The sequence below is a fragment of the Vigna umbellata genome, chromosome 5 (assembly GCF_029865625.1).
Source record: "Vigna umbellata cultivar VRB3 chromosome 5, Vumbellata_1.0, whole genome shotgun sequence".
Lineage (NCBI taxonomy): Eukaryota > Viridiplantae > Streptophyta > Magnoliopsida > Fabales > Fabaceae > Vigna > Vigna umbellata.
The window spans coordinates 34109731-34235310 of record NC_142169.1 but is presented as its reverse complement, the minus strand read 5'-3'; the positions used below and the strand labels follow the sequence as shown (position 1 = coordinate 34235310).

Here is a 125580-nt window from a genome sequence, read left to right as displayed (position 1 = left end):
ACACCCCTAAAGCCCAACAAACATGTTCCTTGGCATCCATGAATAAAATGCCAAAATTGGAAGTGGTAAGCTAAGGTCTTTATGACAATACAATGTACCAAGCTCATGGATTTTCTTGGCTGGAGGCGATGAGGAGTTGGTGTAATAATGATTGATGGTTACGTTTCTTTCAGGGTGGCTGACTAGAACTATTCATAATTGGTGTGTTTTATACAGTTCAAGGATGAATCACGACCATGGAAGTGGAAGCTGTTGGTCATAAATTAATAGCTGTTTCTGCATCAAGTTGGTGGTGAAATTAATTCAATGTCTCATGGAATAGAGTTCTCAAATAATGATATAAATATCAATTATCCGTTGCTGTAACTAAATGAATAAATAATTAATATATTGAAAACTTCAAACACTTATAAAGTAAATACTTATTCCGCAAAATGGTTCACTTTAGTTTACACTTAAAATGGTATCATTAGGTTTCAAATTGTAGTTTGACTTGAATTTTTATTAGCTGAAATTATGTTGTTACTTTGTTTCTATTCGTTTGTTCATACCATTAGTAAAATCATAAAATGTAAATATAATATTTTAAACGTTATTAATGTTCATTTCAAGTTTATATATGGAGTCTTTTATATTTACTATTACACATTATATTCTGTTATATTGAAATAAAATAACAATCTATATTTTTATAGAAGCTTAATTTTTTAAATATTTTTATATATTTCAAAAAGACAAATGTTTTATAACTTATCCCGTTTAATTCACATCTATTTAAACATTGGACCCAATTAATAAAATTAACTCATCGTAATTAATCAACCTAATCGAACTTAAAAATGGGTTTACTAATAATATATCATTTAAAATAGGTCAGATTGACACAACTATCGCCTCTAAGAATTAGGTCATGTCGAGAATTAATAATGTTGGGAACTTGAGTGTAATTGTGGATTAAAGTTGGTTGTTTTGTAGTGCTTAGATAGTGAGGCAGAGATATTATTGAAACAAAAATTGTTTCATACTAAAATTAAGATTTGACTATCCAAGAGGAATAATCAAAGTAAATAAACTAGTACAATAAATAAACTCTTTTCTTCAAAATCAACAATAGTACGTAATCATATCATTTGACTCTATTCATGTTAGTAGGAATAGTTTAAGTGGATGAAAAGTTAATGGTGAAATGAAATCCCATGTAATTTAGATATTTAGGGTGTTGCTCCCTCCACCACCACACCTTTCTTCCTCCACCTCCCCTTTACTATTTTGCCCTTAAATAAAATTTTATTTTTAGGGTTAATTTTTTTAATTTTACCCATTCACAACCTATTCCACTAATAACCTATTTTAGTTCCTCCTACATGAGTAAAATATTTTTCTTTTATTTTAACATTATTTTTCTTCATCTCTTTCTTTTGTCGCGGTGAGATACTACAAGTTGTAAAGGTTGGTGGTAGTGGAAAGAATTATCAAGTAGTCTCCCTCTCGTGGTGCAGTGTCGCTCTCGTGATGCAGTGTCGCTCTCGTGATGCAGTGTCGCTCTCGTGGTGCAGTGTGTGGAGTGGTGCAGTGCGTGTGTTGCTTCCTTAAGGTGTGTTTTCGAATAAACCTTCAAATAAAACCCTAAAATAAAAAACGTAACTTTTAAACGGTGACATCCTTCAACGAATGTCAACATCCGTTTAAGGAAAGAACGGATGTCAACATCCGTTTAAGGAAAAAAACGAATGTCAACATCCGTTTAAGGAAAAAACGGATGTCGACATCCGTTTTTTCCTTAAACGGATGTTGACATCCGTTTTTTTCCTTAAACGGATGTTGACATCCGTTCTTTCCTTAAACGGATGTTGACATCCGTTCTTTCCATAAACGGATGTTGACATCAGTTCTTTCCTTAAACGGACTCCGAGTTACGTTTTTAATTTTAGGATTTATTTTATTAGTTTATTCTTTATTTTGGAAATATTTTAATAATTTAATTTAAATGTTTTGATTTATTATTTTTTAATATATTTTTAATGTATTTTAATAATGTAAGAAAAATGAAGAAGAAAGAATCGTATGAGGAGAAGTGAAACGGAAAAGACAAATGGAGTTGTAAAGTAAAACAGAAGACAAATTGTTAAACGAAATTGAGAGATGGAAAGATTGAGTGCAGGGAGTAAAGTAGGAGAACTAGGTTTGGAATAAATTAAAATAATAAAAATAAAAAATTTTAATTTGAGGATATAATTGGAATTAAAAAAAATTGGGGAGGTGGAGGGAGAAAGGTGTGGTGGTGGAGGGAGCAACACCCAGATATTTAATGTGCAAAAACTATGATCCAAACCCCGAGTTCAATCATCCGGTGTAGAAAATGCAAATATATAATATGTTTACTTGCTTTCAAAAGTTACAGTATGATTTTTTTTCTAAAATAAAATACTAGCAGGTATAATAATAGAGACAAGAAATGTATAATATATAAGTAAACGTAAATTTTATGTTATTCTAACTATTGTATTTATAATATTATCTGTCATTAGAGCCTCTATAGTCACATACTTAGAATCACAGTGATTATAAGTATAATAAATATATAATATAAATATGTATAAATTTCATCTTATAAACAAATTTTATATAATTGAATTATACTTAAAATCAAATTTTTAATATAATATCAAAGTTGATTTAAAAGTGAGTGTGTTAAACGTCGATAAAAAATAAATCAACTATGAAATTATGATTAAACCACTGCGCCTTGCCTTGAATTAAAAAAGTTGAATTCCGCTGCCATTGGTGAAATTCCATCCCGCTGTGCTTCAATTATCGGTATTGTTGATTACAAATTGATTGATCCACTGTTACGCAAATCTTTATGATCTGATATGTGAATGTCAATTCCATTGGAATAGAATGAATTGAATTGATGGTTTCCCCTGTAAATGTGAACTGTAATGTGGACGCATATTGAATTGCAATTAATGTTTTAACTTTATTATATGATTATAAATTAAAAAGGCTTGGAATTGGAAAAATGTTTCTCCTCTTCCTTCTGCAATAAAAGGCCTTCGATTGGGTGATTTGGAATTAATGTTTACGTTTTTATATTGTTAAATAAAAAATAATGAGAGTGAAAGTAGTATGTATGATTAATAGCAATTAAGAATATTTATTTATTTGAAATCAAATATTTAGTCGGTGGCTAAAATTTTAAAGTTATTTTGATTTCAAATTATTAATATTTTTATTTTAATTATTTGTAGTATAGATGTTAAACTATGAATAATTTATTTATGGGTTAATTAAAAGTTATTATTATAAGACATTTTGTCCAAAGGTTAATTAATTGTTCGTATAATTAATAATCTAATTTTATTTAAATACATAAATGTAGTAGGTGATTCTATGCATATTTTAATTATCATTAATGTTATAATATGATTAGCATCGTTAGTTTTATGTATAAATGAATATTACAAAGAACAATATTAGTATACATAGAATAGAATGATTATTTACGTACGAATATGTATTTATGTTTAGTTTTATCACTCAAAGCATTAGGTACATGATAATTATAGTCTATTGAATTTTTTTAAATAAAATGAGTAAGTCTAATTTCATTTAGGTGTATTGAATCTTATTTTGGCTTTTCATTGAAAAGCCTGTTGTTACCACTAATGCTAGTAGCCATAAAGAGAAAATTCATTACAAAATTTGAAAAAGGTAAAAAAAAAATTAGTTTGATGTTTATGCGAATGAAAATAGCAAGCAACATTAAGTTTGTTCTTTCCAAAACTAACAATGTAAAAGAATTTATGAAATTTGTGGAATAGTGCTCCCAAACTACTGAAAAAGTCCATCACTCGGACTTTGATGAGTATCTTGACCACCGTAGAGTTTGATACTTAGCGTATTATACATGACCACGTGATCGAGATGACAAATATCATAACAAGACTCAAGTCTCTAAGAATGGCAGTGGATGAAAGTTTTCTCGTATAGTTGATGTGTGAGAATCATGAATCTTAAGATCCTAAAGTATATTTTAGGAATGAATTAGGAACAAAGAAAAATATCAAAAGAATTTATATGTTTGGGTAAGATAACCATAACATAAATGATGTGAAGAGGGTGACAATGCTGGTTGATTGTTTCGAAAGCATGTTTCATGCTGATAGTGGTAAAATGAAGGTAAATCTTGTTCAAATACGTGATTACGTGTAATTGATTACTTATGTGTAATTAGTGGTATAAAGAAAAATAAAACTTAAAGAAAAGAAGTTGAAAAATATTAAGAAGAAACTAAAAAATATTAAAATTTATAATTAATATTAATATTAATATAATTATTATTATATTTTATTTTAAATTCTTTTTAGACTAAAAAAAGATAATAATCAACTAATTTAATTTATTAAAACACACAAACATATCATGTTACTAAATTATTTCATAAACTTCAATTTCACCCATCTCTTTCCTCAAATCTATCTCTCGAAGGCCATTTAAAATAGGAAAATGACACTTGAACAACCATTTTTGACAACATTTAGACACGCGCACACGTGTCAAAATCTGAGTGGTCCATTTTCATTTAATTTTTCCAACTGGACCACTCAGATTTTGACACGTGTGCGCGTGTCTAAATGTTGTCAAAAATGATTGTTCAAGTATCATTTTCCTTTAAAATACAAAGACATCATTTAAAAGAAACCTGAATAAAATATGAGACAAGTTCCGATGTCGTGTAACTAATGCGTTTACTTTTTATGGCCCCGAACTCACGCTCCATACGAAAGTGATTATTCTTTGTTCTCACCGAAGGGAAATTTGGGTTAATATAATCAGTGTCCAAACACGTCCTTAATGAATTAAAAGGTAAAGGTGATAATTGTTATAAAAACATATAGTTATATATAAAAAGTGGTGCTTTGGTGTCTTAGGTGGAGGACCACTGATGCACTACTGAAGTCTTTGTCCAATTGTTCCCATGGGGTGCCCCACTTGGATCAAAACCCACCGGAACAAAATTAACTTTGCCTCATCCATCCAACAACCTCGTCATCCACTGAACACATGTGTTCCACTCTCAAACTGTCCCCAGTTGTTATCTTCGTTTTCTAACGGATAATAATACTTTCACAACATTTTAATACTATTTATGTGTCATTCTATGATTGGTCTTTATGATTATTATTATTGATCGTAGAGTAATTTTAGACTAATCACATCATAACACGGAAATGATGTTAAAATGTTGTCAAAAAAAGTTGTTAAAGTATCATTATCCTTTTCCAACACGGATGTTTTTTTTTAATTCTATTCTTTTTCTGAAAAATACATTATTTGAATATATGAAAAATTCAGTAAAAAAAGAAAAATTATTTAAATTGTGTTTCAAGGTATAAGGATTGATAATTTTGTTAGTGGTCTCACGCTAATGATAATATTCCGATTTTCTAAATTTATCGAATAATATGTTAATTATTATATATTTAAAATAATTTTTTTAAAGACTAAAATTACATCATTTTACTTTTAAAAAATATTTCAAAAATGAAAAGAAAAATATACATTTAAATTACATCTTGAATTCTAAATAATATAAAACTATTTTGTGTGATAAAAATAGTTATGAACTGTCAAAATTTATCAAGTATCTAATATTTAGAAAATTAAGTGAGATAGTTGTAACTCCGTTGACAAAGATGGATCAAGGAACTGTCTTCTTTTGGTCCGTATAAACAGTTGGCAGGTTTTTCACCTAACAAAAAAAGGTCCCTATAATTAATTTTGGACTATATTGCATTTAAAAATATGGTTGGCTTGCTAAATAATCACTTTAAAAGTTATCTAATTAGTTAATGATTCAGACAATTTTACATTGACAAAATATTAAAATAGACTCTTTAATAAATCGTTTTGAGACAGTTTGATTATATTTCTTTAAAATGTTTTCATTAAAATATGTTCAATTTTTTGTTGTTGTAGTTAAATATATTATTTTTCAAAACACATTAACATGTTTTTCCAAATTATAAAACCGTGAAAACTCTACCAAAACTATGTTGGGATTTTTTAACTAAATTTATTCAAATGAACCTTCTCTAAATAAATACGCATCTTCTATTTTTTGTTCATGAGTTTGCATGCTGAAGGAATCATATACAACATTGCTTTTTTTATTTATTATTATTAAATTAATACAAATAATAATAATTCGTGCTTATAACTTTAGTTAATGTTGAAGACGAATAATAAATACGAAGTGATGTATTGTATTACAGACTGCATTCAAATTTCTTCATAAAGATGTCACGTTTTGAGAATTATTACGAACTTCAAAATAAATGAGTTTTTTTAACTTCTATGGTTACAGTATTTTGACTCTTCAACAATACTGTGAGATTTTTCCATGGTTTTGGCCTTTTTATTTGGTATTTAAGATTAATATTCAGATGGAAGTTAAGTCGCCCAATGCTAAAGTTAGGAATTTTACAGCAGTAAATATAGTACTAATAGAGTGAACCTCGTCAACAGAACAACCTTTTAAACTTATTTTAAGGACTTTTACATTATGCCTATAACAAATAGGTTCGGTCTGTTTATGTTATCTTAATGTAAGTGTTTGATATCTAATTCTCTTAATGACGTTTTTAACTTGGCGGACCATTTCCGAGGATTATATATTCTCAACCATACAAACAATTATAATAAAAGTACGTGTTAAGTGGGTTTATAATTGTCTAAAACTATAAAATATTTTAATTCCTAAACTTTTAAAATAAATATATATTTTTTTAACTCAACCGTGTTAATTTTTTACGTGTTAAATAATATTTTAGATTAACATTTAAGTTCATATATATAAATAATATAAACAACTTAAACATCAATTTAAAATATGTTTAACATATTGAAAAAACTTAATATTATTAAATTAAAAAAAATATATTTATTTATTTTAAAATTAAACAATTAAATTATATTTAAATTTAAGTCAAGAATAAATTTTAATTTTGTGTTAATCTTTAAAAACAAAAACATTGATATTTTAACTTTAGACTTAAGAGTGTATTTTTCAGTTAGCTCGCGAGTTAAAATTGGGCTTAACTATATTTTGACTTCACTTTTTATGATTTTATCTCCAAAGTTCTTTTTAACCAGTTAAGTATTCTATATTTAAAATGGTAGATTTTGCCCAAATTAATAATTTTAAATTAAAAAAATCCTAATTTTCTAATTCGTTTATTTAAAAGTTAATTTAATAAATTCATTTTAATTAAAACATAATACTAAAATATCAAATTTCACTTAAAATTTAAAAATCATAAAATGGCATCCTAAGACCATAATTTCACCTGTTACTATTTTGTCAAGTCTTATTAATTTTTTTTAAAGTATATGTGAAAATAATGTCTTATGTAGCTATAGGGTTTCTTCCCTTATATGTACTTACAAAATAAGCCAACCACCAAGAAAAAAACCAAGAGCTACATGCCAGTAACAAATCTATTTAATAAGCTGGAGTTTTCTAATGATCTGTCAAACAACAACTTGCCCTCATTTAAATTAAAAAATAATTAAACATTTTGGAGTGGCAACAATTAACAAAACAATAGTTTAACGATGATACAAGTAAAATACTTTACAGCTAACTATTGTGTAGTTTCTTAAAGTAACTATTATAAAAAGTATAAGATCACCATATAGTGATTTATAATTAAGAAAAATATAAAAATATTTATATTGATAGTGCATAATATTTTTTGATAAAGTAATAATCCTAAAAATTTAGGGTATAGAGGATCTAGCTAACAATCCGGTGAGTCGTGTTGTATATTAGTGGACCCTGAGATGCAACTAAAGATTATACTTTAAATTAGATTCGAAAAGAAAAAATAGTTTATGTAAAGTAGATTTAAAATGTCAAAAGATGACTTAGAAATGGTTCATGGACAAGAAATATATTCTCCATTATTGATTGCTATGGAAATATTTATAGTTTATTTATGATAAAGTACGATCTAGTTGTGATGATAGATACTTTGGAGCAAAATTCAATGGTTTGAGACCCAAATTTACGTTTGATTTCGTAAAATAATGGTTTAATTAGGTGCGGCGGGTTAAATTGCATTATTGCCAAACACGGTGGCACTGCCCGTAATCTCCATCTTCTTAAAGTTGAAGTAAACTTAACGTGCTATTCAAATAACAGTGTCAGCTTCTAAATGATGATTATTATCATTGCTTTACACATTCTCATGGTGGCCCAAAAGTTCCTCTTTCTACACACCATGCAAATTTCCGACTTTATTTTCTTTTCTTTCTTTTAATTGTTCTCCTATATAATCCATCACGAATGTCAGATTTACAATTCAAATTTCATTTAATCTATCTGTACTTAATACTATATAACGTACATTCACGAAAGTACGGTACGTATCATATATTATAAATAATTGAAATCTTAAGTTCCCAAAATCATAAACACAATCATAGATATTTCACTAAATTACTAAGAAAACTTTAAATAATCTCTCTAATTCTCATCAGCTGGTTACTAATACTTAACCATATATGAATTTGCTAACGTGCATACGTCTGTTTTTCAGTTAGTACATTTTAGCAATGTATATCGGGTTTTAGTAGACAAAAATACCCTCATACATTATGAATTCTGAGTTTTAACGTAAAAGATATTTGAATAATTTCCATTTTCAAAACTAAAAAAAGAAACCAGAAATCCCACCTCCCTCTCATTCTTCATTCCTCTCAACTCTTTCTCTTTCATCTCTCTCACTCCAACCTTCTCTCTGTCATCCCTACGTTAGCTTCAACTCAAAAAATAAAAAACATTTACCTAACCCTAATCTACCTTCCTAAATTATCCAATTTGTTTATCTCTCATCTCCATCCTCTCTCTCACCCACACATAATACCTGTGACACCGCAATTTGTTTCTCTTGCTCTTTGGTTCATTTGTTTTTTACTTTAATAACAAAATAATTGATATTTGTTGATGTCTACAATAATTTCAAAACTAAAAAAAATAAGAAATCCCCCGCGAAAAGACGTTAGCATCAACCCATAATAGTTGCAAAGCATTTAGTTTCTTAATATCAATTTTGATAAAATCATAAAATGAAGGGAGTAGAAGTTAAACTATGAGCCTGATTATAACAAATTTATTAAATTTAAATTCCAATTTGAAATTTAGTGCATTTTGTTTTTCTTAATTTCACTTATGTGACAAATGATAAATCACAACATCATGTTTTTATTGACCAAACAAGTTGGAGATGTAAATTGTTTAAAATAAATTTACATGACGTGATTTACTTTATAAAGTAATTTTCTGGTCCATCTTAGAGTTAACAAGTTCATTATAACTAATTTACTAATTTCTGGTTGATTTTTAATTAGTTGTTATATAATGCAGTTCTTCTTGAAAAATACTCAATATTTTGCAATATGCTCAAATCTAGATGTGTAATTTGTTAGAATATTTTTATTCTTTTTACAAAAATGAAATGAAAATATGCTTATCAATATGAAACATTCCAAAGGGAACGAGTAGTGGTCTTTGTTCTGAATAAGGGGACAAAGTCAACCATAACAATTTTCTCTGTTGATAACTCTCTTCAATAATTTGTTCATGTTAAATCATTTAATAGGATGTGCAGTAGCTTCATTTTTTTTTTGTGTTTTGACGTTGACTATATGCAAGAAAAGGAAAACTATATTTCGAAATATTGTTTTCAGCGGAAGATATGTTTTAAGAATTATTTTTAAGAGCTGACTTCATAAATCCATCTTCTGGACAATAACTTACCCCTTCCGGAATCTCCTTTCCACATAACGATTTTTCTCTTCTGGAAAATATTTTTGGAAAACTTAATAGTTAAAATATTAAATCTCTTTGATGAATGAACGAAGAGAGCAAGAACAATAAATTGCGGTGTCACGGGTTATTGTCTGTGGGTGAGAGAGAGTATGAAGATGAGAAAGAAACAAATTGAATAAGTCAGTAAGGTGAATTAAGGTTAGATGAATGTTTCTGATTTTTTTTTCAGTTGGGACTAACAGAGAAAAGATTGAAGTGAAAGAGATGAAAGAAAAATGGTTAAAAGGAATGAGGAAGGTGAATAAGGGGTTCGGGAGTTTCTTGTTTCTCTTTTTTTAGTTGTGAGAATGAAAATTATTCAAATACCCTTGACCTTAAACCTTAGAATCCATAGTATACGAGGATATTTTTGTCTACTAAAATCTGATATATATATATATATATATAATCGCTCATCGCTCTCTCAATAGTATAAATACAATAAATTACAATTAGATCGTTTTTAATTAAAAGTACAATAATCATCTGTATCTCAATCAACTCATGTAATTTCTTAAGTTCTATCACATAATAGAAACTAATACTCGCTCCATCATAGATATTATTGATAAAATTCAAATTTATTTTCTTATTTCTAGATAGTTTATAAAGTTGTAATATAAAAATTTCCAACAACTTCTTATTTATATAAAATTTTGTCTATTTGGTGGAGCATAATAATTACTATTAATTCTATAATATAATTAAGGTATTCTCACCACGTCTTTATAACATTACATTAAAAGAAACTGTTGATCAATAAATCAAAATTATCGACAAATTATCAATAATAAAAGATTTGATGATAAAATACTCATTCATAATTTTGGATATTAATAATTCATAGATAAATGTTTTTATTTGTTTTTCTACTTTTTTTCCACTCTCCTCTTCCTGTACTGTTTATTTTCCTTCCTTCTTCTATTTTTTGTTATTTAGTGTTGTTGCTTCTAGTTTTTTTTTCCTCTTCTTCCTCATTTTTCTTTTCTTTTTTTGTTCTTTTCATTTATTTTTAATTAATTTATAATAAATATTTCACTGAATTTTTGACAAAAAGAAATTGAAATTCAGTTTACTAATGAATTTTTAAGAAATTCAATTATTGACAAATTTACAAACAAATTTTAAAAAAATTTAATTATTGACAAATTTTAAAAAATAATTTTTTGATGGATTTGAAAAAAAAAATTATTGGTGAATTTATAAAAGAATTAAAATAATCAAATATTGTTAGATTTTATCATAAAATGGTTAAAACCCAATAACTTTTACATTCATTTTATTAACAAAAATATTCATTAAAAAATCTAAATCATTAATGAATTTTATCCACGAATTCATTACTGATGATGAAAATTTTAGTATATCGATGAATGCTTTTATTATTAATTAAAATTCTAAAATTCGTTGATAAATTCTATTTTATCAATAATTTTTTTTTGTTAGTAAAACTTTGTTGGTAAATATACATATTCTTGCAATGTAAAGGATATACACCTATATACAAGGTAATACATTCATAAAATCACACTAATAAAAGAAAATTATCACATGTAGCACAAAATACAATGTATATGATATATTTGCATGCATTTCATCATCATCAATGATCATACTATACATGCATCTAAACATTGTTAACACATATATAAACATCACATATTTATCATTATCACCCTTATCATTAGATAACATCGTTTCAAGAGTTCATCCAACTTGAATGATCTTACTTTCGTAAGTTGACAAAGACTTTGATGCTTAAGCAACGTCACTTTAGTATTACAACTCTAGGTAAATAATTTGTTTTACTATTAAAAGGGAAGAAAACTGTGGGCTGCAAATGGGTCTTTACAATTAAGCATAAAATTGATGGAACTATTGAGAGGTATAAAGCACGACTTGTGGCTAAAGGTTACATTCAGTCTTATGGTGTAGATTACCAAGAGACGTTCGCACCAGTAAGCTCAATACTGTGAGAATACTTTTGTCGCTAGCTGCAAACCAAGATTGACCTCTTCTACAATTTGATGTGAAAAATGTTTTCCTACACGGAGAAATTTCAGAAGAAATTTATATGGATTCTCCACCAAGCATGACTGATTCAATTGGAATGAAGGTTTGCAAATTAAAAAAGGCTCTATATGGATTAAAACAATCCCCAAGAGCATGGTTTGGAAGGTTTACCAAGTCTATGAAGGATTTTGGCTATAGAGGAAGTAACTCTAATCACACCTTATTTTTTAAGAGAGGAAAAGGAAAAATTACAACTTTGATTATATATGTAGATGACATGATTGTTACAGGAAATGACCAAGATGAGATTTCTAGTTTACAACAATACCTTGCATCTGAATTTGAGATGAAACAACTTGGAAACATCAAATATTTTTTGGGTATTGAAGTAGCTAGATCAAAACATGGTATTTTTCTATGCCAAAGAAAATATACTATTGATTTACTGTCGGAAACTGGGCTGCTTGGGAGTAAACCAGCCGATACACCAATTGAACAAAATCATAAACTCTTTCAATGCTCAGATTCAGCAAGCATAGACAAAGGGAGATACCAAAGGCTGGTAGGAAAATTAATTTATTTGTGTCATACACATCCAGATATCACCTATGCAGTGAATGTTGTTAGTCAATTATTGAGGAGTGCTTATAACGATAACTTATCATTTAAATATAGTAATTATTTATTTAAGCGATATCATCCCAAATAATACATATTTACTAAAAAAACTATATAATCAAGTAAAGTTTCAAAACCACTGTATTTGTTTGTTTAAGGATTCTTCACTTTACTATTACTACAATAGAGATATTTTAATGTTGTATATTTGTATTTTTGAAAATTTTAAAATAATCTACCCAAGTTAATGTGAATAAAAAATTATAAAAAGTAAATTTTAAAATATATATTAATTGTTTACTTATGTTCTTCGTTTATTATGTGTAAAAGATATTGAAAATAAGAATTGAATAAAGTGGTTACCAAAAAACTAACAATTATTACGTAAAGAAATTATGGATAGTGTTGAAAGAGTTGTATTTTTCAATAATATTACTAGCCCAAACATTGTTACACATTTAAAATGTATTTTTTGTTATCTTCTCTGCTTATTATTTTTAAGAGAAATTGAAAAATAAAAGTTGAATAGAGTATTTGCAAAATGAGCAACAGTTTTACATACTTATATCCAGAAGTTAAGGGTAGTTTTAATTTTAGAAAAAAATTATGTAGAAAACTTTTATAGAATAAAAATCGCTTTATTTAAAAAAAAACAATAATTTTTACCGTTTGTTATATGTTTATTATAGTTTTCTAAAATAATCAAAAGAGAAAAATAAAAATTGTTTAATAAGAAAACATATAAAATCCACTTTATGGAATTCAACACTGTTTTTTAAAATGATTCTTTTCATTGTAAGAAAACATGGATGTTTTTTCCCCTAAATTTCAATAAAATAATTACTAAATTATTTCATAATAAAATTTGACGAGTTTTTCCTTTTTTTTTTCTTTAAAAAAAAGTGAAGTATGCTTTAGTTGAAACTAGTTATTTCTTTAACAATTTAATCAGTAAGTTTCACTTCTTAAATTTAACAAGTTTTTGTTATGTTTTGACATATTTTCTATATTCAATATTTTTAATTTAATTAATAAAAAGTATTAATTTTTTTTACTGAAGTATTTAAAGAATATTTCTTGTGCAATCATATTAATGATAGTAAAGAAGGAAAAAAAAGGAAAGGGTCTGAAAAGTAATTTGCCTTGATACCTAGGACATAGAGTACGATAAATATCTAAATATATGACACGTGGGTGCTCAATCATAGCTGCAAGTGGAAAAGATAATTCAGCAGAGTGACCACAAGTAACTGATTAATTACAAACTCTTAAAACTATACTCTGCAAAAAAGTTAATCTTTATCTTTATTAGGAATTTCAAAGCCAATATCTACCACCAAATATTTTGTTAAACTAACTTTTTTATATGACATTCAAATCACCACTAATCAAATTAAAAATTTAATGGGATAAAATGAGTGACAAATAATTTATTAATTATAAAATAAAAGAACAGTAAAAGACGCACATATAAAATTAAACATATTAATCTTTACTGCATATTATTTATATAATTTCGTTGGTATTGACTTATTTTATTCGAAAAAAATTATTTAGATAAGTATTATTTCATTGTAATTTTCTTACTTTAAATACAATGAAATATTTATATTCAGATCAAATAAAAAGCTTAATATTTATCGGAATTTTACCTATTTTTATCTGTCAACCTAACAAGAAGATTTCAATTATTGTAGTGGGGTTGCTTTGTTTCTTATACCCATATGTTTTGTTGTTACATCTGACTTATTTGAACCTGACAAAATTTAAACAGTAGAAATACATTTTTTATCTTTTTTTTTTCAAACATATTTTTGTTGTTTATTTTTTACAATACAAAGTTATATGAAATTAATTAATGATAAAAGGTTTATAACTTCTTATGGTACGATTTTATGACAAAAACAAAAAGAAAATCCTTACAAGATGAAGTGTTTCGTTTAAGTATTGTAGAATATTAAGTCTCAACTAATTATTTGTTTGATTATCTTTTATTTTATTAAAAAGCCTAATATATATGTTTTTTTTTTCTGTAGTATACATAAGTAACTATCTGGACATAATTAAGGCTGATTTTTATTAATGATATTATTAATACTTCACATATTAATATTTATTGAAGTATCTTTAACACAAATCCTATGAGATATAGAGGCTTAAACATTGAGATGCACTTAATGATGATTTGTGTACCTAACTAACTTAACAGTAATTTATTGTATTTATTCTCTAATGTAAGAATGTGATTATAAAATAGTAACTATACTAAAGTTGATAACTATTATATTAACTCATATATATATATATATATATATATATATATATATATATATATATATATATATATATATATATATATATAATTGATGCAATAATTTGTACAAAAGTATATTATTTTTGAGATAACATCCAAAACTGGGATAGATGAGAGGGAAATAGGAAATTTTATATTTCATATTTATATATTTGATTTGATTTATTGACTATAATAGTTAATTATAAGGTTTGGATGTTTTGGTGGAAAGGTGTAAGTTTGGTGTATAATATATGTGTCTTAGGCAGCAAACATTCTTCAATGCTGGATGAATTAAATGAGGTTTACTAAGGAGCAAAATAATACTCAGCAATTTGTACATGTAGACTATTGTATTAAATGAGTTTATTTATTTATATTTATAAAACACTTAATGTGAAAATGATTTTATAAATATTTTATGTTTGTATTATGTCCCGAATAAATGTTTCTAGGGATGGGATTTTATATTACTGGACATGTCACCCTACTTTTACAAGTTAATTTCAAGCTAATCAAATGTCTTTTAATATAAAAAAATCATAATTTTATAAAAATTAAAACTTTTCATATAAAAATCTCAACCAACATCTGTCTCTTTTTTATTTTTCACAACTTAACTTTATTTGATACTTTAATTAATAAATATTTAAAATGGATTCCACCTAAACATTTTTTTTCATGCTTATACCTCTTTTTTTATAACACATTTTACTCTGAAAAATATGACCAGCTTCCATTATTAATAAACTCATAGTAAAACAAATTAAAGAGAGATTCACCCTTTTATTTGTTTTGATGTAAAAAAAAATTATTAGCAACAATAATAGAGAGTTTAGTAAAATTACACGTACATTTGCTGTTATTTTATTCACACAGTTATATTTTTTAATTGTTTTAGAAAATAAACAACATCCTTTACATATTAAATTAGTAAGAATATATATATATATATATATATATATATATATATATATATATATATATATATATATATATATATATAGTTTTTGTTCAGATAAGAAGCTAATATTTCACTTTAAGATGGTTCACTCATTATATTATCTTTATTAGAGTTTTACTTGTAAAGATGATTAGGAGAGGGCTAACTTCGTCAGTATGATATTGTTAAAAAACAGTTGATTTAAAATATTTATTGATTATTTAAGATAATTTAGCTTGAGAGTATTGTTGAAGTATTAATATGTACCAAAGTCATCTCATATGTAATTTCACCCTTACAATTATAACTCTTAAGATTTGTATGATTTGATGAACCCGTTAAAAAACAGTTAGTGTAACATACTTAAAAAAATGTAAATATATGCTGTTTTACATATTTAAATTGTGTAGAGAAGAAATTAACAAATGCAAGACACATGTGGGGTAAATATATGCTGTTTTACATATTTAAATTGTGTAGAGAAGAAATTAACAAATGCAATACACACTTGACTGAGGTAAAATATCCATTCAAATACGGATAAAAAGAAAAACAAAACAGAAATCTGACTTTTAATAAAAGTAAAAAAATAATTTGTGATGTATATTTTTTATTTGAAGTCACACAATATATATTTTATTTTTTATAATTCAATACGATGAAGTATTTATTTTAATATGAACTGTTAGTAAAATTAAGTAAATCACACTGTGTCAATCCCTTGTCCTAGATAAGTGAATAAAATTCAAATGTAAATCCATTATCTTAATTGATTCACGAATAATGATAAAAAAATTATTCCTTAATTTAATTTGGTTTATCCTACCAAACAATTTTAAAGGTTATCATTTTTCATTTTTTTTTCTTAAAAAACTAACTGTACTGTACAACATTATTAGCTTTTCTTTTTATTCTATTATTATTTTTATATATTTATTTGTTTTTATGAGCAGCATTTATTACATCTTTCTCCCTCCACGACAACACACGTCACACACAGGCAACTCACGGTTACCGGAAACTGTGTTCCTCGTCCTGGTATGAAAATATCAAACATTTTTATAACAGAAAGGCCTTCGAAGTAGTGACGTGTTACATCACATCACGTAAATATAGGTAATAAGCTCACAACAAGTTTTCTCCTTTCACCCATTCGATTCCTATTGGCCCTACCATTTTCTCTCTCTCTCTCTCTTACACACACTCTCTCTGGTCATCTCTCTTTCTGTCCTGCATCTTTCTTTTCTTCTCTTCACTCCTCAGGTTCCGATCCAATAGCAACCCATGACGGAGGAGCGGAACGTGCGAAAAACACGTGTGGTCGACGTGGTTCTCGACTGCGTCATACCCTACATCGATGACCCTAAGGACCGGGACGCCGTTTCCCAGGTGTGTCGACGTTGGTACGAGCTCGACTCCCTTACCCGGAAGCACGTCACCATCGCCCTCTGCTACACCACCACGCCGGCGCGTCTCCGCCGTCGCTTTCCGCACCTGGAGTCCCTTAAACTGAAGGGGAAGCCCCGCGCCGCAATGTTCAACCTGATTCCCGAGGATTGGGGAGGCCACGTCACCCCCTGGGTTGAGGAAATCTCTCAGTACTTCGATTGCCTGAAGAGCCTCCACTTCCGCCGCATGATTGTCACCGATTCCGATCTTCAGCTCCTCGCTCGCTCCCGAGGTCACGTGCTGCAAGCTCTCAAGCTTGACAAGTGCTCCGGTTTCTCCACCGATGGACTTCTCCATATTGGTCGTCTTTGCAAGTAATTACCTTAATTCCTTTTATTATTACTACTATTACTTCTGTTAGTTTGCTTTCTTTCCAAATTAAGCATCCTGTTATAAAAATTAATGACCAAAATATGATTTTCTCTTGTTCATCATGGAGTTACTAAACTTTGGAGACAGAACTTTTTAATTTTCTCTGTGAATTGTTTCGTAACTTCAGTTTTAGTAACTAATTGGTTTGTTTGCTCGAAAGGGGATAATTTATGACGGATTTTTGAAAAGTTATGTATCGATAAAGGGGTTTAACAGTGACTAGCTTAGTTGCCCTAACTGTTGTTGTGTTTAAAATAATTTAATTTTCTTTCAAAATTAACTATCCCTTTTTTCTCTCTCCATGCACCGAAAAATAGCATTGCTTTGGCAGGTTCATGTCAAATTCATTGGATTAATGCCAAACATAGTGATGAAAAATGGAGTAATTAAGTTTCATTGACTTGAAATTTGCATATATAATGTTCCGCTACTGATGTTTTGTTGAAGTGGTTTAGCAGTTTGAGTTCCTTTTCTTTGAATATGTTCAGTTGGGTGTTATTCTTCGTTGAGGTGTTGGATTCTTTGACCTAAGATTCGTGTGTAGTTGGTGCTTTTTATTTACTCGATTTGCGTGGTGATGGCTGTTTAGTTACTATTCACAGAGCCCTGAATGGCTAACCAGTAACGCCAAGTGTTATTACTTGTTTCGCTAATCCTCCCTGCTTTTATTGCTATGTATCCATTCCAGTTGTCTGGCAAAGGAAGCTTTGTTTTGATGGCATTGGGTAATAAATTGTTGTGTCACAATATCAGTTACTGTAAGTTACTGTTAACTATTGAGGATTCCTAAATTTATGAGCAACATACCCATTATATAAGTATATGAGCGGAAAAAGTGGAGAGGTAAAAAGAAAAAAAAAAATGAAGGATTTTAGGGAAAATTATACGATGTGAAGAAAAATATTTAGGAAAGAAATTGAATGAAAGATAAGATGGAAGAAAACGTAGGAATATGTATTAGCTATAAATTCATTATTTATTGGTGCATCCTGGGGAAGAGGTAGCTGGTTTAATTTCGGTTTTGTTCCAATGTCGGTTACTAGTTTTTTATTTTTTCCAACAGTTCTTCAAATGATTAAATGGGTTGAATTTCGTTCTCCTGAATTTGGAATCTTCGAATTGAGTGTATTTTTTCTGGTGATTAGTCATTTATGGAGTAGGTTATGAGGATGGCGATCAGTTTCTGTAACTTGTAGGATGAAGATATAAGTCTTCTTCTCACAGTATATGCGTTCTTTTTCTAAACTGAAGTATTGGCATTCTTATACTTTATGCTTCATTTAAGGGAGAAAGAATCTTATACCTTTTTCAGTTTTCATTTTATTTTCTTTGAATAAAAATTACATGATAACAGACATCTTGGTTTTAGGGAATAAATTCTAGGCATATTAGAATTTAGAAATACATTGGTACGATGTACCACCTTGTTTATTGGAAGCTAAAACTTACTTGCAGCTAATTAAATTTTTGTGGCTCTGACTGTAAATTTTTCTTTGGCAGGAATTTGAGAGTGCTGTTTCTGGAGGAAAGTTCTATTATTGAGAAGGACGGAGAATGGCTACACGAACTTGCTTTGAATAATACAGTTCTTGAGGATCTGAATTTTTACTTGACAGACATTGCTTGTATAAGGAATCAGGACCTTGAACTCCTGGCTAGAAATTGCCCCAACCTAGTGTCTGTGAAACTTACTGATTGTGAAATACTTGATCTTGTGAACTTCTTTAAGCATGCGTCTGCTCTGGAAGAGTTTTGTGGAGGCACCTACAACGCGGAACCAGAAAATTACTCTGCTATATCATTGCCAGCAAAGTTATGTCGATTGGGTTTAACGTATATTGGAAAGAATGAGTTGCCCATAGTGTTCTTATTTGCAGGCGTACTAAAAAAATTGGATCTCCTCTATGCAATGCTGGACACAGAGGATCATTGTACCTTAATCCGAAAGTGTCCAAATCTGGAAGTCCTTGAGGTAAGTTCCCCAATGTCAAGGATTTCAAATTAACCGCTCTACCTCTTTACTCAATACGTTTTTACTCCTATACAAGCGGCTTTTTATTTTGTCTCTTATATATATATATATATATATTTTTTTTTTTCTTCTTTTTGTAAAATTTTCCTTTCTTTCCTATTTTCCCTCCTATTCAAAATTATTAGTGTTTACCATTTATTTTAGAATAGATAGATACTATATATTTCATAATTTTGAAAATTTTCTTGAAGACATTCTATAATGAAATTATGTCACAATACCAATGGTCATTACTTGAAACAATCAATTGACATGGTTCAACACAAACGTATATGGGTGCCAGATAATTTAAGGAATGATTTTAAATTTTAGAGAGACTACAACTAAAATTAAAATACACTCATGTTATAAAAACTAGAACATATTTAAACCTCGTGTGTGTATCTAAGGTTTTATGTAAGGGTTTGATAATATACTTTCATTTGTCTTTTGAAGGAAACATGTTAACCAGTTATAACATTGAATTTGTTAAAACACTCCTGCATGAAAATATAGATACACACACACCCAAGCAATTGTCAAAATATGTAATCATTATTAATTTCACATTATATAATGATACCAGCCCCAAAATACCTTTCCGTTAATTGTGATTTTGTTTCTGAAGACCCCTTTTTTGATTCATAGTTCTAAATTCCTAGGAATGATAATATATGAAAAAACTTTGCTTTAAAATTGAAATTAGTAAAAATTAAATGATATGAACTTCCTTTTTTTGATACAGTGATATTAATATTTTTTTTTATATATATTTGAGTATGGAGGAGTACATATATGTCAATAATTTTGAATTTAGCAGAACTACATTTGAAACGTTTATGGTTGATACCTTTCTTAATGGACAGACGAGGAATGTAATTGGCGATAGAGGGTTAGAAGTCCTTGGTCGTTGTTGTAGGAGGCTAAAAAGGCTTAGGATTGAAAGGGGTGATGATGATCAAGGAATGGAGGATGAAGAAGGTACTGTGTCTCATAGAGGACTAATAGCCTTGTCACAGGGCTGTTCAGAGCTTGAATACATGGCTGTTTACGTGTCCGATATTACAAATGCATCTCTGGAACATATTGGAAGTCACTTAAAAAAGCTATGCGATTTTCGCCTAGTGTTACTTGATCATGAAAAGAAAATAACTGATTTGCCACTTGACAACGGAGTGAGGGCTCTTCTGAGGGGCTGTGAGAAGCTGAGAAGATTTGCTCTATATCTGAGGCGGGGGGGTTTGACTGATGTAGGTCTTGGTTACATAGGACAGTACAGTTCAAATGTTCGATGGATGCTGCTCGGGTATGTGGGAGAGTCTGATGCAGGGCTTTTGGAATTCTCAAAGGGGTGTCCTAGTCTTCAGAAACTTGAAATGAGAGGGTGTTCTTTTTTCAGTGAGCGAGCACTAGCTGTTGCTGCAACGCGATTAACTTCTCTAAGGTATTTGTGGGTTCAAGGTTATGGAGCATCTCCATCTGGGCATGACCTTTTGGCAATGGCTCGCCCATTTTGGAACATTGAGCTGATTCCTTCTAGAAAGGTGCCTAACCATCAGGATGAGACTCTAGTTGTTGAGCATCCAGCTCATATTCTTGCCTATTATTCTCTTGCAGGGCAGAGATCAGATTTTCCAGATACTGTTGTGCCTTTGGACACTGCCACGCGTCGTGTTGACGCCTAGAGTTCTGTATATACCTTTTTTTTCTTTTCTTTTTCATCTTCTCTACTTTCATATTTGGCTTCTATCTATGTTCCTGCTCTATTTCTAGTTCATTTTAGACCATTACTCCTGTAATAAGCCTGTTTTCATTCAGAAACGCTTCCCCTAAAGAAATTGGTTCCCTTTAAAACTGAAGTTCTCAATTTTGTGAATAAAAGCCAGAGTAGTTTTTTTTTTTCCTTTCATTCATGTTTTCCCATCAAACTAAATGGTAGATATGCATTCTTTAGTTCACTATCATGAGCTTGATTTGGTACATCAACTTTAACCCTTCAGAGAGAAATAAAACACACAGAGAGAGCTAAACATTAATTCGACATGGACCACAAAGAAAACTGTATTTGGAAACTTAAAAGGAAAATCAATCCTTTTTTCCCAAAACTACTAAGTTAAGAAGTCTTTCTTGGCTGGTGTCACATTAGGTTATAATAAAAATATCTGCTATCACACATCTCATCACCACCAATTGGCACTTACAATTGGCACATTTGTCATTTTGTCGAAGGTGGTCTCGTCATTGAACGATGTTCGTTCATTCTTATCCAAAGTGCACGTCAATTATAAAAATGGCATGAAATGATAATCTTATTAAGAAACCGTCCTTGATAACGTGTGTGCGATCCTCTAGACTGGAGTTCACCAAGAAACTCTGAGGTGCAGTTGCCAATCTTATTCACTCATTTTATTCTATTTCACTTTGTTGTTGCGCCAAAGGGATAGAATTTTTTTTTTCTGAAGTTTTTCCTTATCCAATTTTATGTAAATCACATTTTTCTCTCTCTAAAATTGAGTTTTTCTAACCAAAAGATACGGTGATCCTTTGCAACATTGAAGTTTTGTTCCGTCTTGGTTTTGAAGGGCTTCATTTATAATTGTTAAAAGATTTTATCACGTGTCATAATTTATTTTTTTTCATTAACAATTTTTCGGATTTTATTAGTTATGATCTTAATTTTTTAAGGTAAAATTACTTGAATTAGGGTCTATGATTTCCAAATAAGATTGTTTGATTAGAAGAGTTGTTATAAAAGATTTTTTGGTTATGAGTAAGATGCAAATGTTGTAACATGTTGTGGTATGATATTGTGGCCCATAAAAGGCGCAAAAGGCACAATGCGACGCAACGGCTGAAGCAGGGCACTACGGTCGTACTATAATGTTGTGGCCATTGTAGGTGGCTAAAGTGACAATACAGAGCTATTGCCCACCGTACGTTATTTCATCTTAATATATCTAACCTTTGAAATTGACTACAAATTATAATCCTTAAATATTGTTACAAATTTACCAAAATATTGATTTTTTTTCAAATTTTTAAATAGATAATAATATAAAAATATTTCTAATTTTACTACTATATTAATTTGTTTATAAAATAAAGAAATAAATTTATACCTTTTCTTGACTGTAATGAAAAAATTAAAATATTTTTATTTTATGATTTTTCAATTTTATTTTTCATATTTAAATAAATTAAATAATAGGTGAAATAAAAAAATAATATACTATTTTGAAATTTAAGAACTAGTGGACAAATTTTTTGTTATTGAAATTTTAATTATTTATAATAATACTAATATAAATACGGTGAATGACATTAAAGTTAAATAATATTACCGAAATGTTTAGAAGTTAATATATTAAGTAGATAAGACAAAAATTGTATGGGTAAAAAAAAATCATGATGAAAATACAAACTCAATAAAAAAAACGTTGACATATACGTTTAACTAAATTAATCATAATAAAATCTATCATTACGTAACTCTCCAATTTTGAATGATAAAACTACTTAAAGAGTTCATAATAATGTATTCTCACTATTATTGAAGTGTACATTGACGATGACTAATATAATGGTTAAAGAGAAAGGTTGTTGAATTGATGCAGGGTGTTTGAAGGGGAAATTCCATTTTCTAATGTACAAAAGGAGAACCAAAAATATCATTAGTCTTGTAAAAAATATTATTACGTTTAACTTAATCTGGTTTTCAAATTGAATACGGAAGTTGATCCAAGTTCAACATCCAATTGTTCTTTTCGTCTTATGGTCTCAACTTGTTGTATTGTTTTTATTTATGTAAAACAATAATTTTTTTTTTCTTTCCATTTGAAAACATTTTGATTTTTATCTGCAAATTAACAAGGAATAATGTCATTGTCATTTCTTTTTGTGACATAATTTTCTCTAAGTAATACTGTGGGAAATGATTAAGTTTAATGATTCAGTAAAAGTTATATTATAAAAGAAATTATGCAGTTGATAAAAGAAACTATGCAAAAAAGAACTTGATTATGTCCTTAACAATAAATAATGCATCACATGTAAAACTGGAATTCCATTCATTAGTGGATCACTGGAAAATAATGCTAAAGCCAAACTCTATTCTATAAACGGAACTGCTGCAGTTTTTTTGGAGACTTCTTGCACCAGCTCAAACTCTTTTTAAATTAATCGATAATGGTTATATATTCATAATCTCCAAATTTCCTTTCTACCATTAAGACAAGCTCAAATTTATCAAACAACTATTACAGTTTAATATATATATATAAAATCTAATAAACATATTAAAAATCATTATCTAATAAAGTTCTTTAAATTCATTATAAAACAATCCAAACTTATCTATTTAGATCATATTTATCTATTACAACTACTCGGTAGTTTGATAAATTAATTATTATATAATTATTTATTATATTGTTATTATATTTTGGTAAGTATTATTTTAATAGAAATATATATCCAGAATTGATCTATATGATTAGTATTTTTGAAGAAAAACTTATTTTATAAATTATAACTTTCACCTTATTTTAAAATATTATTGATTTAAGAATTAAAGAGTCTTTTATAAATAGATGTTCTCTTTCTCAACATTAAGAAAGAAATTTCCAAATAAAAAGAACAATAAAACCATCTTAGTAAAAAATTATACTTATTTGTATTTATTCATATTTTTACAAGTTGATAAAAAAATTAATCAAGAAATATGATGATGTGTGAAAAGATGAATGGACGTGGTGGAGCAAAAGAAAGTGTGAAAAAGAGAGCTTTTTGCATGGTGATAGCGAAGAAGGGGAATGCATATTCGGTATAAAGTTGAGTCCAATAAAGTTGTCTGGGTAAAAGATTTGTCCCAAATCTTTTGAGAGATCAAAAGAACGATAAAGAGATAATTCATACGTTTTCATCTTTCTTTAGATTCGATGAAAACAAAGTAAGATGTCTGAGTCTCAGTTCTGTTATTTTTTTTACAATATAAATACTTTAAAAATTAATAACTCTTTGTAGTTTTTTTTTTTAATTTAATGGACAATTATTTTATGCTGTACATTTGCATATTTTTAAGAAACTATCTTAGATGTTAATCTGATGATTCTAATTATAAGAAATTTATTCATTTGTCTTTAATATACTTGAAAAGCATTTGTCCTAATAGATTGAGTTTAATCACGAACTATATAAGTGATTTGTATGGAATAAAGTGAAAGTTATAATAGTATTATATCATCATATATGTGTATATAGCAACGAAATAGGTGTTATTAAGTTATTTGTTAAAATTATATTATACTTTAATTTCTTAAGCAATATAGACTTAAATAGTGTGACTGAAAAAAAAATATTAGAAAGAGATATACTCTGATTGTTAGATTTTTCCAGAAAATAAAATTATTAGATACTTCTTTCGTGTAGCAATTTCTAAAACATGAAAATCGCCGTTTTCATAATATCAAACATGAAAAGGTTTATAATTTAAATAATTCCAAGAACCAAATTGATGCTAAGAGAATTAATGGATGGATTTAATTTATATAAGTGTGTTTGTTTTAAGACTAATCTGAGTAATTCTAAATCTCTCGCAAACAAACCAATGTTTCATTCGTCGTTGTAAGCACATCAGAGCAACGTCATTGTTATTCAATATATTTTTGAGAGTGGCAATCATATAATTTCTTCCTATAATTTGGATTCAGAATTTCATGATTTTTAAGATATTTAAATATATTAAATTTAAATTAATTTTATTTTAAATTATTTTATTTTTAAAGGTTCTATTTACTTAATATAATTCAAATTTACTAGATTTTAATTTTTTTGTCTGAATAAAACATTTTAATTATTACCAAGTTAAAAAAATAGTAAAAATATAAAGTAATTGTTAAAAATTAAAAATATTAATATCGATAATTTTTTGTAATTAATCTTGATTGATATTTTTTTATCAAGTTCTTTAAGATTTTATTTTATATTTGCAAAAAAGAATCTTATTTTCATTCAAACACTTAATATACAAAATAAAATAAACATAATAAATATGGACATTGCTAAGTTTAGAATTCACCAATTTCACAAATATGTTTAAGTAACAAATAATTTTAAAAAATTAACTCAACAATTACGTAATGCAATATTTGATTGTTCCAGGATAAGTGAATGTTGAATTATTACTAAATCACTTTTCATTCAAACAATGTCAACATTTTATTATATTAATTGTTTTATTTAATATTCAAATTTTGATTCCTTGAACGCAAATAGCTTAATTATAATATCAATTTAATTATAACCAAATACTCATATTAATAGATCAATATTTAAAAATGCACAGCACGTATCTAAAGTTTGCATCTGCCTTTTGTTACTGTTACTAATAGTTTTAGAGAAAACAAAAATCCGCATAACGCACGAGGCTACAATAAAAATAAAGCATGATTGTTTCAGTGACCAGTAAACGAAGGAAAAATGCTGGCACAACAGTATTGTCACCACAAAAAGGTGGATTTGCTGAAAATTGAAATTAACAAAAGATGAGTATGATAGTGTGAGCCACATTGGCATTTGTACGTGAACATGCCTGTATTCTGATCCAATGAGCATGGGATTCTAGTTAAGTGGAATGCAAACTCAGATTCTACTACCAACGTGATGCTGATGATCAAATCTGGTCAACTTGCTCTCAGAAAGCATATGATTAGAGATGGTGGAAAGTTTCAAAAGACATAAAGCTTACTGTATCATCAGAATCTACACCCAAAGTTTCGATTCAAGTGCTCAAGCGAGTCAGCCAAATCAGCAAGTGAATTGGCTACCTACCAAAATATATTATTACAAGCTATGCTTATGAAGGTACATTTTATATAAATAAGTTTTTATAAGGTTTTGCAACAGTTATAAGTATCTAACAAAGTCCATTATTTTGACTTGGGGCTATATTTTTATATTTTGGGAAATGGAACACTGAGGTCTGAGTGGAAAACCAACAGCAACATATTGGTCTCGGGTTTTGAGGACAGAACATTAATACCATTATGTGCTTTAATTTATAGCATATTGGACAGGAATGAAAAGCTTCCAAAATAAATTACATTTTAAAACCTTCATCTTTTACACACTTGTGATCTAATGGAATTCAATAAACATTGATGCAGATTGAGTCTATACAAACAAATAGACACCTTAATTGTCTGAGTGAGATAGACAAGAAACATTGAAAAGGGTTCACTCCAAAACAGTTCAAGGAATGAAACATTATTTATGTTCATAACATAAAACAAGTACCCTTAGTTCATATACTTGTATTCATGCAGGGCTATATATTATCTATGTAGCAGAACTGGTGTGTGGTTCATCACATGATCAGAGCGGGCACGACAGTGCATGAATACCAAAAATAGCTTCCTTGTTGAAACCCGGATTTTTAAGCTTGGCATAAGTCTCATGAAAAGCACATTCATAGAAATCCAGACCTTGCAATTTGAGGGTCTTGGGAGATACGATGCCAGATGAAGGTGACATCAACATATCATAATTTGGATTGAAAGCCACAAGTGAACCAATATTGTTGTGGCGATTTATCCATTCAAGCTGCACTTTTGGCATGCCATTCAGCTTCGGTTTCTCAGAGGGCATGTGAGATTCATTGAACTTCTCTTGGTGTGATGTAAGATTAACAATGGTGATGTCATGGATACTAGGCCTCCTCTTATTGTATTTCCCTCCAGAAAGCTTTTGCCTTATGTAATACTTTTGAGCATGGCTTGCCACTTGAGTGGGAGTCTTTGTGATCACAAATTTGCGAGAAATATTTCTCCAGTCCCCTTTACCATACTTTAAAAGTCCCATCAAAAAACGTCTGAAATTCAACACCCAAAAATCCATGTCAAGCGCAGGAACCAAAAATCATAGAGATTAAAACTGCATAAGAAGTATCCAGTTTAACTAAAAATTATGTTTTGACATGTCGGCAGTTCTGGATAAATACATTTTAAATTGGATGTATAAAAGTTAAACAGACTACATTTTGATGCAGTTTCCCCAACCAGTGTAAGACATTAAAAAGAAAGAGAAATGAAGATGATAAAAGTGACCTGTGTTCCTCTTCTGTCCAAGGGACCCCTTTCTTCTTCTCCTGATCAGAACTCCTGACTGTTGCAGACTTCTTTCCGCAGGCATCATAACATTGGTTGTCAACCATCTCCAATGAGAAAGAAGAGGTAAGATATCCAGGAATTGGAATCCTTCCTGCTTCTATTTCACTGACATCTTCTTCCAATTCCCTGTACTGTTTTATCACATCATAGACACTTCTTCCCGGGAGCATGGCCGCAACCCTCAGCCATCTGTCAGGGGTATCCTTGTCATATATGGCAAGGGCACTTTCAAACTGCTTATTCTCTTCTCTACTCCATTCTGTGTAGTGACCCTCTTGAACAAACCAATTTGAATTTGACACAAAACAAGTTGGATATGGGGTCTCGAATTCCATACCTTACAACAAAATTCCCCTACACTCGAGATGAACGAGAAACTGGAAAAAAATGAACAACAGCAACAACAGAGAACTCACGCAACTATGATTGAAGGGGCAAGATATTAACAATCCTTCAAGTGTAGTCAAGACTCTACTTTCGGTCAGAGCATAAACTGAAGAATCTACAAGAGTTGAACTTTTACCCTTTAGAATCGAGGGGAATCTTGAAAAATCATGACGTACCTGGAATTGAGATCATAGTAGAATGAAATGATGGCAGAAATAAATAACAAATCCAACAGCAAGCTGATGAAGAAAGTGAACAGTGAAGTCCCAAATTAGACAAGAGAGATTCTTTACAATCAGGAAAGGAAAAGCAAGAAGAAGGTGTTTCCTTTTGGTGAAGCAACTCCTAAAGCAAATGCAGATGACACTAACAAAGTGAAAAACTAGAACAATGGAGTTTAGTGAATTTCAATGGTTTAGACTTGCATCTGTTGGTAACTCTTGTGTGGTTTTCACAAGAAAGGAGAAGCAGGAACTGGTGTGAGAGAGAAATGGCTTCGGATAAATGTCAAATTTCACTGCTCTTATATAAACTTCTGGTTAATTACAAGTTCCAAAAAAAAAAAAAAAAAAACTTCCAGGGAAAGAGGAATTACCGTGGAACTCCCTCAAGTTTATTACCTGTCTTTCACCGTTATACTTAAGAGAATTAGTAAATACAATAAACATTTTTACTAAAATAATTATATAATACTTTATTTTATCTATTCTCTCTTTTCCCATATAATAAATATATGTAAATAATGTCAGTATTAAAATACGCATACAAATATTATTATTGTAGTTAATACGATTTTACACATAATAAATAAATACAATTAAAAATTCTACCAGAATACAATATTTTTTTAAAACGTGGATGGAGGATTTTAAGATTTTTTTTTTATAGTTGTTAGTTTTTGTTAGTTAAGAAAGTTAAATCTTTAATCTTTCTCCTCTTTTATTTTAAACCCTTTCAACTAATTTTATATTTTTCAAATATTACGGAGAATTGAAATCAGATTTTTTCATATCATTCTTACACTTTTACACTAGACCAACCTTACATAGTTTCAAAGAAAATTTTAAAATATGAGTATCTATTCACAACTTCTTAATTTCAAATTTTTTCTCAAATTTTAATTAAAGTAACTCAACTTCTCACCATCAATTATAGCATGATAACTAAAAGAAAAAAAAACATAAAAAATAGTTTTAATTTGTTCTAAAATAATATTATATTAAATCAAAACCACACCTTAACTTTTATAAGAAATGATTTATTTTTTTTATCTTTTTTCTCAATTGTCACTAAATCAACTTTATAACTTCACGAAAATTTTTAAGACGTGAAAATCTAGTTGTCCACAATTTCCTAATCTCAGATATTTTCTTAAATTTTAATTGGAACAACTCAACTTATGTCACAAGAGATGATGATAACTAAAAAAAAAGAAAATATAAAACATACTTTTAATTTAATTTGTTCTGAAATAATTTTACATTAAATTAAAACCAGTCCTTAAATTATACAAACGTTGTTATACGGAAAATATCATTGACAAATTTTGGGCTCCAAAAAATGATTAATATTACAAAAATGTAAACTTAGATAAAAAATTAATTTTTAAGTACAACTAAACTTAAAATATTGAATAAAATACTAACGCAAAAAAAATTATCTTTTTTTTCAAAAACAAATTTAAATGATTTGCACTAAAAACATAAATTCTAAAAATTAACCTTTTACAAAATAACCACAATTTTATAATCTAAATAAAGAAATAGAAATATTTAAAGTTAAATTTTAAATAATTATTCTATTATTAATATTTTTTATCAATAATTTTATTTTGGTTATTTGAATTTAAAAAAATAATCAAATAAAATTTATTAATAATTATTCTTTGATAATAAATATTAATGGATTAGATAGCATAATACTTATACTCGTTTTATCAACAAACAAATAACTAAATATTTATATCAATTATTACGAGTATTCATTTGTTATTTGTGATAGGTAATCTTTGCAAGTATCTTAAGGTTATGTTGTTTTACATGAAATTACTATTCAAAGAAGAAAATAGAAAGCGATGATTTGAGAGACAAATGGTGTTTTTTTTTTTTGCAAGCATTAAGAAACGATAAAAATAGTGAAATTACAAGATTCATGTTAATGTATTATATCACTTCAAAGTAGAGATTTGAGTGTGAAACACGTGTTTTTACATGAATATTCTTTCTGTCAGTTGAAATAACATCCATGGAAATTAACAAGGAATCGATTTTACTATGTTTAAAGAAAGGAATGAAACTTGTTCTGTGGTGGTTGAAACTTATCCCGTGTGGAAATCATTTATGTTTTATATCTTTGTTTATTTTAATTAATACTTTTAAAAAAAATCATTCATTAAAAAAATTATAAAATAATTCTGACTCATTTAAATATAATATTATATTACTTTTAATATATAGGTAAATTTGATAATCTTACTTTTTAATCTATTAATTCTTTTTTATCAGTCAAATTTCTTACAAATCTACTCCACAATCACTTCTAAATTAAAAAAAAAATTACTATAAAATTCACAATATTGTTTGTTTTGAGCTAAGCACTTATGGATTTGTTTTTAGTACCATTCTAAAAGTTCTTTTATTCATAAAAGTTTCTTATGTATATATAAATTCATGTCTATTTCATATTTTATTCGATGTGGGACTTCGATTTTCTTCTACATTAATTTAATGTGAAATAAAATAAAATAACAAAGTTATTATTCTTTGTTTGAATATTTTTAATTTTTCGTTTCTTTTTCTAATACAAAGATAATTCTATTTGATATCCATAGAATAATACTCAATATTTTCATAAGTTGATTAAAAAGTCTATTAATTTGAAATCACAAGATGGGTAGATGTAACAGATGAGAAATTTATTTATATGTTTGTACCCTATTAAGTCCAATTTTAAAACATAGATAAACAAATAAGTGTCTACTTAAAGAAGATATTTTGTTTTATTTTTTCAGTGGAAATTGAAAATGGATATTGGGCTCTCTCAACTTAGGTGCTAAATAGAGGAGAATTGCTCCCTCTACCACCACCAATCGCTCCTTGCACCACCCCATACCTAATTTGTCCTTCTATAAAACGGATGTCAACATCTGTTTCACCTTCAACGGATATTGACATCCATTTACATATTTTATATTTTAGTTTATTATTTTTATTTAAAGAAAAAAACTTCAACGGATGTGCCACATCCGTTTAATAGATTTTTAAAAAGTATTTTATTTATTATTTAAATAATAATATATAATTAAATTAATAATTATTATTTTATTAAATAAAATAAAATTATTTTATAAATAATTAAGTAATAATTTAAAAAAAATTAAATAATATTTATATATTAATTTAAATTATAAAAACTTAAAAAACTAAAAACTAAAAAAAAAACTAATTCAACGGATGTCGTGGAACATCCGTTTAGTAGATTTATAACAAATTTTTTAATTATAATTTAAATAATAATACATAAATTAAAATTAATAACAATTATTTTATTAAATAAAATAAAATTAATTTATGAATAATTAATTAATAATTTTAAAATAATTAAATAATATTTATATATTAATTTAAAATAAAAAAACTAAAAACTAAAAAAAAAATTCAACAGATGTACATCCTATTTAATATATTTATAAAAAATATTTTAATTATTATTTAAATAATAATACATAAATTAAATTAATAATAATGATTTTATTAAATAAAATAAAATTAATTTATAAATAATTAAGTAATTATTTTAAAAAAATTAAATAATATTTATATATTAATTTAAAATAAAAAAATAGAAAAACTAAAAACTAAAAAATAAAATTCAACGGACAATGAACATTCGTTTTAATATATTTATAAAAAATATTTTAATTATTATTTAAATAATAATACATAAATTAAATTAATAATAATTATTTTATTAAATAAAATTAAATTAATTTATAAATAAATAAATAATAATTTTAAAAAAATTAAATAATATTTATATATTAATTTAAAATAAAAAAATAATAAAAATAAAAAAGCTAAAAACAAAAAAAAATTCAACATCCGTTTTAATATATTTATAAAAAATATTTTAATTATTATTTAAATAATAATACCTAAATTAAGTTAATAATTATTATTTTATTAAATAAAATAAAATTAATTTATAAATAATTAAGTAATAATTTTAAAAAAATTAAATAATATTTATATATTAATTTAAAATACAATAAATTAAAAAGTTAAAAATTAAAAAAAAACTCAACAAATGTGACACATCGGTTGAAAAAAAGAGGTGGAAATGTAAGATATTTTAAAATATAAAGAATAATTTTGAAATTAAAAAAAAAATATAATAGTGCAGAGAGGAAAGTGGGATAGTGTAGGGAGTAACCGTTTGAAGAGAGTTAGCTTTATGCCCATTTACTCATGGGCTTCGATTGTGATCGTAATGAAAAAAATAAATAAAAAAAGAAAAGAAACAATGACAGAAGGTTAGGAGCTAATAATCCCAGAGAAAAAGAACATACGTATCTCGAGTCTTGAGTTTCCGAAGCACTTACGACGATCAAATTAGCGTTCCCTACAAATGCGGCATTGTCGATGAAGTTCAGGTATAACACTTCGCCTCTTCGCTCTCACTCACTGTTACCCGTTTTTCCCCCAAATATTTTTCGGCTCTTACACCTTGTCGCGCATGCAAAGATAGTACCAATTCATAGTCTTTAATTAATCTTTCGTTTTTTCCTTTCAATTTTAGTCCCATTATCTCTGAAATCCCCCTTTCCCCATCTTTGATCCCTTCCATGATCGAAGCATGCACGTGCATGTCGGTGAAGGTGAATTATAGATATCACGGCTCAGAGTCTCTCCATTTGAGGTTGTAAAAATATCTTGATTTGTCAAATTTGTGTTATTATTCATCTCAGGACTAAAGGTCTGTGCAATTGTACCCACTCAAGAGTTATTTTAGCTTAATGTCATTTTTTGTTTTCATTTGTTAATAGTTATTTCTTGATATGCTAGTCTTGTCAAGATCAATTTATTATTCTTTGCGGTGTGATTGGTAGGGGTTCAGACAGGAGAGTTTACAATTAGGATAGGAGCTTGTTGTATTTTATGAAATTGAAGTTGGTTGGTTTGATTGTCACTAGTTAATTGCGTGTAAAATTATCAGAACATTTTCGTTATACAAGAATGTCCAGTCCGACTTCTAAAGCTACTTGGACACCTGGGTTCCATGGTATATTTGTTGATTTGTGCCTTCGAGAAATGCTGAAGAATGAACCCGGGTCGACGCGAATTACTAAGGTGGGTTGGAGGAACATTGTTGGATCCTTTTATGCCAAGACTGGTGTGAGATATGAAAAAAAGCAATTTAAGAATCACTATGATTCTACTAGAAAACTATGGAAAGTCTGGGTCAAGTTGACTGATGATAGCAACATGAAGTGGGATCCAGAAACGCGGACGTTTGGTGCTTCTGAGGAAGACTGGCAAAATTATATAAAGGTATGAGTAGTGATTATTAATTTATTATTGATGTAAATCCAAGATTGTAAGATGCTCTTTTGGTCCCAGATTAATAATAATGAAGCCAAGTTTTCACAGGCAACCCCAGAAGCTGCTCAGTTTCAGTCTAAGGAAATCCAGTTTACAGACAAACTCGATATCATCTTTGACGGAGGAAATCGAGTCGAGGAAATGAAAAGGTGGGCCAGTCTCAAATGGCAGAATGATGCTTCAGCTACATCTCCTTTGCGTAGAAAAGAGCGAGAGAAGAAACGCAAGCATGTTGGTAGGGATTATGAATCAGATAGTACCATTATGGTTGGCTGTTCTCCAACACCAAAAGCTTCTTGGACACCTGCATACCATAAAATGTTTGTTGACTTGTGCATCGAAGAAACGTTGAACGGGAACAAGAATGCTACACATTTTACCAAGGAGGGCTGGAGGAATATTGTCGGATCCTTTAATGCAAAGACTGGTATGAGATACGATAAGAAACAAATTAAAAATCATTATGATTCAACTAGGAAACTATGGAAAATCTGGGCTAAGTTGATTGGTGATGATAAGATGAAATGGGACCCTCATACCAATACGTTTGGTGCTTCTGAGGAAGATTGGCACAATTATATAAAAGTATTCATCGTAATTACTGATATTCATTCAATATTATAAGTGATCTTTTTCATTGTTTTAAAGGTAATGAAGTCGTTTTGTCGCAGGCATTCCCAGAAGCTGCACAATTTCGGTTTAAGGAGCTCCAGTTTTCTGACAAATTACGTGTAGTCTTTGATGGAGCTATGCCAACTGAGGAAATGGTAGCAATGATTAAGAGGCAAAATGATGCCTCAGCTACATTGCGTGGAAAAGAGAGGGAGAAGAAACGTAGGAATGTTGGTCGGGATAGTGGATTAAAGAGTGCCATTATGGTTAATGCCATCCCAATCAGTACAGTTCCAAGTGAGCAGAGCATGTCCAGTTCATCACATCCCAAGGTCAAAGCTGCATGGACTCCTACGGTGCACAAGATCTTTGTTGATCTATGTCTGCAGGAGACGTTACAAGGGAATAAGCCCGGGACACATTTTACAAAGGAAGGTTGGAAAAACATTATGGAAACATTTTATGCAAAAACTGGTTTAAATTATGGTAGATTACAACTTAAGAATCACTGGGATTCTACCAAGGAACAATGGAAAATTTGGTGTAAGCTTATTGGCACCAGTTACATGAAATGGGACCCATCTAACCTGAGGTTTGAGGCTAGTGAAGAAGATTGGAACAACTATTTACAGGTATGATAAGTTTCTGAGTGCAGCTAATTTGTAGCCCATGCAAGTTTCTAAATCTTAACGGAAGTTCATGATTTCCACTTTTTCGGTACAGGAAAATCCAGAAGCTTCACAATTTCGCTTAAAGGAGCTACAATTCACTGACATGTTGGAAGCCATCTTTAATGGAACTACTGTTACTGGAGAGACTGAACCTACGGCTCAACAAAGGAAAAGTGATGATAGTGTTATTACTTTCCCTTTTCACACAAAAGAACCTGATACTGTCAACTTTGACGAGAAAACTGAATGTCATTGTGATGCGGTTGCATCAAGAATTGGTGTAAGTATTCAAAAGAATGCTAGTGCAGTTTCATCCACTGAAGGCAAATGCAATTATAGCATCGGTGAGTGCATTGAATGCCTTGATAGAATGGAAGAAATAGAACAAGGAAGTGAGCTCTACATGTTTGCTTTAGATGTATTCCTTAAGCAGGAATATAGGGAAATTTTTCTGCAATTGAAAACGGCTAATCTGAGGATCTCGTGGTTGCAGCGGCTTCAGTCTAGCGGTCCGCCTCCGGTCTAGGCCATTGTCATGCTTTCGGTATATATTTTTTTATAGTACCTCATAGAACATGGTGGCTAGGCAAAGTGGTCCGTTCCTTGTAATATGACGATAACATAAATTTTCAAGGGGTTTCCTAAACGAGACTATACTTGGAAGTTTAAAACTGTATATCAATGACCGATAGATACAATAAGTAGTAGCTTATTTTAGCGTTATTTTAATGTGAATATCCATTTACAGTTGGTTTTAAATCAGTCAGATGTTTGCTACCCCTGTGCAGATGTTATCCCAATCTTTCTATTTTGAATTCTTTAATTAGAGAATACTGGTTTGACACCAGTTGCTCGGAAAGAAAAAAGCAAAATGGTGAAACAGGTTAAATAAGGCAATTATGGGTTTAGTTACCTTTGAAGTATCATTAATTATTTGAAGTTGCAGAACCTTGTTCTTGAATTGGAAATTGAAGCTCAAAATACGGCAAAGAAATTACATGATTTTCGTCATCCAGATTTATTTCCGCAATTTAAGCTTGTTATCAAAGATTCCAAAGGAACGTGATTATGAGCCTGAAATTCCTGCAACACGCTAATTGTTTCCAAGCCCTAAAATCTTTGTGTAACACTGTTTACTGTCGACAACCATTTACTAACTTTATTTTAATAATAAAATACTATATTTAAGAGAATAAATAAGCATATCAGTGAAAAAAAAACATTTTAGAACTTATCGTGGTTGTACAGTATTGTATGAAATCAATTAATTGTCAAAAATATAAGAACTCCTTAAAAAATGTCATAATATTATATACATGTTTGGATACACTTAAATGCCTTATCGACATCAATAAAACGAAATTTTCCTTAATTTGATTAATTGGTTTTCAAACATACTGGTAATGTCTCAGACATGAGTATACAAGGATCTACAATCACATAACAAACAAACCTCAAAGTTGGAGAGCTATTTTAGCCTCGAGGAAAGATTAGATTGTAGGATTGGTGTTAAATGAGTGGCAAGAACAAACTTAGATTCAGAGAATAATAAAAGGAACTCTCTTCCTGAAGGATGAACGATGAAACTAACATTCAGTATCTATGCTCTCTCACAAACTTGTCACACAGAGGGTCTGGAAGTAAAAAATTTCGCTCTCCAGTCTCTCGAACGGTCACGGCATCCATATGGCTGCTTATGATGCTTTTTATTCGGAAGCCTTTCTTTCTTACCACATTCCTTTGGCCACAAAAGTACTCATACCCTTTCGTAGGATCTGAATCTTCTGCTCTGCAAAAAAAAAGTAAACAATTGACAGCATAATACTTGATACTTTTGGTTAAGCTAAGTTTGTAAAAGTGCCCCTTTATAATGCGTTTGAAAAAAGTATAAGTAAATTTAGTAGTAGCCTGGTAGATAACTAGGTACGAACTTATATTCTGAAATATTACATGATCTCTTAATATGCAGGTAATCCTCAATACAAGATGGTGTATTAAAAGCATAACCGATTGAGGACTCACAAGACTTGGTAACAAGGCTTGATCTTTGATATATAAAAGGAACATTATCACTTACCTCATTATCAAGGCAGACCAGCTTCTAAATCCCGCAGAGACAAGATGATTAATGGTGACGTTTCGGTATGTTCTAGGTTCTCTTGATAACAAAATTATAGACCATCCACCAGTTTGTAGGTACTTGTACAATCTTAAAACAAACATGAGCTTTACATTGTTTGCCTCTTTAATACAGTTGCTAGTGCTGTCATTATAAAACCTACACGGAAAGACATCCTTGTTAAGCTTATATTCGATGCAATTACAGATAATGAAGATCAACATCAAGTTTTAAGAACTACAAGGGTGTTAAACTGATAATCAACGGAGTTTTGAGAAGCGAGGAATACAAAATTAGTGAACTGGTGCTAGTTTAACAAACCACTGATAAAAACTTTGTCTCCACTATACTATAATCTGATGCAATCTATATCCTGTCACCCTGTATGAGAGTCATTGGTTTGAAGAGATTACCTGTGAAACAAATTAGAAGAATGATTCCAAGGGAAAATGTCATCTATGTCCATCAAAACCACATCCAAACCATCCTCTAAAGGTTTAACATTCTTGAAGTAATCGTCAATCACAGACATAGTCAAATCCAACTCTCTGGCATATTGACCTCCTTTGATATATTGAACACCCAGGTTTCTGCATGTTGTAGGAAGATTGTATCCTTCTAAGTTATTGAGCTCAGCATGCAGAGAATACAACCTGCAATAACTGTAATAATCCTTTATATTCAGAAGCTCGATTACTCCAGCGCTTTTACTTTGACAGGACTGCAGCATAATCACCAAGGAAATGACCAACGTAATTAGTAAAACCCCAAGGGTGACAAGTGAAGCAACAAAGATTGTTGCAGTAAACGATTTCATGAAGAATCCTGACTCTAGCTCATAATGGCTTCTTGTCTCTGCAAAACACGAAATAAAAAACTTCATCTTGAAGATGTTAAAAAACAGAACAAGCCAAGAACATGTATGATGAATAAATTGAGTAAATTTAGTTTGTCATCTTCAGCCTAAGGGAAAACTACTGCAACTTGGATCAAATAAATTGGTACTATTAATTCATAGCTAAAGAGTGACAAAATTGGCACTACATACCGGAATCATCTGAGAGACTAGGTACAGAGTGTTGCTGCTGTATTTGATGAGCATATGAAGACATAGCTTCGAACTCCAAACTGCAAGCTAATACGAACCTATAATACAGTTCAAGAAGCACCTCCTCTTTGCACTTTGCTTCCAAGGGCCAAAGGGATTATCTATAATTTAACAAGAATTCATTTGTTCATCGTTCATGATACCAAATCTATCAATCATGATATCAAATCAAAAAGATCCGAGCTTTGCACTTTGTTGTTTTCTTTAAGAAAAAACAAACTTCTGAAAAATATTTTCAAACTTTCAGACTGAGATGAGACTATGAGAAAAGCACCTGAGAAAGACATCGCTAAGCCAAAGCAATAATCTTGCCAAAAAAAGTTTGTATATTTTCGTTAAAAATGCTAAAAGAAAACAAAGGCGTTGCCATAGATACGAGTGCAAGGATATTTCGCCGCTTCTCTGTTAGTCGTCGTACTACTACGGAAGGAAGCTTCCTTTATTTTTGCTGTCTTTCCTTTGTTTTTGTTTTGTTTTAACCTTTTAGCTTGACTATCGGAAGAGTGAAGTTGCATGTCTTTATTTTTTTATTCATATAAAAATAACTAAAAATTTTAAATGTGTTAAATTATAATGATTAAATTTAGGAATATGGGATAAAGGAAAATATGAGACAAGTTGTTTTACTCTAATATATTTATTTTAGAATATTTTGTTTGGTTTAATTAAATGGTTAAATATGTTTTTAGTCTCTAAACTATTGGCCGTTTCTGGTTTTCGTCCCTGTTTCAAAGTAAGGTACAATTTGGTCCTCATTCTTTTCGAAAACGTTCGTTTTAGTCCTCGAAAACTAAACACTGTTTAAAAATTTGGTCCTCATTTAGTAACAAATGAGGACTAAAACCAAAATTCCGAGGACTAAAACGAACGTTTCGAAAAGAATGAGGACCAAATTGTACCCGACCAATAGTTTAGGGACTAAAAACATATTTAACCCTTAATTAAACTTTAATTTTCTCATAAATTTGAATATTTTATAAGAAGATTCTTTCATTGAATGTGTAAGGTATTTTTTATTTTTATTTTTATCTCAGTAAACTAATGCTTGATTTTACTTCTGTCTTTCTGAGTGTTATTCAACTATTTATTTTTTCTTTAATATTTTCAATTTGTTTGTAAACTAGTATTCGATTGTATAAATGATTTTCATAAATTCTGCATGAACAGAATTTCGTATGTTCATAAATATTGAAAAAGTCTCAATATTTTTTTTTCTCCAAATACCACCACCACACAGCCATATCAAGAAAAATCGAGTAACTCCATCTGTATTTATTTACCTTTATCCAATTAGGCTATGGAAATTTCTAAATAATTTCCTTAAAAATGGAAATCTTACCCTGTCTAGTATTTACGTTAACAAATTTAAGAACCATTAAATATGAAACAATGTTGTATATGGTCTTTTTGGAATTATTATTGGTCAATCTAATCTAACCAGTTCTTTAATTTTGCTAGTTATTGTACTAAAATCAATAGGAAATTGAAATCCATAGTAGTTTCTTATATGTCAAATCACTCCAATAATAGCTGCAACTTTAACAACTTTAAGTAAGGAACTTACGCTTCGTAAACTTCATATGTAATCGATTCTAACTTCCATTATGTAGGTAGGTAATCAATTATGGATTCTCAAAATTGATTCTATGGACAATACATATTCCAACCAATGTATTTTAATGTTTTTCAACATTTACCCATGTACTAATTCTGATTAATCGAAAAATATAATAGAATTAATTCAGATTTTGTATAGATACACTTTTGCTTTAGTTTATTTTTGTTAACACGAATATTTTTTAGATTAAATTTACCTCATATTCCTTTATCCTAATCGCAATAAATTGTTATTCTTTAATCTAAACTATATTTTGATTGCTAAAAAGTGAAGAAAAATAGGAGCGACCACAGCACACGTATGCAGAAGACAGAGTTCAACACAAGTGAGTTACTAACAAACAGTGGTGACTAGCATCTCCCCCACCATATCTCGTTTATAAAAAACCATAGCACAACCACATAAATACATGCGATGCTAAATATTCATACCAAAATGCAGCTTCATTAGCCTATCTACTCTGCACCTGCCACGTGGCACTACACACATAGTTAGCCACATATCTAAAATTGCTATCCCCTCCTCTCCCTCTTAGTCTCTCTATCTATCTATCAATCAATGCAATAACATCAAATAACACAACATCATCTTCAACCTTTGGACATCCTCTTGCAGCCATGGAAACTGGTATAGCATGCTACACCCGCGGGCCTTTCTTACCTACTGTTTCTTCCAAGCATTCTCCACCCTCCATCTCTCCATCTTTTGGCTTCAGGGTATGCAGATTGAATCTTTTAAATTATACTTTCAAAGTGTTATATACCAACCATGCAGCTTTTTCTTTCTTTCTGCAACTAAATTCTTTATATGAGATATCAAGACACTGCATTCAAGGAAAGAGGATATATGTTTAAAATGAACTTGTTTGCAATGATAGAGTCTGAAATCAAGCTCTTTCTTTGGAGAATCGCTAAGGGTGGCATCCAAATCGACACTGAAGGTTTCAAAGACAAAGTCTACTTCAGTTGTAACCAGATGCGAAATTGGTGACAGTCTGGTGAGTTATCTATACAGTGCAAAGTCCATATCCTAGTCTATATACACTTGCTGAATGCGTTGTGTCAAAGTAGCAAACTTTTGGTATTTTGGTTCACATGCACGTGAAATAAAGATGTTGGTGTTTGTGTATTGTAGGAAGAATTCCTTACAAAAGCAACACCAGATAAGGGGTTGATCAGGTTGTTGGTGTCCATGGGAGAGGCACTAAGAACAATTTCCTTCAAAGTGAAGACGGCTTCTTGTGGCGGAACGCAGTGCGTTAATTCTTTTGGGGACGAGCAGCTTGCAGTGGATATGCTGGCTAACCAGCTCCTTTTTGAGGTTAGACCAGTACTTTTGCAATAAGTTTCTACCCAATTAAACAATCAACATCAGTTATAGTTTAACTAACTAACCCAATTCATGCAATCTTGATTGGTGCAAGATTATGAAATGATATAGTAATATGCAAGAATAATTTCTCATGAATAGAAGTAGTATTAGCAGGACAAAGAGTACTTTGGTTATCATGGTGGGATCTCTCCTTCGAAAACTTTTCATCGACAATTTTATTTCTCCGAAGTTCATTTATGAAAACCAGTTCAAATGATTTCTTAGGGACACTCTGTTATGGTATGACCAGGATAGGTGATGAAATTCTATCTTACAAAGAACCGAGCTTTTGGAGTTTTTTGTCAATTATATGCATGTAAAATTTAATAGATTTTCATCATCAATTCAAAAGTTTTTGCATTGACAATCAATCAAAAGTCATTATTAGTATACTTTTTAATACAGTTAACATTAAAGCCGATGATAAATATATCATAAATAGATATCTTATTTTCAATGTGCAATGAAAGTGACATCTTCAATGTTGTATTGTAAAGGCCTTGAATTACTCCCATTTCTGCAAGTATGCTTGCTCTGAAGAAGTACCAGAGCTCCAGGACATGGGAGGTCCAGTTGAAGGTCTGCCATCATAATTATGTTAAACTGGCAATTGAATTGAGGTCTGCCTCTATTACAAAATGTAACTTTTGAGGTGATGCATTTGTGTGAATATGCAACAAACAGGTGGATTTAGTGTTGCATTTGATCCCCTTGATGGTTCCAGCATTGTGGACACAAACTTCACAGTAGGCACCATTTTTGGTGTGTGGCCGGGAGATAAGTTGACTGGGGTCACCGGAAGAGATCAAGTTGCAGCAGCCATGGGGGTTATGGGTCCTAGAACCACATATGTGCTTGCTATAAAAGGCTTCCCAGGCACCCATGAATTTCTTCTTCTTGATGAAGGTAAGATAAGATTTATTACAATCCAGTAAGCAAGTAGTCACACATTACTCCATGGTTATTTAAAATGGAACTTGTCACTGTCAATGATTTGCCACACCACTCTACATGACAACTGTTTATGTTCGTTCCTTCATTGCTTTTCGTAAGTTTGTCTCTGGATTGAAGACGGTGTTTCCACCATCAAGTTTTAGTGGTTTAAGATCATAGTGAACTTTCACTTATACATCTCGACTTAATCATTTTAGACAAACATCATCACATGACAAAAATATCTTATGTATATTTCATATATCAGGAAAATGGCAGCATGTCAAAGAGACCACAGAAATTGGAGAAGGAAAACTGTTTTCTCCAGGAAATTTGAGAGCCACATCTGACAACCTCAATTATGCTAATGTAACTGTATTCTCATACCAGTAAAGGAAGATTTTAGTGTTATAATGATGTTTAATATTACTTACAGCTTTCTTTTTCATCGAACAGTTGATCAACTACTACGTGAATGAAAAATACACATTGAGATACACTGGAGGAATGGTGCCGGATGTCAACCAGGTTCTTTTCTTAACATAATCATGCATGATGTTTTAAGGCGGAGCAGCTTTTTATACTCTTTGAGACATGGATGTTCTGTCAACCTAGTATAACAATCCATATGCTTTAAAAATTTGATCTGTCTGCAGATTATTGTAAAAGAAAAAGGCATCTTCACTAACGTGGCATCACCATCAGCCAAAGCCAAGCTGAGACTTTTGTTTGAGGTAGCTCCCTTAGGGCTCTTGATTGAAAACGCTGGAGGTTACAGCAGTGATGGTTATCAGTCTGTGCTGGACAAAGTGATAAGTAACATTGATGAGAGAACTCAAGTTGCTTATGGATCCAAGAATGAGATCATCCGGTTTGAAGAAACACTATACGGTGAATCCAGGCTCAAGGGTGGTGTAGCTGTTGGAGCAGCTGCTTAATCTGTTAGACCAACAATTCATTGTCAATTTTATCTGCTTCTACAAAAATATATATGCTGTCTTCAGACAACTACCTGCAATTTAGTCACATATTTCCTGTTTATCACTATAAAGTTAATTTTATGCTGGTATCACTGATTAGATCAATGAAACTAAAAAACTACATGAAAAACAAACTTTGCTCAGGAAGTGTCTCTTACTAAAAGCTTGTTCATATTATCATACCAAGAGACTATACAATCTAAATAGTTAAAACATCCGATCAAAGATACATTATTTCTGAAAAATTGCTTTTCCTATAAATCAATGGATTATCAAGGCCATTGGTGCATTCTACAAGCAGTTACAGAGACTATGACCTGAAATGGCATAGGTAAAAAAGGAGCTGATTGCTCCAAACGAGAACAAGATTCCATAAAATGATTAAGCAAATGGCTGGCCACACATTCATTCCTGCCAAATGTAAGCAAATCACGTGAAAGTAAAACCACCCCATCATGTTTTGCTGCAAGTAGTAAGACATTTGTTCAAATAATTTGATCATTCATTTGTATCTTACAGAGCAATCACTCAATCCTCAAGTTTTGAAGCATTTCAAATAACTTACTCGTTTCATCAAATCAAACATCAACTTCAAAGCATACTTTAAATTGGTAGCAAATATTCACAGAGGACATTAACTCTGTCATGCAAGATTATTTAAGATAGATAAATAGGTTTGAATCGTAGCTATCACTAAATATAATTTAAGAGATAAATCAAACTAATGAAAATGATTATTTATGTAAGTGATTTAGTTTAATTGATGTAGTGGCGATGTGTAATTTTTTTAATAAATTTAGTCTTTTATTCGTATCTTTTCAGAAATTTCACATTTAATCTTCAACATTTTACTTAATAGTTTTAGTTTCTCGAACAAACTTCGACTAGTTCTGGACCTTTAAGTTTTGTATTTTGTTAGTTTTAGTCTCTCCTATCAGGTATTACTTTTAGTTTCTCTACTTCAGTTAATGTGATTAAATGTTATTAAAACAATTTTCTTTTGTTAGATTATAAGACAAATAAAAAGAGAAAACATGGACGTACAAACATTTATAACTTTTAATAATTGAACAATTTCATAACTCTTATTTATGGCAGTTTAAATTATTTTTTTAAATGAATCAATTTCTTTATATCTTTAAATTGGGTTAAGACGGTAAGAGTGTGAGATAGAATGATTGAACTAATTATTGTTGTTTTAGGTGGGTTGGTGGGTCAGCTTAACCAATCACGAGTTTACCCTAGATGTATTGATTGTGAGTCTAATATTTGAGTATGTTTTTCATAACTCTAGCTAAATTGGTAAACAAATTATATAGGAATTCATAAAGAAATTAATATTGTCAAAAGATTAAAACTGGTTAGAAAAATATTCAGAACTAAAGGTGAATTTTGTAATATAATAAGGAATTAAAACAAAGTTTACCCAATAGAAAATTATATATGACTTGTAAGTCACATTTTTGTTTCAAAAAGTGGAGTTGAGAGAGTGAAAAATAATAAAAACAAATGAAAAGATAATGAAAAATAAGGCTATTTCAATTAAAATAAAAAAAATGAAAAATGAAAGAAGATGAAAAAAAATGTTTGTGATAGTTATAAGTTATTTGATAGATATAATAGTTTTTAGAAAATATATAAAATAATACATTTATAAAATAATCAAAACTATTTTACTATTAGAAATTAATTTTATTTAATATTTAAATTATATTTTATTATTATTATTATATATTATCATTATGTTTATATATATATATATATATATATATATATATATATATATATATATATATATATATATATATATATATATAAACGTAATGGATTATCATCTACGTTTATGCATATGTAAAATAGATTATTAAAATGTCAGTTTCTTATTTCTAACTTTTAATATATTTTTTTAAAAATATAATACTTGTTGATTTAGTGTTTTATTTTTTTTAAAAAGAGAGATAGATTTATTATAGTTTATAATACACAAATCAAACTAATGAAAAGAAGATAATTTTATTTAAGTATGCTATTTTAAACATTAAGGTACGTGTATATTTTAGGATTGTTGTCCTGAAAAATATCTTGGTTAAAAGTTTTGCTATTACGACAATGTGTCATTAATTTGTCAAAATAATTATATGTTGACTTGTTTTAAAAAATACCAAGGGAAAATTAAAACAAAAATCATCATAGCATGTAACAAGAACTAATAAGTCTGAAATACATGTTTAACTTATAAATTTTAATAAATATTTAAACTTATAAACGAGAAAATTACTTTATAAAAGACTTTTTGTAGTTAGGAGAGAATAATAGATTTGAGAAAAATCCTTACTTGTCAATGTCACCTTCGGTGGAAACATTCATCACGGACCTAAACGATATGGGGCCAACGCCATACTGAGATTCTTCTAATTAAATACAAGCGTCAACTACAGGCACTAGTGTTACTACACTACTATTGTTTATTTTTCATAACTATTCCTAATAATAGGTTGGTGGTTTAGCAGAGAAATAGGCAAGAGCACCAACAAAGGGTGCATTGATGTACGTTGCTGGCTCTGACTGCTGATAGTTGTTTCGATCATCGGAGAAGTTATCATTGCTATCAGGACCACCTACGATGGCTCCAACAAGCTCATTTGGATTGGGAGAGCCTGCATACAGATATTGAAACCCCTCGTTGCAGGAAATGTGCTGAGTCCTGGAACGAACCGAAGGTAGAGAGGAACCTCTGTGATGGACATGCTTTGGGTAATTCTCCCCAAAACCCACCATATACGACATCTTTCTTGGATTATCGCCTAAAATGTAGTCAACTTGTGTTTTGGCTAGTGTTACGAGGTTTTCACCCGTGACCGTTGAAGTCCCACATCTGACAACGCCCCCGTTTGCAGAAAGATACTTAGCGTATGTCAACAGAAGGAGACTCGTCGATGTCACATACTGCAAATTGCTCTCACTCCCCTTGTAAAGAAGCCCCCCTGCACAATTTCACAGTAAAATGATTCACTAAAAACGTCAAATAAAACAATGAATCATGACTTTTTATTAAAGACAACAAATTTTTTTCTTTGCTGAATTAAAGATTTTGTTAGTCGTACGGTAAATAGTAAAAAAAAGAATTTTTGTGTCTGTGAAAATATTATTACCCTCCTTTTACTTTCTCAATAATTTTTCCAAGGACTATAATATATTTTTCTAAAGAACCATCATTTTTCTAAAGAACCATCAGGATAAATATTAAATAATCGAGAATTTTTACCTCGGGTGTACTGAGCCTGAGAACCAGGTATTCCAGACATTAGCGAACAGATGTAATTATCTGAATGTGCCTTGTATAATTGGAACTCTTCTGAATTTTTCTCCAAGAATTCCTGACATCGAGTCCATGCAAAATGAACTTTGTAAGTGACACATATATACAAAGTTTGATGGCATGTAGGGTCACATAAAATGAATTTAGAATCTCCTTGCAACCTAAAATCAATTTGTATGTTTAACTTTTATCTGGTCTATTCTTCAAAAGGTAAATGTTTTACAAGTTTATTTTGTTTATGAAAAAAGTTCAGTTTTTTCCCCTAAATATAAAAAATCTATCTACAGGAAATTTGAGTTGAAAGTAAACAGAGGGTACCTTGGAAAGGAGGATTTTAGTTCCGGGTCGCTTGTCATCCCAGCTGAAGGAGAAACCATCATCATCAGCACCTAAAATGTGGCCATTGGATCGAATATATTGCATGTATGAGCTAGTTCCTGAGGCTTTATAAATCCATGATGCACCCCACAGAAGTTCATCCTATTTATTTAGCATTTACAACAAAAACAAGTCCAATCAGAACCCATGTATTCGTGCCACATGTTTCATTGTTACAAATATAATTAAGTTTTTGAAGCTATGTGAGCCTTACATGGTATCCGGAGTAAGAGCAGTAGAATGGACAGACAACAGAACCAAGAGAATCACTGTAAGAACCCCTGTAACGGTCTGCAAAATTGAATACCTGAAAAGAAACATTCAGATTGATTAATTGGACAATTAACATACAGAACACTTTAGCTAGCAAGAAATGAAAATGGAGGAACAGTTTTTTTATATTTATTAATTACTTTGATGGCTGCTTGAAGCAATTTGGAGGAATACGCTGGATCCGAATCTCCGAATACTATTGAAGAAGCTGCCAGTGCAGCTGCTGTCTCTGCTGCTACATCCGATCCTGGGTTTTGAGCTGATACCTTATACACATTGCGTGGAGTGTCCATATCTTCAGGCCTTTCCCAACACTTGTGATCCATGTTCGGGTCTCCTACCTGCATTAATCAACCTCTCGTTCATTTCTAGCAATTTCTTTCATGGTTTCTCTTAGAAATTTTGCACCAAACTAAGCATGGAACTTAATTTGGTGGCTGTTAGATAAAGTATGCTCACTTGGACATATAATGTGTCAGGGGTGGTGGTGGCAGCCTTAAGAAGGTAATCTGTGCTCCAGCGGATAGCAGCTCTAGCGTTTTCAATCTGGTCCATCATTGAGCTTCCAAATTCAATCACACTCCACGCTAACAATGTTGTAGTAAAGGCCATCGGCAACCCAAACTTAACGTTATCTCCAGCATCATAATAACCACCGACCAGGTTTACCTGAATTACAACATTAATCGTTATTAAACTCTCAGTGAGCAAAACTATACGACAGTTTAGTTTAAAATTGTAATTACATATAAATGTATATACATGATAAGAAGAGCCGTCGGACAATCCAGAATCTCCCCTCCATGTTAGTCGCTGGTTGGAAGGCAATTTTCCAGACCGTTGTCCCTCAAAGAAGAGAATGGATTTCTCAAGAGCCTCCTGGTATTCTTGAGATGTGAATGCTAAGCTTGGTTGATGAAACGAAAAACATAATATTAACAACAGAAAGTGTAACATCAGTGAAAATGTGGTCGCCGAAGCCATTCCTTTTCGCATGTGCACTTGTGAGACAGACAGAATTAGAGGCTTCAGAGAATTGAGTGATGGTTTGTTTATATTTATAACGTGGGACATGGGAGATTAGTTAACTAGTCATCGGGTATATATGGATTAATTAACACCAAATTAATTGTTTCAAAAGTTGTCATTTTCAGTGGTAATATTGGACTCACAGAAGATTTTTTTCGTTTCGTGGTTTAAAAGGAAGGGTTGGATAGGTCACATGATGAACTGCGGCAAACGGGGCTAGCAGAAAGTCCAAACATGTGACTGCTTTATGGAACACTTGAGCTGAAGATAAGCCATTTTGTGGTGAATACATTGAAAATAAATGGACGTTTGATTAGGATATAGTAGTTATGTTACTGTGGTTATTATTGGCGAAACTTACGCCAGGAAATTGGACTTAAAACTAGTTAGAAGACGGGTATCTTGGAGAAGTGAAATTTGTCTGTAGCAAAGGGAGGAAGTCACGGACACAAAAATAGGAGTCACATGAGGAAATGAAGGAGTTGACGGCCAGGAGTACGTAGCGAAAGAGAGACGGGTGCTGTAGAAGGTTTGCATGAGAACATTTTAATGAATATAGAAATGCCAAAGAACCAATAAGAAGAACCATGATGTGTATCACGTGACAGGGATGTTCACATGAATGGTCAAGGATTCGTGCATTTTTCGGTGGGAAGAGAAAAGAGATGCATCTTCTGTGAATTGCATGAGAGAGGAAGAAGATGTGCTCAACACTTTTGTTTATTAAATTCTAAATTTTGAAATTGGATTGCCATTTGATTTACAGCATCCGTGATTTCAGAAAGATGGACCGGACTTATCCCAACAACCGCTGATTTAACAACAGACTCAGCACACTGCGGAGCCTACCAATCAATCGTATAAGCAGTCGTTAGTATTTTAGTAGGAAAAATTATTTACACAACAAAAGTTCATCTATACTCCTACAGAGTAAAAGTATCAAGTTTATAAAATATATGATGTGATAAGAAGAAAGATAGAAAGAAAAGCTAAGTGCTTAATAAATGTATATAAAATAAAAATGAATGCATTGGCATATCAATTCTTTTTCTACTTCAAGATTATTGAAATTCATTTTTTTTTCATACAAAATACCAACAATAAATATGTTATTAAAAACGTTATTTCATCCTCTACAAACACAAATATTATATTATTTAATTTAAGAGAAAACTAGAAATATATATTATTACATTAAAAATTAAGATCGTCACCAAATTTTAAAAAATCTAAGCTTTTAGTCATTTTGAGAGAAAAGTAATAGATCTTACTTAAAATTCTATTTAGGTGTTGCAAATACAAAAATTCCCCCAATTAAAATATTTAGAGTAAATTAAATATAAAAATTAATATTTCGAAACATAAATCAATTTGAATTTTTTTGAATCGGTGAAAGTTTAGAACGTTGGTATTCTTTATAAATACTTTAGTCTAGCACATCACGAAAGTAATATGAAATATATATATATATATATATATATATATATATATATATATATATATATATTAAAAATTATATAGAAAATAATAAAAATTATTACAATAATTAAACTTTAACTAAATAAAACAAAATGATAGAAGACAAGCATATCTAACACATAATCACTAGTTTCGCTAGTATATATTAATCCTATTCAATTTGTAAGCAAAATTATTTGTTAAGAAAATACACAAAGTACTCAATGTACAAACTTTATCATTTCTAACAATCTTATCGAATCTAAACAGATTTTTTTTATAAAATATTTTTCGTCTATATAAAAAAAATCAAATAAATGTAATAAACCCTTCAAAATTAATACTAACTTTCCTTTTTCAACAACTACTTTACTTTGTCAAGTTTTCAACTGCTTATGCAAAATATAATTTGTTTTATATTTTTTTTATATCATGCTCTCTTTTATTTATAAAAGATACCCATCGTTGGGAGATGACGGAGACTCCACAGGCGATTTTAATTCCATGCTTTGCTAGCAAATCAAGCTTTCATTTCCTCGGTTTTATGCTCAATTATTACAGGGGGTGAGAGAGAACTTGAAAATAATAGCATCAACACGAACAGGAGATTTTTTTGTACAATGTAATTCAGTAAGGATAATTCCGACCATAACATACATCAGAATAAAAATCACTGAGTTCAGAGAAATCAATAGGGTAGTGAAAATCCTAAATTACTTTTTCACATGCAGTGGTGTAAGTTCCACATCTTTCTATGGTGGTGTACAGCATTACAGATATCATAATTAAAAATTCTTGGTATAAATATCAGCCTAATCTTGCTTCTCTTTGTAGCACCTGGTAGGTAGAAACCGAAAACGAAACTATCAGTTTATAATTTAGCTATCAGCATGCGTACACGTAACAAGTAAAAGCAATGGAAGTATACCTCTTCAGCAAATTTTATCAAAATTGTCGTCCGTGGTCGTTGTTGACCTTCCATAGGCACAAAATGCGCAGTTACAACAGCCGGAAATCCGGCACCGTCCAAAACGCCCTACATTGGTAGATGAAACAAAACAAAACTACTGATTGGATCTTTCTGTAAGGATTAGATAACCAGATGACAGTAACTGAGCAAGAAAAAATACTTACCCGTACTATTCCAGCAACAAATGCTCCACAGTTAAACGTCCCCATGTCCTTTGGGATAGAAATGAATCTATAAAGCAGAGATCCATACAAGCTCACAACTAATTGATGAACAAAAATATATTATGTAACAGTCAAATAAAATGTCGATACTGAAATTACTTGTTTACTAGAAGCTCTTTTTCACTAATCATGTATTCATCTTCATGTTCGGTTCCTTTCTCCAGTGAATCAGCTACCTAATATAAGAAGAAAAGCATTGAAACTTAAGGAGCTACTAAAAAATTAAGATAGTTGCCAACTTAACGCATTCCAAGGGAAAAGAGTATATGACATGAAAAAACATAGTAGAATAATTAGTGCTCTATTATTAAAAACAAATGGTATCAAAGCTCCATTGGGTTCAAGCTCGAGTCATATCTCTTACATCATAACTACAAGATATATTGCCTAGGCAGGTATTGGACTATTCGAACAGCTAACGCACTGTGTTTCGGGTCTATCACTAGAGCAAAGTGGACCGTACATGAGAATTTCCAAAAGACACGTGGGAAATCATGATGTAGAACACATGACTAAAATATACAGGTTCGTCAAGAACCAACGTTTCATCAATGATTGGTGATTCTTTGTATAAATAAGTAAACATGACATGATGATGATCAACCCAACCCAGCATGCTCCCAAGCACCAAAGATCAGTTAATGGACATCCATGATTAGGGGAATAAGACCTAGTAACCAATAGAATATAAAATAAAACCACAATATATTTACTTGCTCTACATTTAAAAAACCTTAGACTAGGCAGTGTTCTTATTCCAAATACCAAATCAAGATGAACCTTAAGATTACTGTGAAGACCCACACAAGCTTGCTAAAGCCAACCATCACAACTTTCAAGAGTGAACAATCAAAAGGGATTTGTATAAAGTAGTCTATCTTGTCATGTAATGCACGATTCACATCTACGATAATCTTCTTTTCAAGAGTGCAAGGTGAATATTTCTTGTGACAGAATTCCACAGAACCTTTTTGCCAGTCTGCCAAGGCTATGCATAACAGGATGACAAAGGCTCAAAACGAAAAAAAAAATTCTCATGTATCTAAGCAAAGGATATTTCATATGCTGGTGTAACACAACATTTATTTCACTTCTCCAAACATCGAGATAATTCAGGTAATGATGGAATGGAACAGAAGCAAATTTTGATAAAAGGAGCTAACCTTTCCAAATAGTACTTTCCACACTGTACTGTGTACAAAAGAAAGAATACCCAACAGCCGTGTCTCTCTTCTGTTTCCCTGTAGTTTAAGAATAACTATACATCAATCATGGAAAAAAAAAATAACAAAAAAGTACAGATGCATTCCACCCTCGTGACCAAAATTAAATCAGTTAGAGTCAAGCTTCAATATACACAAACAAAACCAACCAACATACAAGCCCTTCTTTGAACCGTGATATCACAAAAAAAAGGATGTGCACGGATTCTCTCACTTTATAGATCGAAGGTTAACAGGCCAAAGGAGTGGATCAGTCTGTTTAATACAGAGAGTAGAAATGGCACATCTATTAGTCTACGTGCAATTAAGAGTTGTTAATTATAATAATGGATGGCTTGTACAACTACTGATGAGATTTCCTCTTTCGTAGTAACAAACTATCATTACCAAAAATAACCTAATCAAGAAGAATAAAAGAGTAGAGATGGTTATGAAAATGCCACAGGCTCAGAAATCACTTGTGATGATCTGAACACTAGTGTTTTATCTCTGCTCCTCCTTCATTTGTTTGACAAAAGAATCGAACCCAAGTGATAGCTCATATAGCTTACAACTTACAAGTCCAAGACTCCAAGCACAGGCTCATGGATCGAAATATAATACCCATGCATAGTTTTAAGCCATCCAAAGTGATAAATCCTTCAAATAGAGGAAACTGCTGGATTGCACAGTATAGGATCCCCTCTTATCTGGGTCAAGGATTACCTAATTTGATTTCCAACCCCGGTTGTGATAAACAAAGAAAACGGTTACAAAAATTTGTGCCAGAAACCATACCTTATCTCTGTGGCAAAGCAGCTCAAGAACTCGTGCCCCAACCGCATATCCAGCATCCTCCAGTCTGGTAGATTTACATTGTTAGATACTAAACTAATAAACTAATTCGCGTCAATTTGAATATATACATTGTTACAGTACAACAGTAAAGCATCAGGAAAATGATGTTTTCAAGCCAAATCAATCTAGAATTTATATATCTTCAAGCTTCTTTAAATTTCAAACAAAGTACGAAGGCACTATCCAATTGTAACTAACATTTCAGACTAAGAGTTAACTTCCTGGATCTATGAAAGCAAAATAAATCTTCCTTAACAATCAAGTACCTACTTTTTTTATCACACGATCTCCCAAGTTTTAACCTACGGATAAAATAAAAACAAAAGCGATAAGCGATTATGATTAATTCAAAATGCAATGGATGATAACCTTCGTTCGAGTTCCCCAATGTTATCGACCTGCGTTTGGTTGTACTGAACAAGCTCTGAAAACAAGAACGCGAATGCACTCAAACTAACCTGCAACAACACATCAAATTAGCAGTGGAATTGGAAACGCGGAATCAAAGTGATGAATAACGCGAGATCTGGATCGTTGATCTCGACGAAGTGGTTTAAATGGGAAGAGATAGAGGGAGAGAGAGAGAGAGAGAGAGAGAGAAGGGTAGAGAAAGGGACCTCTTGCTTGCCCTTGGCGAGGGGCTTGTCAAGGACGTTACCGTACTGCTTGGCCTTTCCGACGCCGATCATCTTCTTCTTGCTTCTCTTTTTAGGTTAACACAGATTTGCCTATTTGATCATTTTCGCTATACGCTATATTCAACATTTAAAAATTTGAGAAATACCATCACTTATTACAATCAATTTTCTTTTTCATCAGCCCTCGCCAGTTAAAATTAATTAAAATATATTGACGATGCATAAAAAAAAAAAAAAAGAAGCTCTAAATTTTAACTACAACTTTTTCACTATTTTGGCATGAGAGTTATTTTATAATTTTAGAAATCAATACTATCTCAAGATTTTTCTTAATAAACTACCATAATTATCCTTGTTAGATTAACTAACTTATATAGGAATTAGCTAAAGGTTTACGGGGTCTGTATTCCAAAATTATAAAAACATAATAAGATAATTATAAAAACATAATAAGAATAATTATTTTGTTTCGAAGTTTTAGATGTTAATAACTAATGAGCTTGGAGTAAAGTTATAATAATCTCTTTTGAATGTAAAATTCAAATTGGGTCAACCCAGATTAGTACAAAAGACTTTAGAAGTTAAAGTACGATGCTTTATAATTCTTATGCTGGATTAAAAGGTGTTATAAATAAACTCTATCAAATATATATTCGTTCTCAATTTCTAGTTTGTTTTAAGACACAAACTTTTAACTACTAAATATTTGATATTTAAAAAAAAAATTCCATTGGTGGTTTAAGGGTGTTTCGGTGTACATTTTCCTGCGTTGCTCCTGGCTGTCTGGGACGCGTGTTCTGCTGTCTGGGATGCTTGCATTTCTTCAATTGTTGTTCTTCATGTTCGTCAAAGGAGGGGGAGGTACCTGCAAAGATACTCCGACGCTCAAGTCAGATATGAGTTATGGAGCTGAAGCTCAGAAGAGAGCAATTGGATACTGCTCTGAAATATTATTCAGGATCTCTAGAGCATAAAGAGAGCGTACCTGGACTTGGGTCTTGTCACTGTATTTATAAGCAAAATAATGATAACCACCTTACCTAAAAGTGTGGTTAGTGGCTTTGACTGATATTTTAACTGTCTAAAATATCTAAGATATTTATGTTATTACATAAATATCCTTACTACATAACATGCCCCCCAAGTCCGAGTTAATCGTTCCGTTTTATGAACGTGGTAACTCTAGGACTTATGAGTTTGATGGAGGCTGTCTTCGCTGTAATTAGAGAGCGTGTGCAAGTAAGGAATTTGATGGACAAAAAGGAGGCGAAGACGAACGGCAAAAACCAAAAGGTTGAACAAATTTGAGGTCGAACGGCCAACTTCTTGAGTGCTCGTTAATCATGAATGTCGAGCGATGTTTGAACGCTCGCTGATACGGATTGGCGAGCGCTTATGGAATGCTCGTTGAAACGGAATGTCGAGCGATGTTTGGACGCTCGTTGACGTGCATTTGATTGTCGAGCGTTGAGGTCGACCGATTGACTGAGTGGACGATCGTTGACATTTGATTGTCGAGCGTTGAGGTCGAACGCTGACTGAGTGGACGCTCATTGACATTTGATTGTCGAGCGTTGAGGTCGAACGCTGACTGAGTGGACGCTCGTTGACATTTGATTGTAGAGCGTTGATGTCGAGCGTTGACGCTGTACGACTGACTGAATGGACGCTCATACACATGAGTTGGCGAGCGGTTGAAACCAAAGGGAGGCCAACGGCCGACTGCTTGAACGCTCGTACATGGATTGTCGAGCGGTTGAAACCAAAGGGCGAACACCTTTGAGGCCGAACGGCCGACTGCTTGAACGCTCGTCCATGAATTGTCGAGCGGTTGATGTTCTGGGTGTTCTGGGGCGAACATCTACCAACGGGAGTGTGTCTCTTTGTTCTATGCACCTGGGTGTTCTAGGGCGAACATCGGCCAGCGGGAGTGTATCCCTTTATGCACGTGTTTGTTCGATGCACCTGGGTGTTCTAGGGCGAACATCGGTACCAATAGAACGAACGTCATCGGATGTTGAGGCGAAATTGCCGAACGCTGGGGACAGAGTGGACGAGCGTTGGAGATCAAGCAGACGAACGTTAGGAGGCCGAACAGGAGTCAGGCCGAATACTGGAGCGCTCGTGTTGAAGATTGGTCGAGCGGTAGAGGTCGAGCGTCAGAGTGATGAACTAAGAGAACTGGAGCGTCATTGGACGAACGTTATACATTCGAATGAGTAATTGCTGGAACGCGCGTTTGAGCTTGGGACGCCTCAAAAACGAACGTCGTTGAGGTACGCGAAGCAGAACTTGGGACGTTCCAGGACGAACGTTATTGACGCACGTAAGGCTGTTTGCGGGATGCGCGAGGATGACCGTTAGTTAAAGAGGCCGAATAAGAACGTGGCCGAACGAAGTGACGAACGGCTTGGGCCGAACGCTTGGAACCGAACGTCAATGATGTCCGAAAATTCTAGGTCGAACGTTACTGAGCGAACGTTACTCAGCAAACGTTATGCGTGTGGACGAGCGCTTGGGATCAGAAAGGACGAACGTTCCCAGGAAGAACGTCATGAGGGACGTTCGAGGACGAACGTCATTAGGGACGTTCAAGGAAGAACGTCATGAGGAACGTTCAAGGACGAACGTCGTGAGGGACGTTCAAGGGCGAACGTCGAGAGGAACGTTCAAGGGCGAACGTCGAGAGGAACGTTCAAGGACGAACGTCGTGAGCAACGTTCAAGGGCGAACGTCGTGAGGAACGTTCAAGGGCGAACGTCGAGAGGAACGTTCAAGGGCGAACGTCGAGAGGAACGTTCAAGGACGAACGTCGTGAGGGACGTTCAAGGGCGAACGTTGCTGATTATTGAGAGCGGAGTGGACGAACGTCGTTGGGGATGGTTTGAACGTTCGTCCCATTATTGCCAAGCTGCCTAAACCAAGTGGAGTGTCGAGCAGTGTTTGAACGCTCGTTGAAATGGTTGGACGAGCGCTCGTTGAAATGGTTGGACGAGCACTCGTTGAAGTGGATGGATGTTAATGACGAGCGAACGGTGGAACGTTCTGGACCGAACGTTAATGACGACCAAAGCAAGCATCAGCTGTAGTTGAATGGACGAGCGCCTGCAGATCTGAGGCTGAGTAATGGACGCTTCAGGACGAACGGTGTTCATATGTCCGCTTTTACGTATAAGATATGATTATCTGCACTGTAAGAAACAATACGAATCCTACAGGTGAGATCATTTGGTCAAGTTGCAAACCTGATGGCTGAACGTTCATTAGCCCGAATGCTGTACTCTTGAGGACGAACGTCTTCTGTTTGAACGCTCGTCCACGTTGAGTGTCGAGCCTGCGAATCCAAGGCCGAGGACGAACGATCCGAGGCGAACGGCTGGTGGCTTGAACGCTCGTCCACAGTCTTTGTCTAGTGTTGGAATTCGAAGGGTGAGGACGCTCGCACATACTGATGGTCGAGCGTTCGAGTATATGCGAGGCCAAACGCTAGAGGCCGAACCTTGATGATAAATGAAGTGACGAGCGCTCTAGACTGAACTTGTATGGTCATGCAAAGTGACGAACGCTCTGGGCTGAACGTTGATATTGATTGCTGAGCGTTCGGTCCAGAAGGCGAGGTCGAACATCTGATAGCTGGAACGCTTGTCCACGTTGAGTGTCGAGCGTTCAAATCCGAGTGCGAAGACGAATGGTTGATTGCTCGAACGCTTGTCCAATGGCGTTGTCGAGCGTTCCAAAATGAGTGCGTGGACGAACGTCAGTGACGTAGGCTGAGTACAAGACGTTTCAGGACGAACGTAGTTGGCGTACGTTCCAGGACGAACGTAATTGGGGACGTTCTAGGACGAACGTAATTGGCGTACGGTTGGCTGAGCTTGGGGACGCTCCTGGACGAACGTTATTGGCGTACGCTAGGCGGGCTGGTTAAACTATATGGCGAACGCTTTTGAAACCGAACGTCTGATTCCTTGAACGTTCGTGTGGTACGTGTGGTCGAATGCTTGAGCGTCCTCGTAGCTGTGAGGCCGAACGTACACGAGGCCATGGCGGGACGTTTCAGGACGCACGTCCTTGCCGAACGCGAGACAAGTGGCACGCTCGTACAGATTTTGAATGGACGGCTGGCGTTTAAAGTTTGGGGAATAGAAATTGGGTTGGATGACGTGGAGGCAGAACCGCATGACGCGTGGATGACGCGAGTGTTGCGGAAGACGTGGATAATGGGTGACAACCGTCTTCTTCCCGCCTCTCTGCAACATCTATCTTTACCCCAAAAAACCCTAGAATCAATCGCACCGTGGAACGATTGGAGACAGCGCAAATTGGAGATGCAGGTGTTGCCACTGGTGAAGGCGGCACTTGTCTGAGTCGAGGCGGCGATGGAGGATGATTTGGTGGTGCCCCTGTGACAGCAGCGCCTGGTGGCGCGATGGAGGCTTTTCTGTTCTTAGTTTCAATTTGGGGATTTGGGGATTTTCGGTGCTCAATCTCGATTCTGTTCCTTGGGGTTTTGATTCCTGTGTGAAGAGTTCGCCATTTCGAAGGCGTGAAGATGGTATTGACAGCGATGCAGTGATTTGAAAGAGCGGCGGCGCTATGAGTTTTTGGGTTGCGATTTGGGAATTTAGGGTTCCCGTCGTTCTGCGATTTCTGGTGTAATTGGGAATTTGGGAAATTAGGAATTGTGTGGCTTTTGTTTGTAGAAGGAGAAGATACAAGGGTTCCCTGGAGAAGATGGTTGCACGTTTTGGGGTTCTGTTGGATTGAGAAAATGGTTGTTCCTAATCACAATTTGGGTGCAGATTGCCATGAAGAAGGCACGATTTCACGACGGCGTTGTTCGAAGATTGAACTAGGATATGCGAATCGAGTTTTCAGAGGTTGGGTTTGATCTTTGTGTCTTGAATTATTGCGTTTCAGTGGTTCAGGTACAGATTTGTGGCTTTGATCTTCGCAGAGGTGTTCACGGTAGCGTTAACGGCTCGCGGAGGAGATTCCTTGTGGCGATGCTGCAGTTTGATTCATTGAGGCCGAGGCTCCTCTTGTGGCTTCTTTGGGTTGGCACTCGGCCCCACGGTGGGCGCCAAAATGTTTCGGTGTACATTTTCCTGCGTTGCTCCTGGCTGTCTGGGACGCGTGTTCTGCTGTCTGGGATGCTTGCATTTCTTCAATTGTTGTTCTTCATGTTCGTCAAAGGAGGGGGAGGTACCTGCAAAGATACTCCGACGCTCAAGTCAGATATGAGTTATGGAGCTGAAGCTCAGAAGAGAGCAATTGGATACTGCTCTGAAATATTATTCAGGATCTCTAGAGCATAAAGAGAGCGTACCTGGACTTGGGTCTTGTCACTGTATTTATAAGCAAAATAATGATAACCACCTTACCTAAAAGTGTGGTTAGTGGCTTTGACTGATATTTTAACTGTCTAAAATATCTAAGATATTTATGTTATTACATAAATATCCTTACTACATAACAGAGGGTAACAAATTAGGTTAAATCTAACTTTTGTTCCTAAGGCTCCTTATAAAGTGTGGCAAAAATCTGAAAGTAAAGTAAGAGTCTTTGCTTGAAGCTATATCTTATAGACTAATAATTTCTCTTATGTTCAAATGAACACATTTTAGAGGAAATTTTGATGTTAATAATTAGAAAATGAGCAGATTTTATTAATCCATTCACAATAATTCATATTGCATCATGACCAAACACCATCACGGACAAACCTCTCTCAAAGTCCATAAATATATTTTTTTCATTTTTATTATGAAACATCCAAAATATAATTTCCCAGAAGTGTGTTTTGCTTTTGTTGTTTGACAAAAAAAAAAATAACGTATGATAAATCCCATAATTTCTTTCTTCATTTTAGGCCACCAAAATATATTCTTTAAGTCTTATTTGTGGAATTCGGATAAATATTTTAAGTTACTCTGAATTTTCCTTAAATTAGTTTGCATATATTTTCTTGTACAAGTAAGCAAATTTCACCTTGATATATCTCTATGATATTTTTTTATTATTCTAAATGTAAAATAATTTCAAAAGAGGTGAACAACAATGGTAATTTGTGATATCATGTCTTAAAAGAATCTAACCAAATTTACATCTGGACCTTCTATATTAAATTTAATTTCTATAAGAATTTAGACCATAATTCTAAAATGTCTTCGATATAATTTTTGAAATACGTTAAAATGTTGTCAACGAAAACAACCACAAATTTATCATAAATTGATGAAAAATAAAATTGAATAATATATGAAAATGACATTAGTATTAGTCACATCAATTACAAAAAAAAACACACATAAAAACATAATTAATTATCAAATGAAAAAGAAGCACCTCAAATTAAACCAAAAAAACCCACAAGAAAAAAAGAAAGATTAGTTATAGCTGTATGTGTAATTTTTTATAACTTTAAGGTATTTATTTTATTTTTTATTTCAAAACTATAAAGTCATATATTATATATTATTATATTAGTAATATTATTACTCTCTGTTAGAAATGAGTTTCACATTACTTATATTCTTTATATTTATCATATACTTATATAAAAAATTTAACAGATTTTCCAACTAGTCATCCAATAGCGAAATAGTAGATGAGATATAAATTTCATAAATATCACTGAAATATATCTTAATAACATTTAAGTAATAAATTTAAATTTAATTTGGTATCACAAAACATTTATAAAATAAATTTTGCATTTACATGCGAACTGTATTTCTATATCCTATCTTTAAATAATGCGTCTAAAGTTTTTATTGTTAATGTAATAATAATAATAATTATTATTATTGTTATTATTATCATTATTATTATTATTATTATTATTATTATTATTATAAGAATAAGAATAATAAATTGGAAATTCTATTTAATCTAATGAGGATAAAAAAAATTATTTATAACTCGTCTTTAGGCTCATTTCTTTGTATGTTTTGCTTCATTTACTTCAATGATTTTTTCTCTTATTTATTTCACCATTTAAACAAAAGAACTATTTGGTTTATTTTCTCCTTGTTTTTTAATATTTATCTACACAATAAGTTATATGAAATTTGTGCTCAATACCCATTTTGTACGAAAATAAGATGTAGGTCATTGAATTGTGATCATACGCGTATTTAATTAATGTTATTCATAACATATTTAATTAATGTTATTCATAACAAAATGAATATTGTTTATATTTTGAAATTTCGACGAGTTTAATTTACTTCCGGTTTTTTTCTTTATCAGTGTATCAGTTTAGGAAAGAAAAAGAAAGAAAGAGATTAATCCATTATTAATTAATTATTAATAAAACGAAGTTTGAGGTCTGCTAATTTTGATGGTCTGATTGGGTTGTTGGCCATGAACCATGACTCAGAGACAGAAAAATAAAAGAAAATAAAAAAAGAAGAGAAACAACATTAGTGGACTTTACCAAACGAATAAAAAAGTGTCAATGGAGACAGCAAGGATATTTGTATCCTCATTCCTAATATTTATTAATCTTTCTTTCTGATCTTATTTATTGAAAATTAAGTTTTTTTAACACAACTTAGTCCAATATATTTTTTGCATTAAATATTTGAACTAAGATATTGCTCACGAAAAAAGGGCAAACTTAATTTTTTTTACAATAAAGGTAATTTAAAAAATAAATTTATTATTATAAACTGAATTAATTGTTTTTTTAATTATAAAGAGTAATGGGAAAGAATATTATTATTTGCAATAGAAATGCATTCATTTTCTCTACTCAATGGATTTTCATTATGATGACCAAGATATGATCTGTTATCAATCAATATAAATTGAATGACATTCATTTTCCAGAGTTCCAACCAGAGTTGTCTCTCAACTTCATCTTCTTGTTCTCATTCACTGTCGCCCTCAGAATTTCTCACTCTATCTTTATCTTCAGCTTTTCAGTTCAAAGTTTCAGATCACAACCGATCCACCATTCACCACTTTCTCTTCGCAAGGTATGCTGAAAATGAAATACCCATTTTGACTGCGTTAACTCTATACCATTTCATTTCTCTCAACCATACCAAACAGATTCATTCATACGAGGATTTTTTAAAGCTTTCAAAATTTCTTTTTCTTCTTCGGTTTGCTCCAACTTTTTGTGCTCATTGTTGTTAATGTTTTTGGTTGACATGGGTAGCTCAAGTTATTGTCATAGGCAAATCTAACACTAAAAGTAGTCATTGAAGCCGATCCAGTGCCTTGTGAATTTGGAATTGGTGGTGAAATTAGATCTAAAAGCCACAGCAATGTCTTTTATCGGAACCCAGCAGAAGTGCAAGGCTTGTGAGAAAACGGTTTATCCCGTTGATCAGCTTTCTGCAGATGGCACTGCTTATCACAAAGCTTGCTTCAGGTGCTCCCACTGCAAAGGAACATTAAAGGTACCTTTTTTGGCGTTATTAATATGATTTTGATTTTGTTTGTTTTTGTTAGTTGCATTATTTATTTGATGGCTTATTAATACTGTTGTTTATTGATATTTGTTAAATTCTGCTAAAGATTCTTGCTTTTTGTTTGACGCTGCCTTGCATCCATGTAAAATTTCGACGGGAATTTTAGCTGACTAATAAAAAGAATTTTATGATCTTATCAGAAAAAGAATTAGGACACCACCCTCATTCTCTTTTTAGAATTTGATGAAGCTAAGAATTTTTGGAGTCTAAAATCTTCACTCGCTTCTTGTAATGACACAGATCTGCTCCTTTTACTTCGCGTCTGAAGAAATAAACTTTTCCATAGATACTTGCAGGTGAAAAATATAAGAAAGTAAAATCCATTGAACATTTCCTATAAGCTAAAATCAACTTATGCACTTTAACGGGAGGAGCAGCTATATTACCAAACTTCTCTAAAAATTGAAGTGCTTAAATTGATTTTAACTTATCGGAGAAACTCAATTTGTTTTACCTTCTTATTTTCTTTCCATGTGAGTGTTTGTGAAGTTTATTCGAACAGTTAGTAATGTTGGACACTAACTGAGTTAGCATTAGTGTATTTCAGTTTAAACTTTCATACGAATTATTTGATGACCTTTTTTGTTTCAGCTGAGCAACTATTCCTCAATGGAAGGAGTTCTTTACTGTAAACCTCACTATGAGCAGCTCTTCAAGGAGACTGGCACCTTCAGCAAGAACTTCCAGTCACGTATGTGTTGTTCTTTTTCTTTTTGAGGTGAAGCTGTGCTTGTGTGATTTTTGAATCAGATGTCGCTTTAATTGGCCACATTTTCATTTTGAACAGCTGCAAAGTTAGCTGATAAGACTACTCCTGAGCTGGTAAAAAGCTTTAGTTTGCAATTTTCAAACTTCATTGTGATAAACAGGTCTGCAGCATTTGGTATTATTGAATAACCATTGGCATCTTTTGTTTTTTCCAGACAAGGTCATCTAGCAAAGCTGCGAGCATGTTTTCTGGCACACAAGAAAAGTGTGCAACATGTGGGAAAACTGCTTATCCATTGGAGAAGGTAGGATTAAAAAATCTCAAGCAAAAATACTTGATAATGGTCAATATTCATGAAAATATTTTGTTACAAATTAGGCATATGGATGTTTAAGTGTTAGGAGTCTTATATTGAGTACAATAAACTACTTGATGTAGTTGTCAAGCCTTGAAACTCTTTTATCTAATGGACTAGTATTTTAGGTTTGGACTCCCCTTTTGGTCTGGTCTGGTACACTTGATTCTGTGAAATCAAGCGTGTTACTGCCTCAAAAATAATTATGTGCAAAGGAGGAGTTTGAACTTCATTTTCTTTTTGGACCACAGCTAGACTCTGTATGGGGCATATGGATGGACATCCTTATCTTAATGGGAGATAATTGTGTGGAGATTAACTTTCATATTTTATTTCTGTGCTTAAGATGATGAAACATATTAGTTCATAATTCTACAGGTCAAGAAAGCAAAATTATGTTTGCTTGTGAATAATTGTGGAGCTTCTCCTCCACCCACAAATGGTTACTATAAAATTTCCATCTAACGAAATCCATCCTGAGATAGTGACATATACCTGGCAATTTGTGTTTGTGGTAATGTCAAGCTCTTGTATTAGTTTCTTCTATTCTTCTGTCAATAGGATGGGAGAGTAGATTGGCATTTGTTTTGGAAACTTTTCAAAATTCATAGATTTTGAATGAGAAATTGATTGTTGTGTAGTGTGACATTGTTTTAGAAAACTGTTTTAAAGCCAAAAGGTAAGAAGGGAATCAACCATGACCTTGTTACACACTGAAAATCATACTGGGGGTAGCTTTGTTAGAAAATGAGACTTTTTTACTTGAGAGAAGTAGCGCCGCTGGAATGGAAGTGGATAGTATATAACCAAACTGAAAAATTTACTAACTTTATCTTGAATGAGAAAATGTAATTCTAATCATTATAAATCTGCAGTTCTGCACATAACCATAACTAGAACTTAAATTTGGTTTTCTTGTTACTATTATAAATGTGTGTATCTTTTTGTTTGATTTTAGGTAACAGTGGAAGGGCAGGCCTATCACAAATCATGTTTCAAGTGTTCACATGGTGGTTGTCCCATAACCCCATCGAATTATGCAGCCCTTGAGGGCATTCTGTATTGCAAGCACCATTTCTCCCAGCTTTTCAAGGAGAAAGGGAGCTATAATCATCTGACAAAGTCTGCAACAATCAAACGGGCGGCGGCAGCAGCAGCAGCCACTGTTCCAGAATCTTGAATGTTGCTTCCTTCTTCTATTGCCTTTTCTTTAACAGAACATTTTGGTCTATCGAGCAAGTGTTTGTATGTGTGGCTTTTTTTCTCTCGCGACTTCATCATTTCTGATATTTTTTACTTACACATGCGTGGCGTGCAAATCTTGTGTGGTTTATTTATACAATGGACATTCCGTAATGACTAATGAGTGCTTGATTTGCAAGATTATCATCCTAATTTGATGATATTGCCTCCTTTACATTTTCCACTCAGTGTTATCTTATAGTTTATATTTGTATTCTTATTGGAGGTTTTGGTATCTTTCTGCTTTGGGTCTAATAAGGGCAAAGAGTTGATACAATTTCCCACGTAAAATATTGGATATTTTGGAACTCAAACGTAAGTTTAGATTCCTAAGCTGAGATCATTTGAAAAAAAAATATACTAAAAGTATCTAGTAACAGTAAGTGATGAAAAAGTTTATATTAAAAATAACTATATCGGTCTTTTTGTGTACTATTCAATTTGTTTTTTTGTTTTCATTAACGTGAGAATCAAACTCTCCCTTCTTACAAAGACTCATTGTTATAGGAATATATAAATTTTGGAGCATTTGATTAGGGAAAGGACAAGGTTAACAATAACCATGGTTTTAATTATGTACCAACCTATGTAGCTTAACTTACAATTCAAACTGCACTCAAAAAGCTTGGTCCTTTTACTGACCATAGTTTTAATAAATTAATACATAAGGAACACTGAATGCAGCCTCTAAAAATGGCTAAAATTTTTTGAACTTAGAAAGATTTCAGTCAATTTTGAATGACCTTACAGATAAGTGATTGACAAAAATAATTAAACTTAATTAATATGATATTGCTCATTCTTAAATTTATATAAATGTAAATTATAAAATAAAGAGGTCAATGTTAGTCTGATCCATTAGATTAAAAGATTAAAGGATTACATTAGATTTTAAGTTAAACTGCATTGGTGTACTTTTCACTTTTGGTTTGATTAGTCAAATCTAACAATTTGACAACTCATTTATAATTAAGTAAACATATTATTAAGGTTAGAACATCTCCCGTACGGTTTCCAAAGTTTTAAATTTAAATTGATTTCTTATGAGAAATTGATACTGAAACATGTGAATATGATATGATAAGAATATTGAGGATTATAATGATATTAAATTTTAATAATTAAATTAATGGATTTGTTTATATTTAAAGATGATTTTGAAGGAGTGAATTTAAGTTGATTTAAGAGGAAAAGGAAATGAATATGAGATTGTTTAAATTAAGAAAAAGATGATATGATTTGAATGAACATGAAATGAATGTTTGGGTATGACATTGTGGATAAGATAGATTAGTAAATATTTAATAAATAAAATTATATTATTATATTTTACTTTTGATAAAAATAAATGTGATATCAATAAAAATGTAAATAGAAAAAACTAGGTTAAAATGAAATTGAAGTTGTTATTTAAAATTACAGAAAATATAATTTGTTATTATTATATTATTTATTATTATTTATTTTATTATTGTTGTTATTAATATTATAATTATAAGTTTATTTGTAGTGTTATTATAATATGTTCCTATAATATAAACAACAATTCAGCAATATAGAATTTTATTGAAATAAAATAATCTTGGTTTATATATCAAATAAAAATTGAAATGATTATAATTAAATTAGACAATAAATCTAATATATACAAGCAGTAGGAAATTAAATTATGTCACACATATACACATATAATTATTAATTAACCTTGATCATATAAGTAAAATAATATTTGCCTTCAACATGAATCAAGGATCATGGATTTGGGGAGAGAGAATGAATGAATTTGAGAGGATTTGAAAATAAATTTTTTTGTTGTTTATTTGAGTGAATTTGGGTGTAGGTGAGAGTAGATTTGAAATAATTTTTTTTAATCTGTCACATCAATCAAATCCTACACTAATTCTCATAAACATTGCTTCCAAGTCCACTCTCATTTACCTCTAAATTCACTCAAATAAACAACAACAAAAATTTGTTTTCAAATCCACTCAATCCCAAATCCATTCAAGTTGTTATAATCTACATTTTCTATAAAAAAGGACTCATGACGATAAGCTAGTCCATAAATAGATTCCCGAAAAAAAAGTGGGTATAGGATGTCCTGGTATCGAGATCTATGGAGTTCTAAATATGCTTTATATTGCTCCATTAAAAAAGTCTATTTGGTCAAACAAAGAATCAGAGATTCATTGGATTATCAAATGATACATAGTGCGATATGGTCAAAACATAAAATTATAGGTATAAAAATATACCTAGAAAACAAGTAAAACCCATTCACGGACTCTCTCTAATCGATTTTTCGCCTAATTTTTGTTCTAGGATAACGAGCTAATTAAGAATCCTTTATTTTTTTTACCTAATCGCTCTTTTGATTTTGGAAAAAATATCTTTATCAATATACTCTTTCTTTTACACATTTATCGCTACCCCAAAATACCAAAAGATAATGGAAAATAGCTATATAGTTAGGACTCATAAAAAAATAACCCATTCACCGGAAAAGCTTTTCCCACAAGTAATTTAAAATAGGTTTAATCCTTTTGAACATCCCTATTTGGAGAGGTTTGTTTCTAAATGGTCTCAATTAAGTCCCTTATTGTATAAAATTGAATCAAATTACACCTTATCGTTAATTAGGCTGGACGGCGTTAAAAATTTTGATGCGTGGCTTGGTGACATGAGCAAGTTGTTCTGACGTGGCATACTTGGTCGCTGAGTTGACTTTCTTTTAAATAAGTTTGTGGTCGGTCACTCGGCCTGGTGGTCAGCCACTCGACCTGGTGATCGGTCACTCAGCCTGGTGGTCGACCACTCGGCCTGGTGATTGGTCGGCCACTCTTCTTGGTGATTGGCCACTCGGCCTGGTGGTCGGGCAATCACCAAGTCGAGTGACTGACTACCAGACCGACCACTAGGCCGAGTGACCGACCACCAGGCAGAGTGACCATCCTCCAAGCCGAGTGACCGACCATCAGACTAAGTGACCAATCACCAGGTCGATTGGCCGACCACCAGACCGATTAGCCGACCACCAGGTCGAGTGATTGACCACCAGACCGATTGATCAACCACCTAGCCGACCACTAACTTATTTAAAAGAAAGCTAACTCAGCGACTATTGTATGTCACGTCAAAACAATTTGCTCATGTAACCAAGTCAGACATCCAAATTTTTAAAGTCGTCCAACCTAATTAACGACGAGGTTTAAATTGATTTAATTTTATACCATAAAAAAACCTAATTAAGACATTTAAAATACTAGTAAGTATTCGAAACAAACCTCCATGTTAAAAAGGATTAAATTATAATTCATAATATACAGTGACTTATTACGATGTCGGTTATAGAAAACCGGCGGGGTTGCCATTAGTGGCGGAACCAAACCCTAAGCAGTACCAAATGTTGGAAGCACCACCATCTTCCCCGCTCCGAGAACTTCTTCTCCGTTCATCGACCCGACTATCGGAGTCTCTGGCCACCGTCTCCTACACTCCACACCGAGCCTCCAATATCTCTGTCAAAGCCTTTCTCGAACCCCTCTTACTACCCACAGCCTCCGTCAAAGACCTCGCTCTCGCCTGCGCTCTCCTTTGCTCTGCCGCCTTCGACCATTCCGGCATTCTCTCATGGATCCCCAGCCACCTCTCCTCTCTCGCAACCTCGTCCTTCTCCGAGCTCTCCTGCGCTTATCTCGCCGAACTCGGCGACGGAAATCGTGATGGCGCTGTTCCTCCGGAGAAGAGGTTGGTACTGGAACTGATGCCCGAGGTTTTGCCACTTTTGAAAGAGAGGATTCAGGAGAGCTCCATAAATAAGTCCGACGAGAGTGACGAGTTCTCCGCAGCATCCGTGAGAGTTCCCGTTGGGTTTGCCATTCTCGCTGCTTTTCAGTTTAGATGGTTTATTACACAGGTTAGATATCGGTACTTTGATTGTATTTTATCACAATAAAATAAAGATAACAATATGATAGTTCAATTTTTATACATTTTTAGTATAAAATAAAATATATTCTACATTTCCAACGGACTAGAAATTTCGTGGCAATGCCTTTTAAAGTGGTTAACTGGTTATTGTAGAAGTCAACCAATTATCAGTTTGTGACTGGATTTGTAAAAAGAACTCATGCTATGGATGCATGCATTATTTACTCACAACTTCAAGTTTGGTTCAGTTAGTTGTCTATGCCGAGACATTAAGATAATAATTGGATTTATAACAGGTTGATTATCCTCATTTGGGTAAATTGTGTGGATTGGTGATTCCTTGTGCATTGACTGCTGTTGATCATTGGTCCGCGGTAGTGAAGGTATGTGCTGTGCTGTAATTGCAATAGGAAGTTCAAATATAATCTAATGAATCTTGAAATAGTTCTGTTTGTGATGACTGAGTTTTGATCTCTTGTGTGACTTCAGGGTCAGGGCATGATTAGCCTCGCACATATTGGGAGAAATGTGGATGCAGCTGAGCTTGGTGGGTATGTGGACGCTGTTCTAGATGCCTGTTGCCAGAACACGGCTTGTGATGACGAGATATGGCATCATGTGGTTGAGGCGTCGGTAGTTCTTGTGACTCTTACCCAGAGAAGCAATCCCCGTAGTCCTTGGTATATTCATTCATTTCCTTTCTATTATCTTTCAATTGTAGATGTTATTATAGTTTCATGGAATTTTTTACAGATTTTTACGTGTTCAATGCTGTTGGGAATTCTGGCATTCATATAATTAGCTATCTAAATAAGCAGGAAAGTGGATATTATTTAGCCATGCCCTCCATCTTTATGCAGTTGGTTCTTGACTTTTGTACAGACTTACTTGAAACATAGTTTTCCCTTCTCAGAAATATAGAGTATTGTGTACGCGTTGATTATAATCCGTTAGTACTGATACTTTTCATTTAATTACAAGGGAATAACAAATTACAAGCTCTGTTTATATTGCAAAGGAGGAAGTTTTGCCATTTAATAGACCAAGGGAGCATAAAATTTTTAATTCTTTGTACAAACTTTTACTATGATTGGTTAAATGATCTCAATCTCATCAAGTAGAGAGTGAATGAATATAATGTTAATGTGGCAGATTTTGACAGTTAGGTGTAACAAGCAAAGAATTTTTACTTACTACTTGCGAGGGTGTTATTTATTTTGGTCAGCAAGTTTCCTCAATCTCTAAGGTGTTGGAATCCTTTTGTTTAAATTCTTGGCTCTTTGAAGCATATATTGCATCTTGAATAGGTTTGAAAGGATGCTAAATGAGTTTATAAGTCACTTGGAGCGCCAGCCCAGAAATAAAGATCGCCGAATTGCCTGGCTTAAATATGCTGATTCACTATTTAATGGAGTTGGTCTCGTGCTCTTAGCTCACTTCAGGCGCATTTTTCCATTATTTTTTCAGTGGATGCACGCTGATGACAATGAGACTATTATTTTGGTGAGTACCTTTATATGTATTGAAACTTTGGCCGACACTTTTAAAAGTTTATCATACTGAACCAAAATCATTGGTTGTAACCAGCATTGTTGAAATGGATGTACGTTCAGAATAGTTGAATTGTTTATCTTAGAAAAAGTTTCGACCTTGGCTTTCTTTTCGCAGTATGATTTTGACATTGATGAACATGTATGCTACTTTGTTCTTTTAGTATTTGGTAAAAGGAAAAAAAGTACTTTCTGATTAACTCTTTCATGATGTGCATTCTGCAGGTTCTGAAATGTACATATATAATTTTGAGACTGACATGGATAAGGAACTCACCATTTATTGCAAAGTAAGTTAAAAAAATGACCGTATGCACTATTTCTTTAAGATAAACATGGCAGTTATGTACTTGAGAAATAGGGATTAACTTCTGTAGCACTTGAGCGTATCCTTTACTTGTTTGTCTTCGTCCTTATCATAGTCAAAACATTATTCTGTAATGATCTGGTGCAGATATTTTATTGAATTTCCTTTGCCATGATATGGGATCTTTAAGTTCCCTTTCTTTTTTCTGATGTTTACAAGAAGATGAGGCCATGACTTACTTATTTTCCTATTTAATGTTTATTCCATCAATGAATGATGTTTCTTGACATATTTTTTCCATGGTGAATGTCTTGATCTCCAATTCTAGACAAGGGTTGCCTTAGAAGTTAATTTTTTGGAAGCCAGATGCACTAGAGATTTAGACTACATCAGCAATTTTCCTTTTCTCCTAGCCCATTTCTAGGGTTTTGAATTTTGAAGTTACTGAACTTAATCTTGGTTTCCCACTTAAGTTGCAGAATGGGTCCGTGAGTTCATGGACTACATTTTTATTTCTATTCTATATGTGCCTTGTTGATATAATTCATTCGAGCACATAACTTCATTTTCACTTCAGATTGGTAGATGAACTTGCCGTTGTGTATAAGGAGGCAGCATTGGGAACAGCTCGGGAAGATATTAGAGCAAATATATGTCAGATACTGATCCTACTTCAAGAGTAAGGCTTTATTTTTTGATTAATTTCTTTGTACCAGTGATATATCCATACCCTCATTTTGTCCATGTCCTTCTGTGCATCCAGAAGCAAAGGCCTGCGTTTTGATGCGGCTTGGGACAAGCATCGATCGGATCCAGACTTGACCACTCTTAATCTGTCACTAAGTAGAAGTAATACTAAAACTGTGCCTTCAGAGGATTGTCTTCAGCAGGGTTCGGTACCCGTTCAATGATAAGTTTATGTTATTTCAATGTTACTGCAATTCGAGTCATACGGGTACATGTAATTAAATAGGAGATATCTTGGGGCCGAGAATAATAAACACGCAAGTTTAATTTTGTTTTATACTTTTTGAATTCATTTTTTATTATTTTCAACTTTAAAATATCTAAGAAATTCATCCACTGTAAAATATATATATAAATTTTTTCAGAAGTGAATGAAATTTCATCTCTTAATTAACCTGTAATAATATATGATAGGATTTCTTCATTGTGTTTATATGATAGGATTTCTACATTGTTTTCGGATTTTACCTTTGTTATCATTTTAAAAATTATAGTATAAATTCACAAGGACACTAATTTAAGTAAATAAATAAAGTTTAAAATATGAACATTGTAAACTTTTCTAATTCTGGAAGAAGAAACTATAGAAGTGAAGAAAGAAATAAACTAAGAAACGTGGTACTCAGTAATCACAACCCTGGAAAAATATCCTAATACACTTACATATTTGAATGTCGCTTTCTTATAGTGCTTTATTTTATTCGTCATATGCTTGACGGATATTTGTAATCACATGTGAGGAGGGAGTCAAGAGTTCGACAGAAAAAAGTAAGAGAATACAACGTGAAGAATGTGTGCGAATAACCTTTTTATTGTCTCATACTTTTATCGCTTCAGGCATAATTTCCTGTTATTTCTTCTGTGGATTATGCTCAGGAACAATGATACAACTATCACTTTGGTGAGTACATTTTTATGTTTTGGAACTTTGAACTACAAATTTTAAAGTTTATCTTAGATAACTAAAATCATTTGCTGTAATCCGCAGAATTGAAATAGATGTACACTGAAAAACAGTTCTAATTGTTTGAGTTATAAGAGGTTCCAGCGTTGACTTTTTTATTTTATACGGTCGATAATGATGACAGCTTATGCAACTTTCTTCTTGGATAAAATGAATAAACAAAAAGGTCATTTCTGATTTCTACAGGCGAGTTAAGGAATATAGAACTCACCATGTGTTCCATTACCGTATGTGCGATTAAAATTAAAAATCATGGAGCGTGAATAATTAATATGTAAAGAATGTTTATATTCTTTGTTACCATTCTCTGGTTCAAAAATATCTCAAATTATATTAAAGAATTTGGAAGATGGGCAAAAATATCAATTCTATCATTAATAAACGAATGTAAATAGTATGGAACAATATAAGTGTAGATATCCAATTTTACAACTCTTTTTCCTCTAATAATAAATGACAAAAAGTACTCGATTATTGCAACTTCTGTTCTATGGACCATTTCTGCATCGTTGCTAATACAATGCGGAACCCTTTCAATGAGGCCTGGCGTGTGGGTAAAAAATGTGTATTAGAGTCAGAAAACTCTGGATTCAGATTACTAGCATGCCAATCAAATTTGCCTCTTGAAATGGTGAGGTTGCCTGTGTAGTAAGGAAAAGTAAATGTTGTGGAGTATAGCTAAAGGTTGCCCGTTCAATGCTTGTTGAACATGAATGATGATGTATTAGATTACTTGCTTCGCTTCTTGGCTTCACTATAGAGTATAACTCCAAACACTGTGAGTGAGTAACCCATCATTCCAGTGACCGAAACTGGGTTTCTGAAGATTAGAATTGAAACTACTACTGCTACAGCACCTTTAGCATTTCCTAGAACCTGCATGAGGCCAACTCTTACATTATCAATCCAATTCAATTTAAGAATAATCATCACAAATTAAACAGACAAAGAAAAACTAAAGCAAACATCAATCAAATTTGAAGGACAGCATAACAAAGCACACAGGTTTCATCATACATCCTCATTTGAATCACAGATTTCATCAATCCAAAAACACTTAGGGAAATACAAAACAAAAATAAATAAGAACTTTGAAAGGGATATATAGATTTGGTTACTGAATGTACGTTATCAAGAGAAATTCCCAATAACTCACTCGCATCTTTTCGCAAATGTACACATCAACCACCCTAAATTCATTGCTAACATGATCGGGGATAACATGGCAGGAGGTATCAAGATCAAAGTTATATGGGAGTTCAACAAATTATGTTAATACAGTTTTAGCAATATTTGAATGTTCATGCCTAGTACTAGCTTTAGGGATTCGGAAGAAAGTTCTGAGTGGCATCCCCTCAATTAAGCTTGTAATAACTATTTACGAAAATATCTGGTAACCACACAATCTAGAAACTAGAAAAAATGGATATTTATGAATTTTGAGAAACTAGATTGCAAATGAAAAATACTAGACAATGTAAAAATATCACATGGTCTGAAGTAATTTGTTTTCAAAGAATTCCAATTCTCAAACAAAAAAGAATCATGGAAAAAAAATTACTCAACCACTGATCACATTGCAGAAGAACTAAGAAAAACAAAAACAGTGACCAAGACAATGCCGATATGGTGACACATATCCTGTGATTTGACAACAAACTCATTTGACAACCACCAAAATCTGATGTCCTAACTACCAACAGATGAGACAACAGACAGTTTGTTGGAGTGAAAAGTACATTAAGAAAATAAAGGAAAGGAAGCCGAATAGATTAATCCGACTTACCTGAAGGGTCAGAGCACTTGTATGTTTCGTGACCAAAAAGTTGGTCAGGTTGACAAAATATGCAAGAGACGAATTAAACAGCAGATACCAAATGATCTTGGAATCATCTCTAGCAAGAGCCAACGTGATGCCAACCACATTGTCTTCCATTATAAGCGTTGCAGGAAGAAGGAAAACCACAGCCATTGGAGCCATGTAAAGCAAAAGGTTCATAGAATTCAGCTTCTCTCTGTCACACAAGAAATCTGTCAATACCCATTTGAACATAGAATCTGAACACTCTACAAAAGCATAGGAATAATTTAACCATAATTAAACACTTTATTCGGTGTATATAATTGTCCTATTTTAAATTTTAGCCCCTAGAAAATTGTAAACTCTAATCCTTACACATAGATAAAAATTAAGCTTTTGTCCCTTGTTAAGATCAAATAGGGATCAAAACTTGTCGTTTAAAGCAAATAGTTAAAACATTAATGGTTAGCGAATCACTGTAGAGTTTCTGAATTCTTACCCTTCAGAAGAAAGCAAAATCCCTTGTAGCACTGATTTCAGAGCCCTTGCACCCGTAGCCGCAACACATATAATAAATCCAAACAGATGGAAACTAGGTTCCCCCTAAGGCCAAATAGAACAAGACACACAACACAAACATCAGATAATTAAATATTCTCAATTTCATGTTGAACCAATCTGAAATCACATAAAAAAAAAAGTCCAAATTAGTATCATTAGAAGGGTGTGGTGTTATGAGACATACCCCACTGGCAATGATGACTCCAGTAACAACAGGAACAAGGGTGAGGTACGTGAGCCAAGCCTCCCTCTTGAAGGTCATAAGGTAAGCAAAAACGGCAGTGAAGAAGGGCGTGGTGGCGCCAATAGCCTGGTTAAACGATACGGGGAGGTAGCGCAGAGAAATGTTCCCAAACACAACGGAGACACAGAAAACAAGACTGAGAGCAGAGATCTTGAAGAACTGAACCCTGGATCGAATGGTTTGCAACGGCACTAGCTTCATCCACGCGATAGCCACGTAACTGAACAAGGAACACGCCGTCATGTGGCACATGGTGAGGAAGATCGGGTACTTGAACCCATAGTTGCTGAGCAAATACTTATTCAAGAGAAGCACCCCAATGTTGGAGGAGTACCACGCCGCCACCAGCGCTACAGTGAAGAACCGGTTGGAACTCTTCATTCTGTTTATGCCTTCGATTTGATCTTCAGAACCCTGCGGTTTCAGAGAAAGGTTAATGGGGATCTGGGCATTGAAGAAGGGTTTAGCTTTGAGTGGGGACAACCAAGACAACGATAAAGGGGTTGACTTTACAAGCCATGGATCTGGGAATCCATGGCTTGGGGTCGGAGAAATTAAGAATAGTGGTAGGTCTGGGTCGGAATTAGAAATCTGGGTTCTGTGGATGACAGAGCCAAAAAATGTGTCGTGGGATGTGCTTGCAACCTCTCTGCAACTCAAACTGGACCCAAACGCGGATACAGGGAAAGAGAGAGGAAAGAAAAAACAGGCATTTAAAACTGCACAACGTAAGGTGTAATAATATTGCTAAAAATTATTTGTTAACATTATATTATATTACTATTTATATTATTTATATCATATTAGAGTATTAATGTTAATTATTATTATTAAACCAAGGTAGTAAAACAAAAAAAGGAAACACCAGAATCAGTTATTGGGTAGTTATTTGATTGGGGCAGATTTACTAGTTTTCTCTGTAATTATGGTAAGATGTAAGTTGCAAGAAAAATATAAAGAGAAACAGTTAAACTTAGGAATGTTTTAGATCGGTTGAAAGGAATGCCTTTTACTATTTTTATTACAAGATCTTTAAAAATCAGTAATTTTTTTAATCTTTAGTATTTAAAAATCTTAATGGATACCATATTTTGTTAAGAAATAAGGTAGATGTTGCGTGGTCAACTGTTGAAGGGAAATTTTAAAAGATTAAATATATTGTTTGCAAATGAATAAAGGGTAAAGAAGAGAATAAAAGGGTGTGCGCTACGGAATAAAAAGACGATTCAATCACAGAAAAATATATTAGTATTATGTAAAAAGATGGTATTAATATCGTAAGAAACAAAACAAAACAAAAGAAGGAATCAAATCTGGATTGGAAGATGAAGGAGTGCACGATCCATGATCCATCAAGAATTAAGAGATTTTGTACAACTGGATGCACCGGTGGAGCGTGTGATTTGTGTGTGGTGGTACATAAAAAAAAAAATATTAATTATTATTAATTAGTAGGACAGAATAAGTCTAACTTAGACGTGAAAATTGGACTAATAATCTTGAATAATATTCTTATAGTTGATGAACTCAACGCGCTTATTATGGTAGGAACTTGAAGTTAGGCAGAGTTGACCAAAAAAGTTTGGCATGGGAGGTGGCAGGAAGGGAGTCCAAACACGTCCTTATTTTGTTTTCTACGTTTTTATTTTATTTTTTTACTTTTTGTAAATTCAATAAACCTGACCCACAAATCATGTTGAGAAGGGGTTTTGCACGTGATTTTGTATGTGGAGCAATTCACGAAGCAGCATTTATTTTTCTCCTGTTTCCCTGAAAAGGGGTTGTCTGAAAAATGTTGTTGCATGATCCAAATCAGAAATTAAGAATCACTTCGGGAAATATGAATACGATAAATACTCTCGTTATCTTAAAAAATGTATTTAAGGCGTATATGCAATAAGTATAATTGAAATTCATTTTGAAAACATGCTTTTTATTTTATAAAATCAAGCATGTCACGTATCATCACCACTTTAATTTATTTCTTTCGAACTTTCAAATATTTTAAGGATTTTTCGTTTTTATATAAATGCAATTTTCTATTAATTATGTAGTTGCTGCAGATTGGAACAGAAAGCAAACAACATTTTTGTCGAAACGTCGTCGTCAAACTTGAACAATATCATTCATTCATGGACTTTGTCTATGCTAAATTCATTAGTAGGAAGATGAATTTTTGTGGGGAAGTAGGAAGGGACCAGTTTATAAATATGAAGACTATAAATAAATTTTTAGGAGTTTGATTTTGGAGTTTATATAGTATGTCAGAAATACATGCCAATATTTCATTCGTTTTGGAGAAGAGAAATAAAAGTCGAATACTTGGGCTTTTTTATGTCTTTGTCTTTTCCAATAAAAGACTTTTTTTTATTTTTTATTTTTGTCTATGATAACATATTTCATCCTTTGTGGGTCATATTTGACATGGGTCCATAATTCAATTACTTGTGGATCCTATTAAACGTGGCCCTTTGGGCTATTTATTTTTGTTTGAGCCTTTTTTTCTTTTCCTTAAAACATATGCATACCGTAATTATGTCATAGCAAGTTCGTGAATTTTGCAAGAACAAGATTGGTAATAACAGTTTATAATAAAGTTTCTCATTTTCGTCTAGAAATGAAGTTGATAAATAGGCTTTTCTTAGGAAGTAAATTACGTAAAAGTATGGTAAATTTCATTAAAAAAATTTACAGTATATAGACAAAATTGAAATATGATTCTTATCATTGAAGAGTATTGTAAGAAAAGTTTTTTTTTTTGACAAAAAAAGTCCAATATATTTTTTGTTGCTTAGGAAATAAACATAGTATTAACTAGTGGATAAAAACTTATCCTCCTGCGTTTAAGTATTCAAATACTTTATTTATTATTAGTAATGCACCTATAATTTAATAGTTAACTTTTTAAATTATTTTTATCTAATTTTTATTTATTTATTAATTAGGTTTACATCAATTTTATTTATTGAAGAGAAATTGCTAATATTATAAGACTTATATATTCGTCTGACACGTTTGAAAGGAGTATGAATGGAAAAATAGAAAGGCATAAGGAAAATAAGGTAAAATGTAATGTAAAATAAATGCGAAAAATAATATAAAAAAGTCATATATAATAATATTTTTTTTAAAAACAACACTTAACTTCACTAATATACTTGGTAGGTAACTACTACATTTAACTCGTAATGAAAATGTATAATGCATTTTATATTTATTTAATTTAATAGTTTTTAATAAAACTCAAGTTTTTTAAGCAGGTTATCGAGGAAGGACGAAACATACACAAGTTAAACTTATTCAATAGTATTTTTAAGGTAATAAATAAACATAAACTAATTTTCGTAATTTAAAATTAGATTATTCACAATTTAATTTGTAAAGCTCTCTTATATAATTTTTCTATTTTTTTTAGTTTGTGTATAAACTATCTTCAACTTATATACAAACTCTTTCCATTTTTTTTAGTTTATTTTCTTTGAAAATACTTATAAAAAAATAAATGTAAAAAATTAAATAAACTAGAATTATTGTACTATTACTGGATGTCTGTCATTTTTCTAAAAAAAGTTATATTTAATAAATCTATAATTTATGATTTCCATTTCGTCTCATGCACCACACACGACTTATAATACATTTTAAATAGTCAACAATACGTATACTTCTATAACAACGTATAAATATAAGGGCCTAATTTTGTTTTAGAAATCATAAGAGAAAATATCGCGGTACATACCCACTTATTCTTCTCCTAAAATAGAAATTTTAATTTATAGCTGATTATTTATTCTATCAACATCAAGTAACTGTATAGTGATAGTATCAAAACTATGAATTTAATCATTTAAAGATAAAATCGTTAAAATTATTTAATAGGATTTGTTATTTCAAAATATCAGATAAACAATTAGATATATTTTAATAAAAAATAATAATTGATTTGTTAATCTATGATAAGAAAAGTTTCTTAATAACTTACCTTCTTTTGTGGTGGCCAACCATGAGGGAGAGAGACGGCTCCTCCTTCTGAAACTTTGACAGCCACACTTCTACTCCTTTCACCACCGGAATTTGAAGAAACAAACAATGGACCTTTCTCCATCTTCCTACTCCCAACAAGTAATGGTAAACTCACTTTCTTTCTTGCATAAGAGAGTTCTTGCAGATGATGTTTTCCTCTACCTGAAAACACACCATTTCATTTCATTGTTCAAATCATTTGACTTTGTTCGGTTCCTAGGAGAACACAAAACAAATTAGGAAAAAAAAGATCAGAAGTTTCGGATGGTGAATTCGATAGCTTGGAAAAGTGGTACATGCCGGTGGTGATAGCTATGAAAGTCGGTTGAGCAATAAGAGCAATTTGAGCCATTGAAGAACCAAGTCCACGGATCTGGGTACGCTTGCTGGGTACGCTTGCTAACTGTAAGAGAGTATAGAGAGGGAAAAAGGGAGAGTTCCAGTACACAGAAAAACAACAAGAAAGTGAACAAGGCCTCTTATTCGGTACTCATTCATGGGTGACAATGATGTTTTCCTCCTTCTATGACATGAATTAATGAATCAACACTTTAACATATACATTTTCAGAATATATAAAATTAATGAAATACATTTTCTTACATAAATTATTTATTATATTATTTTTTTGAAGAATGGGAAGATTAATACGTGGAGCTCTTTTCAGATCAAAATTTTCCAGAAAAACATTATTGTGAGAAACAAATCAGAGATTGATGAAAAAGAAATTCACATCTTGAGGAAATATCAAGAATAACCATTTTAAATTACTGTGAATGGATTGATAATGGGACCAATCCCAATTTTGAGAGATATTTTTCTTTGGTCGGAATCCACGTGAGATAATGTTTTTGGTTCATGAGATTGAAATGCGAAGTTATTTAGAACAATAATGAATAGGGGTGACATGACATCTTAGAGGTGGGGCCCATCTTTGCAAATGGGATATTCGAATCTCCTATGGTATAACTTATAAGATTAGTGTTGCTTACCGTTTTCTTAAATTGCTTTGAAAATTTTAGTTTTATTTCACATCGTTTCTTTGTTGTTGTTTGTTATTTCAATGGTCTGATTTTAATCTAGTCGTTATTTTTGTTTATTTTTTAATTTTTATTCAGAACATTAATGTGATTATTATTATATTTGAATAAATAGTTTATATATAATTATATTTAAGTATTGTAAATATATATAATTATAGATATAATATTTAAATACAATTTTTTATAATGTGAAAAAATAAAATAACTAATGAATTTTATTATAATATTATTAAAATATTCAATTATAAATATATTTGAGATAAAATTTATAATAATAATAACAATAAAATTGATAGATTTTATGAATTTACATAATTATTTGTTATAATTAATTTTTATAACGTTTCTAAATGATTAAAACTATTGAGTATTGAGTATACGATAGAAACAAAAATTCACGCTTTGGATTATTGTCCATAAGTTTTCTGCTCAAAATGTGTGTGAAATAAAACAAAAAGATAAATAATTACTTACATTATCCTATATCTCAATATTGTAAGTAATTTCTATAATAAATATAATTTGTAAAATCTTTTTAAAATAAATATTATTTAATGTTATAAATGTGAATTTCATATTTAGAATTTAAACCAATCAATTTAATATCGTGATTATTATAACAACTTAAAAAATAGAATATTAGGAAAGTTTAATATGAGAAGTTGGGATTGAATTTATCTTATCAATGAAGGTATGTTATGTGTATATAAACTCATGTTCATCTCTTATTTTATCCGATGTGTGACTTTGTTTGTACCCAACATCCTCCCCTCAAACAAAGGACCACCTCCCCTACAGCGGAAGTCTTTTTCTTATCCTCGAGTACACCATGGTCAAGACTCTTTCTTTCGCAATCCATGGTCAAACACTGAGCATCTCATGATTCACTTCCAGGCTATCTACCGGCCACCTGTCAAGGCTTCACCTGATCATGGAGGGACATACTCATCTCAATTGAGCCCGGTCACTAGACCTGAACCATGGGCTCTGACACCATTTGTAGAGAGGTTCAACACACACACATACACATAGATATCTCCATAGTGATAAGATATTGTTCGCTTTGGGCTAAGCTCTCGCGGATTTGCTTTTGGTACCACTCCAAAAGGCCTCTTATCAATGGAGGTATGTTATGTGTATATAAACTCATGTTAGGGTGATGATTATTTGATATGTTGTGTAGATTGGAATGATAGTCATCCTAATGTGCTTACAATGATGTGTTCAAGGTATGTTTAGTGATGTAATAGGTGAGATTCTAAATTGGAATGTCTAGGATAAATGTGAGGGTTTGGAGTCTGTTATAGAGTCCATTAGGACTTGTTTATGCTGTTAGTTTGTAGAAATTAGTATTAAAAGGAGTTGAAATGAGTTTGGGAAGTCTGAAGTCGTTAAGTAATTTTTGAGTGGTCAATTTGAACTAGAAGTCTATTTTCACATGTTTCCCAGTGCTTGAAATGTATGAGGTTTTGGTGTCGTGTTGGGTGCCCTTTGAGCATCCTGTTTGCCCAAGGTTTGGTGCTGAGCGCCCTCTTGGCGTCCCTTTCTAGTGGCTTGTAGCGTCTAGGTGCCCTTGGTCAGATTTTTAGGTTTTTCAGTTTTAAAGTGTTTTGTGATTTTCTGATGTACTATTTTGTATCTTATGATGTATGTTTAATAGTTTCATATGAGTTATGTTGTGGTACATGAAGTTGAATGTGTATCTATATATTGAATGGAAAGTTATGGAAATGAGTTCTAAAGAGAAACTTCTTGTTGAAGGTTTCAAGTATTGTTAATATGAATGCGGAAGCTTAGTTTTGAGAGTTATCATAACATAATGATTATTCATTCTTAGGTAGAGAGGTTTGATACATGTGGTGAGAGTAACATGAGGTCTTAGTCTAGGTGCTTCAAGTATGGCCTAAGACGCAATACAGATTAATCTTGTGAATGTGGTAGAGTGAAACCTATTGACAATGAGTTTGCAAAGGTAGAGGTCACCCGTCATAACTTGACATTTATACTAAATTCGGATAGTCCAATTTAAGTCTTGACATGTTTAAGGTATTTGTACTGTTTTATGTGAAGTATGATTCATATATGAAGTGTTTAATTATATTATGGATTGTTTTTGTAGTGCTAGCTTACCATTTTTCTTTGTATTTTTTTATATCCTTTTGTGCTTTGATGTCATGCATCAGTGTGTGTGAGCAGAAGGTGATGGGGTGATATTGGAGCAGGTCTTGGGTGGACATGTTCCTAATGCTTAGATAGTTTGTTAGCTATATTTTCACTAGTGTAGACTTCTTTTGGTGATTTAGACGATCATTCTTGTTTGTAGTTTTGATCTTAATATCTTGCATATAAAGTTTGTTTTATGATTATTTTATATGAGTGTAAATTAACTTTATAATCTTATCTTCTAACTAATTTATTTTATTTAATATGTGATAATTTCATTTATAGTTTTAGTATTATATTTTTGGAAAGTTTTCCCATCATACTATATTATTTTAAAATATTTGGAAAGTTTTCCAATCATACTATATTATTTTAGAATATTCTTATATCAAATCATTTAAATTTAAAAAATGTAGTTATATACTTTTGACACTTTGAATGCTCAAATACATAAAACTTGTGGTAAGTAAATATGTGGAGCTTTTTCCTTATCTGATTTTTTTTATCCATATCAATTTTGCCATTAAAGAAAATGTAAAAGGTATATTCCTTATATAAGTGCATTCAATCCTCTTAAATAAAACAACTCAAACTTTCAAATAGTGCTAACACACCTCTCAGAATAATTTTCTTGTCACCAGTTAAGAACACCAACCATATAAATGTACTAATATGCAATTTAATATCTCATGCATGATGGTCACACCTTTTTTTATTTAAAATATGCTCTTTTAACTTCACTTTCTTTGAAATAAAACACATATGTTCCCTTAAGTTCAATATTGTACAAAGTAAATGAAAGAAGAAAAAAAAAACCAGGGAATAAAAATTAAACTTTTATAAAAGTTAACAAACGTGCTATGATTAAAGTAGAATTAAAAAACCTATATACTTTCAATATATTTGGATTAAATCAAATGATTAAAATTATGTAAAATTTCTAAACTAAACACGAAAAAACAAAAATTAGAAAAGAAAGAAAAAATAAGTTACAGGAGAAACTAAATTTTTAACTAAAAAATTATTTTGCTAAGTGAGTTTGGTTTGGTTCTTAATTACTGGGCTTGCCCATCCAACATAAATCTGTGACCTTTTCTTCTCATCGGTCAAGCTGATTGGGGGTGTTGGATTCTCCTTCCTCCTACTTCATTCACGCATTCAACATCAACATGATCTGATCGATAGTGTTTCATCTCACGTTTCCATATCAGGTTTTATCAATTTTTCCTTTTCGATCCAACTCATTTGAATCTTAATTTGATCCTGTTGTTTATTGAAACAATAAGTATCAGCTGTTGGTTTTTGTTGGAAGATCTAAGATTTTTTGTCATCCTTAATCGCCTGTTTTGTGGCTTTGGCTGAATGTTTTTTTGGTTTTGTTATTCAAAAGTTATTCCTGTCTTTGTATAAATTGGTGCGAGTTAAATGTCTGCACCTGTTTTGTTCATCATTTCCCACAATGTGGGAAATTATTTGTAGATTCATTTATTGCGGTTTATTTTCTATCAGGAAATTTGGATTGTGGAATTTTAGTTGGTGCAATGCATTCATATTCTGGAATTTTTAATTAAAAAACAGTAATTTAATTATGGTAATTGAGTGAGGTGCATATAGTTTCCAACTGATTGTAAAACAGTAACTATAGAGTAATTTTTTAGTTTTGTACAACCAACCTTCAGTCCAGGGAAAGTGATGCATTCAATCCTTTGGTAATAGGTCTCTTTTGAGTTGAGCTCTGTGAGAATGGAAGCATACTCTTTCCTTTAAAATGTCTATGTCAAACATCAGTTACGTGATAATGACATGGTTGGATTTGTATTCAATGTAGGGAAATGGGTTTGTGGACTTTACTTGAGGGGTTTTTGCTTCTTGCAAATGCACTGGCAATTTTAAACGAGGGTCGTTTTCTTGCACCTAGAGGATGGGGTTTCGCAGATTTCTCAGTAGGAAGGACTAAGTCGTTCAAAGGCCAGCTTATAGGACTCATTTATGCAACTCAGTACCTTAGAGTTCCCCTCATACTTCTTAACTCCATTTGCATCATTCTCAAATTGGTCTCTGGATGATGCTTGACAAGGTGAGCCTCAGATGTCTATTTCAAGCATTTTATTTATATTTTTTCAATTATATGTTCATGCGTTTGTTCATTATATGTTTTTCAAAAGGGATAATTCAAACAAACATTTGTTGTTATGGGAGTGCCTTGAGCTCTGCATCTAGTTCAAAAAAATATGTGATATTGAACCTCCATGTGTATTTTAAGATGAAATCTGCATTTTCCTTAAAGTCATATTTTAGCCATTCGAGATAGGAAAATGACGTTTTTACATCATACTACATCATGTGTTATTTTTTGACTTTATATGCAACTGTACATGAGCTGTAATTATTCATGATCTTAGTGATAGTTAGTTTTCTTAATCTTCCCTATTTTGATTGTTGCACATCGTTATGAAATAAGTGCTAGAGTTCTTGTTTGGTTTGAAATAATAACTGAGGTTTGTAACCGTAATCAACCAAGGTTGATGATATGAAACTAACCGCATAGTTCAATGAAATCAAGCTAGCGGAGTCAATAATCCTTAGCACTTTCTTATATCCATCACTTATGAAGTTTGTACAGTATAGAACTTATTTTCTCATTTAGGTAGAGGATATGAAAATGGCGTAGCCATGTACATTACATTTGTTACTTTATATATATATATATATTATTCTAAAAGAGCCTAAAGACCTTAATTTATTGATACAAGTGCCTATTTCTTAAATATTGCAGGTTTGGAGTTTTTGTTAGATGATTTCACGAAGGTCTTTAAGATAGCAGGCTTACTAAATTCTTTTGTAGAAATATCAACTAAAGTATTTCTCCTATTTGTTTGATATTATTTATTACCACGAAATAACGTTCTTTAATGTATTAACTTAGTTAGGCTCAATTTAAATTCAGTGTTGTATTCAGTTTATTGAGAATTGATTATCAAATTATTTATTTTATGTATTGTTGATTCTGGCTTACCTTGCATGACTGAGTTGATGTTGATAGGCTAACTCCCGTCAGGAATATGATCAATTTCTTAACTAGCCAAATATGCATATTTTCTGATCCGAGTGACCAGTCTTGATTCAAAAGTAAAAAGTTTACTCAACTAAATACATCAATACATTGGTACAATACAATCTCCTACAAGGAAATTCTATGCTTATCTTTATTCCTAAAACAAAAGGTAACTTAAACACTAAAAACTACTGGGTTTTTATTGCTGAAAGAATAGAAGGAATCTAATCACAAATCAGCAAAAACATGGTATGTTTTTGAGTCTACAGAAATAAGTCGTATGGCGGCAATTGTAGCTGCAATAGACATGATGGAAAAGAAACCAATGTTTAACCAATGCCAGAGCTTTTGCGAGCTTGTTAGTTTGTCCTTCTTTGCCTTAAGATACATATGGTTTGCAAGAATAAATGTAAGGGGAAATGTGCTTATCGCCCCCGTTAGGCTCATGAAATCTCCAAGGAATGGCAAGAAAGCCGACACAAATGTGTTAAAAGCCAGGTAACCACCTCTTACCACGATTCGAAATGACATGTTTTTAACATTCAACGCGCTTCCTTTGATCCCATATTTAGTATCCAAAAACTCGTACATTGGACTTGCAAAAATCTAATAGAAGCAGAACAAGAATTATTATCAAGTCAAGCCAAGGAAAAAGTTGATGTAAAACATTCAATAGTAACGAAGAGTCTAATTTAGATGTATGTACATGCAATGCGATGACCGATTGAAGAAAGGCTGTAATATTGGCCAAAGCCTTCACCCAAACTGGACCATTTACACTGTTAAGCAAATACACTGATGTAGAAGACCCATAAGCCCAATATCCTGTAAACGTAACTAGGTACAACGGTAAAACTCCAACAGTAAACTGAAAGTACAGTGCATTCATCATGTTCTTCACAACTGGCTGCCTAATTGTTGCCTGCAAGTTATTATATAACCAAATAAAACTCAATTTCTAGAACATATAATGAATGAAAGAGAATCTTATATCAACGAAAAACGTAATGTATGAAAATTGACAAGCTTAACCTGTATCTCAGGAAGCATGCCCGTATTAAATGCAAACACAAGGTTTGCAGATGCCCCAATTATCGTGAATACTTTGCTGAAACCATCTCCTGGAAGGTTGTAATCACGAGGCGGGGATTGTAGTCCTGGTAACGTGTACTGTTAGTGCATAGTCTTAAAGGACATGTCTTTCACAGTATATTCGACACGACAAAGTAAGCATAGTACACCACATCGCATGCTATATCAAATGTACATTTATAGTGTTTGTTTCACGATTCATGAGTTTTATATTTGAGATGTCACTATCAGAAACTAATAATTATAATTTTCGAGTCCCTAACATGGTTCAACTGTCTCACATTAAAAAAATATAGTAAGAAGCCAGTTGACAAGTTATCATGAGATTAATATGCGGGGATAAACATTTCAGACACGAGATATTACCATCCTTAAGCGACAGCAAAAATGATATGATAATGTATATTAGGCTGAAGATAGTTGAAAATCCAAGCCAAATTCCAAGAGCCGAAAGATGAGGAATGCAGATGGCAAACATTGCACACACGATTCCAGCTATGGCAATGCAATATGGAAGTTTCAATAGACCATCATCCCTGAATAGAACATAAGTAGCCTGTATCACAGTAAAACAAAATTCGGTTCAAAGAAAAAACAATCAATAGATATCTATTTCAACAAAGAAAAACAGAAAAAAAAAATGAAATAATTCATTGCAATATGTAGATGACAGCAAAAGACTTATCAGTTGTGGAATGTGTTATCAAGGAAAAGAATCCAAACCTAATTAAATGGCAAGAAAATATATACTTTGCCAAAAGAATCTCTTACTTTCAAGGCAGAACCGGCCAAAATGATGTAGCCAGTATTTATCATGAAAAGATTGATATATTGCAGAGTCCATGTGAGAGAATAAGCCTTCTTACCTGCAATAATGAAATGAACATAAGCAGCAGAAAATAACAGGGAAAGCAAAGTGAAGTGATGAAAAAGTAGCTAATGTGTCTTACCATACACAAATCCAGCAAGATCTCTATATCTAATATGTCTTTGTCCTCCATATTCATGGAGATGAGCAATTAAAGCATTTGCATAGAGTGATATTATGGTAGCAAGAACTAGACCAACCACACCTCCTGTCCATCCCAATGGAACCATAACGGTTCCTGAATATCCAAGCACATAGGCACTATTGATTCCAGTCGTGAGGATAAAGCCCACTTGAAACCACGAATCTGCACACATACACAGAACAAAAATTAAAAATATATATATTAAAGGGGAAGAATCAAACCATTAAAGGCAGAATTAATTTTTATTGTTTTCTTCCTATGCCGTCCAAAAGAAAAGACAACAAATACAAGATTAGAGTACTGGAATTGAAGACATGAATTGGTGAAAACAAAAGGGTAGTTTTGAACAATTCTTAATCTGCGTGTATCCTTTACAACTTTCTTGGTTATTAGAAAATAAAGCACGTGTTAATTATGTTCTTGCTACACCATATTCATTCAAACTCAAAACATTGGAGTCTTCAGATTCTGTAGAGAGAAATGTTGGAAATGTAATGAATGAATGGAAAAGTGAAAAGCAATGAGATCACAAACCGGTGCTAATTTGATGAGCGGTACTTGGAACTTCAACGTCTGCTACATCATCGTGGTCATAGACCTTGGTTGTTTCGAGTTCAATGTCTCCTCTTCCCATTGTTTGACGTTGTCACGGAAGGTAGTGTTTGTTGTTTCGTTGTCGTGGAGAGCAGCGTGACGGTAAGATGCTGCTCCTTCCAAACAATGCCTTACCGCCAGCGTGAACGGATGAACCAACACCCTTCTTTTATATATTCAACCAAGACCAACAATAACCAGTCAATCACACGTCCTTTTATAGACAAAAATTAATAAGGTAATATACTTACAATTTCTCATTCTCAACTTAGAAAAAAATTATCTTCTTTCTACTTTAGCTTAAATAAGAGGAAAGTGTTAAACGTGTTTTAAAACAAATTATCTGCTTTTCAATTGAACATTATTAATTTATTTTTTCATTAAGTGCTTTGTTCCTTTGCTTTGATAGGAACAGATAGAACGCGTAAAATAAATTGGCTCCACCTTTATTCAATGCGTCCATTTTTGTGGTACCCATCACTGGACTCTGTTTCATAATTATCTTTCCGACTAATAATACATTAACACAGTTTTTTTACAATATTTTAATACAATAATAAATAATAAATAATATATATATATATATATATATATATATATATTATGTTAAAATATTATTAAAAAATTTATGTCAAAATATATTTTCTTTGTTTTCGCATAAGCTTTAATCCAATGCAAATATTTTAATCGTGTGAAAAACATAGTGTTTCTAATGTGAAGAACTGTGTTTTAAAAGTTATTCTGTTAGGATTGTGAATTTTGATTAATTTTAAATTGAGTAAAAGTAAATTCTGTGGGTTTGTATTCTTCTCATATTTAATTTTTTATTTTTAATGATTGTTAAATTGGTTTCGAAATTTAAATATTGTCCAAATTCCTTCTATAAAGAAATCATAATAGTTAAGGATTTAAATTCGTATTTACTTTTAGTAACTAGATGCCTTGTATATTTTTTTTATTATGCTTGACATATAATATTTCTTTATTTAAAAACTACACTGAAACATTTTATTCTTAAAACATTACACTGACAAATAAAGTGATTTTTTAATAGTATTTCCTTCATTTTACAATTTTAATCAATGTTATTATAGGGATGAAAGAGAGTTAAGTGGGATTAACTTTCTATGACGCTAATTTGTTGCAATACAAGATTAAAGATCAAACTTAGAGTTTGGAAGTAATGTGCAAATAATAAAAAAATGTGACAAAATGTTGAAACCATCCATCTACATCTATTTGTTCTCATCACTCTCACCTCATGTATATACTCTGTAAACATACGTTTTTTAAGTATATTTTTTACTCTTACTCAAATTTATAAGAGGTATTTATTTTAAAAAGAAATATATCTGATTAATAAGTAAAGTTTCACGAAGATTAAATTTTCAGGAATGATTAAAACATGTGGTTAGCTAATGTTATTTTTTTGGTAATATATGTTATACTTGTCAAAATGCTTCTACTATATAAAATATGTTGTTTTTTTAATGTAATGACATATATAGAAAATATCCAAGTATTAGATAAATTATTTTCAATATTATTTACGATTATAAATTATAACTATAATTAAGTGTAAATTACTCTTGTCTTTTTTTCAACAATTAATACTTAACCTAATATCCTTCTGCTTCGAAAAGGCAAGACTACTGATAAAAAGAGCAATGAAGATAATGGTATCAAATTTACGTATATCAATGCGTTTTTTTTTCTTAATAATTAATGCTTTAATTATCTTTTTCTTTAAAAGACAATATTTCTATTAAGAAAAATATATATATAGAAAGAGCGACACTTGCATAAGAACATTTTCTGCATTATCTGATTTAGCCAAAAGAAAAAAAACAGACAATTTCTTTTATTGGTGCCTCCAAACCAAAACAAATCTAACCAAAAGATATGCATAAAATACAATAATAAAAGAAAACGGAAATTAAGGCATTCGAATCAAACACAAACACAAATACTTTGAACATCGAAGAAGTAGAAGTCACTACACAAACATTGGAAGAAAGCTTGGGCGAAGAAATCAATAATTATTTATATTTATTGTTTTAATCTTATTCCTACTAAATATTTTACCGATAATGATAAAAGCAAGTTTCTTTTTTCTTCTTTTGTTTATAATCAAAATCTCATCTTTAATATTTATGACACAACAGGATGTAAATATATACGATTGGATTTCAATATCTAGATAAGAGTGTCATTTATTATCTGTAACGGTCCATTCAACGTGTCTTTATAATTTTTGTTTTAAATGATTTTGTTTTTAATATACACAGCTCCTATGAATTTATTTTCGTCTAAAATATATTAACGTTTTTAAACTTTTTATAACGCATCACCTCATCATAAATTGTCAGTAAAATTATTAAACTTCATGTTTTTAGAGTTATATGAAGATATTTTTTCATTAGTCAGTAATATAAAAATATTCACAACAATAGAAAAATTAGAATTAAACTCATAAAATAATAATAATTATTTGAACGTCTATATAAGTCGTGAAAGTTCAACCTGCCGATCCACATATTTCAATCATAAAGTTAGATAAAGTTAGGTTGCCTACTCGTTGACACCAAATAAACATTTTTTATCAATAAAAATAATGAACTAAATAAAATTACATAATTAAAAGAGAGACTATGCAAAAAAAATAAACACATGTATATATATATGAAAAAAATATATTTTAGATATAAAAAATGGTCGAATAAATAAGATAAAAGGACCAAACAAAGTTCGTAAGTGATGTGGGCTTAGTTATTTTTGTAAATGCTGTGTAGCCGTTTCTTTCTCAAAAAAACCCCATTTATAGCAGAAATACATGACTTTTACCGCTATTGTAAGAGAAGCAAGTATGATAACACTTGAAAAGAAAAACCTTAACATCTCTTGATAGGAAACTCTCTCTTTTCTAAATCAAACTAAACATACCCTGTTGTGCCAAATAGATTTTTATGGCTAAGAAAAATGCATTTTCTGGCTCCATATCTATTTTCTTCCTTTTCTATTAAAAGAAAGCGTTCTAGCAAACATAAACTACCAAAAGATAAAAAATAGATTTTAAGTTTAATTTAACTTTATACATAGGCTGTGATGAAGATAGATGATAACAATATTGAACATAAAAAAACACAAACAAAAATGTCTACTTTCTTCTTGGGTGGTCACACATTCTTAGGCAAATAGAGATGAATGAGATTTAGTAAAAAGTAATACAGAAAGCAATTAGAAAGAGAGTATTAACATTAAACATCTGAAACAGAGTTAACTCATTAAAAAATTGACACTTTCGTTGCTTACCTGTTGGCTGAAGTGAACGAACGAGAATCCAATGAAAGGTTGGTTGATGAATGGTGCGAGTTCGTACCAGAATGAAAGAAAGTTAGTGTTGCATGTGATGGTGGGTGTTATCCCGATTCATTTGAAATGAAAGGTTACCCCCAATTCCTCCTATTGGGTATGGTCGAAGGGTAATCCCATATTTATATATAAACGCCAAATTTGTATTGCTTAAATTGCATATAGAACTAAAGACTACTTGTTTTTCACACTTCGTCTTTTTCTTCTTCTTTTCAATGTTCTTTACATGAAAATGACACAATATTTACTACACAACAAACATAAAGCTGAAAAGATTCTAACAACATTTTTAAACAAAGTGATATCTTTTTTAATTCATTCAAATGGCTAATTACCATTCCGACCACATTAATAATTAATAGAATTTATGCTTGTGCTTTGAGAATTTCCACTCCATATTTTAAACAAAAAATGCAACACAAAAATCTGTCCTAAAAAAATTGTAGGCCATCAACTCAAAATTCTTGTTTTTAAAACCGTTGGTCTCAATTTATTTTTTTTAGAATTAAATATGTTTTTAGTATTTCAATTTAAATTAGAATTGATTTTCGTTTGAAATTTTGATCTTGTTTGATCTCCTAACTTTAGAAAACATTGAATTTACTCTCTCTCACTCAATGATATTATATTTATTTGATGTGATAAACAACATTTCACATGAAAGTATAACATGTTGATGTCTTGACAAGTGTTGGTTATGTTGAAAAAATTAATTATGTGAGATAATTTAAAACAAAAAAAAAGTACATTTATGACACTTTTTTTTTCCTCTTTACTTTTCATAATTTTATGTGATTGAATATTTAGAAAATAAATATATTATTTTCTAAAGTTAGAGAGTATCAAATAGAATCAAAAATTTTAACATAAAACAATTCTAAAAAATTTCGTTATAATTTAAGGACAACAAAATATTTAATAATTTTTTTAATTTGTTGTTTCTAAACATTTTACTAATGAATCAAATTAAGAAAGACTAATGTTCCTTTCCATTTTTATAACATTCTTTTTCCCCTTTTTATTTATGAAATTATAATAAGAGAAAGTAGTTGATTTTGAATGCAATGATTAATTTTGGGATGGAATGAGAGTGAATTGATTTGTTGCAGGAGGTCGTGAGATAACCTAATTAATATAGTGTTATTGGAAAAAAAGTATATTAATTATTGGAGATAAAGATAGTAATGTGTCCAGGAATACTACTCACTAGTTATCCAATTATTAAAAAGATACTAGTTATCCAATTATTAAAAAAATAATCTGATCTGTTATTTATCAAATATCTATTTAAAAATACTTATCCAAAATTCATGAATATCAATAAACATTAAAAAAATTTTAAAATAAAATCTAAATAAAATTACAATAAAATATAACAATATAATGTAAATAAATATTAATTAAATTTTAATTTAAATTAAATTTAACATAATAAAATATAAATTAAATTTTAATTTTAATTTTTTAATAAGTAGGTATGATATTTTATCCCCATATACTCGGTCAGAGAAGGGAAGTAGTGGTGGTGTTAATAACAATCTTTTGGTAGCAATGATGAGGGAGGTGTCTCCTTGGTGCTGCATCTTTACTTTTCTTTTCCTTTTCTCGTTGAATAACTTTCTCTGCATGCTTTTCAATATTATCAGTGGTGCTAACCTAAAGCATAACTCTTTTTCATGTTGCTACGAAACCTGAGGTGGAAAATCAATTGCGTTGCCCACAAACCTATCTTCTCTTCAATCAGTGCTTGCAAAAGTGTTTTTATTTATATGTTTAACTCTTAGCCAAATTTATAAGAGCTATTTAACTCAAGTTATTATATATTTTATTTTTGGATCAACATAATGAAAATAACATTTTTGAGTATTAAAAGCAAATTTGTCTGTTTACATTTTAGGAATGATTAAAACATGTGTTTAGTTAATGTTATTTTTTTAGAAATATGTTGTAATTATCAAAAAGGCTCTTGTTCTAAAAGTATTAATTTTTACTCTGAAAAATATAAAAATATCTAATGTATTGTATAAATCATTTTCAATACTATTAGTAATCATAAATTATCACCACCACTAGACTTGAACCATGAGTTCACGGATTTTTTATTGGTACTGTTCTAAAAGGTTTTTTTTTTCCGATCATCAGACTTGAACCATGGGCTCTGATACCAGATGGTTTCGCTTTGGGCTAAATCCTCGTAAATTTGTTTTTGGTACCACTCTAAAAGACTTCTTACCAAGAAAGGTATCTTATATATAAACTTATATCTATTTCTTATTTTATTTAATGTGAAACTTTGTTTGTACTCAACATGATTAACATGAAAAAAAACGGAGATAATAATAACATGAAGTTAACAGTAACAATGATAAATCATGAAAAGACGAAAAGAAGAGACTATAACACAGAGAATAACAGACAGAAAGAGAAAAGATAAAGAAGTTGCAACAAACGAAAGGAATGCTACGTTGGATAGATAAAAAGAGATACAATGACTGTTGTAGTTAAGAATAATCGTTCTTTCTCAATATAAAGACAATTTTACTCTAACAGTTGCATTTTATAAGGGTGATATTGTTTTCAATCTTGATTGTTTCTCATATATATATATATATAATAGTGATTAATATGTTATTTGGTTTACCAACGAGAAAAGTTTAGTGAAGAGATAGAATACTTATACCAATGAGATGCGAGTGCAATTATATAAAGCATTGTCATTATTTTTTATGTAAATCTTTAAAACAATAAGTCTTTACTTCTGTATGATTTACTTTTTTATTTATATTCAATATTAAACCCATAAGTAATTCTAATGTTATATTTGAATTAGATGAAAAAAAAGTTATCACATCTTTTTCAAAGACATTCTAAACGACAAAAAGTGTATACCAGCGGCTCTTTTAATTAAGATATTTTTTTAAAATTATTAATAACTGATTTTTCTATAATATTTTTACTGTTTGAAATTATAATATAATTTTAACAATATCAAATTTATTAAGAGCGTCTAAACAGATATACAATTGAACTATCAATTGTTTCTCTTTTCTTTAAGTTTCAAAAACCATATTCATATTTTTCTATGAACTCTTGTTAATTTTAACAAATTTTAGACAAGATGATTTGGAATTTCAAGTAAAGTTTTAAGTATATAAATTTAAAATGTAACTAATTTATTATTCATTTAATAAAAATCAACATGTTTTTAAAATTATTTTTCTTTGAATTCTCTATAATTTTAGGAGTCAATAATACATTTATTTTTTTCCTATATAATCTCACTTTATAAAGTGTAAAATGTAAAACAAGTCTTTTCGATTGAAAGTTTTACTAGAAAAAATTATGCTTCTACTCTGGAATCTTTAACCTGTATTTGAACTTTATTACATGAGTTTGGTTTATTGATTGCATTTGAAATATAATCGGACGGATAAATATTGATTAATCTAATACTGTAATTACAAATTTATATTAGAAAATATCAACTAAAGTAACTAAAGTGCATTAACTTTTTACAACATTAACATATTTCCTAAATTCAAGATGAGTAATTCTTCCTATACTTCATGTGTTATCCTACATCTCTCAATTGACAATTATGCCCTTCATTTAATAAAACATAAAAAAGTGTAATGATGGTTTAATTAAAAACCACAAAAGACAATAAATTAAATTAATAAAATAATCAAAAAATTAATAAATATTAATAAATAATTATAGATTCAAAAAGTTAACAAGCATATTTAAATTTGGAAATTAAAAAATATTAATTACATTAAAAATAATATTTAAATAAATATCAAATATAAAAAAGTACAAATTAAAAATATTAACTGCAAAATATAAAACATTTAAATAAACTAATAAAAAAAATAAAAAACAAATCAAATTAAAAAACATTATAGTGAATAAAGAAAAAGAAGGAGTATTATAAAATTCCTTCACCACAATTCAAGTTGCGGTCTAAATGAGCCGTCAAGTAGTGCGGTCGCAATTTCAACTGCGGCGCGGTATGAATCGCCCTTACGGCATGATCTGAACCGCTCACTTCCAACTGTGGTTATGTGGATGCTCAACCGCACTTCCAAATGCGGAACCTCTGCAACCGCTCTTGCTCTTCGGCTGTTCTCAACCATTACGTCTTGACTCAACCTTTTTCCATCAATCCAGAAATGTATTTAATCCAAACCTTCATCCCATTCAACCCAAAAATATCCAATCAAAAAATGCATCCAACCTAGCACGGCGTCTTCTCAATCACTGCGGTTAAGACCTCGTCCCTTCCAATTCAAAAATGCATCACAACACATACAAATATCACATACAACAATACATATAATCAATAGTCAAAAAGATTCTCTCTGATTATGTAATTCTGACAAGAGCACAATTGGAATAATATAAAAATAAGGAGGTGTAGGATGAGACCAATAAAGTAAAGGGAGAAACACTCATCGAAGATTAGTGACCGTCAAATTTGACATATAAAGTTCACATATTCTCGAAATTAATGAATACACATTCGATTTTTATCAACTTCAAAATTCAGATTCTCAAAATTAATGAGTTATCATCTCTCTACAATGAACAGACTCGTCAGGAGTCACCATTGTTTGTCACTTAAACAACAAGAATATGTTCTTTTATTATAGAACAAAGTTCTATGTTTATATATATATATATATATATTTAAGGAGCACAATTTTTACTACATTGTAGGGTAAGCATTTGATTGGTTTAGAAATAAAAAAACCTAAAAGTTTTACTTTATTGGTTGGTTTGGCTCAAAAGAGTTAAGGAATCTTAAGAGCCTAAACTATGAGTACCGCATAATATATTATAAAAGGTCGAAATTATTTTATTTTAAGAAAAGAATTAAATTAAGAAAAAAATAGAAAAGTTAAATTAAAATTAAATTAAAATTAAAGTAATAACATTTAACATTATACTAATATTTAATATTGTTATTATCACATCATATATAATATTAACAAGTGACAAATTTGTTATCTTTTTTAAGAGAATTTTAAAAAAGTAAAAATAAAAATAGTTAAAAAATAAAAAAATCACAAACTCATATGTGATATTTTTTTTTTCAACGGTTAATGCAGTATTACTAAAAAGGACGTAATTATATTTATTTTTTAAAATTAAAAATCAAGACAAACAACAATACGGACACTGATTTACAATTTGACCACCGAAAACCAATGCAATGATTTAACCAAAAAATTTGCCAAAATATACTGTGAACGCAATGACGCTAACCGCTCCCATTGATTGTTTCTCTCTTTTTTTATCTTTTAACTTTTTGATTCACCATTGTTTGGTATTATTTTGGGTTACAATTTTCAGTATACTAATTAATATATTCATAAAAAATAAGTCTACTTCAATCAGATAAAATATCTTATAATTTTGTTTATATTTGAAATGAATTTATATTAAGCACCTATTCTTTTCCAATGACGAAAACATAAATAAAGAAGAAATGTGTGAAAAGCACATTTATCAAAGGAAAAATATACATTTTTTTTTAAACTTTCTCTTTAAATGTACGAAAAAAACAATGTATTAAAAGTATTGAATATTAATACAAGTTTTATATTAAAAACTTGTATTAATTGATCTATTATGAACGATGTAGTTGGTTTGATGGTGGGTATCCCTCCCATATGATTCCAAACCAAAGGTTGCCCATCTTTCTTTCCTATTATTGGATATCATCCAAAGACAAACTCTATATATTTGAATTGCTTTAATTTTCTTTCTTTTCATTTTTCTTAATATAAAAAATGACACATTATTCACTACCGAGCAAATTTAAAGTGGGAAAGATTCTAACAAGACTTTTAAAGAGACTGATTAATTTCGAATTCATTCAAAAGCTCCATCACCCTTTTGACCGATGCTTCAGCTTTTAGCATGTTGGCATTATTCAATTACGAGTCCATCTAAACTAGGTTGGAATTATTTCTTTCAAATTTTCACTGCATTATTTCTTTATTTTCTTTCCCTGTGAAATTATAGGTGAAAGCGGTTAATTTTGAATGCTTATCACAGTTAATTTAGGGATTAAAGGAGACTCATAAAACTATCTGTAGGATAGTATGTAATTAATAATGTTATTTGGAAACAAATACATTATTAATTAAAAAGGTTACTGGAGTAGTGCTGTTACCTTTTCCCATCAAACATCTACGTTGATGTCTCCTTCACGCTGCATCTTTGCTTTTCTTTTCTCTATCGTTGAATAACTTTTTTTATATGCTTTTTAATATTATAGCTGAGAAAATATAATGTAAACTATTAAGTGGAGTACACTTACTTTATATTTTCACATATTTATTAAATTTACTCGTTCTCTTGACTCATCCCGCATTTAATTCCTAATTATTAGAATGGAGTGACACGTCCTATATGAACTAATTCCTTTGACCTGTTCCACCTAATATATGATTCGCAATCCTGCTTACACACATAATAAATTAGTTTTTTATAATTTTCCCCTTAATTAAAATATGTAAATACCATCATTATTTTAATAACTTAATTTGTATTTAATTAAATTAGTAAAATTAATAAATTTTACAAGCTTAATTATTAAAATAAGTAATATTTATATTTTTATTATTTATAATTTTTAAATACAAGTTTATTATAGATTCTTGTTAATAGTATATTCAATTATAATTACAAAATGCGTGTTCCCTTGGACAACGCAACTGTGTTGGAAAAGAGCTTTGGTGTGAAAGAGTGTATTCTTTTGATAAACTAGTCATGCGTTTAAGGTGTATACATAGTAAAGAAGTACAGTGACCTAAGCGTCTTCTATTTAGGGTTTCAACCACCAACATTATAACATCTCATATCATCAAATCCATATCTTCACGCACTGCTCCTGCTTGTTGCATGGGTTAGAAGTTGTTGATGTTTCAAAATCTTAATGTCATATATGACACGCAAAAGTAAAGGTCTTAGACGTAGTTTTTGAAACAAGAAAAACCAATTTAAAAACCATATGAGAAATCAAATATAATTTTTTATTTATAATAGAAACTACTTTTTGTTCATAATTTTTAATTTATAAATAAGTATCTAAATTCATCATTACAATAATTAATTATTTTTTATTATTAAAAGTATTCATTATTTAAGAATTAATTTTCTTGTAATGTGATTTTATGTAATGAAAAATTTATTTTTGAAAAACCTAGCTAAAAGATAATCTTATTAAAGTGAGTTTGTTTTACAGATGAATATAAAGTTGACAATGTAATATTTTACGATAATCATCTTTGACAATATTTTTTTGACAATATTTTAACATCGTCTACGTGTTATTCTGTGATTGGTCCAAAATTACTCCACAATCAATAATAATAATCATAAACACTAACATGGACCAATCATATACCAATCATAGAATGACACATAGATGATATTAAAATATTGTCAAAAAAATAGTGTTAAAGTATCATTATCCAATATTTTAACATTTGTTTAGAATTTAAAAGAGAATGTTTCTAAGCATTCTTCAGTTCTTAGATAGAAGTTACAACCTGCAATGACAGGTAGAACTGTATAATGAGAGTGACCCATAAAACACTATTATGTGCAAAATTCAAAAGAAGGTTGAAACTTTGAAGGTGACCATGTCACCCAATTGCTCCGACCATACATCGTGATCTACTTTGTGGAAAAATATTCTTTAACACCATTTACTCATCACTTCACAATCTTTATAAAGATAAAACGATCTTAATAAAAGTTAATTTTTATATTTATAGAAAAAAAGAGAAAACAAAAAACAATGAGAAATAGTATCAAATCAAAACTCTAGTGTGTATAGAGCATGAGAGAATTAAAAGTAGTAAAATCTCCTTGTATATCTATCTTGAAGGGTACAATTACCGTAAGGCACAAAAACTGAATTAGAAAGGATCATTGGTTGTACACTCAAAGTCTATGATTCTAATTGCTTGGAAAACGATAGAAGATTGTTCGATAATGACAAAGCTTGAAGGAAAGAAGAGAACATAGATAAATATGAATAATTCCAACACAACTTGGTGTTATCAATTATTTCACCACATGACTGCATCAGATTCTGAAAACAGATGATGAATTTTTCATCTTTAAAGCATTAAGTTAATTCCTTTTTTTCCTCATGTGACCAGGGAATACAAGGCTAGTGCAATCCTGTTCTATCGGCTATCTATGGGGGGAATACTGCATCTCAGAATAAGCAGAAAACTGAAAATCACGTTCAGGCGTTAAACAAGGGCGCTGGCGCTTCAATCATTTTCAGTTTTCTAGTTATTCTGAGACTGCATCCCTTTTTTCAATCTTTTTGGAGGGCATCACACCCCCTTCAATTTAATTAGGAAACACTACATCCTCTTCACCGCACGCATACATACATAAATATCAATAACAGGGAAAAGGATCACAAACGGATTATTTATTAGTTTCTGTTGCTATAAAATCTCAAACCTATCTGTTAAATCTCAATGAAATTTAGCTCGAAACAAACACACAATGAAGAAGTAAACAAACAGAATAAATATATGGTATATCAAAGCTGCAGCTGCAATAAGCTGCCAATAATCATGTTACAAAGTTAAAATCAAAGTGGTTCCCAAGCAGGGAGCCAACATATTTTACATATTGTTACAAACAAATTTACAGTATCACAATCTCTCCTATAATAGTATCCTTCAGGTGACATAAATACACAACACAATGACGGCAAAAGTTACAAACATGATCGTCATCACCTATTCTCTAACTCTCATCATCCGGCTCATTCTTGTCAACAGCTACATCAATTCTTTCATACCTGATATCCGAAGGGTGATCGGGGATTCTCGCAAGAGACTCCTCCGCACCCTTTTGGAAGAAAATCACCCACATAAACAGCACCACAAACGTCACCAACGCAAGACACCCAGTTCCAAAAATCACCCCAGCAAGAATCGTCAAAGGACAAACTCTCCTATGCTCATCCTCAGATAAACCATGCGGATCCACAGGAAGAGAATGCAACCCATTTGAAACTTTCTTCAATGTAAGCTTCCACGAATAGATACTCACAACCTGCAGCGAATGCCCAGCGTTGGAAGAAGTTATACCCGCGAACACAGAATTCCCACCCCACATTTTAGAAAAGTCAATCTTATGAGAAACGATGGGATCAGAAGGCTTTTGTTCACCCCATTTGCTTAACCTAACTTCCATCACCTTAGGCCCACTTTCGTAATCAACCCAAGCATTCAACTTTTCCCCATTATTGAGAACCAGACCCACATCGGAAGCATTCGCAACAGCCAGGGACATGTGGCTTCCGACATCGATGCCAACGTGGCTCGAGTTGGGGTGTCCTACATTTTCATCCTTGGACGTGACGAACTCAACAGCGACGGTATCCGAACCGTTGCCGGAAGCGGCGGTGAGGATAAACAGGACGCCGTCACCATTGCCGGAGATGGAGAAGGAGAATTCGGTGGAGAGGTTGGTAGTGGCGTCTACGAAGACGAGGGGCTCGGGGACGCGGAGGAGACCGGAGGAAGAAAGGGAGGGATTGGTGAGGCGCACGTGGGGGGCGGCGTCGTTGTTGGTGACAACGTGGGCGTCGCCGAAGAGGTCGATGCTGTCAGGATCGAGATTGGGGGACTGCGTGGAGGAAAAAGACGGCTGGACGAGGAGAATTAAGGAACAGAAGATGAAGAGGGAGAATGCAACCATGCCGCTACGTTTTTTTGGATGGGACAATGATTCTCTCTCTGTTTTCCTTCTCTCCCTTCAATCTTTATTCTTCAACGCATGTTTCTGTTTTTGGTTTCCACAGCTCAAAACTGCTGCTTCTTTGCTGCCAACGTCTCCACCGCTCAATCCACCCTTTCTTTTCTTAGTTTCATTTTCTGATTTGTTCTATTATTGATATATAGTATCAGAAAAATTAAAAACCACACCTATTTTGGTCTTAAAGAATACCCTTTTCCATCTTTTAAACTAATAATGATTTTATTCAATTTAATTTACGATGAAAGTTTACAGAAATTGCAATTATATTTCTTTACTGAGAGGGATTAGAAATAATGAATGTGGGCTCATCATAATTGGACAATGTTTGGAGTTGGGCCCATTGCAACGCGGCTTAAGCGTCACGCCCAAGCTTTGGGTGTTGCTCCCTCCACCACCACAGCCTTCTCCCTCCACCTCCCCTTTACTATTTTGCCCCTCAGTAAAATTTTATTTTTAGAATTATTGTTTTTTAATTTTACTCATTTATAACATATTTCACTGATAACCTACGTAGTTCCTTGTATGAGTAAAATATTTTTCTGCAAAGCTCAGTGATCGTGAAAAGAATTATCAAGCAATCTTCCTCTTGCTTTCGGTGCAGTACGTGGTGCAGTGCGTTTGTGGTGTAATATGCTTGTCGTGGTTCCTCTCCAGGTACGTAGTCATAATCCTTCCAATAATCCTAAACCCTAAACCCTAAACCCTTCCAATAATCCTTCCAATAATCTTTCCAATAATCCTTTAACCCTAAAACGTAAAATGAAAACGAAGCCTAAACGGATGGCATCCTTCAACGGATGACATCCTTCAACGGATGTCAACATCCGTTTAAGGCAAAACGGATGTCGACATCCGTTTCGCCTTAAACGGATGTTGACATCCGTTGAAGGATGTCATCCGTTTAAGCTTTGTTTTAATTTTATGTTTCTGTTATTATTTTATTAGATATTTTAATATTTTGATTTATTATTTTTGAATATCTTTTTAATGTATTTTAATAATGTATATTTATATTAGTTTATATTTAAATATTAAAATATTAAAATAATAAAATAATAAAAATAAAAAATTTTAACTTTAAGAATATAATTAGAATTAAAGATAATTGGGGAGGTGAAGGGAGAAGGCTGTGGAGGTGGAGGAAGCAACACCCCCAAGCTTTTGGTGCTTCTTGCTTCACTTTCCTGTTTTCTTTCAGCACCCCCGTAAAAGTCCTACTTCAAAAATATAATAAAAATCGTTACATTTTTTATTTTTAATAATTTTCAAATTAAATGTTATTGAAAGATATTTTCAAATTTATAAAATACTTTCCAAAACATCTCATGTAAAATAAATTTTATTTTCCAAAACTTAAAAAAAAAATTCCAAATTCAAAAATATTTTTAGTAAATATTGTTGCAATATAATAGATTGTAAATGGCCGTCGAGTGGCAGTGGCATAGTTACCTGATGCAGGACAGAGCACAGCATGAGGAGCATTGGCATAGTTACTACTATCATCACCGTAACCCTCTCATTACCTTTATGCAATCAAATTTTGGCACATAATCTTATATAGGCAATCAATTTGACGGTCCATGTTAACGTGTTTTTATTTGCGACACCACTCATTAAATAGTGAATCCGTAGCGGCATTCATTGTTTTGTTCTGCCCCCACACTAGGGCGCATTAGTTGCTGCACCTATGTATGCTGCCTCCACACTCCACAGCTCATCTATGGATTTACATTACTTTCATATTCCTCTATGCACAGGGAAGCCACTGTTTTCACTCAATTTCACTGTTCCATTACAGTCTATTCCATCTAAATCTCTGCTTTACCTACTCATACATGCATTCTTCTTCTTATTTATTGCTTTAAGCTTTCTGCAACTCCCCTGTTCAAACTCCCTAAAATGAGGGATTTTGGTTTACAAAATCTCCAACTCACAGTTATACGGACTGTTCATCGTGGGTACAGCTGCAAATGATAAATTTTCTTATTCAATTCATAACCATAGCTTGTACGAGGAAGATGCAAAAATCAATTATATATATATATATACAGAATGGCTGTATATGCAATTATATGCAAAAATCTTCTATGCTTTCTTATCTAACTGGTTAGCAAGACATTTGCAAGGTTCAGTTTAATTCATTCAAGACCTTTACTCCTCTAAATGGATTTGAAAATAAAATTCATAATTACCCTTAGCCGTTAAACATAGACTAAAGAGAGAGAAGCTTCCATGAACTTCTCTCTATGTAGTTAATTTTATTCATAGGAGAGGCCACCATACTGGAAAAAAAAAATCCACAAATTTGTAAAAGGAAATAAGATCTTAATTTCTCCATTTCTCATTGTCCATTTGGCAGAACAAATTCAATAACTTCATGACTAAAATATTCAATGCGTTTCTGTCTTTAGGATTATTGATAGAAGCAGAAACATTTATTTTTTACTCCATAACTTAAGAGTAGTGGTTTTCTCGTTGGGGTTTATTGTTCTAAATGGATTCCAAGCTCAATGTTCAAAGCCAAATATATTATCAATTTTTCGTATTCGTTTAAGGATTGAGATTCATTGTTCGAACAGACCAATTATGTTGCTGAATTTGGCTAATAAAAATATGTTGAAGTTAACTTGATTATGGCACCTCATTATCCAACAAAAAGTGAGTTGATGTACCATTTTATATATATGCTGCACTGTTACTTTAACCAAATTCTACATCTTGTATATTTCATTCCGGAAATTGGATGATCTATTTTACTAATGATCTTAGGATTATCCTCGTTAACATAATTGTACTTGAGGCTCACCAACGAAACCTACGTAAGTTATATGAAAAAATAAGTAAAGTCTCACGTTAATGATCACCTAAAGTGTTGGAAAGTAAGTTTAAGTCTCATATATATATATATATATATATATATATATATATATATATATGAAAAAATTTAACATCGATTATTTTAAAATTTTATATTAAAAATAGTATCAATCTAACTTCTAAAATTTAACAAAAAATAATGACCAATTCACAATATTTAACCGGAACTATGCAATGTTAAAAGAAAAAGTAAAGAATAATGTAGTGTTTATCACACTCGCTAAGTATCTTGAGTATATAGGAAGCTTAAGTAGTTATGTGTCATTAAGAAAGTTTTGTAGTTTTGTTCAAAAAAAAAATTGTATGAATGTTTTGTTCAAAAAGTTTTGTAGTTTTGTAGTTTACACTTTTATTCACAACATTGCATAAGAAAGTTTGGTAGTTTTGTTAAAAAAAAAATAAATTTAATGAATGTTTGCAGTTTTTGTAAAAAAAATTACATGTTAAATTTGTTAACTATTTATAAAGGTAGGTCTTCAAGTATTAAACTACATTAAATTTTTTTATGTGTTTTTATTTAGTTTGTACTTTGATGAGTTTGTTTCCGTTTTAAAAAATATTTTCGTATGGCTAACATGTTGTCTACCATAGTAAATTAAGAAATTATTCGTTTCCAGTTACTTTTCTTATTTCTTTCTTGGATTATAACTTCATCTTTACCGACAATAAAATAAAATCCTCAAATTAGTTTATTTGAAATCAAATTTTAAATATTTGAGTGAGATAATTTTCTTACAAATTATTAATAATTTGTCAAATGAATCAGAAATAACGTTTTCTCAACACGTTATAAGGTGGAACTAATTTTTTTCTATGTGCAATTGTTTTTCAGATCCAAATTTAACATAACCTTATGAAGTTAATGTCAATTAATCATATCTTTGACTTTTTTTTCTTTAGCCTTAACATATAATCTTATTTTATTTTCTTACTCGTGTTTTTATGCATCTTGATATTATACTTTTGGAGGGTTGGTTATAATATAAATGATTACTTTTTTTTTCCTGAAAGATTATGTCTATACAAATATATCATCCTAAATATATTCTTCCGTTTTCTGTTGTATTTTTAATCAATCAGTCTGTTGGACGTTTTGTTAATGTGTGTAAACGTGTATTTGGTCCTTACTTGAGTTCCTTTGTATTCAAGCTTTCATCATCTTGTGACGTATTAATTCTCTTTAAGCATAATGAGAAATTTTCTTTCGGACATCTAATCAAACACTTACATGGTATCAAGCCTATAGTATTTGTCAAATACAATAATATTCCAACCAGACGTGGATATGCAGAAGGGTTTGAAATAATATTTCCTTCATCTATGTGAGGCTTAACCGAAGGATCAACAAGAGTAGGAAATGGTTTGCAGTCAAGCATACCTGAAATGAGTTATCGACAGTATTTTCAATAATAGTAATAAATTAGTAAATATAATGAAAATGAAAATGAATTTATAAAATAATAATAATATTAATTAGAAAATCATAAATAATAATAATAATAAATAATTTTAACTTAATTTAAACTAATTATATTTTATTTTTAATTAATTTTAAAGAAAAAAATAAATGATAGTCATTTAGTTTTATCAATTAAAATATTATTTTTAATCTATCATTCATCACATCAATCACTGAAACTTTCATAAATTTCTTTTTATTTATTTCCTTTAATCTAAAAAAATTCACTTTTACTCTTCTTTTCTTTTACATTCATTTAAATTTACTCTTCCAAACTTATATTTAAAAAGAAACATAACTTAAAAGAAAAAAAAAGGGAAAGGAAAGTGAGTATTACGTCACATGATAGATAAAAGATAAAGATAACAATATATGAAAAGTTATTTTCTTCCATGTTAACGTGAGAATTGATCCATGCATGATTTAAGGTTAAGAGTGCTTCATACGTTTAGCACAGTAACAGGCAATTCATATGTTACTGTGTGATAATGGCAAAAACAACTTTTGTTGTTATCCATGCAATTATTATGGTCGACCGTGAATGAACAAAACCAACAGTGTTGCTGCTGTCTTGCGCTACCTAGCTTACATTTACTTTTAAAATTTACCCATAAGGGTGAAAAATAAAGGAGATGAAGAATTATAGTTAAGTAATACATATGAATTCACACATCTCAATCAACTGATCCCACTCACAAGGAAAAGAAATCAAGAAATCAAGAAATCAAAGCCTTAGATCCTCAATTTGTGGCACCAACTTCTTACAAAGAGCAGTAATACTAATGAATGAGAGGAAATTGAGGAAAGGAGTTTGAATTAGGAGACAGGTCAAGGGCTTTTGGGGCCCAAATGTGTGTCCTATACATAGTCAAACCTTCCTCAAGAGGAACAAAGCAAAGAGGTTTTTAGATTAGTCTAATTTTTTCACAACGTATGATGAATACAACTTCAACCGACAATTATTGTAGGAAGGATGGTGTACAACAAAAATTCTAGGAAATAGTTTCTTAAATATACTCTATTGTTTTCCCCCCTAATTTCATGAAAGAAACATGGTCTATTTTTCTTTTGGCAGCTTATGTCTTCTATATAAAGTTTGTGTAGTCCAAGAGGGAGACATTTGAACTACACATTTCATATTTGAAGACAATCTTTACACTCTTTATGCCCAAAAATCTTCACCTCAACCTGGACCCATCCTTGCGTACAATTTCAATTCAATGTCATTTCATTACACCTTTGAACTACATATGTACACCTCTGTAATTTAAGGAAAGACCACACACATGTGTTCTACCTTCTAGAACAGCTCTTGTCCCACCTTTGAGTTTTAATTGATTTTGTCCAACACTACTCATGTTCATTGAAGCTCGATTAACTCAGGTGAAGTTAGGTAGCCACATTAGGGTGACAAAATTTCTCCTCTAAAGTTTAATTTCCAACGTTGTACAAGTATATAAAAACAGATTGTGTTTAAATTATTGTACTATTTTAGTGTGTTTTTTTTTAAATACTAAAATAAATACAACAAAAAGATTAGCATTTTCAGAGTTTCATCAGCAACTCTGAACTCTGCTTGCACCTTCATCTTCAAAGTTGTTCTTGAGAAACTCCAATCTCCATCACCGTCACCGTCACTGGGACTTCGTCCGTCGGAAAAAGGGCTCTTTGTCACGCTCAACATTCACTCCACCATGTCTAATCGAGAAAGCCTTGTCCAATGAACTCTCAACGCGTCAGATTGTCCGTTGACACAATGCAACTCTTCATAGGTCAAACTACGCCTAATCTTCTAGCTCGATTGTCGAATAAACTCCGCATATTCCTCCTTGATCATTCAGACATCTTTGTCGGATTCTGGAAGAACTCGGACTAGTAGAAGCTCTTGCATTGAAGACAACGTTTGGAGATGGCAACGGATCCTTTGCATCTGATGTGGAACGCGAGACTATCGACACTCGACAATTCAACGTGCTTTAATGACGGAGAATTTTCAAAATCTTCCGTAAGCCTCTCCCACGATCTTCGTGAAACTGCCACACTTTGGAGACCACGTTTTTGTGTGACCGTGATTTCAAATTGGATCATCGTTAGGAGCTGCAACGGCTACATTTGAAATTAGTTTACAATTACTGAACTTTCCAAGGTCGTTCACGTTCAAGATGTTCTCAGAAGGTGAGATGCATTAAAACATAATTTATAACATCCTTTTTTTGTATAAAGATTAAAAGCCCATAACATATATTGTATATGAAATTATACTTGTAGTTTCATTAAAAAAATTATTTTTGTCTTTAAGTAAAATTTCTATTTACTTAATATGATAAATCTTACAAAAATTATTTATATATATATATATATATATATATATATATATATATATATATATATATATATATATATATATTAAAGTGCTCTCATCCATCTTCAAAGAAAAAACATAAAACATTTTAAAGTAGAAGAAATAATTCACATAAGTTTGAAAGCAGTTCACGATTAAGTCTTACCATATTAGTATTTTTAACATGATTATTTAAATTTAGTTAATTTTTTATTTATAGAAGAAATAAGTTGCTTTTATTTTAATCATGTAATCGTGTTTTAGACTTTGTTTGTGAAATGTTGAGAATATAGCATCTGAATACTCATTCTCAGAATCCCAACGTGCACAATTAACTAGCATTCATAAATAATAATGGTTAATGAAGTAAATATTTTAGTATTTTCTAATTTATAATGATAATTTTATTATGTTAAATTTAAATTTAAAATTTATATATATATATATATATATATATATATATATATATATATATATATATTAAACTAGTGTTAGTTAAATAAATTTTATTATAAACTAGTTACTATATTATAACTGATTCTTGTCTATCAATCCTACAATAGGTGGGTAAATAATAATATTCAAAAAAAAAAATTTCATATATTTTGGTTGTTTCTTAGTATTTTAATATGGTATGAGTTTTACAATATATATATATATATATATATATATATATATATATATATATATATATATATATATTGATATTTAATTAATAGTAGTTTTTTCAATATATTTTGTGTTATTTATGTGTGTGTATGTATTATAAATTTTAATTTTCTCTTTGTACTAATGTTTTAAAATTTATGCTTGATAAGGTACATTTGTATAACATACTAAAATTTAAAATCAAATTTATTTAGCTTATAAATGACTTGATCTTTGATTTGTATATCACATCGAAGTCTAACATCTAATTTATCAAGGTAATAATGTCCGTGGTCTTTTATATGTATAATATAACAAAGTCTAGCTTCAAATTTTACTAAGATAATACGTGGTGCGATCTTGCTTTTTACATTTTATATTGTAACCCAACGTCAAGTTAATAAGTGGTTCTTAATCTGTACATCACATTGAAGTCCAAGATCACATTTACTAAGATATATATTAAGTGGTTTGATCTTGATTTATATATTATTTAATATCTTATTAAGGTTATAAGTGTTCCGTTAATGCGTTGTACATCATTATAAAAATTTAAATTAATTCTTTTGGAAAGAAAAACAAAATTCAACTAATTTCTTTAATAAAAGAAAAATTCAACAGATAAAAAGTTAAATTAAAGAAATGTGACAAGCGTGTTATTCTAATTAATGTTTCCCTTTATCAAATGGTTTGCTGTTATGTCATAAGGATGCCTTATTTGAATATCGATGTATTAAACATCTAATTATTGATTACGAGTCTATCTGGTGAAAGCAATTGATAAGTTAGTTGGTAGTTTATACACCAACTTTTACAACGTAAATTTTAAGCTAATAGGCTATTTTATTATAGAGGTGTTTGATAAACTAGTTGATAAAATGTAAACTAAGATACACAGATATATCTACAAAAGTTTCATTATATATAAAAATATATATATTTTTAAGCAAAAATATATTTTTATATAGTTACAATTTTAGATTTTTTTAGTACTTGTATTTATTTTTTAAAATCTGTGTACACTTTTTTATTTGAAAAAGCCATTTCATTTAGACGAGTTTATATTTTGAGTATTAATCAACTTTATTTTTTATTTAATTTTTAAAATTATTTACTTCTCAATTTAAATTATTATTGCATATTGTTTACATTTGTCATTTGTATAATTTTCAGATCAACATGTATTGAAAATTTGTTACTTCAATTCATAATGTTAATTTTGTTTTTAATTTGAACTTCACAAAATTTTAAAAAAATCAATAAATACTAAAAATAGTGGAATAGTTAATTAGGTCCATTGAAATGTATGAAAACATAAGAGTAATAATGAAAAACACAAATACTGAATAATATGCTTCCTTGAACAGTTCCATTTTTTGAACTCATACCAGTTGGTTGAAGGCCATAAACAGCCGCATGCCACGATTAATTAAGGAAGAGAGGAAGTGGTACCAAGAAAACAGTTTGAACAACATTAGAGGCTCTATTCAACTTTGGTTTATATTGAATAAATAATTATAGTTATTGCATTTTAAAACATAATGATAATGATCCCTTTATCATTATGCTCAACCAAGAATATTATATATATTATTACATTTTAGCTCACAAATAAACCATATAAAGGTGCTGATATAGCTGCATAGATCCAAGTCGAAGGAGGCCCCACTCGAGCCTCTTTTTAGTCTTTGAAATAGTTAAAATCAGCAAATGAGTACATTTAAGGTGATACGCAAATTGAGTAAATAGGATTGAATATTAAAATAAACTATATGGGATAATGGTTCATGAAACAAGTGGCAAAACCCTTCATTGTAGCCTTTACCTACATTACTATATTATTATTCTGAAAAGCTTTTGCCATTTCAGGGAAACTGATAGAGATTCAACGACTAATTTTTTTGACAGAAATGGAAAAAGTATACAAAAAAGATAGAAAGAGAGGAGAGAAGGATGGAGGCATGTGATTAAAGGGATAATGAAGAATAGGTGGGTTTATGCTAGAATGTTGGGTACATGTGCCAAGAATAGGAAAAAGGCAAAAAAAATAAAAAATAAACAACGTTTGCAAGACTTTTTCACTTTTAATTCTTAACTCGTCTCGGCACATGTATCAGTGACGGTTTGAACTTTGAACACGAGATGTGAGGCCCAAAGTTACAAGTGTAATTGACTTCTAATGCCTTGGATTCTAATTTAAAGTCCATAAAAGCAAGAGTTTTTGGAGTATAATTGACGCAGCTCAGGGCCACCACTGCGTTGCTTAATTCCAACATTTTCATCTCAACACAAACACAACTGACTGTGACCAGAAAACCTCAAGTTAGGTGTAATATATACAGAAAAGATTTGATTTCGTTGAAAACCAAAAGAAAGTCACTTTATCAAAAGGTGAAAGAAATCAATTTGTTGGATACATGTAATCATCAAAAGCTTCCAAAATGGGGTAGATATGATTTTTACCAAGCGAAAATACACAGAATCATTTCCTTCCCATCAATCATTTGGTACTGTTTTATTCGTAGTACTGATTGCTAAATAGCTTGCTCCCACTTTGTTATTGTACTTAATCATGATTTCTATTTTTCTAACAGTGCCACCCTCTAATTCTTAAAGCCAGAATATGCGCATGTGCAGATAACATAAATTACAATTTTCTTTCTCTTATTCTAACAATAATAAAAGCCCTTAAAGGATCTCAAAGCAATAACTGTGAAGAGTTCTTACATAAAGATATCATCCAGAATATTTTTCTCAATTCCACACTGCTCTATACTCAAAGGTGAATGACAGAAACATCCAATGGTTGTTAATCTTAACGCAAAAACTGCAATAGGGTCTCCCCGTGTGTACTTCATCTATAAAAGCTAACTTAGGTTGTAATTTTTTAACTTTTAAGCGTATAATATGTCTGGCTTCGGAGAGTGACCTCACTCTGAAATATATTCATGTACTGAGTATGTGTATACGACACTTTCACACAAAAACTGACATATTACTAACATTCATGTAAAACAATACATGGCTAAAATATAAAGCAACTACTGTATGAAGAAACGAACAGATAAGGATATAAAAGCCTTGGAAAACTAATTACCTCAAGGGTCGGATCCGGTGGCTCCTTTCAGAAAATGAATACAGATTCAAGAAACGTGAAACAATTAAGGCAATCAAAGACCTGTTTTTAGAAAATAGTATAGATAAAAGAATATTTGAAGAATTGAAAAAGAAGATGATAGAAAGAAAGCATGGAAATTGAGAAGGAGAGTGTTTGAAAAGGAAAAGAATATATACTTACATAAATGAATTGTGCGATTGTGTTTGAGGTGTCGTTACAGAAGCCAGTGAAGGAGAAATCCAAAGGGATAGCATGATCCGAAAAGAGAGAATATGAAAGGTTGAATTTTGGATCAATGCGATCCCTTTGGATGCCTCCTCCAGTTGCAGTGGAATAACCAAACCCTTGTTATGAATTGTTGGGAGTTGAGGGTTTAACACTATATAGTCCTCTCTCTTTGCTCTCTTTGCTCTCTTATGGGAGAGAAAGTGGGTAGGTTTGAGTTTGAGGAAGAGACTTTTTGGTGAGAGAGAAAGGGGTGCTTGTAATAACAAAACAGTACTCTTTTAATTTTCATTAATTTTTTTTTATTCTTCTGAACGTAGATTTGGGAATTATGGAAAAGACGATATTCACAAAATTAAGATATTTTTTAGAATGTAGAGCCCATTCCCTATCAATTCAAACACACTGAAATTAATTTCACCCCCTAGTGGGCCACCTATCCATTATTGGAAATTCCCATTTACTTCCCTTCTGATTATAAATAATTAAATAAATAAATATTTAGATGGTCTTCTAAACACATATACTATGTTTCATCACATATTATACAACGTAAATAGAATAAAATAGAAGAGTAAATAAAAGGATGTTGTAGTAGTATTTTTAAAGTTGTGTTTTAGAGAATTGCTTGTCTGTGAGTTCAATTTCGATTTTTCATTGATAAAAAATTTAGCAGGACAATTTTATAAACTCTATTTCATCTGATTAAACTCATTAAATTTCTTAATTTTTTCTGCTGTTGGCTGTGTTTTGTTTAGACACTTTCAAAGGTTCAGCAAATTTATACTTTAAGTTGCCTTCCGATATAATTATTTAATTTGTTTAGTTTCTTCTAATGTTTTGAATTGTAAATTCGTTAATTAATTGCACTGATAAAGTGATTTCAACATCTCACTCTACGAAAAATCATTCCATTTTATAGTATACTTTATCACAAAAAACTATTCCTGACAATGGAAATAATTGCAATTGGTATTATTAAATATTTTAACACGAAAATAATTGTAATATTTCTTTGATTTTGCAAATGTAGTTTTAAATTTTATGATGGTTCAAATAAAAAAGAATAAATAAAATAAATATGTATACAACTAATCAAAAAATAAAACCCTTATCATTTTATATGTAAAAAAATTATTCTAATTTCATTAGACGTGCGATCTCAGTTACAACCATTCAAAGAACGACTTTTATGTAATATTATTTGTTTGAATTTTCACTGTATGCATTTTCTTGTCAACTTCTTTTTTCAGCAACTATAAACTATTTTTCTTATAAATTGACTTACTTATATATATTAGATAAATAAAATAAATAACTATGTAACGAGTTGAAATTGTATTGATGTTCATCCAACCTGAATCTATATTTTTATATTCGTAAATTCATACATATATTTTAAACTTTAAATTTTATTTTTAGTATCGTACTTTTTTTTTGGTAAAATTTAATATTAAATTATATAAAATTATAATCCATTATAACAATCATTGTTAAAATTATATGTATTATTTTTTTTAGCTAAAGATTCACTATATACTATTTTATTGTGTATAAAAAAACTATATTTATTTCATTTATTCTAAAATATATTTTTTCTTGAAAATAAATTGACTTAATATAAATTTATATAATCCGAATAATTCAACCGAATTAATCCGTAACTTAAACAATCCATATCTGATTAATTCCATAACTTAAATGAGTGCTGAATACAAATTAAAAATATTAAATTTAAATTATTTTATGATCTTCAAAGTATTTTATCATCCTTTTGTCTTTAAATTAAATTGTCAACCAATAAATTTATTAAAGATGTGGAAAATATTTACTCCTTTATGAATTCTTTTAAAAAGTAAAAATAAAAGTATATATATATATATATATATATATATATATATATATACACACACACGAATGTGTTTATTAATAAACGCTTTTTAACTGTATTTTCCCTATACATTAGCATTTTATACCTTAAGTAAGAAAAAAAAAACATTGGGATTTCGATCATACATAGTTTAATAGGTACATATAAAAATCAAGTAAAGCCTTGCTTTTTATTTATGAAATTGTCAGTAATTGAAAGTAGAAAAGTCATACATAATTCTTAAAATTGAAAAAAATAAATTCAAGGTAGCCCATCAACTCATTCTATTAGCAAACATGTGAGGTACACATTATTTACTATTTTGGCAACCACGTGTTCTCCACATGGCTACTTAGAATCGCACACTTTAGCATCAAGTGAATGTTTCTTTTTAAATGTTATTTACTTGATTTCTAGTAACATTATTTTTTTCTTTAAAGTGAATTTACACCAAAACATAAATATACTTACATATACATTTGTACCTTAGATCAAATTAAAATTTTGTGTTATTTATTTACGTTAGAAGTGGACTTTAAGTCTAACTCAATCTCACAAAACCAATTTGTAAGATGAAGTTTACACCTCACTTATATATTATAAATTGGACCTATCTCTAGTCGATGTGGGACTTCCAACACACTCCCTTCACGTCGAGGTATAGACATCTCGTGCGTGAGAGTAGAAATTAATGAAGTGATCCGATAACGGCCCGACAACAGGTGGAAACAGAAATGTCTACTTAGAACTGTAGGATAGACTCTAACCATAACTCTTATACCATATTAGAAAATGAGTTTTTAAGTCTAACTCAATCCCACAAAACCGGCTTCCAATCATTTATTTTTTCTTTTATTATTTTGTTTAAAGTAGATGATAAACATAGTGTTAACACTGGAGAAGAGAAGAGCAATATGGAAAAGTTGGTGGATGAGCAAGACTTGACACGGTGGTCACAAGTAATCTTACGTTTCTATTAATCAGTTGATGGCTCCAAATTATGATAGATGGTGCTAGATCTTGTCTACACTAACGTGCAAAACATCACTATTGACCAATGCTCGAATTGAATTGGGTAAAAAACAAATTATGATGCCTGATAGACCTCACCACCGAGTGAACATTTTATAGTGCTTTATATGCGATCTCAGTATATACACACAACTTCAGGACGATGATTCGAAAGTGGAAGATTTTTAGTTGAGCTCTGTGACCTCTGAGGGAGAATACATTATGGTTATGTGTCTGTTATTTGAAGGACACAATGTTAGTTCCACCCATCCATCCTTTCTCAATAGTCACCAATCACTGCTACACATTGCTTTCAAACACGCACTGCATCCATATTTCATGGCCTTCTCCTTTTGTACAATTCCCACTAACATACAATTCTTCCTCACTCTCAACTTCCATTCACATTTCAATCTTTTCTTCTCTATGTTCCACTTTCAGGGTTCAACCAGGATTGGGGTATGAAAAACTTTTATGGTACGTACCTATCAGTTCCTGCTGAGGTAGCACAACCTCTTTCTTCAACTAAATTTAAAAGGAGACTTCAATACATACCACAGATCATATTTAGTACAAGCCCAAGAATTAGAGTGAAAATAATAATCCAGATAAGAGGTCTTGATTTTTTTTTTTTGATAATTTGCTTTTTGTTTGGTGTTGTAGGATCATGTGTTTCAAAGAGAATTATATTGAGTTTATTATCTGTTTGTATGATGATTATTTTATATTAGTGCGAAAATATTTAAATAATTGTTGTAATTGGAAGGTAAAATACGATTTATTTTATCACCGTATGATTGATGTTTTTTACCATCTGTTGAATTGATGTTTTTTTTTCTTTATTTCTATGAAATGGCTGCAGAAGGTTTTGTGGACTTGGTGATAATTAGATGTCTAATAATTATTAACATATGGATAAATTTGGGTGTGATATTTTTAGTTGTGAGGAAATTTATTATACCCTGATCGCTTTGGAGTTTTATTATGTGATGATTACATATTTTGGAATTATGACAATACCTAAAGAATATGCTGTGATTAGTTGTTTTATTGTTTTATTTGATAGTTGCATTAGGTATTTAATATTATTATATACATGAATATGCGATTTTTTTTCTTTCTAGATTATGGATTTTAGATTTATTTTTATTTGTATTAAAAATAGTATGCCGATATAGCATATAACATATATCAATGAACGTTAGTATGCAGTGATTTTGTAGTAATTGAATATTATTTTATTTAAATAATATTTATGGGATGAATTTTGATATTATAGTTTAGAAATAGTTTATAAAAATTGAATATTTTACGTATTGTTTTATTGTTAAAAATGAGGCGTTTTAAATTATTTTGATGATTTTTTTTTTGGTTTAAGTGAAAAGAATTTGTGATGTTTATTTGAAAGGATTCAGAACTGAAAATAAAATTAAAAACAAAGTTGGTGAAAGTTTGTGAGTGAATTTAATTGATATAATAGATAAAAATGTTCCAATAAATTAAAAGATAAGATTATTATTTTATCTTTATAGTGAAAATTAATATATTATTATTATTAATTATTTTATATTTGAAACAAACATATAATTTCCCAACTCACTCAATAATTGTTAATAGAAAACGTAAGTTAATTATGTTTCTGACAATTTTGATAATAGTGACATAGTTAATTAATTTATTTCGATTTTAAAAGTCATTTTTGGGTTATTTTAAAATATTTTATAGTTGATTTAATGATGAGTTAATTATTTACATTAAATGGTTGAATTTGTAAAAATTAAATAGTTAACACGTAAATGATTAATTGTATGGAATTATCATGTCGTCACATTAGAAAGTTAACTATGCGATTTTTAAAATATATAAACAAAAAACATACAATTATAACTGATCATTGTTTTAAAAACTATTGACAACCTATGAGAAGATCAAGAGATAACATATGTAAGTACTTTTAGATTTGAGATCAGTTGTGTCACCTTTCCAATCAACATCCTGGAACTAGATGCAGGCCATGGGAGATTTGGCCCACCAGCATTGCATTCCACTGTTTTTTTTGTTGTTCTTATGCTCAATGGGTGTTGCTCCCTCCACCACCACAGCCTTCTTCCTCCACCTCCCCTTTAATATTTTGCCCCTCAGTAAAATTTTATTTTTAGAATTATTGTTTTTTAATTTTACTCATTTATAACATATTTCACTGATAACCTACGTAGTTCCTTGTATGAGTAAAATATTTTTCTGCAAAGCTCAGTGATCGTGAAAAGAATTATCAAGCAATCTTCCTCTTGCTTTCGGTGCAGTACGTGGTGCAGTGCGTTTGTGGTATAATGTGCTTGTCGTGGTTCCTCTCCAGGTACGTAGTCATAATCCTTCCAATAATCCTAAACCCTAAACCCTAAACCCTTCCAATAATCCTTCCAATAATCTTTCCAATAATCCTTTAACCCTAAAACGTAAAATGAAAACGAAGCCTAAACGGATGACATCCTTCAACGGATGTCAACATCCGTTTAAGGCGAAACGGATGTTGACATCCGTTTCGCCTTAAACGGATGTTGACATCCGTTGAAGGATGTCATTCGTTTAAGCTTTGTTTTAATTTTATGTTTATGTTATTATTTTATTAGATATTTTAATATTTTGATTTATTATTTTTGAATATCTTTTTAATGTATTTTAATAATGTATATTTATATTAGTTTATATTTAAATATTAAAATATTAAAATATTAAAATAATAAAATAATAAAAATAAAAAATTTTAACTTTAAGGATATAATTGGAATTAAAGATAATTAGGGAGGTGGAGGGAGAAGGCTGTGGAGGTGGAGGGAGCAACACCCATGCTCAATAGTTAAACATTGGGTTGGAGCCCATATACCAACTCCAGATCAACAACAAAAAATGGACCATTGCTTCCTGCACCACCACCATCACTGCCGTCACCGCCATTATTACTACTTCCGTCATCACCACAGTTGCAGAGGACAAAGAAGATTCAATTTATGTAGTAATATTTTACAAAATGATTTCAGAAGGCATTATATATGTTTCGTAAAATCCAGAAATTCATTCTGAAAAATCAATTCCAAAATACATTTGATGTGCTCTAAAAATTTTGTTCCGTAAATTTTATTCCGGAAATCTTATTCCAGAAATTCTGGAAAGCATATTCAGGAAAGTTTTCGAAATATTGTTTCGGAAATCATTTGTTCAGAGGACAAAACGGTCATTTTAAAAGTTGAAGGGTGCGTGAAATATGTTTGCAGTGCTAGAAGTAAATCCGAAAACATGATAAGTGGCCCAGAGGAGGCCCAAAATGCAAGTTTGAACAAAGAAGATAAAACTGTGATCCAAAGAACAAATCGAAAGAAGAAAGGATGCCAAGTACAACATATGATGTAATTTTTTTAAAAAATAAAATAAAAAATAATTTAATTGATTATTTTTTTATTTTTTATTAAGGATATATACATTAATTGAATTTTTTAAATTTTGTGAGAATTTTTACAATATATTTTGTAATGTATGAGACCGAATCGGTGTAGTCAGTTAAAAAAGACGTCATCTTGACATGAACATCTTGACTTGACTGTAGCAGCAATGCACATCTAGATCATTTGGTTTGTCAAAAAAAGTTCAGTGAGTAATAAAAAGATTAAAGGAACAATACATATTAGCAAAATCCTAAATTACCTAAAGAAAAGATTCCAACTTATATAACCTAGGCTCATTTGAATAAAAGTCCACAAAAAATACTATAAAAATGACGATGTAATTCTTACATATTTCTATAATAGATATATACTTAACTTGAACGCGAAGATGTCTTTGCAAATATCCCAACTATTTCAATGTTGGAGAGTTAAAAGAAAATACATTTAAGTCTTGATAGTAAAATAAGAAGATAAATCTCAAGTTGACAAAGAAAAGAAAAACGTTAACAAAGATTGTGAAAGCTTAATACAAGTATGTTTCGGCATTATATGAGCATATTTATCACAAAGATTTAATAAATACATTTTTTATGAAGATTTTAAAATTTTACTAAATATTATTTACAAGAAAGCTTTCACGAAATATGAAATATTAATAGTATATTTAACTGGGTGATAAACTCAGAGACAAAGTGTTTATAATTAAACCAAACTTTTCTTCAGTTCAAAGTTGAATAGGGTTTTGTCTTCTTGCTTATGTCTGATAACCATGCTTTTTTTGTATATTATCTCTTCTTAATCCTCATTGACAATCATAGTTGTCGCATTTAAAAAAGTGTTGATATTTTCTGATAAATTTTCCACAATTTTTGTGCTGTTATTCATTCTCATCCAGACAGACGTGATGGGTTGAAAGTTGATTGGAATGGGAATGGTGTGCATTTGTGGAAGTTGTGTACCAGAAAATAGAGAACACTACAACAAATAAGCCTCATTTCAAAGCAAAGGAACAAACAAATAAGAAAAGACATCATGTGGACGATTCCCATGTGATTGGTCGGTCACCATGCTGCGTACGTCAACACATAAACCTAAACTTTAATTAACTTCAAGATGGATAAGCTTTAAGTGTGAACATAGCATCCTTTAATTAATCCAAGGGCAAATGTAATCAGTAAAATTAATTTAAATACTAAAGAGTTTATAATACGACAAAATGGTATATGTCTTAAGTGAACAATTAGAATCTTATGATTAATGGCACCGAAAAAGAATCATATGATTAGTTATTAATTGCATGAATTTAAATTAGATAGTGCAGGGTTGCTCGCGTTATCAGCGCAAATTAGTTTGAATCTCAACTCGCCAAATTCATTAAGTTTTTATTAACTAAGATTCCCAATTGATGCTGTTTATCTCTGCATCAATTTTCCTACTGGTATGATTGTGTTAACAATTGCAGCATTAAATGTTTACATTAAAATCTAATTTTGATAATACTCTTAAATTATTTATACAATGCTTTAATTATTTTTACTTAATTATTCTGCGCTGATTTTGCTTATATACACTTGAGTAATGTCAAATATATATATACACATTTTCATGGTTTGCACTTTTGGAATCTGACTTTTGTCATCATACTAAATATAAGACAACGAGATTATAAGAGATTTGTACGAAGCATTTTGTTGATTTGTTCATAACATAGTGAGATTCAATTCATTTTATTCTTGCGTACACCAAGATTGTAGGCGCCTTCTCTGTCTGTTTTGTTATTATATAAACTTATATCTTTATTAAACTAAGTAAATATATTTTTTTAATTATGTATGGTCGGTTGCTTAACATTATGAAACGAATATTTTTTTTTCTTCCTGTGGAGGCTGTCTTAATTAAGATATTCTAAATTACTTTGAGTGCAATGTTTGATGCATATCGATAGTAATGCTTTCTTCCAATCATAATTTATACCTTTCTTAGCTTTTTTTTTCCTGCTAGGTCAAGTATAATTTAAGGAGTAATCATGATCTATATGTCGACAACATTTATGTTTGATTGCATGAAAATAATTTGGAGAAAGTAAATCAGAAACAAAATCAGACCATTTTTATTAATTAATGGTATTATCAGGTACAACATCCTTATTTTTTAATAAAACTAAGTTCAATTTAGTGAAGGAAAAAACTGTAATATATTTGAAATTATCTAGAATGGTCTAACCATATTTCTAATTTTGGTCATTTTTAAGCGGTTATATACAATGTAAAATAATTATATTTATGTTTTTTGTTTTGTTTTTTTATTTATGTTGGAAAATTACTTTAGTTATGGAAAATTACTCAATGGATTTTATTTTAATTATATAATTGTAATATTGTTTATCAGTCTCGCAATTGAAGCTAAATTTAACTTTAATAAAATTCACAAGTTAGTTAATTAATAATTCTAGAATGCAACTTCCCATTTACACCTTATTGGGGAGCTTATAAAATCAATTGGCACTGAAAAAAATAGCTATGATTGATAGGAATATACACATATATAATATTTGGTTCGTGTGTTGTGCAATCTAGGGAGATTTGAGAGGGGGAGATGATAACCTTAAGAAAAGAATGTAATTTAGCTTAAGAAGTAAATAAATAAAATAAATAAAAAAATAGGAGTTGTTGTGAGGGGGAGATTGTTACGTCGTCGCCAGCTCCAACAGACAATAAAGATTATGAAGAGAACGTGCATGGCATGATTGGAAACGACAACAACTTCTTTTGTCGGTTAATACATCCTCGTCGGCTAAACCCGATGTGTATTGCTTCTCCAATGGACCACTTTATTCATTTTCAGGATCAATCATCTCAAATATCAACAAGCTACACCTCACATGTTTCTGCCCCCTACCACTCCAATAATCCTCACTTTCATTTCTTCCTATTATCCTCTCTTCTCCATCACTTCAATTACAATTTTCAATTTTCAATCTTCCTTTCTGCCATTTTACCTACATACACTCTCTGTTTCATTGCTCTACTGCGTCTGTATCATTTTCCTATGCTTCTATAGTAGTCTACGTGGGTAATCATCATCTTACTTAATATCGACTTCGGGGGGATGCATGTTTACAAAATATATATTATGTACTATTTTATGTAAGGTAGCAACATTTGATTCCCTGCTTTGGATCATGTGTTAATCAAACTCATTAACATTAAAACAAAGCAAAATGTTTTTATAATTACACTGGTTGATAATTCACTTTTAAAAAATATTTTAATCATTAAAAAGTTAATTTTGGTATTTATAAAAAAAAGAAATAAATTGAAAGTAAAATAAAACAAGTGTTTATCCTGGTGAAGAGAATTCATTCAGATCTTCCTCTGATTTCATCAAGGCTAATTAAGGGATTTCTTCTGTCATCTTCACTACTCATCCTTCAAAAACGAATTATTTGTACACATATTGTCGAAAGAGAAAGTATCTGAATTATTGATTGATTAACAAATTCGGTGTATATTTACTATCACTGAATTAATACAGAAAAATAATATAGAATATCAATTTGTGTATAGTTATGTTAAATAGTTTTGTGAAGAAGACCTGATACTATTAAGCTTCGAATCATATATAAGTGCAATAATTAGCAGTACTGGGAAAAGAAAAATAGAATTTATTTTTATATATGGTTCTAGTACCTCTCAAATTCTCCTATGATTCGATATTCATAAATTATTTGGAATGAGAGAGGTTGAAAACTGAAATGGAGCCCCTCCGATTGAGTGATTAAGAAGAGTCGCAACAATCACTCAAACTTTATGAAGTCCCCGTTAGTCTCAAGTTACAATGTAATCATATTATACTAACTCATCAGATAATTTTGATCCTATTTCGTTACTCAACAAATTGATAACGAATTTGACTCGTCCTTGCTGAAGACACAAATTTTGAGTTGAACGGTAAGTTAAAACATTGATGTGAAACTCTACCAACGTACCAAACTATGGATCTGTGGAGTTTCACTTCTCCACCTTTCTACCATGTGAAAGAAAAATGAAAAAAAGACAGTGACAGTACATCTAAAACGTAACAGCCTTAACAGTTCAAAATCGACAACCTAACTTAACATGCTCCCCTGAGAAAAAAATAAAAAAGGACTAACGTGAAATTAATGAAACCATATATACATGTCACCATCATCAGAGATAATTTTATATTAGAAGTTAATAATAAGCTTAATTAATGAGTCTCCTATTTAAGTTTGTGTGAAAGTGTGAATTATAGAGGCGTGCAGACACGACACAGACACAGCGGACCACGTTACAAACTAGGGGGACCCTCCATGGTTTGGTTGGCAATCTTTTCCAAAGTCTCATACTCAATACTCCTCATACTACAACTTCCTATCATTCTTCTTCTATCTTTCTATTCAACTTCCCTCTCTCGTTAACCTTCGCTACCTCAGTTCTCATTATCTATGTTTTTATCTCCAAACTATCTATAATCTACCTCACTCGATTTTCTTTCCGGAATCACAAGTACAGACACATACAAACACGTTCCATTAGTTCTCTGATATGAAGAAGCTTTGTCCCAATCTTGATCGCGAGGATGGGCTCGAAACCGTTCTTGAAGTCCCTATTCCGGAGGAGACTCTCACCCACAAGAGTGGAACCACCAAAGCTTGGCACAACATGAAGAACTGGATGAAGCCCCACGCTGAGTCCAGATCAAACTCGACGTCCATGGCAGCAGTTTTTGGAGGGAAAAACACAGAGATTCAGCTTTTGTTGGGTGTTGTTGGAGCGCCATTAATCCCTTCACCCATCGCCTCTGACAACCAACCCATCACTCGCAGCATTAAAGACCAACACATTGTCAGTAACTTTTCTTTCACTCTTTTTCAGTAGATAACAATTCAACACGAAACGTATACACAGTTAATTAAGTATTTACACTGTTATTTTCGTTCAATCAGAATAAAAGTTTTCATTTAAATAACCTCCGTAGACTAAGTACTCAAATGGAATTCTAGCTGTGATTCTGATTGAAGAACTACAAATTCTAAATTTTCTCCATCTTTTTTCCAATAAAAGATGGAGAACGTTTTGTTTCATTAAAAAAAAATAGTCAAAAATCGCTTACTTGGAGGAAAAGTAGTTTGGTCTCTGAAATTTGCGATGTTTACTAATGGCTTTATGTGCTGTGCAGGAGGTTTCGATGGCTAAATACATAGTGAAGCAGTATGTGGCGGCGGTGGGAGGAGAACGTGCTTTGAATTGTGTGGACAGCATGTATGCGATGGGGCAGGTGAAGATGGCAACAACAGAGTTTTCTGCTGGAGAAGGTAGTGTGAACAGTAAGAAGGTGATGAAAGTGAAGAATTTGCAGATGAAGGGAGAGATGGGGGGGTTCGTGGTTTGGCAGAAGAGGCCAGAGTTGTGGTGCTTAGAGCTTGTGGTTTCTGGGTACAAGATCAGTGCAGGGAGTGATGGTAAAGTGGCATGGAGGCAAACCCCTTGGCACCATTCTCATGCTTCTCGTGGCCCACCAAGACCTCTTAGACGTTTCTTACAGGTAATCAGTAGTTCTTCAAAGATAAAAACAATTTTTTTCAAAAGGGGTACATTGTTAATTTGTATGGGATATAAAGGAGCATGCTTAATTATGACTGTTTGCACTGGACACCATAGAGCAAGCTTAATCATGATTAGTGTATGGAGTAGTAACAAATTGAATCATTCTACCAGAGGAGTTATTCTTCACTGATTTTGATGGACAGGACAAAATTGCCTCCCTGGGTTACTATAATATCAATACCCTAAAGGATCCTTTAAGTCTAAACTAAACCATGCTTAAATGCTACTTTTTTTCTTTCTATACTGTCTTTCCGTGTTTGGTTTGTTTCTCGTGAGCTCTTTTCCCAGTTTTCAAGTACTATTTTTGAACCTCCTCAAATAGTTTTGGCCCCTTTAACATTTGAAGGAAAGTGGAGTTGGTTGTTGTCAGCATCCAAAATGAAAACATGCCAGCAAGGAAGAAAAGAAGTCCACGTAACAAAGTGCTTTCCACTTTCTAGAGGAATTGGCAAAGCTGATTTTCTTTCCTTTTGCTTTTCCGTAGAAATTTGCGTCCTGCATCCCCTCTCAGAACCTGAAGGTCTAAACTTTAAGTTTAAATAAAAAAAAGTCAACACTCTACAAAGGGAACACGGGAAAATCCTCCCTTTAAAAGTCAATCATAAATTTTTTTTCCAAGTTAGTAGTTGCGACTAGGACAAGTCAACAATATCCAAACTTTTCCTCCGTGTGTGTGACAACCTGTCCTCATCCGTTCCGAAGCTGTTTTATTCTTTTGCCGGGAACCCTTTCAGTAAATTAATGTGACCACCGATTGAAAAGTTTGTAGTTGTTAACAGTATAATTTACCCGTTATCTTTTCATCATAAAGTGAATTTTAACGTTTACTCTGCATAAATTATATCATAGGATTTACGTGAAATTCACAAATAATAGAATATTGTAAAGAGAAAAGCAGAGTTATACTAAAGACAAATGAACACATTGCTTTTAGATATAAAACTAAAATCGTGTGCATGCTTGGATTCTCTTATTAGATAATGAATCATAAGGAGAAACGAGGAGGATCTAATACTTGATTTAAACAGGGTCTTGATCCAAGGTCGACGGCTAATTTGTTCGGCAACTCTATCTGCATTGGAGAGAAGACAGTGAACAACGAAGATTGTTTCATATTGAAAGTGGAAAGCGAGACGTCGACACTGAGAGCAAGGAGCAACAGCAACGTAGAGATAGTTCGGCACACGGTGTGGGGGTATTTCAGCCAAAGAACAGGTTTATTAGTTAAACTAGAAGACTCTCACTTACTAAAACTAAAGTCTCATGAACACGAGAGCATATACTGGGAAACCAACATGGAGTCTCTGTTACAAGACTACAGAAGCGTGGATGGCATTCAAATAGCACACGGTGGCAAGACTTGGGTGTCCTTGTTCAGGTTTGGTGGGGGCCCCGAGACACATTCCAGGACACTCATGGAAGAGGTTTGGCAAGTTGAGGAAGTGGACTTTAACATCAAAGGGTTGTCCATAGACTGCTTTTTGCCTCCTAGTGATTTGAAGAGAGAGGAAGATAATGAAGAGGAAGCAGAGTGTGGTGGTGGGGTGGTTGCAAGCAATAATGCCAAGTTACCCTACAAGATTCGTTCGGCTTCTTTTAGGATCAGTGCTTCAAAAGTAGCAGCTGTCAACTTGGATGATTCCTGTACCAGCGAGAGCGACGAAGATTTGTAAATCTTTGCGTTCCTTACATATTTTTTTTGTAAATACTGGGTACATGTTCGAGTTTGTAGTTGAGCTGTGAATCTGTGATTTTAGTTTAATCCTTCCTTCTATTCTCACAGCAAACTACCTAGAATAGAAGGAAACAATTTTCAACACTCAATACAAACTTCTACTTTTACCTTTTTCTTTTTTTCCATCCAAGGGAAATATCTGCAATGTGAATAACTTACAGACAAAATATTCTAAATAATCATAAAATTAACTTCAGATATCGGTTTCCAATTGGGATTATGTTAAATTTTCTGTCTACTTTGTGTTTATACACGATTATATCTATCTAAAAAGTTTTCATGGCACTGGGACACTTGAAAGGTAAGACTTGTACGGAAATGGAGGCTATATATTATATTTTTTTAGTTTATTGTATTGATAGGTTACCTAGGATTCGTTTCGGACTGTTTTGTAGTGAATAGAGCTAGTTTGATATTCGTTAGATTTCCTTTAGATTTATTTCTGACACAGGCATGCGTCTGCTATTTGTTGATTTCTCTTGAATAAAGCTATGGTGCTTTTTGAACCTCTGGATTTTTTGCTTTGATGGTTTTACTTTTTACCAATGTTTTATATTAATATTTTCCAATGTTTCCAAACGAAAACCATCCATTTTTGTTTTTTCTTTCTAAATGCACACATTTTCCCTCCTCTCCTCATTCTAATTTATAATTTAGATTATAATTTATTAAATATCTT

At 31.2% G+C, this 125580-nt stretch overlaps 14 protein-coding genes across 26 annotated transcripts; 7 read left to right on the top strand and 7 right to left on the bottom strand.

Moving 5' to 3' along the window:
• Positions 1–16885: 16885 nt before the first annotated feature.
• Positions 16886–21485, top strand: LOC124843671 (coronatine-insensitive protein 1-like). Its single transcript, XM_047320474.2, has 3 exons — positions 16886–17507; positions 19066–19537; positions 20443–21485. Exons 1-3 carry the CDS (start codon positions 17029–17031, stop codon positions 21259–21261), a joined length of 1770 nt encoding a protein of 589 aa, XP_047176430.1. The 5' UTR covers positions 16886–17028; the 3' UTR covers positions 21262–21485.
• Positions 21486–26652: 5167 nt separating this feature from the next.
• On the bottom strand, positions 26653–28626 carry LOC124843669 (transcription factor DIVARICATA-like). Of its 4 annotated transcripts, XM_088091738.1 has the most exons (4): positions 28422–28626; positions 28265–28304; positions 27679–28118; positions 26653–27443 (listed from the first exon to the last, which is right to left on the bottom strand). In XM_088091738.1, exons 3-4 carry the CDS (start codon positions 28074–28076, stop codon positions 26948–26950), a joined length of 894 nt encoding a protein of 297 aa, XP_087947864.1. In that variant the 5' UTR covers positions 28077–28118; positions 28265–28304; positions 28422–28626; the 3' UTR covers positions 26653–26947. The 4 variants fall into 4 exon arrangements, with proteins under 4 accessions (XP_087947864.1, XP_047176428.1, XP_087947863.1 ...); XM_047320472.2 differs by lacking the exon at positions 28265–28304 and having other exon boundaries at positions 28305–28626; XM_088091737.1 differs by having other exon boundaries at positions 27679–28304.
• A 3884-nt stretch (positions 28627–32510) lies between these two features.
• On the top strand, positions 32511–35788 carry LOC124843677 (L10-interacting MYB domain-containing protein). 2 transcript variants are annotated; one of them, XM_047320479.2, is made up of 5 exons: positions 32511–32779; positions 33343–33677; positions 33747–34313; positions 34400–34972; positions 35064–35788. In XM_047320479.2, the coding sequence occupies exons 2-5, from the start codon at positions 33363–33365 to the stop codon at positions 35535–35537; spliced, it is 1929 nt and encodes a 642-aa protein (XP_047176435.1). In that variant the 5' UTR covers positions 32511–32779; positions 33343–33362; the 3' UTR covers positions 35538–35788. The 2 variants fall into 2 exon arrangements, with proteins under 2 accessions (XP_047176435.1, XP_047176436.1); XM_047320480.2 differs by having other exon boundaries at positions 32515–32779; positions 33777–34313.
• A 571-nt stretch (positions 35789–36359) lies between these two features.
• On the bottom strand, positions 36360–38695 carry LOC124843674 (HAD superfamily, subfamily IIIB acid phosphatase). 5 transcript variants are annotated; one of them, XM_088115219.1, is made up of 5 exons: positions 38513–38689; positions 38179–38339; positions 37544–38007; positions 37089–37289; positions 36360–36800 (listed from the first exon to the last, which is right to left on the bottom strand). In XM_088115219.1, exons 2-5 carry the CDS (start codon positions 38230–38232, stop codon positions 36605–36607), a joined length of 915 nt encoding a protein of 304 aa, XP_087971345.1. In that variant the 5' UTR covers positions 38233–38339; positions 38513–38689; the 3' UTR covers positions 36360–36604. The 5 variants fall into 5 exon arrangements, with proteins under 5 accessions (XP_087971345.1, XP_047176432.1, XP_087971346.1 ...); XM_047320476.2 differs by having other exon boundaries at positions 37544–37985; XM_088115222.1 differs by having other exon boundaries at positions 36634–36795; positions 38513–38695.
• A 1703-nt stretch (positions 38696–40398) lies between these two features.
• Positions 40399–43201, top strand: SBPASE (sedoheptulose-bisphosphatase). The gene is made up of 8 exons (XM_047320481.2): positions 40399–40572; positions 40734–40853; positions 40991–41176; positions 41725–41806; positions 41912–42133; positions 42429–42529; positions 42617–42688; positions 42817–43201. The coding sequence occupies exons 1-8, from the start codon at positions 40474–40476 to the stop codon at positions 43096–43098; spliced, it is 1164 nt and encodes a 387-aa protein (XP_047176437.1). The 5' UTR covers positions 40399–40473; the 3' UTR covers positions 43099–43201.
• A 2164-nt stretch (positions 43202–45365) lies between these two features.
• Positions 45366–48199, bottom strand: LOC124843679 (endoglucanase 1-like). The gene is made up of 7 exons (XM_047320482.2): positions 47873–48199; positions 47570–47779; positions 47251–47451; positions 47052–47144; positions 46778–46939; positions 46406–46517; positions 45366–46124 (listed from the first exon to the last, which is right to left on the bottom strand). The coding sequence occupies exons 1-7, from the start codon at positions 48182–48184 to the stop codon at positions 45625–45627; spliced, it is 1590 nt and encodes a 529-aa protein (XP_047176438.1). The 5' UTR covers positions 48185–48199; the 3' UTR covers positions 45366–45624.
• Positions 48200–50162: 1963 nt separating this feature from the next.
• On the bottom strand, positions 50163–53627 carry LOC124840357 (Transport protein particle (TRAPP) component). Its single transcript, XM_047316397.2, has 8 exons — positions 53469–53627; positions 53221–53309; positions 52792–52855; positions 51955–52032; positions 50891–50967; positions 50732–50798; positions 50526–50633; positions 50163–50434 (listed from the first exon to the last, which is right to left on the bottom strand). The coding sequence occupies exons 1-8, from the start codon at positions 53538–53540 to the stop codon at positions 50405–50407; spliced, it is 585 nt and encodes a 194-aa protein (XP_047172353.1). The 5' UTR covers positions 53541–53627; the 3' UTR covers positions 50163–50404.
• Positions 53628–61303: 7676 nt separating this feature from the next.
• LOC124840348 (LIM domain-containing protein WLIM2b-like) lies at positions 61304–64434 on the top strand. 3 transcript variants are annotated; one of them, XM_047316386.2, is made up of 6 exons: positions 61304–61474; positions 61678–61903; positions 62567–62666; positions 62763–62797; positions 62899–62988; positions 63998–64434. In XM_047316386.2, exons 2-6 carry the CDS (start codon positions 61769–61771, stop codon positions 64217–64219), a joined length of 582 nt encoding a protein of 193 aa, XP_047172342.1. In that variant the 5' UTR covers positions 61304–61474; positions 61678–61768; the 3' UTR covers positions 64220–64434. The 3 variants fall into 3 exon arrangements, with proteins under 3 accessions (XP_047172342.1, XP_047172341.1, XP_047172340.1); XM_047316385.2 differs by having other exon boundaries at positions 61305–61474; positions 61666–61903; XM_047316384.2 differs by having other exon boundaries at positions 61306–61474; positions 61660–61903.
• A 3168-nt stretch (positions 64435–67602) lies between these two features.
• LOC124840351 (ARM repeat superfamily protein) lies at positions 67603–71092 on the top strand. Its single transcript, XM_047316390.2, has 7 exons — positions 67603–68197; positions 68508–68594; positions 68701–68891; positions 69519–69714; positions 69987–70051; positions 70646–70747; positions 70832–71092. Exons 1-7 carry the CDS (start codon positions 67685–67687, stop codon positions 70977–70979), a joined length of 1302 nt encoding a protein of 433 aa, XP_047172346.2. The 5' UTR covers positions 67603–67684; the 3' UTR covers positions 70980–71092.
• A 1037-nt stretch (positions 71093–72129) lies between these two features.
• Positions 72130–78938, bottom strand: LOC124840353 (putative sugar phosphate/phosphate translocator At3g11320). 2 transcript variants are annotated; one of them, XM_088114825.1, is made up of 6 exons: positions 78705–78938; positions 78368–78566; positions 74326–74799; positions 74080–74183; positions 73566–73794; positions 72130–72655 (listed from the first exon to the last, which is right to left on the bottom strand). In XM_088114825.1, the coding sequence occupies exons 1-6, from the start codon at positions 78758–78760 to the stop codon at positions 72509–72511; spliced, it is 1209 nt and encodes a 402-aa protein (XP_087970951.1). In that variant the 5' UTR covers positions 78761–78938; the 3' UTR covers positions 72130–72508. The 2 variants fall into 2 exon arrangements, with proteins under 2 accessions (XP_087970951.1, XP_087970952.1); XM_088114826.1 differs by having other exon boundaries at positions 78368–78570; positions 78705–78933.
• A 3575-nt stretch (positions 78939–82513) lies between these two features.
• LOC124840354 (uncharacterized) lies at positions 82514–84613 on the top strand. Its single transcript, XM_047316394.2, has 3 exons — positions 82514–82825; positions 83443–83691; positions 84391–84613. The coding sequence occupies exon 2, from the start codon at positions 83447–83449 to the stop codon at positions 83678–83680; it is 234 nt and encodes a 77-aa protein (XP_047172350.1). The 5' UTR covers positions 82514–82825; positions 83443–83446; the 3' UTR covers positions 83681–83691; positions 84391–84613.
• A 119-nt stretch (positions 84614–84732) lies between these two features.
• LOC124840352 (proline transporter 2-like) lies at positions 84733–90844 on the bottom strand. 2 transcript variants are annotated; one of them, XM_047316391.2, is made up of 8 exons: positions 90681–90844; positions 87309–87534; positions 86712–86936; positions 86533–86627; positions 86128–86317; positions 85702–85826; positions 85376–85591; positions 84733–85275 (listed from the first exon to the last, which is right to left on the bottom strand). In XM_047316391.2, the coding sequence occupies exons 2-8, from the start codon at positions 87406–87408 to the stop codon at positions 84898–84900; spliced, it is 1329 nt and encodes a 442-aa protein (XP_047172347.1). In that variant the 5' UTR covers positions 87409–87534; positions 90681–90844; the 3' UTR covers positions 84733–84897. The 2 variants fall into 2 exon arrangements, with proteins under 2 accessions (XP_047172347.1, XP_047172348.1); XM_047316392.2 differs by having other exon boundaries at positions 87309–87531.
• Positions 90845–99290: 8446 nt separating this feature from the next.
• LOC124840355 (L-type lectin-domain containing receptor kinase VIII.2-like) lies at positions 99291–100721 on the bottom strand. The gene has a single exon (XM_047316395.2). The coding sequence runs from the start codon at positions 100485–100487 to the stop codon at positions 99528–99530; it is 960 nt and encodes a 319-aa protein (XP_047172351.1). The 5' UTR covers positions 100488–100721; the 3' UTR covers positions 99291–99527.
• A 21091-nt stretch (positions 100722–121812) lies between these two features.
• On the top strand, positions 121813–125014 carry LOC124840358 (uncharacterized). The gene is made up of 3 exons (XM_047316398.2): positions 121813–122404; positions 122739–123104; positions 124195–125014. Exons 1-3 carry the CDS (start codon positions 122105–122107, stop codon positions 124837–124839), a joined length of 1311 nt encoding a protein of 436 aa, XP_047172354.1. The 5' UTR covers positions 121813–122104; the 3' UTR covers positions 124840–125014.
• The last annotated feature ends 566 nt before the right edge of the window (positions 125015–125580 follow it).

Coding starts and splice junctions, on each gene's coding strand:
- LOC124843671 (XM_047320474.2), top strand. CDS start 17,029: ATGACGGAGGAGCGGAACGTGCGAAAAACACGTGTGGTCGACGTGGTT. Junction 17,508..19,065: donor CATATTGGTCGTCTTTGCAA/GTAATTACCTTA, acceptor TTTCTTTGGCAG/GAATTTGAGAGTGCTGTTTC. Junction 19,538..20,442: donor CAAATCTGGAAGTCCTTGAG/GTAAGTTCCCCA, acceptor CTTAATGGACAG/ACGAGGAATGTAATTGGCGA.
- LOC124843669 (XM_047320472.2), bottom strand. CDS start 28,076: ATGGAATTCGAGACCCCATATCCAACTTGTTTTGTGTCAAATTCAAAT. Junction 27,444..27,678: donor TGGACAGAAGAGGAACACAG/GTCACTTTTATC, acceptor GTTGAATTTCAG/ACGTTTTTTGATGGGACTTT.
- LOC124843677 (XM_047320479.2), top strand. CDS start 33,363: ATGTCCAGTCCGACTTCTAAAGCTACTTGGACACCTGGGTTCCATGGT. Junction 33,678..33,746: donor ACTGGCAAAATTATATAAAG/GTATGAGTAGTG, acceptor TTTTGGTCCCAG/ATTAATAATAATGAAGCCAA. Junction 34,314..34,399: donor ATTGGCACAATTATATAAAA/GTATTCATCGTA, acceptor GTTTTGTCGCAG/GCATTCCCAGAAGCTGCACA.
- LOC124843674 (XM_088115220.1), bottom strand. CDS start 38,232: ATGCTCATCAAATACAGCAGCAACACTCTGTACCTAGTCTCTCAGATG. Junction 38,008..38,178: donor TAGTCTCTCAGATGATTCCG/GTATGTAGTGCC, acceptor TTCAAGATGAAG/TTTTTTATTTCGTGTTTTGC. Junction 37,290..37,543: donor TCTTCTAATTTGTTTCACAG/GTAATCTCTTCA, acceptor CTTTCCGTGTAG/GTTTTATAATGACAGCACTA.
- SBPASE (XM_047320481.2), top strand. CDS start 40,474: ATGGAAACTGGTATAGCATGCTACACCCGCGGGCCTTTCTTACCTACT. Junction 41,177..41,724: donor CTAACCAGCTCCTTTTTGAG/GTTAGACCAGTA, acceptor TGTATTGTAAAG/GCCTTGAATTACTCCCATTT. Junction 42,134..42,428: donor ATTTCTTCTTCTTGATGAAG/GTAAGATAAGAT, acceptor TTCATATATCAG/GAAAATGGCAGCATGTCAAA.
- LOC124843679 (XM_047320482.2), bottom strand. CDS start 48,184: ATGTCCCACGTTATAAATATAAACAAACCATCACTCAATTCTCTGAAG. Junction 46,940..47,051: donor GCTCTTACTCCGGATACCAT/GTAAGGCTCACA, acceptor CTAAATAAATAG/GATGAACTTCTGTGGGGTGC. Junction 46,518..46,777: donor CTAAAATCCTCCTTTCCAAG/GTACCCTCTGTT, acceptor ACTCGATGTCAG/GAATTCTTGGAGAAAAATTC.
- LOC124840357 (XM_047316397.2), bottom strand. CDS start 53,540: ATGATCGGCGTCGGAAAGGCCAAGCAGTACGGTAACGTCCTTGACAAG. Junction 52,033..52,791: donor TGCTTTGCCACAGAGATAAG/GTATGGTTTCTG, acceptor CTTAAACTACAG/GGAAACAGAAGAGAGACACG. Junction 50,435..50,525: donor TGATAAAATTTGCTGAAGAG/GTATACTTCCAT, acceptor TCTACCTACCAG/GTGCTACAAAGAGAAGCAAG.
- LOC124840348 (XM_047316386.2), top strand. CDS start 61,769: ATGTCTTTTATCGGAACCCAGCAGAAGTGCAAGGCTTGTGAGAAAACG. Junction 61,904..62,566: donor ACTGCAAAGGAACATTAAAG/GTACCTTTTTTG, acceptor TTTTTGTTTCAG/CTGAGCAACTATTCCTCAAT. Junction 62,667..62,762: donor CAGCAAGAACTTCCAGTCAC/GTATGTGTTGTT, acceptor CATTTTGAACAG/CTGCAAAGTTAGCTGATAAG.
- LOC124840351 (XM_047316390.2), top strand. CDS start 67,685: ATGTTGGAAGCACCACCATCTTCCCCGCTCCGAGAACTTCTTCTCCGT. Junction 68,595..68,700: donor ATTGGTCCGCGGTAGTGAAG/GTATGTGCTGTG, acceptor GTGTGACTTCAG/GGTCAGGGCATGATTAGCCT. Junction 68,892..69,518: donor AGCAATCCCCGTAGTCCTTG/GTATATTCATTC, acceptor CATCTTGAATAG/GTTTGAAAGGATGCTAAATG.
- LOC124840353 (XM_088114825.1), bottom strand. CDS start 78,760: ATGGCTCAAATTGCTCTTATTGCTCAACCGACTTTCATAGCTATCACC. Junction 74,800..78,367: donor GTTGGCCACCACAAAAGAAG/GTAAGTTATTAA, acceptor CTGAAACCGCAG/GGTTCTGAAGATCAAATCGA. Junction 73,795..74,079: donor ATTTTGCTTTCTTCTGAAGG/GTAAGAATTCAG, acceptor CTTGTGTGACAG/AGAGAAGCTGAATTCTATGA.
- LOC124840354 (XM_047316394.2), top strand. CDS start 83,447: ATGGGTTTGTGGACTTTACTTGAGGGGTTTTTGCTTCTTGCAAATGCA.
- LOC124840352 (XM_047316391.2), bottom strand. CDS start 87,408: ATGGGAAGAGGAGACATTGAACTCGAAACAACCAAGGTCTATGACCAC. Junction 86,318..86,532: donor TGGCCGGTTCTGCCTTGAAA/GTAAGAGATTCT, acceptor ACTGTGATACAG/GCTACTTATGTTCTATTCAG. Junction 85,592..85,701: donor GCATGCTTCCTGAGATACAG/GTTAAGCTTGTC, acceptor AATAACTTGCAG/GCAACAATTAGGCAGCCAGT.
- LOC124840355 (XM_047316395.2), bottom strand. CDS start 100,487: ATGGTTGCATTCTCCCTCTTCATCTTCTGTTCCTTAATTCTCCTCGTC.
- LOC124840358 (XM_047316398.2), top strand. CDS start 122,105: ATGAAGAAGCTTTGTCCCAATCTTGATCGCGAGGATGGGCTCGAAACC. Junction 122,405..122,738: donor GCATTAAAGACCAACACATT/GTCAGTAACTTT, acceptor TGTGCTGTGCAG/GAGGTTTCGATGGCTAAATA. Junction 123,105..124,194: donor CTCTTAGACGTTTCTTACAG/GTAATCAGTAGT, acceptor TGATTTAAACAG/GGTCTTGATCCAAGGTCGAC.